This window comes from Lontra canadensis, unplaced genomic scaffold (assembly GCF_010015895.1).
Source record: "Lontra canadensis isolate GAN:19392208 unplaced genomic scaffold, GSC_riverotter_1.0 scaffold76, whole genome shotgun sequence".
NCBI classification, from domain to species: domain Eukaryota; kingdom Metazoa; phylum Chordata; class Mammalia; order Carnivora; family Mustelidae; genus Lontra; species Lontra canadensis.
The window spans coordinates 6,105,476-6,249,344 of record NW_022631070.1 but is presented as its reverse complement, the minus strand read 5'-3'; the positions used below and the strand labels follow the sequence as shown (position 1 = coordinate 6,249,344).

The following is a 143,869-nucleotide window of genomic DNA, read 5'->3' as shown; positions in this document are numbered from 1 at the left end:
CAACCCTCCCCCTAGGTCTAAACAGAGAAGTGGTAGCTAGGAGAAGCTGTAGCTGCCAGGAAAGAGAATGGATTCAGTATGCAGGTGGGTGCTGGCACTTTCTTCCCATGGCTCTGCCTTCCTCCAGAAGGCCCCTCTGACTCAGATCTTGTCATGCCATCAAAGTTAACACCCAAAAACATTGTATTCCTCCTAACATCCACTCTCTCTCATTCAATGAGCACTTACTAAGAGCTTGTACCCCCTAAATCCTGGCGGTGGGATAAAGGTCTTGGGGTAGACTGGGCACAATCCCTGCTCTTAGAAAACTCACAACTAGGGAGAGGAGTAAGCTGGGTAGAGATAGTCACAGTAAAATGTAATAAGTGACATCGTGATAGCACACGGGATGTGAACGAAGAATCCTGCAGAAAACTTTCACAGAGGAAGTAACTTTTCTACTGTGTCTCAAAGGATGAACCAGAAGGTGCTTTGTACCTACAAAGGTACCTTTGTACCTTTGAACCACAAGAGGACCTGTGCTTGTCCCTGGCATCGCACTTACCACCCTGTGTGTGTGTGGTCATTAATTTACTGGTCTCCTTCACCAGACTGTGAGCTCCTTGAAGGTAAGGACTGTCTTGTTCATAGCCCCCGCACTTTGCCCAGTTCCTGGGAGGTGGGAGGCCGTCCAACCAAAGGTTGATAGATGACTAAATGTGTAAGGAACAAATGCATACATTTCTTTCTTGAATAGCATGGTTATCGAAGATAAAAGAATGAGAGAAAAGCAACTAAAGCAAGATCCAGGGCCCAGCAGGGGGAAGGAGGGTTTGATTTTTCCAGTAACTTGTAATCTTGCTTGTGACCATAGATTGAGGGGTGAGAGCTAGAGGTGAAGTACGTACAGATGCAGAGGTAAAACAATGAAGGGAAGGGGATACTTGGAGAGGTGAAGGGATCAGCTCATGGGAGAAGTGAAACCGGAACAGAGGCTGAAAATCACTGACTCAGCATAGGAGCAAAGGGGACGGGAAAAGAGAAACGTACTGATAAATGTGGAAGACTAGTCTGATAGGATGACACGCAAGGAAGCAGGAATCGAGAAACTCTTGCTTCTCTGCAAAGGAGAAGCACTAACATGTGCTGGGGTAGACAGGTGGTGGTTGGATTAGACGTGCCGACTTGGATCTGGTTCTCAGAATCAGCCCTCTGGACAGCTTGAGAAATGTGCCTGTTTGAGGAATCAAGTTGACAGAATGCTTTCCATCAAGTCCTTCCCAAGGTGGCGTCTGAAAGGGTCTAAGTGTTCGAAACACGACAATGGTCCCAATCTCAATGTCTTGAGAACCAGCTCTTTGCACCTGCAGATCCGAAAATAAGCTTGGCTGGAAAGAAGCTCTCATTTCCCTTATAGATGAGGTCCTCTCCGATTTCCCTGTAGAATGCCACCACATGTATTCACTATTGGTGGTCAATCGGAACAGTTCTTTGACAATATAACATATCATGTGTGTGTGCAGTGCACCTTCATGACCTCATGCCAGGCCAATTCCGAACACGGGCCATATGGCAAAGCACTTAGACTGGGCATTAAGAGGCAAAATGTCTTTCCTTTACTCTCCCACTTCAGCTTTCAAGAATGACCATATTTTTCTGCCTGAGTCATTCCATGTAGGACATAGATGAGCTTCCAACAGAGCTGATCATCACGGGCCCCTGGGGGCTAGGGGCTCAGCACAGAAAGGGGAGCAGAGCCAAGAACTGCAGAGTCCTAGAAGGGGGAAGCACATAATTACCAGTCAGCTGCACTGTTGGACCCTCACTTCCTCACGTCTGCTGAGTCCCACAGGAGCCCCAAGCAGGGTATCTCATAAAGGCATCTGGAAATATTGAAGCCCTAAGAAGGCATTAAAGGTTCTAGATCAGTTCCAAGGTGGGAAAACCTTCAGCCCACATGAGCCCAAGTAAAGTGTGTTTACTTTTAGGCTGAGAAGGGTATATGATCTCCTTCCTTGCCCTCCAATCCCACACATATTTTTTTAACCTCTGTTGATAACAAGCCAGAGGTGTTTTTGTTTTTGTTTTTAATTCTGTAAGTTTTGTTAATGTCCCTTCTCAGTTCTTCATCAGTAAGCTCCCCTTCTGCTTAAGGGAGTTAAAGATCCTAGTTCGTTCTTTCTTTCCTTCTCTCCTTTTGTGTCCACTATGGGCCAGGAACCCTGCCACATTCTCCAGACCACTTCTCTCCATCCCACTGAAGGTAAATCACCTCTGATTCACTGCACACATTTCGAACTTTGATGTGCATGGCACTGTGCTAGGTACCAGGAGTGTGTTCATCCTTCATATTTACTGAAATGAGTGACAGCCTCTTACCCCATTCCCTTCCAACAACCTCCCCTCCGCCACCCATGTTTTCTTCATCTGGTAATCCATATCTCCAAGCACTTTCTAGTCAGTCTGTGATCAGTGGTTCCAACCCCTTCTTCCGCTGGTAGACATTTGCTCCTGGGAAGTTTGTATCCTGCCCCAAGCTGCCAATCTCTGTGTTTTAAATGTCATCACCAAATACTATTTTTAAACCACAGTTTAATGAATGGGAACTATATTTAGCCTTTTATAAAGCTACATAGTTTACATAAACAGTCCTTACCCTTCTTGGAGTTTTGGATGCTATCATCTTAATAATATTAAAATAATAGTAATATATAATAACGAAAAAAGCAAACAATTATCAGACACTTCTATGTGTCTACCTTCTCAGGTAGTTATGGGATTAAAGAAGTGGGTCTTGTGGGAGAGGTGGAAATTGAATGTTATATTAAATAAATGTTGAGGTGGTAGCATTATTAATCCCATTACAAGAGAGGAACCAAAGACTGACTGATCTTTCCACAGTCACACAGCCAGACAGGACCAGAGCTAGCACTTGAACTCGTCTCTTGGCTGCCCGCTTACGCACCTAACCTCTCTGCCGCACTACTCTTGGTTTAGGTTTGGGTGGTAGTTTAATCCAACTTTGACTCTTGTCCCCTTCTCTCATCCATCAGTTCTGCCCCTGAACTTTTGGCTGCCCCAAAAGCATCAGCATGCATTGACTTAAGCATCAGCACACAGCTGCTGAAGCGTATTAGAGATATAATTTTTAGAGCTGAGTGGGACCATATTTTCAATCCAAGTATTTACAATATGGGTTTACTTGGTGACAACAGGCGCAACTTCATCTTTAGGAATCCTGAAACAAAATAACCCACATGATGCTCATCTTAAAAGACATAATGCTGTTTGCTCCCAATGCTGCTGTCCTAGATAAGATCTCATTACCTTTCCTGAAATTTGTGTGGCCCTCACGGGGCTCACTGTTCCTGTGTTCCCCTTCTCCAATATTAATCCTGACAGTCATCTTCCTAAACACAGATGGGAGCACACCACAAATTCTACTCAGCCATTAACTCTACATTACAGAAACCCCTCAAAAAATGGCCTCCCCCCAAAAGTCCTATCTTTCCAGTCTTATCCATCTGTACATCCCAACACTCCAGCCCAAGCACACTGTCCTGTTCCATGAACACCCTGGGCTTCTACCCATCTTCTCTCTACAGAGAATGCTTTCCATACCCATGATCTTTGCCTTTCAAAATTCTGCCTGGATGTCAAGGTCTTACAAAACACCCTCTACCATGAAGCTTTCGATACCTTCTTATTCAAATATGATATGTCCTCCTTTGAGCCCCCATATCACTTTGTTGTGAAATTCTCCTGTGATCCTTTTCTTATTAGCTTTGTAACCCTGGGAAAGTCACTCAAGCATGAAGCCAGACTAACACCCCTTACATGGTTGTAGAAAGAACTAGATGAGGTTAAAAAGAATTTTGAGTAGTGCCTGGAGTATAGAAAATGCCCAGTCTATGATAGATTTCTGGTGAGTTTTTGTCCCTGATCACTCATACTCACACACACACACACACACACACACACACACACACACACACACACTATAAGCTCTTGAGGACAAGCGCCAAGCCCTATTAATCTCTGTATCCCTAGCAGAAAATACCAACATCCCATAGGGAAACAGCAATACTTAATGTCCAGATAGGAAGATAGTTGGAGAAGAGGAAATAACTCCCCTACTGTGTTGATGCACCTAGCTTTTGTAAACACACTTCTCTGTTTCCTTTGTGAGTAGTTGGTTGGTGACAGACTAGGTACTGTCTTTCCAAACAAAGGCTCTGGCATACATCCAAATGATATGCTAATATAGCATTTTAAAAATGTGGTATTTCTCATGGACTTAATTATGTTATTTCTATTTTCTCCATCTGCTCCCAGGCCATGGAGGACAGTAGGGAGGCCATACCATAGGTGTTTTGGTATCCCCAGGCCCTAACATAGAACCTGGTACAAAATTTTTGTTCCGGGAAATGCTTCCTGAATATTGTTGAACCGTATTCTTGCTCTGTTTTGTAGTGAAGCGACTAAAGAGGGAGAAGCAGGAGATCAGTCTTGGCACACGGGGCTCAGCTAAGCCTCGACAATTTCTCTCCCACTTCAATCTTCTTACTACTGTATTATCCTCAGGATAGTTTGATCAGGTTTATTTCTGCACAGGCCAGTTAGGGGCGAGGACTCTTGGATATCTTGAAGATGTCAGGACTATATTAAGATTTGTAGTTAAGGCTTGACAGAGCATACTGCAGAAGGTTTTGTGTTCACAAAGTTCTGCTTTGTTAATCAATGTATCAGAAGCTGATGCAAGAAGAGGATATTAAACAATCCATCAAAAATCTTTACTTCTCTGTTTGAGGGAAACCCAGTCATGATGAATATATTTCTCTTGTCTTCTGACTCCTGAAGTTCCTGCTCCCATGTTCTCACCTGCTATCTGAAACTTCAAAGTATTTTTCTAAACCAAGACAATTTCTGCTCTAAGAGGAAATTCAACATCGCTACTGAGATTTTTTTTTTCCCACCCACTAGCAAAAGTGGAATTTTTTTTCCCATACCCACTAGAAAAGAATTTTAGGGCCAAAAAATTGACTTGGATTTCAGCAACAATGCTGTGCCCCTGTGCAGAGGACTGGAGGGGAAGTCATGTTGGAGAACAAGATGCAAGCAGTTTGGACAAGAATATTAAGGAGTAAGTTAATCCCATCTTGCAGCTGCTTACTTGAGAGCTGGGAATAAGAGGGTGATCAAGGATCTGTTCCAGCATCTGTCCAAGCAGTAGGGTCAGTAACAGAGTTAGGGAACACTAAAGAGGGAAGATAATGAGCTTAGCTTTGGAAATGTTGACTTTGATGTGCTTCTAGAACACTAGAGTGGAGACACCAAGTGGACAGTTGGATGTGCAGTCTGGGGGCCTGGATGGAGAACTTTCTGAGCTGTAAATACACATCGAAGGTCATCCTTGGAAGGAAGAACTCACAGCTTCCAGAATTCTCCAGGAAGAGTACGCATGACAAGACAAGCTTGACTAAAAGAATTCTGTGAAAGGAGACTGAGAGACTGAGAGACTGTAGGGAAGGTAGAGAACCAGCACACATTAGTCCCAAAAGCCAAGAGATCATTCTTAAGGGGGAAGGGACAAGTGACAGAGAGACTGAATGAAAGAGATTTGGAGAAGTTGAGGAAATTAACATTCCATTATTTTAGCTTGAAAATGGGGTGATGTCAAGACAGTATGGTACTGGCATAAAAACAGACACATAGATCAGTGGAACAGAGTGGAGAGCCCAGATATAGACCCTCAACTCTATGGTCAAATAATCTTCAACAAAGCAGGAAAAAATATACAGTGGAAAAAAGACAGTCTCTTCAATAAATGGTACAGGGAAAACTGGACAGCTATATGTAGAAGAATGAAACTTGAACATTCTCTTACACTGTACACAAAGATAAACTCAAAATGGATAAAAGACCTCAACGTGAGACAGGAATCCATCAGAACCCTAGAGGAGAACATAGGCAGTAACCTCTTCAATATCAACCACAGCAACTTCTTTCAAGATATGTCTCCAAAGGCAAAGGAAACAAAAGCAAAAATGAACTTTTGGGACTTCATCAAGATTGAAAGCTTCTGCTCAGCAAAGGAAACAGTCAACAAAACAAAGAGGCAACCCACGGAATGGGAGAAGATATTTGCAAATGACAGTACAGACGAAAGGTTGATATCCAGGGTCTATAAAGAACTCCTCAAACTCAACACACACAAAACAGATAATCATGTCAAAAAAATGGGCAGAAGACATGAACAGACACTTCTCCAATGAAGACATGCAAATGGCTATCAGACACATGAAAAAATGTTCATCATCACTAGCCATCAGGGAGATTCAAATTAAAACCACATTGAGATACCACCTTACACCAGTTGAATGGCCAAAATTAGCAAGACAGGAAACAACATGTGTTGGAGGGGATGTGGAGAAAGGGGAACCCTCTTACACTGTTGGTGGGAATGCAAGTTGGTGGAGCCACTTTGGAGAACAGTGTGGAGATTCCTTAAGAAATTAAAAATAGAGCTTCCCTATGACCTTGCAATTGCACTACTGGGTATTTACCCCAAAGATACAGATGTAGTGAAAAGAAGGGCCATCTGTACCCCAATGTTCATAGCAGCAATGGCCACGGTCGCCAAACTGTGGAAAGAACCAAGATGCTCTTCAACGGACGAATGGATAAGGAAGATGTGGTCCATATACACTATGGAGTAGTATGCCTCCATCAGAAAGGATGAATACCCAACTTTTGTAGCAACATGGACGGGACTGGAAGAGATTATGCTGAGTGAAATAAGTCAAGCAGAGAGAGTCAATTATCATATGGTTTCACTTATTTGTGGAGCATAACAAATAACATGGAGGACATTGGGAGATGAGGAGGACATTGGGTGTGGTGCATAAACAATGAATTCTGTTACGCTGAAAAGAAATTTAAAAAAATTTTTAAAAAAGAAAATGGGGTAATGATATCCACCCTGGAGGGTTGTCAGGAGAAGTAAATGCAAACACCACACAGAAATGCCCGGTCACAAGACAGCCATGGTAACAGCCCAGCCCTTTGCTTCCTGGTCCAGTGCTCCTTTCCCCACATTGTGCCTTTCTCAATCTGACATTTCATCTGCAATGGAACAGCTACATAAAGAACTGTGCTTTAGCAAACATTTATTAAACATCTATTACTTTCTTTTTATGCACTACACACTATGATACAGAGAACAGGACACAGCTCCTGCTCTGGCTGAGAAACCAAACAAGTAAACCAACAATCATAACCCACGTCAGGATGGAAATATGGCCAGGTGTTTAGAATATAAAAAGTAAAAGCATCTATGAGTTTGCCAGTGAAGGTGAACTCAGGGAAATCAGCTAGAATGACTTTCACTGGAGAGCTGAGGGGAAACAGATGAGGGAGAAGACATGGTCCCTTTAGGGATGATAATGTGAAGCACAGGGTATTTAAGGAGCAATTTGGAGGAGGATTTTAGGGAGTTTGCTCTGGTGCAGAGGTCCATTACAGTACTTGGCAAGCTTTTAAGAAACTCCAGCACTGGAAGGCACATCCCAGATGGCTTAAATCAGATTCTGAGCTGATATGATCCAGGCAAGAATATTTTATAAATCACTCCAAGTGATGATTTCTTTTTTCTTTTTAAAGATTTTATTTATTTATCTGACACAGAGAGAGAGATCACACATAGGCAGAGAAGCAGGCAGAAGAAGAGCGGGAAGCAGGCTCCCTGCTGAGCAGAGAGAGCCCAATGTGGGGCTCGATCCCAGGACTCTGGGATCATGACCTGAGCCAAAGGCAGACAGTTAACCGACTGAGCCACCCGGGCACCCCCTCTCCAAGTATTGATTTCAGTAGGGCATCCAACATTGAGAACCAGCGGTTTTCAAGGTGTGGTCTCCAGACCAGCCAACCAGCATTGGCATTACCTAGGAATTTAGGAATGCAAATTCTCTGCTCCTTCCCTCCCCACCACTGTGATTGAGTGGGCCCTCAAGTGGTTCAAATGCACTTTAAAGTTAGAAAAACTCTGGCATTAGAGGAATGCCAAAGGGGAAGCAATCACCTTTACTCAGGTAATGAGGGGGGCTTGAATCAAGCCGAGGACATGGAGAAGGCATAGAGGAAAGGTCTGCCAGAGATGACGGGGGTTGAGTCTGATGTGGGATCCAGGAGTGAATCCTCAAGAAAAAATTCTTGAGATATTTTCAGGGCAAAAATGGTGATTCTATTAAGGCACAGGGACAGGAACATGGGCAGAAAGAGCTGGGGTCATGAGAAGCCATTGATTGATTGATAAACTTTCAAGTTGGGGGTAGGGGTAGAGACAAAGGAAGTTTCCAGAAGGATTTTCCTATGTTAAGACTTACAGGATCCTGGAAGCCTGGCTATTGTCAAGCTGAGGTTGTTTTTTCCCTCTAACAAGGCATTAACATTCAGACAGTTGGGAGTCCTGGAGGAATGTCAGACTGCCTGTCTCAAGTATTTGTCAAGGGGCTGCAAGTTGTGATATTTGATTTCATGTACATTTCTTTTGTCTTTGTTCTCCACATCAAGTTGACCCTATTTACTCACGGAACTGAAGACGAGCAGTGACAGAAATTGCCATCAACACAAATAATACTGAATAATTTTTCATTACGCTCTTATAATGATGCAACCATATATTGAGTACTTACCCTGTCCCGGGTGCTCTGCTAAGAATTTATACACCTTATCTCATTTTGACCTTTACAACAACCCCATGAGAGAGAAACTATTATGGTGAGAATGGTGAGTAAGGGACAGGCGGGGCAGGGTATGGAGAGATAGGTAGGGGGCTGTGGGATCAAGCTCACAAAATTCCAAAAATGTGGAGGCATAAGGAAACCAGAGATAAGGGAACAAACCAAACCATCTGCCCTGTCAGAGGTGGGGTCTTGTTCCAACAGTTACTTGTGACCAACAAAGGGTTCCTGGACCCTAAAAGGAAGTAAGCCACTGAAGGTGTTATCACTAGTCCTTATCAATGGTAATATCAATAAAGATGTTAAAATGATCAAGGTTCCCTGGTCAGCCTTCAATAAAAGACCAACCCTAAAAGCCCTCAATGGCCTGTCCTGACCCTTCTCCCTCCTGAGAGAGTTTTCTGTAACCTCACTTAATAAACTCTTTACTCACTCTCCTTCATCAGCAAGATTCTTTCGACTCCATGAGGTTAGAACCTTGCTCTCCCACTTCACCCTGAAGCCAATCCTGAAAGAGCCCTTGGTGCTCTCCCACCAAAAAAAAAAGACTGTGTTTGTGCCTTGAAGGAGGCTTCACAGACCTGCTTTAAGGTACCTGACCCACTCTCTGACCCCTAGCCAAGTATGAACACAGTAGGAATGCTTCATCTGTCGGGAGAGATTTGGCGGGCCAGGGAGCCTCTCCTTCTGAGACTTGGGGGCAATGTCTCGCTTTCGCAGAGACCTGACATGCAGACTTCCAGGCAGAAGGGCCTTCCATCCTTGGAGCAGCAAAGCCCCCTTTGACTTACATGGACCAGGGACTTGAGAACCTTATCTGGACCAGCCAAGGGGGGAACAAGAGTCAGGAATGATTTGTTACCACCCTGTACACAGCCCCGAGGAAGCCCAGAAATATTTAGGGAGGAAGATCATAAAAGACTGACTTTTTACAGTCAGCTGGAGCTGATGGCCAGTGAGAATCTCGTGTTATTAATGGGAGTGATTCTAAAGTCCCACAGTGACTGAGCCTGAGAACTTTGGCATAATATGGTAGAACATAACTTTAGTATAAAACTCACATTGTATTTGTTCTTGGCTCCCTGGGTCTCGTGATGACATTTGTTGCCGCTCAGGTGCAATTTTTGTGTCTGACTAGAGCAGCCGTATTAAGCCTGTCCCAGCAGGTCCTGCTCAGGTCTGACCACGTGGGAAGTGTCCACCCCCACGGTATTGCACTTATCAGAAAGCCAAGGGCTTGCTACTGGTGTGTAATCACATCCTCCAACTCCTATCCCCAAAGTTCTACTCTTAGGGCCTCAGGCTGCGTTCTTATATATTCCTATAGAGAGTGTAAACTGATAGACTCTCTAAGACGGCAAGTCTGGCAACTTTTTTCAAATGATAAAAGTATAGATTCTTTGATCTAGTAATTCCACTCCTAGGAAATTATCTTGTAGATAATATGGAAGCATGTTTTTAATAGCAAAAGATTGACCATCAGTCGGGGACTGATTTAATCAATGATGGTACATCTTAAATTGGAATATGAAAGAATGAGGAAGTACTATAGCTCTTAACATCGTAAAAGAGGAGGAAAAATTGTATATGTACAATATAAAAAATTATATATATAAACTATACTATATATTTATATACTGCATTATATATCTATACTTGGTACACATACATATAATTTACTTGTTTTCTGCATGAAATATCTCTGGAAGGAAGCACAAGAAATGTGGAAGTTTAGTTTCCTCCAGAGGGAAATCTCAGTGGACTCAGGGACAGGGTGAAAGGGACAGTTTTTACTGTGTACCTTTGTGTATTCTGAATCACGTGAATGAGTTACATACTATAAACAAATACTTCTAAATTGCATATTATCTTTGCTCATGATGCAACAAGCAACACACCTCTAAGTTTGCCAAGAACCTTCCCAGGGCTTCTCCCTGCTTCTCTTATGGTGGGCAGCATCAGAGAAGCCTCCCGTGTAGAAAGGAACATTAGATCCTGAACAAGACCACACCATCTCGCAAAGTTAACCATGACCTCATTTCCTGTTGAGAATGAATAATTCTTTTTCATCCTTCCACTGTCCTTTTACTAAGTGTGAGCTTTGATGTCTAGGAATCTGTGGGTGGCACCCAAGACTGGACAAGGAGCCTCTGGGGACGTCCCCATAGCACCCTGGCCTCCGCTCTTGTGCCAGTGGGTCATCTCACTGTCCCGCCACTGCCCATTTATCCATCTTCAGCCCGGCTCAGCTCACCTGGTGGGTATTCAGACTCCGTGGACCTTAACTTCCATAATCCTATTAAGAGGACAAATTGGAGTGCGCCTGGATGGCTCAGTGGGTTAAAGCCTCTGGCTTCAGCTTAGGTCATGATCCCAGGGTCCTGGGATCAAGCCCCACATCGGGCTCTCTGCTCAGTGGGGAGTCTCCTTCCTCCTCTCTCTGCCTGCCTCTCTGCCTACTTGTAATCTCTGTCTGTCAGGTAAATAAATAAACTCTTTAAAAAAAAAGAGTACAAATTGGTACAATCACTATAGAGGACCATTAGCAATATTTTTCTGGTATTACAGTATCTTCTAAAATCATAAAAGTAACAGCTCCTCCCATCCAGCAGTTCTTAGACACTTAACCTAACACTTAATCTGAGAATTCAAGCATGAATAGGAATTATCCCTTCTTAACAGTAAATGAGCTTGTTCTGAGACACGCTACTTTGAGCTCTGAGCTCTGAGAGAATCATGACTGTCCCACTCCATTTTTAATCTCCAGAAGTCAACACAGCCCCTCACAGCCATAGACAGTCAATGAATATTTAAGTAGATAAATGACTGTACCCAAAACGCAGATTTTCTTCATTATATGAAATTTATTTTTAAAAGCCCAGCATGTTCTTCTTCCAAATGGGACAATTAACCAGTCCTATAATTTTGAAATGGCAAAGCAGAGCATCTCTGAGGCACTTCCTTTGTTGAAAACTGAAATGTATTTATTACTGACATTTAACTTTTTCTCCCACCCACTCCCTGCTTACAAGTATTTCTGAAGAAATTCCATTTCTGGCTAGATTTATCCTCATTTACATCGAATGCTCTTCAGACTACACTCAGTGGAGGAGTATTCGATAAAGGTTAGGACAGTGGGAAAGGTGACAACCAAAGAATCAAGTAAATGCAGAGTTTTAATCAACAATTAGTCAGAACGGAGGAAGAGAGAAAGGAACCAGACGCCTATTCCAACAGGCAGAGAAGAACTACCCACTGTGACTGAGAGTTGCGGAGAACACATGGAAGGGATTTCTTGTCCTTTTAGGCTTGTCCTTCCTAAACTGCAGATCCATGGACACATCCAAGCCAGAAAAACTCTCAAGGTAGCACCAGAACAGGTGAGCACAATAGGAAGACACTCACTAATACGGTCAGAACCAAAGCATTCCTGGCTTTTCTGACTCATCTGGGAGGATACACCTTCCTCTCACTTAGCATCATTCTAGCCTAAAATGCTTCTAAAGCACTTATCCTGCTAGATAAGTGGTGTTGCCTATGAATCTCATAAATGACAGTAGTGACAAATTTGCATTGAAGGGCCCTCTGAGAGCTAGCACCAGCCAGGCATCTAATGAAAACTGAACTGACCTGAAACCAAAGAGCCTTTCCCCACAGAACACTAGAATAAAACAATTATAGCAAATGCTGGCCCTGAACTCCAATATATACTGTCTATAATAGCAACAACCTTTTTGCTCTCAGGACACATTCACACTCTAAAGGGAATACCATCAGTATTTGTCATAGTAAACCTTAAGACAGGGAAATTCTAAAAATGTGTATTCATTCATTTAAAAATAATAATAATAAACCCATTACCTCTTAACATAAATAACCATACTTATGAAAAACAACTATATAATCCAAAACAAAACCAAATTTAGAAAAAAGTGACATTTTTTGTAGTGGTACAAATCTTAATATTTAAGAGATTTCTTTTATAAATACCAAATCCAGTTTCTTTTTCGGAAATGTGATTTGCAAATATTTTCTCCTGGTCTGTGTCTTGTCTTTTCATTCTCTTATTAGTGATCTTGAGATCAGAAGTTTTCAATCTTACTAAAGTTTGACTTAACATTTTTTTTCTTTTAGTGAATCATGATTTTGGCATTGTATCTTAGAAATCTTTGCCTACCTTTGCCAAACTCATAAGAAATTATTTCCTACATTTTCTCCTGGAGTTTTATAGTTTTAGGTTTATATTTAGAAGTATGATTAATTTTGAGCTGATTTTTTTAAATGGTATAATGTAGTAGTCCTTTTGTTGCAAATGGATATCCAGTTTTTCCAGTAGCATTTGTTGAAAAGGTGGTCTATTCTCCATTGAGCTGCATTTGCTCCTTTACTGAATATCCACTGATCATATATGTATGGGTGAATTTCTGGACTCAGTTCTCTTCCATTAACCTATATGTCTATCTTTTCTCTAAAATCATATTCCTTTGATTACCATGGCTTTATTACTAACACTTGAAATCAATTACAGTGAGTCTTCCAACTTTGTTCTTCATTTTCAAATTTGGTTTGGCAATTCTAACTTCTTACATTCCATATACATTAGAATTGGTTCATTGATCTCTTAAAAAAAAAATCCTGCTGGGATTTTAATTGGAATTTTGTTGTTCAACTGGTCAATATGGGAAAAATTGACATCTTTACTACCTATAGTCTTCCAATCCATGAACATGGTATATCTGTACATTTATTTAGGCATTATTGAGTTCTCTCATCAATGTTTTATAGTTGTCAATATATGCACTTCACATATAATTATTTCTAAGTAGCTTTTTAAAAATTTTTGTCATTGAAAACGGTACTCTTTAATTTCTAATTGTTCATTTGCTAATATATAGAAATAATTGACTTTACATGTTGACCTTGTATCTAGTGATTTTACTAAACTAACTTGTTTTCATATAGATTCTCTGGAATTTTTAGTATAGAAATCATGTCAGTTGTGAACATTGCTTTATTGCTTCCCCTTTACTTTCTGCATGTTTTTATTTCTTTTTTTTTTTAAGATTTTATTTATTTATTTGACAGACAGAGATCACAAGCAGGCAGAGATGCCTCTCTGCAGAGAGAGAGGGGGAAGCAGGTTCCCCACCGAGCAGGGAGCCCAATGCGGGGCTCAATCCCAGGACCCAGGATCACGACCTGAGCCGAAGGCAGAGGCTTTAGCCCACTAGCCACCCAGGCACCCCTGTATGTTTTTATTTCTTTACTTTGACTTATTGTGCTTGAATTATTCTAGTACAATTTTGAATAAGAAGACTGACAGCAGATATCCTTTGTTCACCATCTTAAAGGAAAGCATTCAGTTTCTCACCATGAAATATAATGTTGACATAGATGGCATTTATTAGGTTGAAGTAGTTCCCTTCTGTTACTAGTTTGCTGAGAGTTTTTAATTATGAAGAAATGCTGAATTTTGTCAAAGGGTTTTTCTGAATCTAGTAAAATGATCTGATGGTTTTTCTTCTTTAGTCTGTTGATATGGTAAATTGATGGATTTTCAAATGTCAAACCAGCCTTGCATTCCTAGGCTACTTGGTCATGATGTAATACCCTTTTTAAAATATTGTTAGATGTGATTTGCTAATATTTGAAGATTTTTGCATCTATATTACTAAGGGATATTAGTTTGTAGTTGTCTTTTCTTGTAGGATTTATAGAGTGAATTGGAGGTTTGTTCTCCACAGGGCTGGGACCAGGGTGAGACACCAAGGTACAAAAAATTCTGCACCACAAAAAATTAGGAGAGTTATAAAGGAACAACAACAACAACAACAACAAGTCAACACATTTTCAAGAGTCAAAGCAATCATTGGAACTAGACGTGCATATAACATGGATGATGGAACTATTAGAATTTAAAGTAAATGAATACAATGTTAAGGGCTCTAGGGGAAAAGACAGGTGACATTACATGATCAGATGGGGAACTTTAACAGCGAGATATAGGCTATAAGAACAAACCAAATGGAAATGTAAGAAATACAAAAGCATGGTAACAGTGATGAAGGATGCTTTTCACAGAGCTAAACATAGCCAGGGAAAGAGTTTATTTCCCAGAGTTCTGCATCACTTTTAGTTTGCCTCCCTCTCAATTTTCATCTTATTTTCCATTCCTATTTTTGTAGAAAAAAGTATTTTTCCTGCAATCTTGAAAGATAATTTTCCTGGTTGTAGAATTCTGCATTGACAGTTTTCTTCCCCAATACTTTAAAGATGTCTCCCTGTTGTCTTCTGAGTTGCATATTTTGTATAGGACAGCAGAGATGCAGGTAAATGATATCTATGTCTGAAAACACACAGGCCTCTGTGCTAATCTTTTATTGGGGGGGAGGGGAGTAAGTACTTTGAGGTAGGGTTTGGGATTTGTTGTTGCTATGGTTACCCTCAGTGTACACAAGCCTCTAATTCCTCTAACATCATCTGTGTTGGGGCAGAAGCTGGATTGTCAGAGTGTTTACCCCTGTCTGCTCCTCCCTCAGTTTCACTTCTTCTTTTGCATCTGCACCTTGGAGAAGACCTCTCTCCACATTTGTGACCTTGCCTAGCAGTAGTAGACATACTGCTTGTTCCTTACTGCTTGCTAGCTTTATAGTGATGGGCACAGGGAAGTGTTCTCTGTTGGTCTGGTCCAGCTTTGGTTTTAGATGGGCCTCAGGGCTGGGGTCTGCTCAGTGACTCTGCCTTTCCCTTAGTGATAGGGAACTTCTGTGGAGCTGGACCCAGCACATTTCCCTGCCCTCTCCTATCAGTGTAGAGCTTTTGTCCTGTGGGTGCAGTAAAACAAAGGATTTGTGTCTTTCCCGTAGTGGTTTCTCCAAGCCTCCATCATGAAATAGGCTTTCTCCATATCTCATTCTGCCTGGTCTTTCTCATGATCATCCAGCAGGCTCAAGAAAGAGTCTATAATCATCTCTCCTTGGAGGTTGCTATGGTCTGAGTTTTTGTGGCACCCCAAAATTCATAGGTTGAAATCTTAACTCCCATGGTTAGACACTGGTAAGTGGGGCCTTTGGGAGGTGCTTAAGTCATGAGAGTGGGGCCCTCATTAACGGGATTAGTGTATTGACAAAAGAGAGAGACGCCAGAGAGCTCCCTCATTCTTTAGACCATGTGAGGACAAAAGTATCAGCTATGAGCCAGAAAAAGGGCTCTTACAAGAGTGTGACCATACTGGTACCTTGATCTTGAACTTTCCAGACTCCAGTACTGTGAAAAATAAATGTTTATTGTTTGTAAACCACGAAGTCTGTGGTATCCTGTTAAAGCTGCTGAAACACACACAGACAGAAGTACCTGTTTTTGTTAGATTAGATCTCTATATTCTAAGCAGAAGCTGGAAGTCTCTTAATTTGGATTTAATTTGCATTTTTCTGATGATTAATACTGATGACAACTTTGCCAACCTCATATTACCACTTTTATATCTTGTTTTGTGAAATGTCTATTGAAGGCTTTTGCCAATTTTTACTGGGTTTTGTTTTCACTGTAGAGTTGTAGGCATTGTTTATGTATTCTAGACCTATACCCTGTGTCAAATATATATTTTGCGAATTTTTTTCCAGTCTATGACTTACCTTTTCATTTTCTTAACAATGTCTTTTGAGGGTGCCTGGGTGGCTCAATGGATCAAACCTCTGCCTTTGGCTCAGGTCACAATCTCAGGGTCCTGGGATCGAGCCCCACATCAGGCTCTCTGCTCAGCGGACAGCCTGCTTCCCCATCTCTCTGCCTGCCTCTCTGCCTACCTGTCATCTCTCTCTCTCTCTGTCAAATAAATAAATAAAAATCTTTTTAAAAAATGGCTTTTGAGAAGCAGATGTTTTTCTTTTAAGATTTTATTTATTTATTTGAGAGAGTAAAAGAAAGCATGAGAAGGAAGGTCAGAGGGAGAAGCAGACTCCCCATGGAGCCGGGATCCCGATGCAGGATTTGATCTGAGGACTCCGGGATCGTGATTTGAGTTGAAGGCAGTCACTTAACCAACTGAGCCATCCACGTGCCCATAAGCAGATTTTTTTCAACTTTAATTCAATGTACCTATTTTTCCATTATGGTTTATGCTTTTTGGTTCCTAAGAAATCTTTGTCCGATATAAGTTCATAAAGATAGTCTCCCATGTTTATTTATAGAAACATCATATTATAAGCTTTTATGTTCAGGTTTATGGGCCATATAAAAAATCGTTTTTTGTGTCTGATGCGAGGTAAGAGTTGAAGTTAATTTTTCTCCAATTATCTAGTTGCCCTAGCATCACGTGTTGAGGAGGTCTGCCCTCGCATTGAGCTGACTTTGTGTGTTTGTCAAAAATCAATTGGCCATATATGTGCAGGTTCATTTCTAAACTCTCCCTACTGTGCCACTGATCTAGTTTTTGATTCATACCATCTAGTATTACAGCTTTACAGTAAGTCTTGAACCTAGTAGCATTAAGTTCTTAAACTTTGTTCTTCTTTTCAAGATTGTTTTAACTATTCTAGGCCCTTTGCCTTTTCAAAGAAAATCCTTGCTGGGGCTTTTTATTGGATTTGTACTGATTCTATAAAACAATTTGGGAAGGATTTGTGATTCCCTTAAGTCTAAGCTAACTCTATAGAAAGACCCTAAAAACAGTGATCCCCTATAGCAAGAGGCATATCTGGAGTTCTCCACTATAGTCATTTTTTTAAAGATTTATTTATTTATTTGAGAGAGAGAAAGAAAGAGAATGAGAACATTGTGTGCAAGCAGGAGGAGGGGCAGAGGGAAGAAATATCCAAGTAGACTCCTGCTGAGCACAGTGTCTGAGGCAGGTTTGTTGGACCTCATTACCTGAGATGATGACCTGAGCTGAAACCAAGAGTTGGACACTCAGCTGCTGAGTCCCCCACGTGGTCCCACTAAATATCGTTTCAAAACACCATTCCCCACTAAAAAGAACCAGGGCTGCTTGGAACAATGTTTGATCCCAGTCCTCTGATAGTGAAATTATAAGCCTATAATATCATCTTACCAGAAAGTAAGGATGTATTTAAAAATAAAAAAGAAACTAATAGGGAGATGTCAAAATACCCAGGAGCTAGCCTGAAGGGCCACCATTGGACACAATTTGAATAATTTGAGAATAAGAAAATTATAGTAATGGATAATAATGCCAGGAATTTAAAAAAGAATCTCTAAGTCTGTGCTGATTTGCACATGAGAATGGAAGAGAGGGAGAAATGAGAAATGAGAGAGAGGGAGGGAGAAAAGTGGAAAGGTGAGGGTAGGGAGTTCTTCTCCACTGAGAAATGCCAGCCAGTAAAAGTGGAACAAATTAAAGATTTAGAAAGTCACTGTTTGCATCCTCTATGTTAAGATTTATCAGATGATGTCAGTCAATGCTGAAACCACAGAGCGAAATGTTACCAGGAAACAAGATATTCACATGCTCTCAAAATATCAACACAGATTACTTATTGACTAGAAAGAGGGAGAGGTGCTTTACAATCAAGAACACTAGGAAAACCACGTTGACAAAGTGATCAAAAGTAATAGAAGCAGTGATGGAACAAGTTGTTGTCACACGTCTTGATGTGATGCCATAGGAAGGTACATCATGTCATCTATGTGCTATTCTTGTCAGAATTGTTTAACCTAAATCAAACATGAGGAAACTGATCCAGCATGTGGGGCATTTTACAAGATACGTGGCACACACACAAACACACACACACACAATGTTAACAACTGGTTAACTTAGGTAAATTGTACACCAGTGTTCATTGAGCTCTGATTTCTACTTTTCTGGAGATTTAGAAAATTTTCCAAAATAAAAGGTTCAGGTTAAAAAAGAGTGCATAAGGAGTCATTTGGGCAACACTGCATTTTACGCAGGGGATGGTGGTGTTATCCTCGTGGCAGAGCACTGGACACACTGGCCACGTTTTCAGTAACAAGCTCGAATGTTTGAAAAACAGCCTGGGAGGGAAGGATGAGCAGTTGTGAATGCATGATGAATTATTGTTGGGGGAAATCTCATTTTCACCTCTGAGCTGGAGCAGGAAGACTCTAGAGAAAAGTGATGTTCTCATTAGCAGCCCAGGTTCGGCTCAGATCTCCACGGGTTGTACACGGCATGGCACCATCAGTCTCCCTGCAGACACCAGTTCCTGAACGAGTGCCTGCTGCTTACCAAGATGACTGTTCCAACCTCACTCTCCCACGGGGGAGCAGGAGGGGTGTGTGCTGCGCAGTGAGCCATCCGCCTGATACACAGAGTGTGAAATGAGAAGAAGAATGTCGTTATCCCCGTAACAGTGCAAAAGTTAGTCTCGGATAAGCAAAAAGGGAAGTAGACTTTTAAATGTTCAAAAGTGTGGTGGGTAGGGGGAAACGGCGGAATATAAAGTAATATCTATTCTATGACCGCAAATCCGTGGAACTCAGTTTCTCAGGCTACAAATCGAGGTGCTCATGCCCTTGTCTGAAGAACAGGGGACCCACGGTGCCACACTGGCCCCCAGACCCGAGAAGCTATTTCTGGGGGTGTCTTATGTGAACTCCTGAAGAGGACTTTTTCTTCTTTCATTTCCAGCCCCCCACGAGGATCACACAGATGTCCTTCCCAAAGCTACTGACCCTGATGGGACCAAAGTGACATCATTCCTCTCAGCTTTCACTGGGGTAAAGGTAAGGTGTGTTCCACAAAGAGTTAAAAGCTGGTCATTTCTATTCTTCTTGGAGGCTCACCTCCCATTCAATCACCTGACTCCTCAAACATATCTACAAACATTTTCCTATAAGAAAGCCATTTATTGGTTCTCCCATCACTGCTCTTCTTACCTGAGACTCTTGTTAAAATGCACATTCTGGTTCGTTAGGACTGGGGTGGGAGCTGAGACCCTGCACTTGTCAAGAAACCTCCTGGGGATGCTGAGGCTGCTGGTCCAGCGACCACACTTTGAGCAGGAGGCTTGCATAGTACTTAGTACTAAGTCCTGTTAACTTAGCACCTACGTTCCTCGTACTTAGCAGGTATCCAGTAAACACACTCGGGGTGGGGCGGGGGGGTTGATTGCATCTAGGGACGTTTTGACAATAGTAGAATAAAGCAGAAAAGCTTTATCAAGACATCTGCCTTTCTTCCCACTCCCGTGCCTCTTTTTTCTTGGAGTAAGGAAGCTGGGGCATTCTTAGGCGGATGCAGAACTGGCAAAGGCGGGTTTGTAAGAAAGTGCCTCATAAATTGAGGGGCTCTCCATTCTGCCTGATGATCCAGCATCCTAGGCAGAGCGTGATGCCCCTGCTTCTAGCAGTTTCCATCCCCACCTGCAGAGCAATTGTCCGTCAAAGTCATAGATTTACCCACTGTTGACTCTCCCCTACTTTCCCCATCTTGAATACATACCCAAGCAAACTCCTTTTAATTTAAATGGATCCTTCTGCCTCTATAATGAAAATGAGCTGTTTGAGTTTACATTACCCAAAGCAAACGATCAGTGGTATTCCCGCCTTCTAACCTAGCTTCAGACCTACATAAAGCAAGACACACATTCTTCATCCTTCTTTGACTATTAGAGATAAAATGTCATTTCAATGTGATCTGACACCCTGCACTTGTCTTTTTGAATAAATATCTAATAATCTCTCATTTTTATTTCATTTCAATAATACGATCTTCAGTTATAAGCGCGTCTAAAACAATCACTCACTCTCAGGGCAAAGTTCTGTTCCCTCCTCGTGGTTGGAAAGGCAGCACCATCTGGCTTAGCTACAGAGACGACCCTCAAAAATGTTTGTGGCTGGAGGGCTGAGCTCTCGCAGTAACCTGTGTGTGACTCCATCTAAGTGACTGAACTAGACTATGAAGTTTCTTGGGCCAAATTGTCTATGATTCTAGAAAAGTTCACAGAAGCAAAAGCACTTAAAACACCTAAAGAATAGAGTATCTGTTCAGGCCTATGCGATTGACTGCGATAGTGTGTGTGTGTGTGTGTGTGTGTACACTCAATGTTCCGCCTCATTTATGCATATACAAAAACTATATACATATATATGATGTGTATATGTCATATACATGCATATAAATTATACACATATATATTATATATATTGCAACATATATAAATATTAATTTTGCTATATGTATACACATATATACATATGTATATGTAAAATTTTGCTAATTCTACCTTGTTCTAGATTTCACACATGTCTAGGAGTCAAATGGCTTGCATTTCCTCACTCTGCCATGGATTTCCAGTGTAATCCTCAAGAAGAGTTATACACACACACACACACACACACACACACACACACACCAGCACCAACACTGCACCCACCAGATTTCTGCTTCCATTGGCCCGATCCTATCTTGAGCAGCAGCATTTTCAGACCTGGGGCTTAGAAGGGTTTTTGGGTTTGGAGTTTTCCTTCATTTTATTTGTTATGATAGTAAGAGCTTGGTTTTAAACAAAATTAGGTACAGAAGCCCAGTACAGAAAACAAAAGTCAACACTGTGGTTAGAGCAGGGAAAGCAATCTGAAACCCTACCTTCCCAGTCACCCTTCACTCCCATGCCCCTCCTGCCCATTAAGAAACAGCCCAAGGATTCAGCACGCTAACTGAGCTATCATTTTGTCAAGGCTCTCTTCCACTCCAGGAGACTTTGCTTCTTTTTTCCCATGGGGTGAGGGGGATGTCTAAGAGCTTCAAAACCAAGAAAATGTTGACCCTCAGTAATTCTTATTCATGAAACCTCTTTCTGTCAGCTGGAATCACATTGAGAAAAGAAAGCTACACCTTCCTCCCTATGAAACCCTTCCAAGAGGAGTGAACATTTCTCTCTTCCGTCTTCCTCAGATGAAACCGCCCCCCATTGATTTGGCTCTTGTGTTGTGTTTTCAGGTCTCTCATCCCCTCATGCCGCCTCTTCATTCAAATTCCAGTTTATCAACATCACTTTAAATATGTAACACAAAACCCAGTGACTTTCTCCACAGATGCGGGTCTTCAGCAGCACTCTCAAGTGAGATGAGCGCTGTGGTTTCCACTATCCCGCCCCCCGGAGCTTCCCTCTCTCGGAGTGGACACCAGAACTCGAAGCATTAGTAAGCGTCAGACTGTGCCAGGAAAAATATCCTACCCATTCAGGATCTCTGGGGGGTACCTTGGCAAATATCCATTTTTGTATTCATCGTGCAATTCTGGAAACCGTCCAAATAATCAATATTTGCTGTGTAGAGAACAGTACAGACTCCTCACCACAGTATAGGAAGGAAATTAATTGCTCTGAGCCAGATGGGATTTGTTTATGTATGTCTTTATGTTTTTCTTTCTTTCTTTCTTTCTTTCTTCCTTCCTTCCTTCCTTCCTTCAAGAGATAATTCCTACCAACATACACCTGAATCCCCTGTACAGATGGGTTCTGCTGTCCTGTTTGACTCAGGAGAAGCAGCAAGAGAATGCTGATTTAAGGAACAGTGGTATCTTCATTTTAAGGAGCACAGACCACCACCAGTAAAATAATATTTATATTTATAATATTTAATATAGTTATGTATTAGCTACCTATCTGAATCATTTAGTTAACATACCATTATAGTAAGCCCTATATGAGAAAAAATAGATAAAATAACATACAGCCAAATGGGATCTCTGAGGAAGTGACGGAGAGTTTACCCAACAAAGGTCTCCCTCCCACACATCTACGTAATAGGTGTAGTGCAGTAATATCTTTTGATTATTATTTTTCCCCTCACGATCGCATGTTTTTCTTTCCCCATCTCCTATTTAATTGGTTGGTTACTCAGGGGAGGGATGAGACAGACAGATAAGTGAGAAGTTTTCTTGGCTTTGATTTCCAAAGACCCAAGCATAAAAGGGAACAGAGGGGACTTCTAGAATAAAACAAGTGTTTGAGAGAATGACAAATAGTCACAATAAAGGTCTCCCTTACAAAAATGTCACTAGGTTAAGAGCAGGGCCTGGGTGGAAGGCAGAGGGGGAATGGAGGGGGAGGGGTGAGAACAGAAAGGTTAGGGGGATGCAATATGAAAGGGATGGACATGAAGGCAAAGAGCCACCAGCAACCAAACCTCAGGGCAACCTCCTCCCAGCCCCTAGGGCCACACAGCTGCCTCTCCCACCTCCCCTCTGCTGGCTGATAGAAACAACATCCTAATCTGAGACTTAGTGTTTAAAAAAAAAATTATTCATTTATTTGAGAAAGAGAGAGAGGGTAGGATAGGGTCAGAGGCAGGGAGAGAAAGAGAATCTTAAGCAGGCTCCCCACTGAGTGCAGAGCCCGACCTGGGGCTTGATCCCAGGACCCTGAGATCATGACCTGAGCTGAAACCAAGAGTCAGATGCTTAACCGACTGAGCCACCAGGCATCCCGAGACTTAGCCATTTTAACCTGATCTAAAAAGTCAAGATTGCTGGACATACCCCAGATTCTTAAAACATGCATCTCAGCCCTTATCTCTATTATATTGGAAAAATATTTGAAGAAAAGAAACTGAATAATAGAAGTATAAACTTTTTAAAGATTCTTGAAAGATCATTTCAGAAAACTTTCACACTACCCCCAGCTGTGTTGGGAAAATGTTCAGCCTCATTAACACGAAGAAAAGCAAATTAAAACAAACAGGATAAACATTTTTATAATATTCAAAGCTGATAAGGGTAATGAAGAGATGTGTTCCCTCATGCACGGTAACGTTATTGGCTAAAGTTAATAGACTTTTTATTTCAGTTGCCAAGAAGAAATGGAGGAAATTTACATCTTTAAGCACCTTTCTTAGGCTAGGTACTGTGCTAGGTGATAATACACGTGACCTCACGTAATTGTCACTATACCCAATGGGGTGGGATTGATGAGTAACCACATTTTTAAAGAAGAAGAAAAAAAAAACTAAGTGAAATTAGTTTGAATAATATATTTTACCTAACCCAATATATCCAAAATGTTATTTCAACACATAAAAGATTATAAAAAATTAATGAGATCTTTACACCGTTCAATACTAAGTCATTGAAATAGAGTGTGTGTTTCACAGTCAGAGCCCACCTCGATGGAGATTAAACACGTTTCAAGGGCTTGATAGCCGCAGGTGGCTAGGAGCTCCCACACAGGACAGCGCAGAGTTGGAGAGGCCAAATTTTCTCGGAAGGACTGTGATAAGGAGCTGTCAGTATAGACCCGCATTTAGCACAGCCTTCCAAATCACAGGGGGGACACTCTACAACTGTAACCTACTTTCACCAAGCCATTCGCTTCTCACAAGGACCCAATTTTGCTCTTGAGGCATTTGAAAGTTCTTTCCATTTCTACATTGATTTATCTATCCCATAGAAAGATTTTTGCGGGCATCTCAGTTCTAAAACTACCTTCGAGAGGCTCCAAGCCCCTCTCGTCTGGTCCCACGTAGATGTCAAAACCAATGTCCCTGACTCCTAGGCCCAGCAGTCACCCCCCGAGGTGCATGTGGCATCCATTTATGTGTCTGTAATTTGATTTTTAGCCCCTTTGTGTCTTGGTGCCAGAAGATGCTCTCCAACCCCCCTTCCTCCTTGTGAGCTCAGAAATCCATTTTTCAATGATTTTTTTTTTAATCCAGAATTTCTATACGGCCAGAGTTCGAGGTTTGGGATCATTGTAGTCTGCCTTCCTTACCCGAGTCATGAGGGCTTCTCTGTCGTACTTTCTGTTCTACCACGAGAGAGGCAAAAAGGAAGAGGGAAGTTGTTAGGAAGGAAATTCTCACTGTCCTGCTTCTGGCTTCCTGTTTCCATGCATTCATTCGGCACATGGAGCTGGTCCTTGTGATTCACGGATTCTGTACCGCAGTTTGTTCCCTGTATTATAAATGTTGTATGCATTTGAAAGAACATATGCATGATTTTCTGTATATTATGATGTTTTGTCATCCTGAAGAAACTTTCCAGGTGGGAGACAATGACTGCTTTCCTGGGGCTAGGCAGTCCTTCGAGATAGGACCCCTGTGGTCTGCAAACTACCCAGTCCAGAGCCAGGCCTCTCCATGGGGTCTGTGCACCACAGGAGGCAACGTCCCTCTGCTTTCATCACCCCAGGGCTGGGGGCCAAGTGATCGAGACGCGCCTACAGCCCAGAGCCTGCTGAGCTGTTCACTATCTTGTCTTTCCTTTTCTGCAGAAAACCCAAAAAAGGCCATGGCTAAGCATTTTCCTTGCTCCAGCTTCCTGCCTCCTGACTTCCCTGCTGCTTCTCCATGTGGCCTTGTATGGTGGCCGTGCCTCCTATCTGCAGGACCTTTGAGTATAATAAACTTTGCTTTCCTGAGTCCTTCCTGCATCTCCTCCTACAACTGCACCTGACCGACCAGCTTATAAAAGAAGACAGAACACTTACTTGGGGGGCCTGGCTCAGTCAGTTAAGCACCTGCCTTCGGCTCAGGTCAGGATCCCAGGGTCCTGGCATTGAGGCTGCTTCTTTCTCTCCCTCTGGCCCTCTCCTTACTTGTGTGTTCTCTCTCTCTCAAATAAATAACATGTTAAAAAATAAACCACTTACTTACTACAACTTACTTGTAACCCGTGGGCCTTTCGGGGTCATTCAGGCACATGTGCCTGGGCAGAGGAGTGAAAGGTTTGAGTCCCCCAATGCACACGTTCCTATCTCAGGTTGAGCAAGGTGACGCTACCTCCTGCTTTCAGCTCCCCTGCTGCAAAGTCATGCCCTTTTTGCAACATATTTACTGCTGCATGTAAGCACATGTGTGCTTTTTGTTGTTGATTTTGCTGTTTAAAACGGCGCGTATCGTCAGGTGGTCCTAAGAGCAGAAGACCTGCCACGTGCCCTACAGGGAAGATATGTGTTAGATGAAGCCACAGTCAGGCAAGGCTTGGCACCATCAGCGCCGTCAGCTCCGAGTCCAGTATTAACCACGGCCGGCGACAGAGCACACCCTCGCCCAGGGAAACAGATCAGAATTCCCAGCAGACAGGAATATGCTGGGTTTTCTTTCTCATTGATGATGAGATCATTGACGGAGCTTTGTACCTGATGAACCTGCAGGCGTGCAGACGGGCTCTGAAGTGCGTCTAGTCAGCAGGGCGGCTGGAAGGGAAGAAGGGGGACAGGTGCATTTACCGCTCTTGGAGGAATGGCGTCTGCTTGGCCACCATCCCTGCGGGCCGTGCTTCCACACAGATGTGGAGGAGCGTGCTGTCCATTCCCCTGCCTTTGGGTCATGTTTCAGAGAGTTCTTATTTCCTTTGTCACTAGAGAAAACGTCTATCCCCTCCGTGGATCGGGTGCTATTGATTCCTTAGTGTGCCCACCATGTAAATAGCCCCCCAAGTTTGGGAAGATCGCAGTGGAACAGGCATACAAGGCCATCCGAGAAGGTGCACATCAGCCCTTTCTTAGAGGAAGAGAAAGCTTTCGAGTCTTTGTTCCCCATGGCCCTGGCCCCCAGGAGATTTGCTGCATGAATCAGTCAGCTACCCAAACTCCATTAGAGAGGGCCATAAAGTGTCTGACACATCACCACGGCGCCTAGATATGGAGATGAGCCAGAACTCTCCCCACCTGCTCCCACTGCTGCTGGTTGCAAGATGGATACAAAGTCCAGTGAAAAGAGTGTGTCACAGATCCACGGAGGGGTGTTGCCGACCGCTCCTAGCGAGGACTGGACGTGACCACGGCATAACGGGCCTGCTAGTATTGCAGAAGTACTCACTATTAGCAATTAAATCCATCCAGCTTGTTGCAAGAAACAGGTCAAAGCCCATCTGCCCTCCCCAACAGATAGAACGATTTTACCAGGTTAAGAGCGGGCTCTTCATTTTTTCTGGGATGCAGGGAAATCAGGGCTCCAGGGAAACATGGTGGCTTTGCATGCTTATATTATAAACTAACAGAAGGGCAAATGAAAATGAAGCATTAATCCAGCAGAACACAGATGAGGAAAAACCCCAGGCAAATAGAAAGTACAATGTAAGACAGCAGAAAATAATCCCAATACATCCTTAACCACTATTTGTACAAGCGTGTTAACAGCCCTGTTAAAATACAGGTTATGAGATCAGGTTTTAAAATCTAAATGTGTACCATTGACAAAATAAATGTTGATGCAGAAAAGACTGGAAAAGTGCACCAAGCAAGTGTTACCCAATAGAAAACTGGAACAGCCATTTGGAAGTCAAGCAAAGCAGACTTCAAGACAAACAACATTATTTGGCTTGAAGGGGTCAAAAGTCATCTGATGAAACAGACATTTGCACGTACAGAACGTATCCCAAAAGAGCAAAAAATGGAGAGACCCGCAAACAGAGTGGAACATTAACACACACACACACACCTGTCAGACACGGAGGAGTCAGGTTAGCTGAGAATCAGGGAAAGTGAGGGGAGGACTGGACAGTAAGGCTCACCATACTGTTGTGCGTCCGTGTAAGACTGCATCAAGTCCTTACAAATGCCATCTTGACACCAACCTTGTTAGAAAAACAGGGAAGGCTCACGAATCCACATTTCATCAGAGGGGAATCGGAAGAGCAGAGAATGCAAACAGCCCAAACAGATCTCCACGGGGGAAATCCCCTCCCTGTAAAGCAAGAGTTCTCCCAATTCCGAGTCCTTTCTCTGCCTTTTTCTTTGGCTGCCGGGCTCAGAAGTTGAGAAACTAATTGTATTACTACATGGAACTGCTCTGAGCCTTCAGAGACGCGAGTGTTGTAAACGTGAGCCAGTTCTGTTTGCGCGTGAAGCTGTCCAGTGTGTTCCACATACACCCTACATCCCTATCCGACATCCTGGTGCTGAATCCACGGAAGAGGCCAATACCTCGCCAGGGCCGGAGAGCAGCACAAGCATAACACACAGCCCCTGTGCGGCAGCAGAGGGACAGAAGGGAGACCGCCGTTTGCCAGGAAGGACACCCTGGATCCTTCTGCTCACTAGTCGGCTTCCTTCTGTCCACTGCTCGCCCCAGACCTCCATCAGATGCAGCCGGAAGCAGCTGTGCAGTTGTAAAGCAAACACAATGCTCTTGTGGTTTTAATCCCTAAGAAAAGCACCTTGAGGACCAGGGCTGGGCAGACCCCACGTGGGACCCTCCTCCTCCCAGGCCAAGAGCTCCTGGGAGCCATGGGCCAATCCCAAGACCAACCCAGATGGCCAGGTGGGGACTCATGAACCCTCCTCTGTCTGCAGAAGGGACGGTGCGCTCAAAGACAGCCACTAGCCCCTGACATAGAGAGGCTCCATGGTCCTGTGGTCCTTCAGACTCAGGTAGAGAGATTTTGTAGGAAGTTGGGAGGAGACAGGGCAGAAAAGCAAAAAGAGAAGCCAGTGATTATGATCTCTCTTTCTAAATCTCATCTTCTAAGGCAGTCGTTCTCAACTGGGGCAGTTTTGTCCCCGGGGGACATAGCTGGAGACCGTTTTGGTTGTCACAGCTGCGCAAGGGAGGGTGTGTTCTGGAATGTCATAAGGAAAGGAAAAGGATGATGCTGCTGACCCCCTACGATGCTCAGAACAGCCCCCCATAACATCATCCAGCTCTAAATGTCAATAGAGCCAAGGCTGAGAACCCCCACTCTAAGAGTAGCAATGTTGGGTATCTTCCCAAGACCACCTCCCCTGGATTCCATAGCTCAAAAAAGGCAGAGAAGGAGTTAAAGACTCAGGTTTCTAACTAGGTACCCCTCAACCTACAGAAATTCCATTACTGCCTCATTATCTGAAACGAGGAAAAGAAAATTTCTCCCAAAGATGAATACATGAGTGAGTGAACAAGTGAGTGAAAGAGTTTGGATCAGATCTCTAGCTCCATGTAGACTGTCATCCCGAGAGAACCCCAGCCCGGCAGCTCCAGAAGAAGGCACAGTGATGTCCAATCCTGCGGGTCCACAATGAAGGCTGAGACTCTGGGAGGCCTCGCATCCTTCCCCACAAGGCTTTCCACTTGTTCCCCCAAAGTACCTGTGGGCATGAAGACGTTGGGATAGTTCCAGAAGTCCACTTAGTGCTTTGTCTAGATGAATTTCAGGAGGTGAGAATGTCCATTGAGGCTGGGGAGCTGTGGTCTGGCCTCGAGGCTGGACACAGTGTGGGTCTTGCATGGCTCTTCCAACTGGTTCAGCCCAAGGTTCAAAGAGCTCTGCACTCACAGGAGACCCGGATTCTCACCCTGACTCTGTCCTCTGTGTCCTGATCCTGAAACAAGGGGCTTGATTGCCTGCCTCCACGTCCCTACATCTTCACCATTGTATTTGGAATGAAATTGAAACCCCCTCGCCTGGGTGTTGGGTGCCTCCCAGTATCCTGCCGCAGCACTGGCCGCCTGCCTCCCCTGACCTTGAGCCTCCTCCTCGCTGGTTCCCTCCCTGTCAAACCTCCTTTCTGTCTGGACCTCTGCTCGCCTCTCCTGGTGCCCCTTACCTGTCTTGAGTCTCCAGGATGGAGAGGTGCCTGTGAAAATAGCGTTCTCAACATCTTTGAATTCCTCAGGGCCCTGCCAATACCAGGCACAAAGCAGGGGCTCTAAAAATATTGAATGAATGGATGAAAAAAAATGGGTAAAATTCAAATTTCTGATTTTCCATCAGAAGCTCTAGGTACACGGTGCCTGCCCCCTCATGTGCCCTTTGATGAACACAGCCTTACCAAGCTCTGTGAGTATCGGGAGATAATACAGCAGGTCAGGACCCACAAGAACCACAAGACAACAGGTGAACTTCAAGTCACCTTTCACACTTTCAAAGCAGGTCCTGTGTCCATTCCGAAAAGGAGGGGTAGAGTGCTGAGGGCATAGGAAGACTGAAATCAGGAAGAACTAAGATCAGTAATAAAACTCTTCAAAGGAGCTGCTTCCCAATTTAACAGACCGTTTTATTCTTTTTATCAATGAGCAAGTTGCTAGGGCAGGAGGGGAAGTGGGAGGCGATGGGAGGGCCAGTGGGGAGGCGTGTGGGAGGGGTCAAGGATACAGAGTGCCTGTCATCTCCATGACGCGGACAGCTGGTCCGGTTGTATTTTAAACGCAATCGCATCCCAGTGTAGACACCATGTCTGGAATTACAATCCACCCCGTGATCTGTCACTTTTATATATAAACACGAGGGAGTGGAGTGGTTTCCATAGAGAGGAAATATCACGGCCCACTTAGGAACAATACAAGAAGAGAAGGAGCAGTGACCCCAGCAGAGACAGGAGTTCAAGGGGATGTTTCTGGGGCAGACCTCCTGGTCCTGAAGCTGCCGCCTGCCTGCCTCGCTGAGTGTTTCGACTCCAGAGCGAAGGCCACTCACAGGTAAGGTTTGGGCTGGGGACTTGTCCATGAAGGATGAATGTACTGGTCCTGGGTTAAGCAGGACATGCTAGGGACCAGACAGGGGTGAGAGACCAAGGCTGCAAGCGCCCCCAGTCACAGCCCAGGGAGCAGGGTGCGGAACCCCACAGAGTGCGTTTGAGGTAAGTAGAAGTCCATCCTCCCTTTGCTGGTACAGAGAGACCTGCTTTACAAAAGTAATAGACTGGAGGCAGAACAGGTTCGTTCTTGCAAATGTATATTTCCGAAGAAATGGGGAGGTGGGTGTGAATACAAAGCCGTCATTCCCCATGTTCCTGCCCAGGAGCCGGAGGGTGCTGGCCTGGATTGACTGTTTCCTCTCTGCACACCTGTGGGGCAGGGAACATCTCCTTCTCGGGCTGTGGCCACGGAGAGGTTCAGTGATTGATTCGCCCCGGGGCAGTTGCAGGGAGAGGGTAGTTTCAAACCCAGGTCCTCTGCCTTCAACACCCAGAGTCCTTTCTCCCTTGCCAAGTTGGGGACATTAGAGGAAGGGGACAGACATCCGTAATGACTTGGTGCTACCTGTGAAGGGGAGGGAACATAAAGATGGATTTTGATGTCTCTGATGTCCAAGTTCTCTGAGAAGTCGTGTTTGCAATTTTCTCCTCAAACATGGCAATCTCACACACCCCACTTCTGAGAATGGGTTAAATAAGGTGACTATGAACACTGCCAGGACACACTCTCTATAACATGTCTGTTTCTCCTTGCTGTTCCTCCCTCTTCAGGGAAAGCAGCCTTTCACGCAGAAACCCTCCTTGGAGGCTCACTTGGAGGGTGAGCTGCTAGTCTTTCTGTGGGGACGTGTGTGACACACATACACACTTCTAGGAGTCCACTGTAAGAAAACAGCTCCTTACTCTAACACCTGTTGAAATGCATAAAACTCCTCTAGATTCGGCAGCCACGGTTTTATAAAATGGTTTTTAAATTCAGCTGCTTGACAGTGTTTGCAGACCAATGGGGTAAAACGGGGCAGGGGTGGGGGGTTGTAATACGGGGACTCACCCCGCCTTCCTCACCTCCGGAAAACGGGGCTGGCACGGGCTGACACTGTTTGCCTCTGGCTTTACCACGGGTACCTTTCCCCTTGGGGCACCCTCTCCCTGGGGGTGCTCTGCCCCAGGCTGGCGCAGGTCCCTTGCAGCCTCAGGTCCTTGGGCGGGACTCTGGGACAGCTCTGAGAAGCACTCAGAGAAGTCCTTGCTGGAACCCAAAAGAAGGGGAGCTTCAGGTACCCAAACCTGAAAAGCACAGACGGAGAGCTCCGTCCCCTTCCATCTAACTAGGGAGGAGGCTGGTTTTCACAGCAGGTAGCAGGGACCGCCTAAACCTTTGTGTCGGCTCACTAGGGGTGACAGCGAAAGAATCCAGAGAATGTAGGAGGGGAAGCTTGCTCCCAAATCAGACTTGACTGAGGAGCACAGGGCTTCTCTCTGCCCAGGAGACTTTCTTCCCTCCCGCCCGAAAACCCTAAACTCCCTCCACAACCTCCCTGCTGGCATTAACCCTTTCTCTGGGAACTGGATTTTTGAGTCTTTAAATCCTTTCCATCTTACAAGACCTTGGAAACTGCTCCAAAGTTCCAGATGCCTCCATGCAGTAAGGCAGCTAAAGCCACGATTCATCCCTATGTTTACACAAAACAACCAGCAACTAGCTGGGTCCTCCGTAAATGAGAAAGCCAGTGTCTGGTTATTGAACACAATATTAAAAGACATTAAAAGAAAAGAGTCCATTTTCCCACAGAGATAGTCGATACGCCCCTGGTCAAATGCTCTCCGGGAATCCGCGTGCAATTCTAAGGAGCTCGCGGGAGGACAGGGGACACTCACAGGGGCGGTTCTCACGGTGCTGTTCCCCGGACCCGCCCTGTCCCTGTCCTCTAGGAGCACGTTAGAGAGGCAGAAGCTCAGGCCTCTTCCCAAACCTACTGACCCAGAAGCCCCCGGGACAGCGCCCTGCAGCCCACGTTTGAACAAGCCCCCACGTGATTCTGAGCTCCTCGAAAAGCTGACAGCAGCTGACTGAGACTGAGTTTAGGGCTCGGGGAGCCTGCCGGGCTGAGGATGGAGAAAGTGGGGAACGGCCAAAACCTAAAAGCCAGAAATACAACACAATAAAGGGATTGGTCTGCAGGGTCAAACGAGTGGAACAAAGTCACCGGCATGTCGAGATGTAGATGTAGAGAGAGACACACAGATAAAAATACGTAGATTCAGGTGTGGCTTCCGAGACGGTTATACGTGAATTGAATTTTATCCTAATCGGACCTGGAGACGATTTGTGTGTAAACGGAGAGGAAGCGGCCTCCTTTATTAAGCAGCTGGCTAAAGCAAGCGCGTTTTCCACCTCGAATTCATCTTTCTTTCATGTAAGCTCTATGAGGCAGTTACCGCTGTCTCCATCTATCAGATGAGGAAGTGGAAAGGCACAGAGGTCAAGCACCCTGCCCAAGGGGCTTGGGCAAAGGACGAGGAGCATTTGAACCTGGGTCCCTGTAACCCCAGAGTCCGTGTTGATTTCTCTGCACAACACTGCATGCCCAGACCCAGGGGGGCCATGCATTTGGAGCACATAAAGCAAGGATTGCTTATTTTTTTCATAACTGTCAGATACAATAAACTCAAAATTTTTAAGATGTAAAAACAAATAACAGACGAACAAATCCAGCTGGTTTCTTAAGGGAAAGAAAAAGGAAGGCAGTAGGCACAATGTGGAGTGTCCAGGAAAACCCTAGGCTTCTAAGGAACACCTGCCAGGTCCGTGGGCACGTGAGGCCTCCCAGGATTCTCCTTTAGAGAGAGAACGGGGCTCGGGTGCTTTGGGCTCAGCTCCGGCCCCATCCGTTCACAGCCTGAAGAAGCTGGGAAGGCAGCGTGGGTTCATTCCCTCTCTGTTTCTGGGAAATGACCTGCTCCAGGTCATGTTGGCGATGATCTGCAGAGCTGAGGCTAGCCCTCAGCCTCGGACAGCCTGCCGCCCCCCACCTCTGCCTATCACCACAGAAAACAGAAGGATCCTGTGCTAGTCCAGCCTTCTTAATGCCCAGAAGGACCCCATGTTGATTTCTTTATCCAATTTGTTTCGCTTCCTCAAAAACCACCTTATAGGAGGGCCCCCCAAGTTCGACAGCTAACCACACCTTTCTTGCTTTCTTATGTGGGAACCAAGGATGTCTCAGGCAGAAAATAAACTCCAGGTTCAGGTAAAGCAGCCCAAGGGCAACCCTTCACTCTTTGTGCCTCCTGGGAGGGGGTGAGGGGGTTAGCATGACGGGGCGCCCAGCACAGCCAGTAGTCCTTCCTGGGGGAGGGGAGTTGATGAAATCCCATACCTTTGACCTCACATTTCTTCCTCACGCTTCATAGAGGGTGACAGTGAAGTCAATGAACCTCACGTCCTTGGTCCAGAGCTGGAGAAAGTGCAGACAGGACAGACCACGGGGGCTGTGGTGCAGGGCAGGTTTGGTCCTAATATGCAAGAGGTCAATTTTGTCCACTTCACCATTTGCCTGAGGCCCAGTGACCACACCCAACCCAAATTCAGATGGTCAGTGGGGAGCTGTTGCTGCAAAGGAGGCAGGGCAGAGGGGTGGGAATGACCCCACTCAAGCCCCTGTCCCTGCTCGGTCAGCACAGTGCCACAGTGGCCCGACAACCATGATGGCTTCAAAACCGAAGTCCAGGGGACAGGAGGGACACCGAGCTGGCCGTTGTCATGGCCACACATGCTGCCTACACTAAATTTAGGGTTTTTCCTTTTCTTTCTTTTTTTAAATAAAAGACTAAATTCAAATGGTCGCTAAAGACTATCATCCTTTCATGCCTCTGAGCATCGCTGCTAGCCCCGGACAACAGCGCGACCTCCCCTGCATTTGAAGGCACTGACCCACTCCTGGAACGGCACGTCCTCGGACACCGGCGTCCCTGGATTGGCTCTCAGACCATGTCTCTCTCAGTCGAACAGATAACCAAGAACTTCCATATAATAGAGACAGTCGATAGTTTTAGGATAGAGGTCGCATCAGTCTTCGACACTAGAGAACACAGGTGTTTTTTGTGACGTACTTAACATCTCTACACAGAGACCAGACTGAATTTCACTTCATGAATTCTGTGGTAAAACCAAACAAATTCACAACTGCTTGCTCCCGAGGAATACTGATAGCCCAGCAGGGGGACGGGTCTTAACGACCTGCCTCAGACACACTGACTGGCAGTCTTTAAGCAATAGGGATGCACTGAGTCAGCAGCACTAAGGACAAGAGAACTAAAAGTCATCAACCCCAGTAAGCCACGGAACGCTCCCCTGGCACACTCGCCATTCATCTCGCAGGGCCAGCAGCGGCCAGCAAAGCTGAACAAAACAGAAGTCATCAATACCAGCCGATCAATGGCGCTCAAACTTTACCGACCATCAGAATCACCTGAAGCCTTGATTAAAACTCAGATTTTTTGATTTTGATTAAAACCCCAGACTTTTGGATCTAGTCATTCTGGGGGCAAGACCTGAGAATTCTTTGCATTTCTAACCAACTTCCCGATGCTGCTGCTGGCCCTGAGACCCCACTTTGAGAACCGTTGTAGACTATGACTAAAGCCCTCTTGAGTTTTAACCCCTGTCCTCCTGAGCACTGAGCCCTTCTCACACCCCTGTTCTCGCCCCCAGGGAGAGATGCTGAAACCAGCCCACCTCCTGCTGTTGCTGCTGCTATTCCCAGGGGCCCCCCGGCCGGGCCTCTCCCAGAGGCTGTACAGAGCCAAGTCCTTCTTCAGCTGTATCAACACGGCCCTGTCGGAGGCCAGGAGGAGCTCGCTGGAGGATGCACCACCACTGAGCAAGAGAGGCTTCCCCCACCTGCCCAGCCAAGACCCCTCCTCAGAAGAGGACGAGGAGAAGGAGGAGGAGGAAGAGGACAAGAAGAAGAGGACCCTCCCAGGCTCCGGGGGCAGCAGTGGAGCGGGAAGTGCCTGGTACAAATACCTCCCCCCAGCTCAGCTCAAGGGCAGGCCGCACCAGGACAAGGCCAAGAGTGACCGGCGCACCAAGTTCACGCTGTCCCTTGACGTCCCCACGAATATCATGAACATCCTCTTCAACATTGCCAAGGCCAAGAACCTGCAGGCCAAGGCAGCTGCCAACGCACTCCTGATGGCACAGATTGGGCGTAAGAAGTAGAAGCAGAGACCAGCAGGAGGGCGGCGGCACACCAGGGACAGGGACGGAGGTCGGGGTGGAGGGCGAGGGGCTGTGCATTCAGCCGGTTTGTATTTTGAGGCTGGGTCCGGTTCTCCAGGCTGCTTCAGTGCTCGGCCCCTCTGCTCCTTCCTGCCTCCAGCCCAGCCCCCTCCTCTGCACACATGCACACAAGGGCGTACTGTCCTACCCGCACAGACACGAGCCCCTTCATGTCTCTCCCTAGATTCTGCATCTGCTTTCTCCTTCCCTGCTATGAGAGGCAAAATCCCGCTGTCCTGCTCTCCACCCTCTTCCTCCATGGCCCATGCCTGCGGAGAGGGCGGGAAGCACTCCTTCCTGCCCACCCCCATCCACGGCTCACCATCCTGACTTCGGACCCCATCCCTTCCCTCTCTCAACCCCATTAAAACCAATGGCTTCTGCAACCCTTGGGCTGGTTTCAGTTTCTTTTCCTTCAGCCAGTGGCCTTCACGTCTCTGAGCATGGAAAAGTGGAGGCAGACAAGGGAGGTAGCCGCTGAGTCCGTTCCTGGTCTCTCCCGGGGTGGAGAGGTTCTTGGAGGTCCTAGGAGGGGTAAGGAAAGGCTTGGAAAAGCCAAGCTGGCAGGACTCTGGCAGGCATCGCTTAGGTTAGAGCCATGTGCATGGACTGGTCGGGCCCAGGAGGCCTAGCCGAGAGTCTGCTCTAGAGTGGGCACTGGGTTAGGTGGGGAGGGAGCTTCCAGTTACTCCCCTGTGCTGCCCCAAACTCCACCACGGCTGGGCATGGGGGCCCCTTTCTTGGCCCCGCAGCGATGACCCAGCCAATGCCGGGCCTGGTGGCAGGGGCTGGTGGTGGGTGAGGCAAGTCTTCTGCTCTCCTTGAGTCTGCACACTGAGTGAGGACCTGTGAGGATCAAAACCCAGACCAGAAAAGCAGCAAATACCATGTATGAGCGACCAGTGGCTAAGCGATGGCGCGTAAAGAATTGTATGAGGGATTCAGAGATGAGAAGGTTTAATATGAGTGAAAGTCCAGTAAAAGGGGACATCGGCAAGAACTCGGATGGCCTCTGGCTGCAAAACCCAAGGGCCAGATTCCCAAAGAGGGACTGTGGTTCTACTCCCTCCTGCGGGGGGAGAAGTCGTGAGTAACAGGACAGGAACCTCCACGTGTTGCCATTACTTTACAATAAGTGACGACACGCGGGTAGCCAACGCTACCACTGCCCCCAGAGGCAAAGTCAAAACCCAGATGCAAAACAGATTAGAAAGATGCTTGTGGCTCATACAAAAGACCAAGGGCTTACCAATCAAATGCATAGCTGCTCAACACTGAGGAGAAAAGAAGCAAGGACAGGGACAGATTTCTCTCTCCTTCTCTCTCTCGCACAAACATTCAAATGATCTTTACACATGTAAGAGAAGGCTAAACTTCATTCCTCTGAGAACTGCACTCATATACAATTTCTCACCTATCAGACCAACACACAAGTCCCCAAGCGTGATGATTAACCTAGACTCCACAGAGGACGATGGGGGCTAATAATGAGTTCACGTTAGTGAAAATTCCCAACACAATCTCTGTTGGATAATTTGTGTTGATTTGAGCTCCCTTGAAAAAAATCATTGAAACTCTCTTTTAAAAATAAAACAAAGCTCAAAAGCCAAGTGAACCTCCTTCAATAGACAAGAACAGTGGATGCACGATGTGACCTCAAATGTCCCACCACATAAGAAGCAAAGGGACCTGCTTTCTGACAGTGGCATGACTTTGGAGCTATAACTAAATAATCAGGGAAAGCTGAGCCCACCCAAAATTCTGTCAGATATTTCATACAATTCCAAAAAAACGGGAGATGCATAAGTTCACAAGACTGTAGTATTAAACTAAAAAGACAGTTGCCATATATTGAGCCAAAGAAATACAAAATCTTGCCGAATGGTGTAGCTAGCTACCTTAGTAAGAATTACAGACGAATTTCACTCTGACTTGAAAGGGAAGTAATCATGTTAACCTAAGCACAGGCTGTAGGACAACTGGTTCTTTTAAAAACAAGATTATTGAGGTTTAATCGACATACATCGTTATGTCATTGTATTAGTTTCAAGGATACAACATAATGGTTCCAGCTTTTTCTTTCATTAATGAAGTTCCTGTCATCGGCTATTCCTAGGGTTGAGCACGTTCCATTAGAACCTGTCACAGCACAGTGGATATAACTAAGACACCTCCATAAGCCAAGAAGGCAAAAAACATAAAAAAAATATCTTGGGAAAGAAACCCCAAACCTATGGGATGACACAGTGTTTTCTTAAAGGTAAGCATGTTTCGTCCCAGGAGAAAATCCTCCCCCTCCCCCCTAAGGCATTGTTCCCCACCTGAACCTCAGGTCATCAAATGATCACCCCCTGCCCATCGTTATGACCCTTCACCAACACCTGGGGCAGTGCACCCCGTTTCCCCATCATTTTAGCTCTTAGGTCATCAGTCTGTCTGACACCATTCCTGCCTTCATGATTTCAACACACCTGTGGATGACCCGTCCAACACTCGGGTCTCATTTCTACTCCCTGACCCTGTCCCTCCAACTCACTCGTGTGGCCACACCCCAGACTTTGTCACTAAATCATAAGCTGTCCGACCACCCTTCCTATCTTCCCAGCTTGCTCTTTCCCAAAAGCCAACCCCAACTACCCTGTAGCCCCACTGAGCCCAATAACTCATCGATCCCCAAAACCGCCCTGCACTCCGCCAGTGTAAATGCTGTGATCGATCGTTATCACTCTAGCCCTGTAGAAACCTGTAATTCTCTTGTTCTGCTTTCGCTTTGTCTTATTGATGAGAGCCTGATGAATTCACCCCACTACTCTGTCCCTACACCCTAAAGCTAAACACAACTTAAAATGTACGCACATACTCATGCACATGTACTCATCCACACACGCACGCACACAATCACCAGTCTCACCTTACAATCCCGACAAGCCCTTCATGGAGCTCAGCAAAGACACTGCCATCCTTCCACTCCTACCCTGACTACCCGAGATGTGCACTCATCTTCCTCTCTCCTCAAATCTCACATATTTCCTCCCCATGTTCCCATCTCAGCTGGAGACCTTGCTTTTCATTTCACTAAGAAAATCAGATGCTTCTGAAGCAAAATTTCACAAACTCCCATCAACACTTTTGCCTGCCCCAGGCATCACCATCCACACACTCTGCCTTCTACTCTCAGCTGGACGCACCACTCGTGTGCCCCGTGCCATGCCCAAAGTTCCCATCGCCTTTGGCCACTGTGAGACACAGACCCAACAACACTTCCTCCTTTCTGCCGCGTCATCAGCATTACCCCCTCCACCGCACCAGTCACAGCAGCACACAAGCCCACTTCACTTTTCCTGTGTCGAAAACAAACCCTCCAAATCCTTTTTTTTTAAGGTTTTATTTATTTATTTGACAGACAGAGACTACAAGTAGGCAGAGAGGCAGGCAGAGAGAGAGGGGGAAGCAGGCTCCCCGCTGAGCAGAGAGCCCGATGCGGGGCTCGATCCCAGGACCCTGGGATCATGACCTGAGCCGAAGGCAGAGGCTTTAACCCACGGAGCCACCCAGGCGCCCCAAACACCCCGAATCCTTAACTGCCACTCTTTCCATATTGTAGCGGACCACTCTGCTCCTCCTATGACCATCCACTGTGGGCAGTTATCTCTTGGGACCGTCTCTCACACTTTCTCAGGCTCCCATCCCTACCATTTCTCTGGATGGTCTTTTCTGAGTGTGTGCATTCACACACACACAGGCACGCATGCACACATACACACACACACACATGTCCTTCAGAATAGCAAAACAATGATAGGAACTGAGGGGTTATTTAAGCATTCTCTCGTGCCCTCTGGTGTCTGAAGAAAGAAACAACACATGCACATAGAACTAGTAAAAGTCTAATAGTTCAAAGCTCAATATAGGATATGCACATGAAAATATATATGTAATTCATTAATGAGTATTTTTCAAAGACTTTATTTATTTATTTGACAGACAGAGATCACAAGTAGGCAGAGAGGCAGGCAGAGAGAGAGGGGGAACCAGTCTCCCTGCTGAGCAGAGAGACCGATGCGGGGCTCGATCTCAGGACCCTGAGATCATGACCTGAGCCGAAGGCAGAGGCTCTAACCAACTGAGCCACCCAGGCACCCCTCTATGAGTGTTTACTACATTATTTCCACTGCAGTGAGAGATCTCACAGTGTATCCCAAATGCCTCTAATCCTGGGGTGGGCGCAAATGGATACCCAAGAAGCTTCACGGGACAGGTGCACTGGGTTTGAAGGAAGTGTTCTATCACTCAGCCACAGAAGGAAAGAAGAAAGAAAGCAAGAAGGAGCAAAGACAGAGGAGAGAGAAGAACAGGTGCTAGAAGTAGTGAGCTCCCCAGGGTGGATGGAATGCCAGGCAGCACAGGGAAGGATGGGAATGGAAATTTAAGTTGGAACTAGTGGGGACAGGGCTCTGCACGCCATGAGCAGGGATTTAGACTTCATACTTAAGAAGATGGGAATCACTAAAGCTTTGAGCAAGGGGGCAAAATAATCCAAGCTGTGCTTTGGAATTTCGTCACAGGTGTGCTGGACGGGTCAGGAAGACAAAGGGAAAGGCAGAAAAGCCTTTGGGCACTAGTGTGCAGGCCTGAGCTAGGATGGCTTCCATAGGAAGACAAGGAAGGGAACGGATCCTGGAATCGTCACCGAAGTAGAATTGTTAAGACCCCGGCTCGGTAGAAAGAAAGAAGGCAGTCAAAAATGACAGCATTGTTTAGAATCTGGAATGATGACAGAAATAGACAAGACAGAGCACTCAGGGAAGAGTAGATTTCTTTGGAGGTATAGTAGTAACCTTTTCTTGGAAGAAGCTAAATTTAAGTGCAGGCAAGGCTATCTGAGAAGATAGCAGGTAGGTGAAAGTTTCAGTATAGAACTCCAGAGAGAAGGAACACTTAGCGTCTTCTCAGTCACTCACATGAAGCGAATGTGGTTGTGGACAAGATAAGTGAGAGCCAGAGAAAGGCACCAAGAGCATCTCCACCAGGGGCAGACAAGGTACAAGAGAAGGCTGCACAAGGGTACGTGATGTGAATGGAACTCTTGAAGCCACATCCCAGGGCAGTGATGTTAGTACGTAAGCACATCCACCAGGAGGCCATTAGAGGTGGAGTCCTCATGCAGGGTCCACGCAATAAGAAGGTGGTCGCACTACAGTCTGGCAAAGCTCTCAGTATGACCCTCAACTTGATGCCTTCAGCCAAGGGTTTCGTGCAATTACCCTCAGATTATCTACCTGAACCCAACACCCTGACCACGTTGGGCAAAGAGGGTACAGATGGAGGACTAAGGCTGCAGGGTAAACACCACAGCTGAATGAGGCACCTGGACAATATCTACCATCAGCTCGAGAGCAACACGTAAGGCCAAGTGAGTATATTTGCAGGGTCTAGTTCACCTGAAGGCTGGTGACTAGTCAGACTAAAATAAACATCATGGATAATAAAGATGGTTTTAATGCATTTATAACTACTTCTTCCACTTTAAGGTATAACTTGTTTGAAAGTAGGATAGTTTAATTTCAAAAATGAATTCCTTCAAGTGTGCTTTTTAAACTTCAGATTCTTAGGTCATGCCCCTTCCAATCCCCAGAGCTTCTGTACCTCAAGAATCTACATTTTTTTAATTTAATTTTTTTATTTTTAAGTAATCTCTACAACCCTAAGATCAAGCATCACACACTCTACCCATGGAGTCAGCCAGGTGCCCCAAGAATCTGCATTTTTTTTATTTAATTTTTTTATTTTTAAGTAATCTCTACAACTCCAAGCATCACACACCCTACCCATGGAGTCAGCCAGGTGCCCCAAGAATCTGCATTTTTTTTTCCTAAACCTTTCCAATGGTTCCAATGCAGGGTTCTGCTGGCTACACTTTGAAAACATCTCTTCAAGGACAGGGAGCTGAGAGATCCTTCTCACCTTCTGACCCACAGGAACACAGATGTAAATTTTTGAAAGACCCAAGAATATTCTTGCTTTTTGTTTGCATAAAAAAAAAACTGAGACTTTAAAGCCTACCTTTGGAAGAAAGAAAAGAATGATACTGAAATATTCATTATTTAATCAATGTACAAAACATAGACATGGGGGAAATAACATTAATAATTAACATGTGCTCCTTTACACCACAGGAAAGGGAATGGGAAAGCACTGACTTTAGGGTTTCATCATTTTTTGAAGGAGCAAAGAACAAAGCTAGCTTTCCATTCTAAGAAAGAAAGAAAGAAAGAAAGAAAGAAAGAAAGAAAGAAAGAAAGAAACATGGACATGATCCAAGGCTCAAAGAACCCCAAACCTAGGGGGTCCACAGGTAGCTGGGCTGAACCAACAGACAAGGTACTGACCCATTTGATTTAGAGCTGAGCTTAGGGTCTTGTTTGATTAGGTTTCCAGTTTCTTCCAATCAGGGGGAACCCTACCCTCCAAGGGTACATAACGTCTTGAAAGAAAGCAAAACACTTCAACTTAACGCTTACTCTCCTTGGCCACATTTCCATCAGAAACTTTGCCCCATTTCTTCATAATCCTTCTCCAGAGCGGCCAAGTCTTCCCTGGCCTCTGAGAACTCGCCTTCCTCCATGCCTTCCTTGCTGTACCAATGCAGAAACGCCCTCTTGGCATACATGAGGTCGAACTTGTGGTCCAGGCGGGCCCAGGCCTCCCCGACAGCCGTGGTGTTGCTCATCATACACACAGCCCGCTGGATCTTGGCCAGGTCCCCTCCTGGCATCACCATGGGTGGCTGGTTGTTGATGCCCACCTTGAAACCAGTCGGACACCAATCCACAAACTGCACAGAGTTCCTTGACTTCATGGCTGCGATGGCTGCATTCACGTCTTTGGGGACCACATCCCCTCTGTACAGTAGGCAGCAGGCCATGTACTTCCCCAGCCGAGGGTCACACTTGACCAGCTGATTGGAGAAGTCAAAGCAAGCAGCAGTGATGTCGGACACAGAGAGCTCCTCATGGTAGGCGTGGTCAGCAGAGATGATGGGGGCCAAGGTTGTCATGGGGAAATGTATTCTTGGATAAGGGACAAGGTTGGTCTGGAATTCAATGAGGTCCACATTCAAGGGCCCCTCAAACCGGAGAGAAGCAGTAATGCAAGATACCGCCTGGCCTATCAGCCTATTAATGCTGGCGTAAGAGGGACGCTCGACACCGAGTTTATGGTGGCAGATGTCATAGATGGCCTCGTTGTCCACCATGAATGTGCAGTCTGAGTGTTCCAGGGTGGTGTGCGTGGTGAGGACGGAGTTGTAAGGCTCCACAACAGCGGTGGAGATCCGGGGGGCTGGATAGACAGAGAACTCCAATTTCGTCTTCCTGTTGTATTCTATCGAGAGCTGCTCCATTAAGAGAGATGTAAATCCTGATCCAGTGCCTCCTCCAAAGCTTCGGAAAATCAAAAATCCCTGAAGTCCACTGCACTGCTCTGCCTGGGGAAGCAAAGGAGAGGTGAGACCTGGGCCACATGAGCCCCGCAGTGGCAGTGGGGCGACAAGAATTTTCCCCAGACAAAACTTTCAGAAAGGACGAGTGTGCCCTTATTAGTTCCCCAGTAACACACGTGAGTGGTTACCTGCAGGGTAGGGGAAGCACTTTAGAATTTCACTATAAACGAAGCATAAATATTCAACTGTCTTTAGCTGCCCTTCACAAATGTATCAGCTTGTGAGCTATAGCTCAGTCTTTCTCAGTAACAAACAAAATGGCCAAATATTGAAGCAACCTATGCCTCCCCCCTTCCCCCAGGAGATGAAGTACCTCTCACCCGTACATCCAGTCTACTATGCAGGTGTAAAAGGCATCATTTGATTAAGGAGTATGCCAGACACCAATATGTGTACTAGACAAAGGATTCCCCAGATGCAGGCCTGTAAAGAAGAGTTCAAGGTCAGGAACTAGAGTAACTAATCTCCGGGTAGGATGTGTCACCTGTTAACTTCACAAATAACGGAGACTACAGGAAAAGGACAGGTGTCAGGATGCTTTGGAAGTCTGTGAGAAAGTGAGCCATGATGAGTGGGCAGACGCGAGAGTAGAGGGGGGCTAGTCATTACAAAGAAGGACACCCTGCCCTCTGTCACAGCATGGAGGGACCTTAAGGCCATTAGGCCAAGAGAGATAAGTCAGACACAACAGGACAAATACTGTATCATCCCATTCATATAGGTGGAATCAAAAAATGTCCAACTCATAAGAACAGAAAGTAGCACAGTATCTTGTGGGAGCTGTGGGTGGGGGAAACTGGGAGACGTTGAAGGACACAGACATCCAGCTAGCAGATGAGTCCATTCTGGGGAGCTAATAGACAGCACCGTGGCTCTGGTTAGCAATTCTGTAGGCTTCAAAGTTGCCAAGAGAGTGGATTTTAAACGTTGTCAACACACACACACACATACACACACTAACTGCACTGTGGCCATTATTGCGCAATATCTCAATAAAGCAGTGGAAAAAACTAGTCTTTCTTCATAGATCTAAAAGGAAAGAGAAGAGGAGGCTGCAGTAAGCTAAAAGGTTTCTTCCATGCATCCTACATCACGAAGTGTCATCCAATCCTACACCAAGGTGCTTCCCAGCCTTGAGTGTCTGCGGGAGAGGCCGGGGGCGGTGACCTGGGTGTTGTATGGAAGACGGATCCCAGGCACTCAGGTACAGGCCCCCACTAGGCAGAAAGGGGCCACTTGCCAGCTTTCGGATCCTCTCGAGCACAAGGTCGATGATCTCGGACCCCACAGAGTAGCGACCGCGGGCATAGTTGTTTGCGGCGTCTTCCTTCCCACTGACGAGCTGCTCTGGGTGGAAAAGTGAGCGGCGCTGGCTGGCTCGAATCCCATCTGCAGAGGGGACATGAGGTCAGCAGGCTCCCTCCATTTGACGGCTAACCCTTTACCAGTTCAACTGCCAACCCAATGGTGATTTCCCCAGTGTCACGGTAAAGAAAGGGTTTTCAACTGCCGAGCTGGCCTTCCTCAGTCTAGAACAGTATCATTACTTCCAGACAAATGGAAAGTACATTTTCCCAATGTAGACCCTTTGTTAGTTTCTTACAGCTGCTGTAACAAATTACAACAAACCTGGTGGCTGAAAATAAGAGAAATGTTTTTTCTCACAGTTCAGGAGTCCAGAAGTCCAAAGTGAAGGTGTTGGCAGGGCTGGTTCCTGCCGCAGGTCTCAGGGAGAAGCTGGTCCTCGGCTTGGGGCCACACACTTGTGCCTACCTCCATCACGCATGCCCACTCCCCCAAACTAGGTCCCCTCTTCCTCTCATAAGGACACAGACCCTTGGCGTTATGGCCAACACCAATCCTGTAGGACCTCAACTTAGAACATCAGTGGCAAAGACCTTATTTCCAAATAAAGGCATATTCTGAGGTTGTAGGTGGACACATTTTTAGGAGAAACTCTTCAAACCCATCACACACTCTGTGATGCTCTGGCATTCTAAGGCCAGTATTTCTATCTACAAATCGGCAACTGAGTGCCAGAAAAAGCAGGAAAAAGCAAACTGATCTAAATTATTAGTAGTCCACTTTAAAAGAGGCTTTAACAAAGAAGGTGCGATGAGCTCAAATGCCTTCCCCAACTCGAATGCAGTTGATAAAACCACAAGTAGCAGGGAAATTGGGGTTAACACGTTGGCAGTCTTCAACACAGCCAAGGGCAACTCCTGCCTGGTTTTCCTCCTTTTAAAAACCTGCTCAGCTTGAGAAAATACCAAACACACGTCCTCAGGCCCAGGTCCCGCTCCCCAGGCCGAGAATTACCCAGATAGCCCAATTCCTACAGAATTACGCATCGGTGTTTGAGGGCCAAGCAGCCTCTGGGAATGTTGTCCAGCTTACGGCAGGATGCCATGCTGTGCAGCATTCAAGAGCACGTATCTGAGAATCCGTTTCCCAAGTTCACGGTTTCCTTCATCACTTGGCTTTCCAGCAGTTCCTTAGCATCCTTAAATCCCAGTGACCTCACCTCACATATAAAGATAATGTTAAGACCTACCCCCTTGAGCTCCTATGAGGATTACGTGAGATCGTAGAGCACAATGCATGGCCCATATGACAACAATTATTATAAATAATAATGACACAATTGGCTTCACGACACGTACTTATGCTAATGCTGTATTGACTCATCACCAGATACCTACAGATAGCCCTAGAAGCTCACTGCCTGAGAGGAAACACGCTCCATTTCTAAGAACGAGATGGCTCTCTCAGTTCTCTCCTGCCCATAACCACGATTTTCTTTTTTTCTTTTTTTTTAAAGATTTTATTTATTTACTTGACAGAGAGAGACACAGCGAGCAAGGGAACACAAGCAGGGGGAACAGGAGAGGGAGAAGCAGGCTTGCCACTGAGCAGGGAGCCCAATGCGGGGCTTGATCCCAGGACCACGGGATCGTGACCTGAGCCAAAGGCAGACTGAGCCACCCAGGAGCCCCTTTGACCATGAATTTCTAACCACAATTTTGCATACCACCAAATGTTTAAATTTACTAAAACTGATTTAAAGGACTCTTAAGTAACATACACACACCAAAAAAGTAACCAAAAGACAAATCAAAAAACCCACCAAAGTGAAGAGCTTTAAAAGATATATTTATAAACAAGATGTAAGTGGGCAAATAATTCTGGGTGGACTATTTGCTTCTCACTTATAGCTATAAGGCTGAGTTCAGGCAAAGAAGGGAATTTCTAGAATTTTGGAAGCCTGCTTCTTCATGTCAATGTTCAGTGGAGATCTTGAGGGTCATTCATAAATTCTTTCGGTAAAAACCACTCTTGGAGATCAGTGATTACAGCACTACCATTTAGTGCTACCAGTAGCACTACTACCTAAGCTGTCCACTCTCACTTCCTGGCACTTTTTCTACTTTCCTGAGTGACATGAGCATCTGACCCAGCATCCTTAACCAGCGCCCTCAGGGCATTCAGTGGTTTTTAAACATGACTATTTGGCAATCCCTTGCTTCCTGACTTCCAATGCTATTAGCCCCATTCCACTTGAAATCACTCACAACTGTCCCCCCCCCATCCAAAATCTTAAAGTTGCGAAATCCTTTCTCCAACCAAACTTCCTTACTACCCCCTGCTCCCCCAAGACCCAGCTCAACAGTCTTTCCAGATTCCTGTCCCCATCACTCTCCTACCCACACCCTGTTCCTGTTCAAGGTGCACGCTCCTCCACGCCTCTGGGAAGCTGCCTATGCTGCCCCCTCGGCTGAAGAAGTTTGATGGCTCCCCAGCTGCTCACTCCTTCCTGGGGATACCTCTGCATCTCATGGACATTTCTATTGTTATTAGGTTGCATTGAAGGATGTTGGCAATTTTTAGGTAAGAAATAACCAACCATGGACAATTTCATACGTCTCAAGTGAACACGTGTGTTGGTGTTGCTACGACCACTTACATTTTCTTCTCCACTAGTTTATGCTGCTTTTTTGTTAGAAGAGAATGGCTTTTTATTAGTTGGCAGACCTAGGGTCAAACCCAGTGCTCCCCTCAACAGTTCAACAACCTAAGGCCAGTTCCATGACCTGCCCAAGACTCAGCTTCTTCATCTGTTAACAGAAAATGGCAACAAGGTTTCCTAGACTCTAGCTAAAGCTCACAGGATGTTGGAAGGATTATAGGAAAATACCTGTGTGGTTCCTTGCTAATAAACAGTGGCTACTGCGGACTGAATGTTCGTGTCTCCCCAGGTGTCACACATTGAGGCCTCCCGCAGTGTGAGGGTGTTAGGAGGTGGGGCCTTTGGGAGGTGGCAGGGCCAGGGAGGGGCCCGGGTGAATGGGGTTAGTGCCCTTGCAAGGGGCCAGATGTGAGGACACGGTGAGATGGCAGCTGTCTGCAAATCGGGAAGAGAGCGCTCATCGGACACCAGCCAGGCTGCCACGCTGGTCTTGGACTCCTGCCTCCAGACAATGAGAAATAAATTTCCGTAGTTTAAGCCTCCAGTCTATAATATTTTGTTAAAATGGTCTGAACTCACTAGGACAATAGGAGGGAAGGGATGGACATTTGTTCCTCTCTACGCTCAACTCTACCTAGCCGGAATGAATGTTCATTGAATTCACTGAATGATACTGGATTCTTTCTCACCTCAACCTGGAGCTCCCAGCATTTTCGTCTTCCACCCCTCCTCCCTTCGCGCTAGCTTCACCGGTCTGCTCGCACAGCCTGGCCCTGTGATTAGAAGCATACGCTCGCCGCCAGGCCCACATCCCTGCTCACCCTGTCCACATATCATGGGCACCATCCATCCCAGCTGTGCTCTCTGCCCCTTCAGGCCCACACTCAGCACACCCTTCACACTTCCCTTGACCCTCTGTCCTCTTCTGCAAATGTGTATTATACCTCTTGTCCTTTCTCTGAGTTCTCACACAGTATCACCCCGTTATTCTGATCACAGAACTCCTCAATGAGCACCTTCCTCCTTGACACAAAATCCTCAGTCTCTACCTCAGAGAAGGAGAGGCATGACCCACTCTCTCCATGCTTTGGGTCCCCTCACTCACTCACTCTGAACCCTCCCTCCCCTCCCTCTCTGCTTGTTCTGCCTACAAATATCTTCAGTAGAATTCTACTCCATAAACACAATCAAAACTCACCTTTCCTCCATTCTAGAACCATTTGGGCTGGCTTTGAACGAGACCAGCTACTACCACAGCTTTTGGGTTTTGTCTCTGTAGGATAACTTCTCACTGAACACCTCTGGTTCCCCATCTTTTACCAGGACCAGCCTCTTCACGTGCAAATGGAACTTACCTACTCCCACACACCTAGGACCCCCCTCTGCAATTCCTACCTCATTTATCAATCTCATTATTCAAATAGTGAAATCTGGCTGCCATCTCTGAATTCTCTCTAGAACATTCACTGACACATAATCTGTTGCTCTTGTTTTAGATGGAAGTCTCTCAAATCTGTGTTTTCTTCTCCATTCTCCGTCCATACATCACAAAAACCTTGTAACTTTCTCCAGTCTACTCTCTTTCTAGATTAGTACCTGGCACATAGCAGGTGCTAAAGAAATGTTGTATACATTAATGAATAAATCTCTGTGATTAACATTACTGAAGTATAATTCTCAATCTGTCTTTTCCTTGCTCTAAAATCTTTATTGGCCCCCTATTTGTTATGAGGTTCACACCACACAAATTATTCAAAGAAATCCCATAGCCGGCCTCCACTCCAGTTCACGTCTCCTGTGAGTCTGCTATATCAACATCTTCTCCCTTTTCAAGCTGAAACAATATGTTTTCCATCCTCTCTCACCTGTGAACTGTTAAACAGCTCTTACCCAGCCTTCGAGACTCAGATGGAGTATCACTTTGTGCACAAAGTCCTTTCTGGTCTCTTCCAGAGAGGTAAGGTTCATGTCCTCACTTCCTTCAGATCCCTACATGTCACCCTCTCTACAAGGCCTTCCTCGGCATCCCTTAGGAAAAAAGCACCTCCCACCACTCACACAATGTTCCCTATCCCTGTGGCCCTGCTTTATTCTTCTCCATGCCACGGATGACCATCAGGCCTCCCACCAGAATGGAGGGTCCATGAAGACTCAGAGTATATACACCTCCAATGTCAAGAATAGTGCCTTGCACGCATGAGGCTCTCTTATTTGCTGAATAGAACAAGGAAAAAACAGTGCCTTCTCCTAAAACCTGGAGCTTATGCCTCTCTGTTTGGGCCAGTTCCAGATCCTCAAAACTGCCCTCTCTCTATGCTGTTTTCTAGAGGATTGGGGAATTTCTTCTGGTTTCTTCCTGCCATGTATCTCTGCCCTGACATGCTTATTAGCTTCTAATTCCAGATCCTCAGCCTCCTATTTGCCTGGCATCCTCAGACAGGCGCAAGTTAAAACGCCTGCCACAATATTCCGGACACTGAGATGTGGCCTCTCACACTGCTTCTTTAGCTACATTCACCAAAGTCCTCTGGGGACATATTCTACTCTGCCCGGCTTTCTAGATACGAGACTCTAGCTAAAGCTCACAGCTGCAAATCCCCGTTTGTCTGAAACAAAAATTCAGATATTCTCTTCAGGCACTTAGAGCTCAAGTCGGAAGACAACATAACTGCCTCTCCTAGCCTCCATGCGAATCTCACCAGTTCCTGAAGCCACCAGTGTTTCCTTATTTTTCATCCTTTCACATCCAGCAAACACGGAAACTGCACATAGGAATCCTGGCTGAGGCAGTTCTTACCTCGTACTAATACTCCATCTTTTCCTTCCCTTGGTCATTGATCTACTTCTGCCATCAGTTACCTGATCTGACCTGGTTCCGATAAGGAAATGAAATCCAATCCACTGTGTACAGATTGCAATCTCCGAAGATGGCCACAAGAATGTTTTCCATTTCTTGTGTGCTTCTGGAACCTCGCTCTTGCCACATCAAGAGGTGAGGTCCACTATTCCTCCCCTGGGTGGATCTCTGTAATGGTTTCAAGCCATCAGACAGCAACAGTGACACACTGGGACTTCTGAGGCTAGATTACAAAAATGCCACGGGCTTCTGCCTTGTGCTCAGGTGAGGCTTGCTCTTGGAACCGAGCTGCTATGCCATGTTTCTGGACAAGATACTACAAAGTCTGCTATTAATAATCATAAAATTATACTGATTTCTCAAAGTTAAGACTTCTCTGATTCCTTGCCTCTTTAGAATCATGTTCAGATAATGCCAAATTTCAGATTCTTTGTTGGAATCTTCTAGCAACTGGCTCTCAAATCCAAGAAAAGACTTAATCTTCTGCAACAACAGACGTGTGGAGAAACTAAAAAGGTTTGAATTTGTTTCATCACACAGAGAAAGAAGGCTAAGCAAGTACTCCCTTTGGGTAGGTTTCATGCCGATCGCCTTAAGTGGTCACAAACAAACTTCTAGATCTAAAAAATATCCCCATGATCCTATTCAGACAGATTCACACAATCTGGTGAGCCCATCTCTGGTACTGGATTTTTTTTGCTTGGAGTGCGGACCTGGTTATGTACAGTTGAATGCAAGCCTTACATTACCTATAACAGCGGGATCCAGATCCATGAGGAGTGCTCTGGGCACGTGCTTCCCAGCTCTCGTCTCACAAAAGAAGGTATTGAAAGATGCATCCATGTGCTCCATGTTCCCACTTTCCAGCTGATCCTTTCTACTACTGAGAACAGCGCCATCTGGCTGGATTCCATGTTCCAGGCAATAGAGTTCCCAGCAAGCATCCCCAATCTGGACGCCAGCTTGGCCAATGTGGATGGAAAGGCACTCCCTCTGAAACAAGCCGTAGGAGGTGAGAACCAACAGCCCTTGAAGATCACATGAGCTTGGTCACTCAGTAATGCTGCTCACAATCAACAGAAACCAAGCTTGCAGAAGCCAAGGAGAGAAATGTATGATAAGGCTAATTAAGTGTCTCATGGAAACCAAAACCCAGGGCACAGGTACACTTTCAGAACAAATGAACCAAGGACTCCCATTTTACTGAAAGATTTCTTTCAGCATCATAATTTAAGGACTTACTGAATAACAGGCTAAGCATGTGAGTTAAGAATATATATCCATAATATATTATACATGTATAAAATCAAGCTGCCTTACCCAGAAAAATCTTAGCTAGTTACTGGAAAGGAATAAAACCAAAAATCAATGTATAACCTTGACCTATATTAAAACCCATTGCACTTAAAGATGTTACTTTTTCACATCTTGAGGTTTTATATTTACTATGCATATGTGTTCTAAAGAAGAAAGGATGTTCTCAGCAAAATTTACCAAGGAAACATGTAATAGATTTCACAACCCAAAAATGTAAAAACTCAATACTGCAATAAGCAAACAAGAATAATGGTTTATAAAAAAATGACTGATATGTAGTTCTTCATATTAAGGGCTATCAATAGGGCAATTTTACATACATTAATTAAAAAAAAAAACTTGCAGAGCATCTGGCTGGCTCAGTCGGTAGAGTGACTGTTGATCTCAGGGTTGTAAGTTCAACTTCATGTTGGATGAAGAATTTATTTAAAAATAAAATCTTTGAAAACGCAAACAAACACTTGAGATAGCCAGTAGAGAAATAGGCAGATGACATACACAAATGAATTATTAAAATTAATAATAAATGAATTATTTTTTAAAAAATTGAAAAACACAAGGATTTAGGCACAAGGGAATTCACAGTATTATTTATAAGAGTGAGAATCAAGAACCAATCTACATTCATTTATTGTTGGGCATTTGAAGAAAAGTTATGCAACCCGTAAAAGTTTACCCCCCAAATTTTATGACATGGGAAAAGCTTATGATAAAACGGAGGTAAGAGGCATATAAGTTGTATAACTGTATATAAAGTATGACATCAAATACATTAAAAAATAAGCAGAGAAAAAGAACCTTAAAATGCATCAAATATTAACTATCTTTATATCTGGGCAGGGAATATTTTTTCCTTGTTCGGACTCCAGTGTTGTCCCTCACCCTCATCAGCCTCCATTCCCCCATCCCACGTTTAAATCACCATTCACATCCTTCTTTTTAAAGGCCAACAACTGTTTTGGTCATTTAAACAGACACGAATATGTACTCATCTAAGAGAAGGAAAGAAAAGACCCAGAAAAACCACAAGGGCAGCATTCACACATTTGAATGCTGTGGGGTTTTGATTGCCAGTGGGCATGGGACAGGTCTGTGCAGGAGGACTCATAGGCTCCCCTTCCAGGTGTTAGCCTGGTAAGCCGATCAGCAGCTCTGCCCTTGTCCAGGGTGTTCTTCCGCTGGACAAGGTCTGAGATCAACCACGAAAAGACCACTAGTCCAGGGAGGGAGGGAGCTCTGGCCAGTCACAGCCCTGCCATCCGACCTGGACTCTGTTCCTGCTCCACCGCATCACGCCCTTGTACTCTGTCTCCTCAATTCACAAGGACTAACAGCCCTCTCTGCTTTATGAGGAATTCAAGTTCACTACTTGAGTAGAACTCCCCCCGCCCCATGCCTTCTCCATGCAACTACGGGTCTCTCACGACAAAGTCTGTGAACTCAATTCAGGAAGCACCTCACCCAGGATCCCAACTTCTGTCCAGCACAGAAAAAATCAAACAGCATGCTCCATCATAAACGAGCTTCTAACATGCTTGTCTGCAAAGCACGGCTTCCTTCCTCCCACACCTGCTGGACTGCAAACGATCTCAGTACAGTACAGCTATTGTAATCAGATCAAAACTCCCTAGACTTAGGTAAAAATCCTGAACGGGGGGTTCATTTCATGGTTTCCCCATCTTTTGAGCCACTTACAAGTCAATTTCTCTCACAGCACCCCCAGCTTACCACCCAGGCTATGGCAGGTGCACATGCATCTGCTCCAAGTACCCAGAGAAAAAATAATCACCAACATGGAAAAGCAGTTGCTGCTGTTTACACAGTCTGTTACCCAAGGGGTTCAGACATAGGCATGGTATGGTCCTTTTCAAACTTGACAGGAACACTTGGCTCAAGAAGGACAAGTCACGCCCTTCCCAGTTTGAGAAGCAGCTGAGTTTATGACTTAACTGTGTCCCAGGGCACAGAAGGCTATTTTCACCTTCTTCTCTTAGCCAATCCCTCCTTTCCAAACTATCTGTTAAAACATTAGCCACACTAGGGGTGCCTGGGTTGCCCCGTGGGTAAAGCCTCTGCTCTAGGCTCAGGTCATGATCTCAGGGTCCTGGGATCAAGCCCCATATCAGGCTCTCTGCTCAGAAGGGAGCCTGCTTTCCCCCCCCACCCTCAGCCTACCTGAGATCTCGCTCTCTGTCAAATAAATAAATAAAATCTTTTTAAAAAATAAATAAATAATAAAACATTCGCCACACTATAAAATAATTGTAAACTGCCCATTCAATATTGATATTATATTGATATTATCAATCACAGCCCATTCAATATTGATATTATCAATCACAGCACATCAGCTGCCACAATGTTTATCTAAATTACTAGGAAGGCACAGTTTTCTAATTAACTTTTTATTTTGAAATAAAGATAAGCAGTAGATTCATACACGGTTTTAAGAAAGAATGAAGATCTCATGTACCCCGTACCCATTTTCCACCCCGTTAGTATCTTGCCAGGTGATACTGAAAAATATCATCCCCAGAATGAAATTTAGTCAAGCAACAGAATGTTTCCATGACTGCAGGGATCCCTCATGTAGGAAGGCATGATTTTTAAGAGCAAAATAACTTCAATATCCTTAAAATGTTGGAGAGAAAGAGTCTAAGGGAGTGAGAATATCAGATAAGAAAGCAGTATGAAGGCTGCTTCCATTTAAGAATTTAAAATTCTAAGACACCAAAAACTATGGGAACTAGCACATAAGACATTAAAGGGAGAGTGGATCTTAAGAGATGATCCCCAAACAGGAATTACTGTAAGTAACTATGTTCATTGTTGTCCCCCAAGAACGAAACTCAAGAGAGGATGAGGAGATGGCCATGCACTTTACCCTGTTGTGCATTTATGAGTCTAGCCATGATGACCTGGGTCTGAAGTCCCCAGAAACTCTAAACGCATAACTAAAAGTGGAGCAATTGATTTCTACAGAAAAATCAGCACAGCAGGTCCAAAACAAGTGTAGAACTAAAGGAAGGAAGGGTTCCTGTTTCACTACTTCGGTTAAAAGCAGGGAACAAACTGCAAATTCACTAAGCTTTTCCTAAAAGCAGCAAAACTACAGGTGAACAGACCAGAGCTTCAAGTCTGCCTCACAGTTACCAAAAGAAACAAATGTCTCCTTAAAAAGTATTTCTCTTGTACTAAGAATGTATTAAGGATAGTTTGGCAGGGAAGAGGGCCAAATTCAGTTAGTAAAATTTGCTACAAAACCACAGCAACACTGATAACCACGTCCAAGGACCCCAGCCACTTACCATGCTGATCTGGAGGTGCCCCTGCTGGCCCTCGGTAATGACCAAGCCAAGCCGCAGGCCCAGGTGGACTTTATCACCGGGCAGGAAATGACTCCAGCTGAGGTCTGTGACACCTGCTTCACTTAAAGCAGTACAGCCCCTTCCTGAATTTCCCGTTCTCTGCCCAAAAGCAGCGATGCGGGACCCGAACAGCCCGAGATAACTCTGTGTACAACTACAGGTGATGTCATTACAGCGTACCCAAATCTACTTCCAACTTAAACCTGTTCTGGTTAAAAATAAAAATTGTCTTCTTAAAAAGATCCTCCTCCTGGATTAAGAATGTATCAAGCATGGTTGGGGAAAGAGTAGGAATCAAATTCGCTGCAATAGCAAATAGCTTTTTCTAGCGCATAAGGACTACATGAATATCTTCACTTTAAATAAGATTCAAACAATTCCTGGGACAGACGGCAAACCAAGAAAGTGTCCTTTTTACCTCTCACCTCCTACTCATGTGCCTTGACTGTGACCACCACTTTCAAATGTATGGGGATTTTCTACGTTTTGGTTATTCCTAATTTTATTATTTGTTCTATTTTAAATTGTGATATTATTATAGATAACATACACTTATACTGATATTTTTGGTTATTTGAATTAAGATCAGAGAACATACTCTAAATAATTTCTCTCTTTATATATTTGTCAAGACAGCCTTCACGTTCTGCTATATGGTCAATTTTTGAAAATGTTCTGTGAATGCTTCAAAAGAATGTATTCTGTAGTTTGTCGGATGCAATGTTTTAGATACACATTTCAAACTGATTTACTGTGTAGTCTAAATTTTGAGCATTGATTCCTTTTAAAGATGTGTCAAATTTTCCCATTATGATTGTTGATTTGTTTATTGTTTCTCTGACAATTTTTGTTTTATATATTCTGAGGCTATGTTAATAAGAACATGTAAATTTTAAAATTGTGAGATATTCTAAGGAATGAAATATTCTATCACTTTAAAATGACTATATCTATGAATGATTTTGTCTTAAATTCTTTATTACTGAGTAGTAGTATTACTACTTCAATATTATTTTCTTGGTTAGTGTCTGAATAACGTATTTTCTATCATTTTGCATTCTTAAGAATTTAAAAACCTTTCAGAATTCTCATATTTTTGATGTGTCCTTTGTAAGTTTACATTACAAAAATTATGGGATATTTTCCTATTTATCTTTTAATTGAAGAATTTAGTCCATTACATCAATGTAATAACTAATAAAGCTGGGTTTAGATATCTTATTTTGTGCTTTTATCTTATATCTGTTTGTCCCCATGCTCTAGGTTATCTGTTGGCATCCTTTCTTTTGTGCCAATGACATGTATTTAAGCCAACACGGCATTATTGTTGTTGTTTCATAAAAATCAATGTTTATTTTACCACTTTCTTTGCTTTTCATTCCTTCTCCTACTTTTTTTCTTCTGTTTGAAGTAAATCCTTCAGAATTCCTTGAGTGAGGTCTTTCAATTACTTTTTTTTTTCTTTTGTATCAAATGCCTTTATTTCACCCACCTTCCTGAAAGATATCTCATCGGGTATGGAATTCTGTGCCAGCATTTCTCCCTGAGTCCACTGGCTTCTGGCCCCTGCTCCTGCCTACAAGAAGTTGTCAGTAGAAGAGTTGCTCTCTTTAAGGTCTCTCTGGCTGCATTAGAATTTATCTTTGTCTTTGGCTTCTTTAGTTTTACCATAATTGTCTTTATGTGCATTTCTTTATCTGTCTGGCTTTGGATTTGTTGGATCTAATGATCTGTAGATTCATGTCTTTCTTAATTTTAGAGTTCTCAGCCATGATATTTTTTGAGTATTGTTTTCCTCCCATTTTCTCTTTCCTTTTTGTTAGACATTTTTATATACCTTATACGTCTCTGAACATCTCCTATTTGCAATCTCTTTGTATCTCTGTGTTACAACCTGCTTAATTTCTCCAGCTATCTTCCCCTTTATTCATTGTCTTTTTGGGGCTTTATCTAATCTTTTTTTAAAGTCATGCACTAAGTTGTCAATTGTAATAACTATATTTTTCATTTTTTGGAAGTTTTTTTTTTTTTTAAACCTGCTACATCCAGTTTTTTTTGGGGGGGGAGCGGTCAGTGATTGACTATTTCTCCAAGATATCTTCCATCTTGTCTTCTATTTGTTTAGACATAGTAACTGTAGATGTTTCCTTCTAACTGATTATTCCATGAAACAAACATTTTTGCAGGTCTGTTTCCTCTGTCAGTTATTTTTTCTGATTCATACCAGCACTGGCTTTTTTTCCCCTCCTTATGTATTTGTATTTGACTGTGTGCTTCTGGTTTTCTTTGAGAACTTAGTTGAAGGGAGTCTTTGAAGTCTGGAATGAACATGTTTCTCCAGAGACAATTTGCGTTTACTTCTGCAAGTCATCTAGGGGGCGTTATCTGTTTAAATTGATTCACTGAAGTTTTCTTATTTTTCAGACTACCCAAGTGAAGTGATTTTAGGTTACCTTTTGGTCTAGGGCCATCTTGTGGTTATAATTCTGAGAGGCAATCCCTCCCAATGTCCTGCTCTGCTCAACACCAGAGGAAAAACCTTGTCGTCTCTTGGGTGTCAAGTGGCCTTACACTTACTCTGTAAGTATTTGGGGAGTTCAACTTTATGGAGGAGGATCTCCTATGAAACTATCTTGGGTTGGGCATTGATTCCTCTCCCTTGGACCCAGTGAGTCCATGAAAATTGATGCTTCCCTGTTTGGCAAGCAACTTTAACACAAGAAGGAGTTTCTGGCCTGCATGTATCTCTCTCATTTCCTCAGGAATTGGCCTTGAAATGCTCTACTGTCTTTTTCATCAGTGCTTTTGATATGTTCTTTTGTGTGTTAGTCAGCATTTTTAGTTTCACTTAGTGGTCAAAGAGGTCCAGCTAACTTATTCCATCATATTACTGGAGCTAGAACTCCAATTGCTTATTTTTAAACCTGTTGTGGATGTGTCTCTTGTAAGGATAGTGAGAGTCTCTGTCTCTCAGTACAAAAATGTAGTGTGTTCACATTGCTCGTGATTACCAATATGCCTGAGTATATTCTTGCCTTACTTTACATTTTCCACTGACTAGGCTTTTTTTCTTTTCTTACTTTCCTCCAATTTGATAGACTGATTGAATTTCCTTTGCACACCACAATTTTTTTCTAGTGGTTTGTAAGTTATAGCTCATTTTCCAGTATTTCTGTTACTCTCAAATTTTTAATATGCAAATTTGATTATATTTGTTAATTTATATATTATTTTAATCTTATATATTTTAGTCTTTTAGAAATCTATTACCCACCAAAACATGCACGCACGTGTGCATGCACACACACACACACACACACACACACACACACACATTTTCAGTCTTCCCCCTTTGTAAAAAAATTTTTAAATATTTTAAGTAATCCCTAAGCCCAATGCGGGGCTTGAATTTATAATCCTGAAATCAAGAGTGTTATGCTCCACTGACTGAGCCAGCCAGGCACCCCTCAATCTTCCCCTTTTATGCCATCCTCACATCTCTTGCTTCCAAAATTGATATTATCTGGAATTTTGGTGTCACTAAAATAATTTTTTTACACTAGCCATTAAAAATTATTTAGGCATAAGTATAAATTGTACTGGCTTCTTTATATACTACTGCTTCCTGTAATCCACTTAATTCTTTCTCATTGGATTTATTAGTCATGTTGCTGGATTATACATGCAAGTAATTCTTTCAGTTATGTGGATGGTACATTTGATAGGTTCCTACAGATTCACGAATGTGTTCACCTTTTCTTCCCCCTTAAATAATAACAATGTGTTTGAATATGGGATTTTAGGTTCCAAACCATATGTCCTCAAACCTCTGAAGATACTGGCCATTATTCCTTCTTTCCATTAAAAAATATTACACTGCTCTGATTCTTTGTTCCTTATAGACAGGCTTTCTTTGAGAACTTTCATCATTTTTCTCTTTATTTCTTTGAACATGAAAATTTCCATGATGTGGTTCTATGTAATCTTTTTAAAATCACCTCGTTCCGTACTTGGAGGATACTTCTAATACTCAGGTCTTACTCTTTCTTGGGCCTGGGCTTTTTAATTTAGTTATTTTCTCCTCTCCATACTGCCTGTTCTCTCTCCTGGACTCTAGTTAGATAAAAGTTAAAACTTTTAGTGTTGCTCTTTTGACTCTATATTCTTCTTTCATACTTTCCTTTCCCTTGGGTCTTTGCATTGTGTTCTTGGAGAATTCTTCAGCTAGAACTTTTGGCCGATTGGTTTGCTTTTCATCTGCATTGGTTCTGCTATCGATGTGTCTTTTGGTTTAGTTTTATTCTATTTTATAGAATTTTTTAAAGATTTTATTTATTTATTTGAGAGAGAGAGAGAGGGCACAAGCAGGTGGAAGGGCAGAGGGAGAGGGAGAAGCAGACTCCCACAGAACTGGGAACCCTATGTGGGCTCGACCCAGGACCCTGAGATCATGACCTGAGCCGAAAGCAGACGCTCAACTGACTGAGCCCCATTTATTTTTAAGTGACCAGAATTTTAGTGTATTTTCTTTTCATGGCTGAATTGGCATCTCACCTCTCCCTTTGAAGTCTTCTGTTTGTGTTTGTGAAGTCTTCTGTTTCTTTCCTTGTGTTCTAATTCTTTCCCCTTTAGGATTTTGATGTCCCTCTCATTGTGAAGGTTTTCCTTAAATCTTTTAACAGTCATGATTTTATCTTTTATCCTGTTTTGTCTTAGACCTCTATTTGCCTGCCTGTGGGTGCTATTTTCTACAGCCTGTTTCTGGTGATAAAGGTGGAAGGTTGGAATGTACTGCTGGAGTGGCTTCTATCTGTCTTCTGCTTTTGTGTTCCCCATCTTCCCTGGAATAGTCCTGAAGCACTGCTCCATCTCTCCAGCTTCGGGTCCCCACTCACTGCTTTAGCCAATGGGCAAGTAGACTTTGCAAGCAGAGGAGGGGGAAGAGGCTTGTTGACCCACCTGCTCCAAATGTACCTTCCAATTTAATGATTCCAAATCATTAAAACTCCTTCTGCATCTTGTATCTGTTGATTCTGCATGGGGAGCTCCTTTAATCATGTGTACTCCAGCAGTTTTCTCCTGAATTTATGAGTTCTACTTGTCACAGAATTTGATCTTCATAAAGTCAGTCCCATCTGTCTCTATCTGCCAATAATCCCCCAAATTTTTAGGGTTCTGGTAGTTCCATATAATAAAGGCAAAGAATAAGCCGGTTTCATTTTATAAAAGCAGGATCATGTTTATTTTGTTGCTGTGTCAAATTTCTCCCATTGGCCCCTGATTATTTTTAGTTTGACACAAGATAAGGGAAAATCAGATGATTTAATTATCTCTTTTCTGGTCCACTGATACATTTAGTATGTTTCATTTTTTTTTTTTAATTCTCAACCTCACTTAGAGCTATGATTACTTAGATTTGCAAAGGAATTAGAACAGAATTAGAAAAGTCTCTTTTGAAATATAACCTAAGAAATGCATCTTAGTATTAGTTTCTTTTCTTTTTTTTTTTTTTTTTTAGTAATTTCTTTCTTCCTTGAAACAATAAATCTTAAAGGAATAAAGTTCCCTAAAGTAATAATAATTGGAATTTCAAGTTTGGAGAAGTCTTCTGCTGTGATGGTTAGTTTCATGTATCAACTCGGCTAGCCCATGGTGCTTAGTTATTCAACCAAACACTAATCTGTAACTGAAAAGGCACTTTGTAAATATGGTTAACATAGACAATCAGTTGACTTTAAGTAAATATTATCCTTGATAACATGGGTGGGCCTCATATAATCAGTTGAAAGGCCTTAGAAGCAAAGCAGCAGCACCAGCTTCAGCTCCTACCCAAGAGTTGCCAGCCTTCCAGTCTGTCCTACTGACTTCAGATTTTATAGAGCCCACGTCACATAAACCATTCCATGAAATATACTTCCATACACACACACACACACACACGTCACACTACTTTATACCTCATATATAAATACGTAAGTCTCTCTTCTACATAAACCTCCATTTTTATATAAATATAGACATATATAAGTATTTATTACTAGCTCTATTTCTCTGGTAGAATCCTCATGGACACATGGGTTAGCTGTCGTTATGTCTTTGAAAGAGAGTGGGGAAAAAAAACTTGCAAGTATGAAAGTGTGGGGTATATGGTTAGGATTTCCTTCCTTTACAAAGTTGATCTCTTAACTATTTTTCAATATAGGCCAGTTAACTCACTGGCTAAGTGATTGAGAAAAAGTAACCTTCTAAGCAAGAAATTCTTTGGCTCTGAGAAATAATTCTTTCTGACTGATATTCTGACATTTCTGAAGATATTATCTTTGCTAATTCTCTGTTGGCAGCCCTGGCTGCCACAGCCAGAATCACTTTCCATTGTCATTCCCACCTCTACCGTGCCCACCTCCCTACCTTCTTCCCTTTCCTCCCACCTCCCTCCTCCCCCACAACTAACAGAATTCTGTACTTTGAAATTTCAATGGCCTCCTCCCCAGACAGTCTAAGCATAAAAGCAATTCGGCTCAATCTACTTCTAATTAATTGTACTTCTCCTGGCCACACATTTTTCTTCCCAAGTTCCATTCCTCTTAAACCCCCCAGCTGTCATTCCAGTTTCCAATTTAACTGTTATTCTCCTTGAAATATCCAAAACCAAACCAAGATCATAAATAGATGATAGGTGCAAAACAATGACCAGCTTTCCCTTCCCCTACACACAAACATGCCTGATAGATTCGAAGAAACGACAAGCCTGATTTCAAACAGTCTGTCCTGTTGTGCCTAGCAATACTCTTTGGCTGGTCGGATATGATGACTGGACAGTTTCTCCATCAAATACATTTACCATCAGAGTAACCTTCCCATTGGCGGTTTAAGACTACACAGCTTTGATATCTTTAAAAGTCTTTTCATTCTCATTTTTCTGCAAAACATGCATCTGAGGGCTTGGGGAAAGAACTGAAGTATCCGTGGTGCAGAGGGGTCAGGCAGACTGCTGGAAGTGGCCGAATAAAAGACACTGGGCATTCCCAACTTCTCCCTCTATAACCCCACTTACATACAGCTGGTATGTACTGTATGACCTTACTGGTTGCTAAAACAAGCATGACAGGTATCATTTGGTAAGCAGTTTTACAAAAAGAGAGTTTGATTTATTTAGAGAGTATAAGAGACTAGGTTTTAGAAGTATTGGTTTGTGTAGTAATTTATACCAGTCTACTAGCTGTTGAAATAATCTTTGAGAAAGACACCCAAAAGAATATTTGTAAATCTGTTTGCATGGAAACCTGCTCCTTAGGGGAGCCTGGCTGGCTCAGTGGGAGGAGCATGTGACTCTTGATCTCAGGGTCCTGAGTTCAAGCCCCCCTTGGGTATAGAGATTACTTAAATAAATAAACTTGAGGGAAAAAAGAAAGCTCCTTAGACAGCTCTAACTGCTGCAAAGCAAAACTTTCTTCTTTAATTGCTGGGGGAGAGTGGGATAAGGTAGAATATCTCAACATGATTCTTGTAACACAAGAATTTTTCCTCGTGTTATAAATGCAATTCAAGTTCAGCATCTCATGATTAAAAAATTATGAAATATAAGAAAGTAAAAATAATTTCAATACTTATAGTCTGACTACTTAGTGAATTTTTAATACATTGATTGCATGTTCTTCCTCTTTTAAATCTCTTATAATTCATAACTCAAAATATACTGAATATGTCTATATTCCATGTTTTTGTTTCAAAATTACAGTACCTATCCTATTATACACTTTATAGTTATTTTTTTTAAGATTTTATTTATTTACTTGACAGACAGAGATCACAAGTAGGCAGAGAGGCAGGCAGAGCAGGCTCCCCAGCCAGCAGAGAGCCCCATGCGGGGCTCGATTCCAGGACCCGGGGATCATGACCTGAGCCAAAGGCAAAGGCTTTAATTTAACCCACTGAGTCACCCAGGCGCCCCATTTATAGTTAATTTTTATGGGCTGAAAATATTCTTTCCAGTGGATCAACTATAACTAACCACTTCCCTATCATTTTTATTTCACTTTCTTTACTTTTTCTGATATTATAAACATCAGTGCCATTAATCATTCATATCTTGATGTCTACGGGCAACAAAATTTCAGTTCTGTCCTCCCAGGGCGTCCGGGTGGGCATGAGAGTGAAAATGACAGAATGCAGATTAACAGGCGAAAAGCAATCATTTTCACAGGTACGCGGGAGCCCCAATAGGAAAACGAAGACCCAGAGAATTGGCAAAATCTTAGGGCTTTCACCCTAGGTCAGAGGAAGAGGCAACTGTCGGGAAAGGAGCTGAAATGTATGAGACCGAAGGAGGGCGAGAGTTTCTTTAATGGGTGCTGTTCCTACAGAAGTCCGCCTCCTTGGGCTTCCTCCGTCGCCCCAATCTCGGTCAGTGAGAGCGTTTCCTTCATCCGGGTACCCGGAGCGCAGCTCTCCGCACGCAAGCCCCCGCCGCAGCGCTCAGGGGGCACCGGGGAGTCAGGGCGCCCCTTCGGCGCCCGGCGTTTTCACGCGCGCACAGCCCAAGCAGCCCCCGCGCCGTCCTCCCGGGTGGCCCCTTCTGCCGCCCCTCGAGGTCGAGACAGTTTTACTCCTCAGGATGGATTCCCAGAGATGCGATCATGGTGTCGAAGGAGAAGTTCCCGGTTGGCCTCTGACGCGCAGAAAGTGACATTTAAAATCAAGGCACGTGCTATGTAACGACCGTCTTTTTTACGGGAGAAGGTCCTTTACTTGACGTCTGCTTTTTTGCTGCTTCCAGACTTAGAGGATGAAAGGCACCTTCACGCCCTTTGCTCGCGAGGGGCTCTCTCCCCCGAGGACGACTCGCGCCCGGGTTTTGGTGGTTTCCTAGAGACGCTCCGAGAGCACATTTCCGTTCCCCGAGGTAACTGGGATCTACCTCACACGAGTAATTTAGCTCCTATGTGGCCAACCGCCAAATCTCAGTTCGGGTCAGCACTTCCGATCTCTCTCCCCCCACCCTCCCCTCACCCCCGAGTACTAGGACAGACCTCAGGCTCCAATTCGCCCTGGCCTGTGGCGGAAGTCCTAATCGATTAGCCGTGAGGTAGGAACCCGGCCTTGGGAATTCGGAAACCGAGTACAAACCAAACCCAAGGCCGTCACTATAACGCTTTCCGGCCTCCACTTCCGCGCTCGCGGGGCGGGACCTCACGTTTCCCAGCAACCGCCCGCTGTCTCCCGATTGGCTGGCCGCCGCACGGCCGCCATTTTCAAACCCCGGAAGATGGCGGCGGCGCTGGCGGCGCCCTCCTGACAGGATCTGCTCTCCGGGCAGAAGTGGTCGGGCGCGGTGCCCGTCCCAGCGGGTCTGCCGGGCACCCGGCCACTGCCCCACCCCCAGCCCCCCCGTCCGCGCCATGGAGCCCGAGCTGGCGGCCCAGAAGCAGCCCCGGCCGCGGCGGCGAAGCCGCCGGGCCTCCGGGCTCAACGCGGGCGGCGCCGGGGGACCTTCGGCCGACACCCCCAGGCCTGAGCCGGACGGCCGGTAAGCGCGCGGGGCGGCAGCGACCGGGGTACCCGGGCATCCGCTCCGAGGCCAGAGTGGGAAGGAGGGAGAAAGGGGAGGGGCGAGCTGCTCACCTCCCTCCTCCTCCTCCTCCTCCTCCTCCTCCTCCAGACCTTCCTCGGGCGGGGGCGCGCGCTCTCCCCTCACCTCCTCCTCGTTCTCCTCCTCCTGTTCCTCAGGCGGGGACGCGGGCTGCTCACCCTCCTCCTCCACATCCTCCTCCTCCTGGCCTTAGTCGGGGGCGCGGACCGCTGACCCTCCTCCCTCTCCTCCCGGCCCTTCCTCGGGCGGGGGCGCGGGCTGCTCCTGCTCCGCCGCCCCCCCGCCCCGCGGAGGTGGTGGGCCGGTTCTCCCTCCGCTGCGGGGCCGGGGCTCGGCGGGAGCGGGTCCTAAATGCACACCCCGAGCCTGACACTGTCCTGGAGCCTGCGGGCGCCGGGCAGAGCCGCGGTCTCCGGAGTGGGACGACTTGTAACCGGCACCTGACTTGGAGCCCGGGAGCGAGCGTTCCCCTGGAATGCCCTGCGGACGCCAGAGTTCTTGTGTCCGAGAACTGGCCACGTCGGTGACCCGAGCACAGCCCCGTCCAGCCTCCCGGCGAAGAGCGGGCAGAGGGTGGCCGCTGAGCTTCTCACCGCCCGCGCGTTTCGCGGCCGTTCTGGCCGCGTCTGCTCGAGGAGCGCTGGGAGCGAGTGCTGAGAGCTTCGCTCTCCGTCGCTCTGTTGGAGGCGGTCGGCCCAGTGACTGCGCGTCGGCCCTGTCATCTCTAGGCTCTGTCCTCCTCGGTCCCATGAGACGACAGTAGTGCCCCTCCCCAGAAGTGCAGTTTAGTCAGATGATGCATGTGCCCGGCGCACGGAGTACCTACACGGAGAGCTCTCGGTGTAAGTTAACTGCTGCTGCCGGTTGTCATCTGTGAGAATTCCGCAGACGCTCGTCACTTCAGAAGTCCCCGTGGCCCATCTCACGGAGTCCCCTACATAATTCATCTTCCAGCCGTACCTGGATGTCCTGTCCGGATCCCTTCTTGGGAGCCAGGACAGCTTCCTTTAATCAGGAACGCGTTTAGAAACACATTGTTAAGTTACTCTGCAGAAATCTAGGGTTTGGGGGGCTTTTTTCCATTAGAAACTGATTTTTTATTATTTTGAAGTTTAAGATACTCCTTGTCTTAATATCCGTCTGTAAAATCTTGGTACTGATTGCAGCCTCTGTTTAAGAGGTAGTGAAGGAGCAGAAGGAAAGACTGGCTGGGGAAAGTAGAATTTCAGAAATAGCAAACAGGCGGTATTAAATTCATTCCACATTCACTCCCTAATACTTTTGAGCACCTTCCAAGGTTGTAGATACTGGCAATTCTGGTGAAGAAAATAGCTGAGGTCTCTGCTCTCATGAAGCTTAAATTCTGACTGGGGGAGAAAGACAATAATCAAATACATTAAATGTCAGGTGGTCGTGCTGTGAAGAGAATTAAGGCCTGGACAGACATAAGGAAAGGGTAGTGTTGCTGCTTTTAAAAGAGCTAAAGGAAAGGCCTCTCTGATGATGATGACATTTGAGATCTGAATAAATTAAGGAACTAAGCCATGTGAATATTTGGAGAGAGGGGCAGCAAGTGCAAGGGCCTTGAAATACAATGTCATGTGCTGTGTTTAAGGAACCACAAAGAAGCCAAGGTGACCTAGCAGAGTGAAACAAAGGAAAGAAGGGCAGAGGATGAGGTCAGAGAGATGGCTGGGACCAGATCATGTGGTACCTGGGAGACCACGGAAAGGACTTTAACCTTGGATTAGTGGGTTAGGAAGCAAGAGGAAATGATGTGATTGATGTGTATTTACAAGGACCACCGTGACTGCTATAAGCAGACACCAATTAGGGAGGGTATTGCAGTTGAGACATCAAATCACAGTGGGAGATGTGGAAAATATTCATATTTGGGATGTGTTTGAAGACAAAGCTGACAGTTTGCAGATGGATTAACTGGAATTAAAGGAAAAAGTGGAAGGAGCTCTCGAGGTTTTTGGCCTGAGCCCTAGAAGAATGGGTTTTACTCTTAGAAAAGGAAGACTATGAGAAGTTTGCTTTGGGGTGGGTTATGAGGCTCGTTTTAAAGAGTTCATCACCATTTTTTTTTTCCTTTTTCTTTTTTCTTATATCGAAGTGTAATCAACATAGAGTGTTATTAGTTTCAGGTGTACAATATGGTGATTCAACAATTCTAAACATTATTCTAGTCATTACTCTCTTTTTTGCTTTTTTCTCTTCTTTTAACCTCTTATTGAACTGTAAAACTTGAATGAAAGAGTGCACAGATCATTAGTGTTTAGCTTGTTAAATTTCATAAAGCAAACCCACCTGTGTAACCAGATACAAATTTGAGAGTTGTGAGCAAATAGACTTGAAATCATGGAACTGGCAAGTCCTCTAGATAGTGAGTATAAATAAAGAAGAGTTTGAGGACTAACTGCTGAGGCACTCCCAACATTTAAATGTCAGGGTAAAGAGGATACTCGGGGAACAGCTGGTGAGGTAAGAAAAGAACCAAATAACAGAATCTAGGAAGGCAAATGAAGAGAATATTCCAAGAAAGAGGATATGATAGACTATGTCAAATGTTACTGATAAGGACTACAAAGTCTAAGTTAGGTAAGGAATAAAAAGACCGTTAAATCTGGCAATCATAGACTGGTTAAAATATTGAATTTAGAATGTTTGCAGGATTTGAGAAGAGAATGAGGTATGATTTACTCAGGAAATATGTAAGACACGAGAAATAGAAAATGGATATCCTTACTTTAAAAGAGTTTATAATTTTATAGGGAAGAAAGATAAATTAATAATTATAATAACTTAATAATTATAATTGTGATAAAAGTCACTGTAGAGATATACACAGGATGCCATAGATGCAAATAAAAGGGACACTTAAGAAAAGAACAGAAAATAATTTCCTGTTGAAATCTGAGAGTCTTGGAGGACCAGTTCAGAGAGGTGTAAATGGGTGATGTCATATGAGGGAGAAGCATGCTAAAAGGCCGTGAGTGTGAGTTCGATGTAGCATACCTGGTAGGCTGTGACTGGATGCTAATTGTGTAGGGGGAGGACTTAGGGATAGTGATGAAAGATTATGCTAAAGAGGTAAGAGCCACATCTGGAAGGAGCCCTTGCATGCCATGAGAGTTTGGGTTTTATCTTCAAGGTGATGGGGAAATACTGAAAGACAAGCCAATGACATGATCATATTTGCATTTTAAAAAGTCATTCTGCCTTCCTTGAGAAAAATAGGTAACATTTGAGGTCATTACACTCTTTAAGTCTTATAAAAACTATTCCCAAAAAAGTGCTTATGTACATAAAATTTCAGATTTGTGGTCCCTTGCAGTCCAATTATGGATACCAAATTAAAAATCCCAAATATAGACAATGACTTTGGTGGGAAGTCAGTCTGCAGTATCCGGGATGAAAAATGATGAATGTTTGAAACTGAGAGCTGGCAATGATCTTGGAAAACAAATATTGAGTGTGCGTTGTACTTTCGAGAAGTTTCCCTGCAAAAGGAAGGCAAGAAATAATGGAGGGAGACAACAGAATTTTGTGGGGCTGACTCTTTAAGGGATAAACTTGGTACACTTGGGAGATAGGTAGATGGAGAAGTTGAAGAGACCAGAGAGAAGGGATGATTAAGCAAGAAGGCAGAAAAGGATGGAATTCAAATTAAGTGTGGAGAGAGAATTTAGCCTGGCTAAGAGCTATGGATGGTATACTTCTGGTAAGTTTTGGGGAGTGGGGTAGGTTGTGAGAAGGAATTTGAGGTTCCCATTTTTTGTGTGTGAGGGTGGAAATGAGGTCTGCTGAGGAGAAGGTGGTAACACAGGCAGCAGGAGGATAGAAGTGAAGTGAAGAGAACTTGGAGGCAAACCAAAGAGGGAAGTAACTGATCCATGTTCTATTTTCTAGAAAACATAAAATATGACAGGGTGATATCAATTAATAATGGAGCAGGAAATAACTAAGCTGATATCAAATCCGGAAATCACAAGGAGAAAGACTGGTATATAAATCAGTTAAATATAAAACTTTCTGTAGGTAAACTCACTGTACACTAATTTGAAAAACAACAGAAGAAAAATGAAAGTATGATTGGCTTTTTTTAACAGCATTCACATACCATACAATTTTACCCATTAAAATGTACTATGTATTTCTATGTATTCAGGTATGTGCAGCCATCACCACAGTTAATTTTAGACCATTTTTTTTTCACAAACCTGTACCCCTAAGACAAATAATACATGTTAATAAAAAGAAAAAAAAATTTTTAATCTTGAAAAGAAACCCCATGCCTTTCAGTTTTCCCCTCCCTAATACCCCTCCCTCCTTCTTTATCCCCAGCTCTTATTTACTTTCTGTCTCTATATTTCCGTGTTCTGGACATTTCATATGAATGGAATCCTGTGGCCATTTTTGGTGGGCCATCCTTTGCCCGTTTTTTAAATTGGGTTATGTGTCCTCAAGTCCTTTATCAGATATATGATTTGCAAATATTTTCTCTTATTCTGTGGGTTGTCTTTTCAGTTTCCTGATGTTGTCCCTTGAAGAATAAAAGTTTTTAATTTCAATGAAGTACAATTTATTTACATTTGTTGCTTTTTCTTCTGGTGTCACATCTAAGAATCCTTTGCCAAATTCAAGGTTGTGAAGGCTTACCCCTAGGTTTTCCAGTTTAAGCTCTTTTATTTAGGTCTTTGATCCATGTGAGCTAATTTTTAGATATGATATGAAGTATGGAGGTACTGTTTCTTTTTCTTGTGGCTATCCAGTCATTCCAGCACCATTTGTTGGAAAACCTGTTCTTTCCCCATCAAATGGGCTTGGCACGTTGTCAAAAACCAGTTACCCATAGGTATCTTAGTTTATTTTGGGACTTTTAATCTTATTCCCTTGATCTATGATCTGTGTATCCTTATGCCAGCACCACACCTTATTATCATTCCTTTGTAGTAAGCTTTGATATCCAGACATACAAGTCCAGCTTTTTTCTTTTTTTCATGATTGTTTTGACTATTTTGGGTTTCTAGCAACTCCATGTGAATTTTATTTTACTTTATTTTTTTTTTAAAGATTTTATTTATTTATTTGACAGAGAGAAATCACAAGTAGGCAGAGAGAGAATGGGAAGCAGGATCCCTGCCAAGGAGAGCATGATTCAGGGTTAGATCCCAGGACCCTGAGATAATGACCTGAGCCGAAGGCAGAGGCTTTAACCCACTGAGCCACCCAGGCGCCCCTCCATGTGAATTTTAGTATCAGCCTGTCAATTTTTACAAAAGTCAGCTGGGATTCTGATTGGAATTACACTGAATCAGTTGTGGGGGATATTGTCATCTTAGCAATGTTAAGTGTTCCAGTCTATGAACAAGGAATGTTTTTCCAACAATTTAGCTCTTTAATTCTTTCAGCGGTATTTTGTAGTTTTCAGAGTATAACTTTTGTACTATTTGTTCAATTTATTGCTAAACGTTTTTTTCTTCAAGATCCTATTACAAATGGAATTTAATTCTTCATTTATAATTTCATAATTTCAAGTGTATAAAAATACAATTGATTTTTGTATCCAGCCCTGTTGCTGAACTCATTTATTCTAATAAGTGATAGGGGTTTTTTGGTGAATTCTTTGAAAATTTTCTACATACAACATTATGTCATCAATGAGTAAAAATAGTTACATTTTTTCTTTTCCAACCTGGATACCTTAATTCTTTATCTTCCCTAATTGCCCTCACTAGAACCTCCAGTACACTGTTGAATAGAATCCGCAAGACTGGAAATCCTTACTTAGTTTCTGATTTTAGGGCTAAAGCATCCAGTCTTTCACCTTTACTATGATGTTAGCTGTGGGGGGTTATAGATGCCCTTATCAGACTGAGAAGTTCTTTTCTAGTCCTAGTTTTTTGAGTGATTTTATCTTGAGAGTATGTGGGAGTTTGTCAAATGCTTCTCTTCCCCCAACCCCAATTTTGGTCTTTTCAAAATTTACTGATAAAACCAATTAATTACATTAATATTTAGGTGTTATAACAGCTTTGCCTTCCTGATATAAATCCTACCTAGTCATGGTGTATAACTTTTATACTGTTAGATTCAGTTTGTTCATATTTTATTTAGGATTTTTTCCATCTACATTCACAAGAGATTGGTCTGTAAGATTTTTCCAGTGTCTCTCTGGTTTTGGTATCAGGGTAATACTGGTGTCATGAGTCTTTGGAAGACTTAATGAAGAACTGGTATTAGGACTTTTTTTTTTTTCTTTTAAGATTTTATTTACTTACTTGACAGAGAGAGCAAGAGAACACAAGCAGGGGGAGCAGTCAAGGGAGAGGAAGAAGCAGGCTCCCTGCCAGGGAGCCTGACCTGGAGGACTCGATCCTAGGACCGCCGGACCATGATCTGAGCCCAAGGCAGACGCCTAAGCATCTGAGCCACCCAGGCGCCGCTTGGTTTTAGTTCTTTAAGTGTTAAGTAGGAATCAGGGATAAAGGCATTTACACCTGGGCTTTTCTTTGTGGATAGTTTTTTGATTGCTAGTTTAGTCTCTTCTTCCCTTATTAAAGATGTACTTCTTAAGTCAGTTTCAGTAGTTTGTGTCTTTTAGAAATTTGCTCATTTCATCTAAGTTAATTTGTTGGTATATAGTTATTCATAGTATTCTTTTATAATCCTTTTTAGTTTTATAAGGTAAGTGGTAATGCCACCTCTTTTATTTCTGTTTCTAGTAATTTGGGTCTTCTTTTTCTTGATCTGTCTGCCTAGAGATTTGTCCGTTTTGTTGATCTTTCCAAAGGACCAGCTTTTGGTTTCATTGATTTTTCTCTACTGTTCTTTTATTCTCTCTTTCAATAATTTCTACTTTAACCTTTATTGTTTCTGTCCTTTTGCTTGCATTATGTTAAGTTTCCCTTCTTTACCCATTGTCTTAAGATGGAAAAGTATTTATTTGAAATCTTTTTCTTAATATAGTTATTTATAGCTATAAATTTCCCCTCAAGGGGGCACCTGGGTGGCTCAGTGGGTTAAGCCTCTGCCTTCGGCTCAGGTCCTGATCCCAGGGTCCTGGGATCGAGCCCCACATCGGGCTCTCTGCTCAGCAGGGAGCCTGCTTCCTCCTCTCTCTCTCTCTCTGCTTCTCTGCCTACTTGTGATCTCTTGTCTGTCAAAATAAATAAATAAAATCTTTAAAAAAAAAAAAATTTCCCCTCAAGCACTGCTTTAGTTGTATCCTACAAGTTTTGATATTTTGTGTCTTCATTATCACTAATCTCAAATTATTTTATGATTTCCCTTTGCTTTCTTCTTTGCCCCATTGATTGTTTAGGAATACATTATTTAATTTCCACATATTTATTACTTTCCCCATTTTCTTCCTGTTGTTGATTTCCAATTTCATTCAACTGTGGTTGAGAACATGTTTTGTATTTATATCCTTTTAAATATATTAAATTTATATCCCCTTAAATATATTAAATTTTATTCTGTGCCGTAGAATATAGTCTCTCAAGGAGAATGCTTCATATGGATTTGAAAAGAATGTATATTCTTTTGGATGTAGTCTATAGGTGGCTGCTAGCTCTAAATGGTTTATAGGGTTGTTCAAGTTTGGTATTTCCTTGTTGATCTTCTAGTTATTCTACCATTATTGAAGATGAGGTATTGAAACTATTATTGTTGAATTGTCTGTTTTTCCCTTCATGTCTGTCAGTTTTTGCTTCCTGTATTTTATTTTGTTATTAGATACACATATATTTGTAATTATTATTCTTCCCTGGTGGGTTGAGCCTTTTATTATTATAAAATTGCCCCCCTTATCTCTGGTAACTGTTTTTTGTTTTAAAGTCTATTTCATTTGATACTAATATAGCCAGTCTAGCTTTCTTGTGGTTTGCTCCTTGCATGATATCTTTTTCTTTTTACTTTCAAACTATTTGTATCTTTGAAGCTGAAGTATGTCTCCTATAGGTGGCACAGTTGACCCTTGAACAACATGGTTTGAGCTGCAAGGGTCTACCTAATACATGGATGTTTTACAGTACTGTAAATATATTTTCTTTTCCTTATGATTTTCTTAATAACATCTTCTCTAGCTTGCTTTATAGTAAGAATGCAGTATAGAACACATGTAACATACAAAATATGTGCTGATCTACTGTTTATGTTATAGTTTAAGCTTATTTGTGGTCAACACAAGGCTGTTAGTAATTAAATTTTGCAGGAATGAAAGTTAAACATGGATTTTTGACCTCATAGATGAGGGGTCATGACATCCTCCTAACCCCACGTTGTTCAAAGGTCAATGATATATAGTTGGATTATGTTTCCTTTTTCTTTTTTTTTTAAGATTTTATTTATTTGACAGACGGAGATCACAAGTAGGCAGAGAAGCAGGCAGAGAGAGAGGAGGAAGCAGGCTCCCTGCTGAGCAGAGAGCCCGATATGGGACTTGATCCCAGGACCCTGAGATCATGACCTGAGCCTAAGGCAGAGGCTTTAACCCACTGAGCACCCAGGTGCCCCTATGTTTCTTTTTTTAAGATCCAAGTTAACAGTCTATTTTTTTGATTGGGTGATTTACTCCTCTCAACATTTAATGTTAACTATTGATATAGTTTGATTTATGCCTGCTCTTTTACTTTTTGTTTGATATGTAACCTTGGTTTCTCTGTTCATCCTTTATTGCTTTCTTTTGCATTAAGTGAATGTTTTCTAATTTATGGCATTTTAATTTCTTTATGAATTTTTTTTTCTCATTTAAACTGATTTTATTGGTGCTCTTTGTCTTTTTGGGTAGATTCAGGTTACCATGTAGGCTTCCTTGCTTTTAGCCTGAATACTTCCTTTAATATATGAGACAGGTCTATAAACAGCAAATTTTCTCAGTTTTTTGTTTCTGATAATGTCTTTAGTTCACCTTCATATTTGAAAGATAGTTTTGTTGGATATAGGATTCTTTGTTGATAGTATTTTTCTTTGAGCACTTTGACTATGGCATCTCACTGCTTTCTGGGTTTTGTAGTTTCTGCTGATAAGTCAGCCATTAATCTTCTTGAAATTACCTTTAAGTAGCAAGTCATTTTTCTCTTGCTCCTTTTAAAATTGTCTCCTACATTTGACCATTTTTACTGTGGTATGTGTGTGGATCCTCTTGAATTTATCTTCCTTGGAGTTCACTGGGCTTTCTGGATGTGTATGTTATTGTTTTTCTGTAAATTTGAGAAATAAATTCTTCAAATACAGTTTCTGCTCCTTTCTCTCCTCTGGTACTCCCATTACATGAATGTAGAAGAAATTTGGCAGATAAAACAAAATTTTAATAGTGCATATATTTAAGCTGAGCGCTGTATGTATAAGAATTTATATCTTAGGAAAATAATGGTACAAGTATATATGGGTGTATGTGCAAGACAATATATTACAACACATTTTTATAGTAAAAAGGTTAGGAAAAAATGGAAGGAAATTAAATATGTTATGATACTTTTATACAGTGAAATTTATTAACTATAATAGCTTTAAGTCTTTTTCCATAATTCATAGGGAGTTTATCTGGTATATTGTATAAGGTATATTTGGGTGTACATTTTCTTTCTGGACCTGTACAGGCTTTTTCTAGGGCAACAGTTCTTATTTTTGCATTGTCACAACTTCTGTACCCTTTTTAAAATTACTGAGGACACCAAAGAGCTTGTGTCGATGTGGATTGTATTTATTTAAAATGATTAATTTCTTAAATTTCTTTTAGCAGTCAGACCCATTAACAACATATTTGCAAAAACAACATATTTTTTAAAACAAAGATTTTTAAAAACAAATTGGTGAGAAGTCTGGAGTTTATAAGTTTTGTAGATTTCTAGTATCTAACTTAACAAAAGATAACAGGATTCTTACATTTGCTTCTTGTAGCATATAAAAATGAAGTCTGTAGAGAATGAAGTGTATGAGTATATGCAGAAAATCTACCCTGACACAGATTTTTAGTTCAAAGTGCATGAGCTCTTTAATAGTCTTTTCAGACAATTGTGGATATTCTTCTTTGATCATATACCAGAACTTGACAAGTGGTGGTTTCTTAAAGTTTGGCTGCAGTTTGGAATCTGAAATGTTGGAATGAACTCTTCATTTTCTGTTACATTAAAATCCACTGTCTTTTAAATTTTTTAATAGGTCTGCTCTACTTACCATGATTTTGTGACATTATGTATTTGTCATTTAGAAAGTATTGGTGTACTGAGTTATGTAGATCTTCCAAAGGTTGATACATTCTGTTACATGCTATCAATAAATCACAGTCATTTATATAATCACCATTCTCACCTGAAAAGCTTTTAAGTGTTGAGATGTCATACTCACAGTGATGGATACTATTTTCAAAAATTCTGATTTTCATTTGAAAGCACAGATTTTTATCATTGACAGCAATACTTCATTATAGAGTAAATGCCTACAAAATACCTAAGTCCAAATAATCATAGTTTGTTAATAGTTCACTCGAGTAAAGATAGTCTCTGAAAATGAACAGCTAATTCTGTTCACAAAGCCATTGATCACACAATTGCTTTTCCTCAAGACTTTATTACACTGACTATGTGCCCTTATTCAGGAAGGATCTTCCTCTAGCAATTTTTAAATTGTTGGATTTTGTCTATTTACATTTCATAACTCATTATTCAGTATTTTTTGAAGTTACCGTGTTTTGTCTTTGGCTTCTTTTAAGAGTAGCAAAGAGAATATATAACCCAGTGTATAAATGGAAGGTTTGGTCTTAGTTAATACAGCTTATACATTATAACAAAAAGAGAAGAAGTTGTTTAGGATGTGTTGGTAGATTGAACAATGTAAATGTGGGGGATATAATATTATAAAATGCAAAGTCATAAGCTGAAAGTGAGGTAGGGTTGAGGAGGGCATATTGGAAGAGTAAAGAGAGAAAGGTTTGAAATAATTACTTCCAAGAGTAGGAGAGGAAGTGACAAGGGAAATGTAATAGCATTGCTGGGCCAAAGTGAAGACCTACCTGAAATTTACAGTCAGGAGTTTAAAGTGAAACTAGTCAGTACAGGGTGTGTGTGTGTGCGCATGCACATGCATATGTACACATGCATGCCCACCCTTTAATCAGCCTGACGCACAGGTCTGGAGCTCATTTCCACCTATACACTTGACTAATAATTATTCCTGGCCTGCCAAGAAATGGGCTAGATCAGAGAATAAACTATGCAGTAGAAACGGCTAGGATGTACAGATCCAGGAGAGATAGATGACTTACTGTTTTTAAGTCTATACCAAGTTAAATATAGGATTATGTACCTGGTTTGCCTCTGCCAAATATTGATTTTCGGGGGGGGGCACATATCATATGTGTGGTGACTGCTGTAGACTGTGGCAGGGGAGAGATAGGGGGAAGAAAGAGTAGAAATAGCTAGAATCCAGCAGAGTGTAAGCTTCTTTGTAGGTTCTATAGCAGGTTTCTCAAATCTGTTCTCCCCTTATATCCCTCCCTTTTTGTTCTGGGGTAGCAGGAAGGGGTCTTGTCTACTGACAGCCCTAGGCCCTGCCATATGATGCAGAGCTCAGAAGAAGGCCTGCTTTCCTGGCCTCATTTTCCTGATGCTGAGGCTCTTCTGACCCCAGTTTTGAGGAGTCACCTGATTGTTTTCTCTGGGAATGTACCCCCTTTTAGACTAAGACCCACAACCCAATAAAATATTAGTATTTAAAGATTTTAGGCTTTACAGTCAGGCTTCCTGGGTTCAAACTCTAGCTCTTGAGACTTAGTCTCTTTAAATCTTACCTTACAGTATCTATCTCATAAGGCTGTAAAAATTACCCAACATAATTTATATAAAGCATTAGAACAGTACCCAGACATAGCAAATGCTCCATGAATATTAGGTATCATTATTTGTATTTTTTGCAGGAAACACTAGAACTATCACTTATATATACTGTCTATCAAAGAATATTATTAGCAATTAGCTCTCTTGTCAGCTCTTGCAGATGTGATGTAATATACTTTTTAACAGCATAATGCTAGACCAGACTGATTGGATATAAATCCTGATACTGCCACTGACAACTTTGAGGCCCTGACCAGTTTCATTGATGCGTGCTGCCAGCCTCTTCATTATACCTCATTTAAAAGTACTTGCCTTATATAGTTGCTGTAAGGATTATGAGTCAATGCATAGAACTCATATAAACCTCTAAATGCTTAGAATGGTGCCTGGAACGAAACAGCCGTTCCCTAAATTTCTTGCTGCTGTTATTAACTCTAAGAAACATTGACTCGTCCATTTTAATACCGAGAGGGCCTTAGAATTTAGCACAACTTCTTTTATAGACGAGAGCGTGAAGCTCTGAAATTTCACAGCTAGATACTAGATGTTTGTCCTGTATTTCCTAACTCCTAATTTAATGTTCTGTTTGCCATGCTTCCTCCACAAAATGTCTCTAAAGGGATGTATTAGTAGCATTAACCAGCAAAACAATCACCATCATTCATGTAACCACATTTAAGGAGCTTTTCTATGCAAATACTAAGTTGCTAGATGTAAATGACATTTAAATAATAATGTTTCTGCCCTTTGGGACCTTAGGAGGATCCACTGAATATTATACACTGCTTGTATAACAGGAGTCTAAGTCCATACTGATCCTTTAAGGATTTTATAACATACTCCTTTTAACAGATTTGAAATAATGCTCTCCATGGTAGAAGGATAATACTGTGGGGCATCTGGATGGCTCAGTCAGTTAAGCCACTGACCCTTGATTTCAGGATCCTGAGATCAAGCCACTACCACCACCACCCCTACACTCTGCCCAGGCTACCCTGCCAGGCTCTGCACTCATCCGGGAGCCTGTTTGTCTCCACCACCCTCTCCCCCCACTATCATGGTCATGCATGCACTCTCTCTCTCTGTCTTGCCCTCTCTCTCAAATAAATAAAATTTAAATTTTTTTTAAAAAAGATAATACCATGCCTATGATCTACCAGTAGTGAACTCTGTAAATTTTGTTTTTCTAATAAAATTGATGAATTTGTAGAATAATTACCAGGGTTAAAGGCCTAGTCTTAAGCCAGGCTAGCTGTAGTATAAACTCAGATCTAAGGATTCCTGTTCTCTGTAAGGGAATGTAACTTTCTGGATAGGCTATTTTCAAAACGTATTTTAAACCAAATTAGGGCATTTAAACAAATAATTAAGCCAGTTCTTGATAACTCCATTGTCATATTATTAGTGTTTATGTAGTTGCTAAAAATAAAATGATTACCCACATTAGTTCCTAAGGTTATTTGTTCCCACATCAAATGACAACTTGTTAACAGTTTTATTGAGATGCAATTTGCATATGATAACATTTGTCCATTTTAAGTGTGCAGTTCAGTGAATATTAGTAAATTTATACAGTTGTGCAACTATTACCACAATCCACTGCTAGAACATTTCATCACCAAAAATATTACAAGTTTGTATGCACTCAGTCCCCTTTGTGCCCTCATTCCTAGGCAGCCACTTAACCTGCTTTCCGTCTGTATATATTTGTATTTTCTGGACATTGCACGTAAATGCAATCACAATATATAATCTTGCAGTTCATCCATATTATGGCTTGCATGAATATTTCATTCTTTTTTATTGCTAAATAATATTCCATTATATGAACTGAATATTCTACATTTTCTGTGTGTATGCTGGCTTACAGCATACATTATAGATGCTCAGCTGTGTTCTAGACTTAGAGATGTTGCAAGATGTATCTGCTATTTGGGGCTCACAAATAACAAAATTGAAAAAACCCTAGTAGGGTAAGGGATAATAGTCTACATGAGTTTGGGCTCCAGCAGAACCTTTCTAAGAAGGTTATAATATGAGAAGGTTATATGTGAGAAGACACAATTTCTAATAGCAAAGATGCTAAGCAGTCAGAACAGTCCACTACATTGCATGTTTGACCAAAATGAATGAATGATTTCAGTAACATTTGTCATTGTTTTTTGCCTAATTTGCAAAGAAACTGATAACCTGAGTAGTTAAGTGCCCTGAATATCAACAAATGTTCACTACAGAGAATAGTTTACTTCGTTATTTCTACATTCATGGTACCCTTGGCATTTACAGATTAAAATTTTAAATTTTAGCTGTTTGTGAGTTATGCATAGTAGTTTGTGATTAGGACCAGGCATTAATTTGAGTTGCACTGCTGGTGTGTGGGACCAGCTTCCTTAGCCTAGCAACAGATTTCAGCACTGCTCTGTTTTCTTGTTTTACCACATAGGAACTGATTTTCCTTATCGATCTGGAGGTATCACACACGGTTTTCAATTATACTGTGCATATTTTAGGTGCCCTGTGCCTCAGGTCTTCTTGCTGATGTCAGTAACCTCGTCTGCTATATTGCTATCTTTAGTCCTTCTTTTTTGCTTGTCTTTTTTTTTTTTTTTTTGCTAAGATTTCATTTATTTATTTGAGAGAGAGATAGCAAGAGAGCACAACATGGGGCATTGGGGGTCGGGCGGGGTGAGGGAGAAGCAGGTTCTCTGCTGAGCAGGGAGCCCAGCTCGGGGCTGCATCCCAGAGACCCTGGCATCATGACCTGAGCCAAAGGCAGACGCTAAACTGACTGAGCCACCCAGGTGCCCTTTTCACTTGCTTTTTAAAATCATTCCTTTGCTAAATCATTTTGGTGGTTCTTTTGTAAACCCCTAAATATATCTACCTTATTATAAGGCAGTATCGTTACATTTTCTTCCTTTTTCATTGGAAGAATTATCTCATTTATGTTGTCCAGTACATTTTCTGAAAATGTTCATTGAGCTTCCTTTCTGCTATTTTTAAGTCTAATTCAGCTCTTAATTATTTGCCATGACAGAAGAGGGCAGCGACAAAATCATAATTGAAAACATGATTTGGCTTAAGAATGAATTAACATAATTTTTCTCTTTACCATTGTAATTGTTTTGTTAGACTAAAAGTAGTTAGTGTAAAATCATTTACATTAAAATAAAATCATTACATTGTTTAAAAACACACCAAATGACAGGAAAAGAAGTATGGGTGTTAGGCTAAGGAACAGTCACAATGGGGTTAATAGGAAACAGAATTTAATACACCAAGCTAGTTTCTACATGTATTAGTTTATTTTCTGCCTGAAATGTTGTAATTGTTTAAATATATGAAAAAAGGATTAGACAAAAATTATGGAAAAGATGAAGGACTGTCCTTTCTTATATCACCCTTTAATACCTCTTTAAATGAACTCTGCTTAGTATCTTCTGGAAAGGCCACTTACAATTTTAACGTTTTATGAAATCAAAGTTTTTTTCCCACAAGGATTTAAAATAGCTATTACATTTGGAGTCTGACCCCTGTGAAAGATGACTGTATGTCTTTCCAAGATTTTTAAAAGTTGGCACGATCTTACATGATTCCTGGGCACAACTTGTTTATTGGGTTCTTTTTTTTCCATGGGTATTCAAAATAAATAGGTACTTGTTATTGAATTGGGAAAAAATAGCATAACTATAAAACTGATTATAGCTTGTACTGGAAAGAATCTTGCCATCTGATTGGAAATATTTTTCCAGTTTGTTGACCTATTTGAAATTCCTAAGAACTATTTTTCTTTCCAGCTTTCAAACATCAAATTCATTCTGAGGTCAGTTTGGTTGATTCTAGGGACTAAAAAAATGAATAACTTTGGTTTTGTGTTCTTAAAACTTAAGGACATATTTACTGAATACTTTAACTGCCACTATGATTACTACTCTGTAATGAATATTTGCACTGGATTAAAAATAATCTTATTAGAAATCATAATTGATGCTTCTCAACTCAGTCCCCACTGTTGCTCTTATTAAGCATGTAGTATGTGATAGCACTTAACCTAGAGTAGTGTTTTTAAACAGCATGATCTATGGATACACATGGTATGAAGGTCGTTTTTCTTATAATCTTTTAGCATTGTTTATGATACTGTATCTTTGTATTGTTTAGACGTATGAATTCTAATGCGTTTCAGATGTCATGTTGGTTTCACCTAAATTCCTCATTCCAGTGTTTTATCAAAAATCATACTGTTTTCTTTATCATTACTTTTTCAGCAGTGGCAAGAAAAACCAATTCCTTGAGTTATCTGGCTCCACTGAAGAGGCTCTTGGGGGGAGAAATACGAGCTTTAAGAGTAATAAAAGGCTTAGTGTGTTTTAATCTTTCACAAATAATTATTTAGGAAATGTTTGCTTAATTATCTTAAGCTCTTTCTGCATCTATTTTTAATTATTATTAGTAGAACTGTATTTCACTATGCCAGGAACCTTGGTGGAAACTGAGCTGGCATAGGGAGGAAGAGGGAAAAGTCTGCCAGTTTTGTCACTGAGCCCTCTTTTTTTTTTTTTTTTAAAGATTTTATTTATTTATTTGACACACAGAGAGAGATCACAAGTGGGCAGAGAGAGAGGGGTAGTAGGCTCCCTGCTGAGCAGAGAGAGCCCAGTGAGGAGCTCGATCCCAGGACTCTAGGATCATGACCTGAGCTGAAGGCAGAGGCTTAATCCACTGAGCCACCCAGGCGCCCCCATGCCCTCTTTCTAATCTGCTTCTCCTAACTTTGTTGCTATTGCTTCAGCCCCTTGGTGTCTATTGTGAGCAATATGGGAGCTGCCTCCTGACCAGTCTTCCCAACCAGTCCTGCTGCCATCCTTCTTGTTACTTAAAATTCCATAGCGGATTGCTGCCACCATACATATTCAAGATCAAGTCCATACTCTGTATAAGAGTCGTTATGTAAGGCCTTTAGCTAGCCCTTCCTTATTTCTCTTGATACCCAAACGTAAGGAACTATTGCAATTCCCTGAATGTAATTCATTTCACTCTCCCTTAACTTGTGCTGTTCCCTTTGCCCAGAAAGCCTTCCTGGCTCTCATATGCTTTGCTAATGGCTATGTCTCTTTGATTCAGCTTAGTATCGCTTAAATATTAATTCTTCTGTGAAGTCTTTTGACATCCTCTTTTTTTCTTGTAGCCATCTTCCCTTGTGTTCATATCAAAACACAAGCGAACTTCTGCTTTATATTTAGCTTAGAAAACTGCCTTATATTTGATTAGGCTTGTAAATTCTTGTAGCTGTAACAGCCATCTGTGGTATTACTGTAACCTAGAATGAACAAAGGCCGTGAGGATCAAGGCTGAGAAGTGGAATGAATATACAAGTGGAGAATGGCCTTACAATCCAGAAAGCTGAACAATAACTTTTTTAACAATCAACCTACAGTGGCTAGGACTTGATCGATAACTGCCAGGTTCCCTGATTTTTATACTTGCTTCCGACTTTGAACTAATGAGAGCAAGCCAAATATGTACCCCCCCACCACTCACAGAGGATATCCCACTCCTGCTTAGCTCACCTTCAGCTTCCCATGCCAACAGCCTCCAGTCAGGGCACACTTGAAACCTTCCCTTTTTTCCACTGTGAAGCTTTTGCACTCTTCAGCCCGCCTTTGAATCTGCCTGAACACAAGTGATAGGTGGCTTTTTTTTCTCACTTATTTCTATACAAGGGGGAAACATTTATTTTAGAATTATTTACATCCGAAGAGATTAGTGGTAAGTATAGTTTATAACCTGTATTTCTTGTGCTAACTATATTTTGTGATTTTTCTGCATGTTTATAAACATAGAGGTTTATATTTTATAAAGGCAAGGACAGGTTTTTGTTAAAAGGATTCTCTTGAATGGAAAGATAAACAGAAGAAAAATCTGTCACTTAATAGTAACAAAATCCTCGTCAACTTTTAATCTTACTTGAGATCTTTGTCTCAGATATAATTTTCAAAATTCCTTATTTGGTTAATTAAACCGTAATTTAAAAAAAAAATCAGTACATGGAAGAGATTTAAACATGAAATTCAAATTAAAGGCATTTGAGTTTTATTTATTATGTTGAGCATCCTTTATTCTTGTTTTTAAATGTTGAGCAAGAATGCATAATTTTATTAAATAATTTTTGCATCATTTACTGCTTTTTATTTAACTTATTAGTTTAATATACTATATAAATAGATTTCTTACTATTGAACCATGTATATGTTCCTAAAATAATCCTGCTTGGTTTGGTGAATTATTTTTAATATGTCCACTAATTTTATAAAGGCCCTTTCACTTTTGTAAAGATTCCAAAAAAGACCAGGGGATAAATCCTGATTTTTTTTGTTTGCATCCCTTCTTTATATTTCTACAATTGAATGGCTAATAAAGTTACTTTAAATAGTTTTGAACCTATGAAAAAGATAGCTTTTTATCTGTCTAGAGCTTTGTTTTACTAAAGTTACTCTCGGTTAACTTTTTGCTTGAATTTTCTTTTAACAGTCATTCCCTTCGGAGAGGTAGCTCCTTCACATTTTTAACACCTGGCCCTCACTGGGACTTCACTTTGGTGAGTACCTGGGTATTTTATGTCAAGACATTGAGAGAATTAATTCCTAGGTTGTCTTTCAGTCTGGTGTACAACTCAGTTGTCTGTACTTCTTGATTATCTTGAGATACAGAGTTTCTGTTGCCATCTTTGGCAGCCTAATTTAATTCTTTTTTCTTCTGCTAACAAGCTAAAAACAACTTTTATTTCAATTAAATATAAAATATTTTGAAAAATAGCAGATCTATTTATTTTTAACCTTATGCAATCCTTTCTTTTATTCCTACAGTTTTAAAATTAAGAGAATATATTATGAAATATGAAGCTGTTTTTATGTACATACTCTAACAGCTTGTTTCTTGGCTGAAAAATATAAAAATGATTTCAGATGATATATATGATGATGATTTATTTTCTGTTATTAATCATCCTAGTATCCTACTCTCATTATTTTTAGAATGAGACTTTTACAGAGGCATCTAACCAGACAATTGGTTCTTTTTGTAATTAAAAACTCATTAGCTTATAATACTCGTAAATAATGTATATACAAATAGAGCATGATTCTTACATTTTCTTATTTGGAGGAAATAGCAAAAATCATTCTGTTTCTAGTTTGCCAAGTTTTACCTGATTGTGTGCTGATGGGTTCAGCAATGCATATTTAATTTGCATTCTGTTCTTTTGTATTTAATTTATATCTCTGTTGGGGACTTCTGTTTGAGATTTCTTTGCTCTTATACCAGTTACTTACATTAATTGGTCAGTTAAGGATTCATACCAAGAGTCTCCTGATTTTAATACAATTCTCTATTCTCCTAGAGACTTTTTTTCATCTTGATTTTTTTCCTTTCATAGTTGACAAGCCTAAGCTCAAACAGAAAAACTTCAGGAGAGAAGTGTCTCCAAACTTAATTTTGCAAACCTATCAGCAAAAATATTTTGAACACATACCCTGCTATGTTTATTTAGGATTTTTATGTATGGACCAGCTTTATTGGCTAATAAGTCAAAGCACAGTACTCAATCTTGGGTGAAGTTCGTGATAGTGGATGTAAGTCCGTATTTCAAATAGCCATGACATTTTCACAGTGTGAGGTCAATTTCTGGGAACTGATTGGATGACTATTGTCTAACCTTATAATGTGGATGATGATGAGTTCATCATCTGTATATTAAATATTAGTAAACCTTATTTTTAAGGATTAATAAATACATAAATATTGAAGTTCTAACATTTTCCTCCTGCACTCCAGGGAAGATATCTTGCATATCCTCTGGGATGGTACATCCCTCTTGGGGAAAACACATTTGTAGAGTTCTCCCATGACAAAAGAAATAGCTCATGGTTCATGTGTTAAAACGTTCGGAATGTGATTAAGGAGTATTAAGAGATTAATAAACTTTCACATACATAGGTTGAGAAAAAAGAGGACAAAAAGTAAGCATTTGACTCAAGTTATTAGAGAAAGAACAGTAGAATGAACCAAAAAAAAATAAGTGGAAAAATGAAAATGGATAAAAATAAAATCATTGCCCAGTCATGATAAAATTCTTGGCAAACTGGGAATAGAACAGAACTATCTTAGCCTGAGACCTGCCACAAACAACATGTTTTGTGATGATAATATGTTAGAAACATTTCCTTAAAATTTTGGAAAAAAGCCTGCTGTCACCATGTCTATCCAGCATTTTACTGGTGCTTCTAGCCAACATAGTGAGACAGGAGAACAGGTGGTATTCAAATTAGGAAGAAAGAGACAATAGCATCTCATCGCTTAGGGACAATATGGCTATCTACATAGACTATCCTAGTGAATATTGATAGCAGCTATTAGAACTAAAAGTTCAAACAAAATTACTGGCTATAAAACTTATAAAAGGGATTCAGTAAAATGTGTATATATATAGGCAATAAACAAATGTAATTTGTAAAGATGCTTATATTGAAGTAAAAACAATTTTTAAAACTGAATAAATCTGTGAAAAGATCTGTGAGATTTTTGTTGGAAAAATTGGAAAGCATTAATAAAGAAATAGATACCAAGTTAAATGGAAAGATAGTCGTACAAGGAAAGACTCAATAAACCCAAAAATGTTAGTACTCCCTATATTAATTTATAAATTCAGTGTAGTTCTGATAGAAATCCCACTAGAGTGTAAGAGATCTCACTCTATAATTCAGAAAGAAAGTAGAAAGCCCAGAGCAGCGGAAGTATTGTGCAAGTCAGGGAACATATGACTTGACTTTATTAGCTGTTAAGGCTTACTCCATAGGTACAGTGATTATGGAATCACAGTGTGGATGAAAGTCTAGGTAAACAGACCAATGCCATAAGATTGAGAACCCAGAAACTGACATATGTATGAGACCTTCATGCATCGTAGTCATTAGAAGGAATGGTGCCTGCAACAATGGTCTTAGCGGTGGGGACAGTTAGCTCTGCCGTCTCATACTATATACAAACAAATAAATTCTGGATGGATTGAATATGTATATAGGAAAAGAAAACTTCAGAATGTTTAAAAGAAAATATAGTAGAATATTTTAAAATCTGTTAAATGTCTTTCTACATATGTAAACACATGTACATAATTTTATATAAATGTGTAGGTACAATCATGAATGAGCTTTTCCCCTCAGTACACTTCTTTTTGTTTGGCAGCTTCCTCCTTTCCTCTCTCCTCCCCTGTCAATCCTTCCATCCCAGCCTCCACTCTAACCTGTGTCAGCAATACCATACCTGTCCCTCTGTTTTGCTCATATAATTATTTACACACACACACATATACAGAGAGAGACTCACAAATAAAATATACATAAATGCAGGATCTTTGCTTTGTTTTTTTCAGAATTAGGATCATATTATTCTTATTTTTCTAGATCTTCTGGATATGACCTTAAGATCAATAAGGATTTCTTGTCACCTCATTTTTAGTTTTTTCCAATCCTGATTTATATTTTTCTTTCAAGTGTTCTATCATTTTCCTAATGCCGTTAGCTAACTTTGGAATAGTATGTCATAGTTTTGCTCTGTTTCTTTGAGCATTTCATTCCAAAGTACTTTCATTCCCAATAGGGATATTATTCTTCCCCTTTTCCCTTTTTTCTTAGAGTCATTTTGTGTAGGATTTGACTTGGAGAATTTTCTGTTCATTTTAATGTGAATTTAGTTTTTCTGAATTTTACAAAGAGGCTTGGTTCAGATAACTTTTCTAACTTAACAGAGTTCCCTCTCTTTATATGGTTCCTTGCTTCTGCGATTTCCAGGTTCCATCAATTCCCCACTTCCATCTGGACTCCGTCTTTCCTTTTCTCCAGTGTCCCTGTCCTGCTCCATTCTGATTCCACTACCGCCAGTTTCTCCTTGGAGTGGAGTTAGGTCCTGGAAGGGAACCCTAGCTGGTCAGTTTTGAGAGTTCACAAGAGCTAGACTATGTCCCAGGTCATCTGAAAAGTTATTTTGAGGTGTGAGTGGGTGATGTGTTACTTAAGGATTCTTCTTCAATAGTGATGAAGGACAGAAATGAGATTGTATGCAGTTTCACCACTACAGGCACCAGAAGGGCTGAGTGAGCAGTGAATGGTAACTAGGAGTATGTTGTCTTCCAGTAGATAAATCCTGCTTCTGGCAACAAGTCTTAATTTACTTTGGGCCATGAGAAAAGGGTATTTTTTTTCTAGTGAAGACCCTCCCCCTTCCATAGGATAAATAATATGATTTTTTAAAAACTCGTTGCTTTTATGTTTAAAACATATTTTACTTTTTCTCTAGTAAGTACAGTTAGCCCTTGACTTACTAAGAGTTCTCTTCTGAAAAAACTTTACATAAAGTTTTTTGATAGGGTGAAACTTGGCAGCATGAGATGATTCAGGCCAGGGGAACTATATAAACAGTAAATATGCTAGAGATCATTTATGATCATCCCTCAAAAATAATTTTTTTTCAAAAATAATTATGAATAGAGCTTCACTTTTTTAAAGTGATTTTTCTGGTTTTATGGACTCTCTGTTTAATGAGGTAACATGCATTCCTTCTATATAAGAATGAAATCTTTTTTTTCTTATAGAAAAGAAAGCGGAGAGCGAAAGATGATGATGTCATAAGCCTTAACAGCCTTGATTTAAAGGTAAGCCTTTCTTCTTGTCAAAGAAAAGCATTTAAAAATATGCAGATAATACTTTATTTTTGTGCTATAAGGATGATGAATGCGAATTTTAAAAAAATTATAAGTTCAAAACTAAGTAATATGGACTCTTACAGATATCTTCTTTTTTCTGTTGTACTTTGTTAGGAATGAGGTAAAAGCCTCCCTAAGAACAATGTTAGGCTTTAGCTAGTGATCTCACACTCAAATGTCTGAAGAGGCCAGGCCTACCGTGTATGCAAGGAGGAAGGAAGCAAGGGACCGTGGTGGAAAAAAGAAACACGCCCTCCTGCAAGAGGCAGCTGCTACTGTGCTCTAGCTCCCAGCTGCTTGTAGGACTGTCAAAATCTGGATTTTTATGTGAAAGCTCCCAATCTTTATATGTTGGACCATGCAAACCAAACAGCTTGTCTGTAGGTCAGAAGTGTCTGTGTGTTTCCAATGTGTGACCTGTGACAAACCAAAATTCAGTGCACACTTAAAAAATGATTATGTATCCTTTATGTAAAATTGTATTTAAGTCCCAAAACTTGGTATCTGTGGAATTACTTAGTCCATTTTTGTCAACTGGCAAACTTTACAGAACCATCTTGGTTTTAAGGAACCTTTTTAAAGATTGTTACATAAAGGTTATACATTTTTTAAGTGAGATTTTAAAAATGTTTGACATCATGTGTAATGATGGCAAATTTTTATAGGTTTGCCCATCAACATTTTACCAAATCCAGCAAGCCAGATTTGCAGGGGAGAGGGGGGCATGTGTACATATGTAATATGTTTATGGGAGAACTCCGTTTTAAGTGTTAAGGCTTTTTGCAAAACAGTTTTAGTTACATTTTAAAATCCTGTATTCAAAGAAAGAAAAAAAGGATGAAATGACAGCCCTGAGTATTTTTAGGTATGCTTCAAATCAGATCACATACAGAAATAGACAGTATTTATAGTTTGCCACAATAAAATCCATGGTCAAATCTACTGAAAAATAATCCTCCTTTTGTTTATCCCAACTTCACCAATTCCCATCATGTGATCAAATTATTGTCATTATATCTATTTGCCGCCTCTGCCCTAGATTATTTTGAAGAAAATCCTTTATGTTGTATCATGTTATCTGTATCATCAGATTGAGTGTTCACACTTCCTTGATTTGTCTTACACCTTTTTTGTTTTGGTTTTGTTCGTTTTGTCTGTTTGAATTGGAATTCATATAAGGTCCATACATTGTGATTATCTCTCTTCACTGTCTTTTAATTTGTAGGTTCCCTCTCTAGCTTTTCTTTTTTTCTTTTTTTTTTTTTTTAAGAGTTTTTTGTCGTTGAAGAAGTAAGCATGTGTAGAGCCCTTCACATCCTGCATATTCACGATTGCATCTCCCTGGTATCATTTCTTCTGTTCCTCTCTTCCCTTTATTCCTGATAAACTGATAGATCTAGAGATTGTTTTGGGCAAAATTAATTCTCATTGCCTAGATTTCTTTTATCATCGAGGGTTGCAAAGTGGTAACAATGTGCCTTTATCAGTCGTTTTTATTAACTAGATTACTTCTGTAAAAAGAAAACTCCCCTTGGGGTGCCTGAGTGGCTCAATTGGTTAAGCATCTGCCTTTGGCTTGGGTCATGATCCCAGGGTGCTGAGATGGAGCCCCACATCGAGCTCCATGTTAGGCTCCCTGCTTAGTCGGGAGCCTGCTTCTCTCTCTTCCTCTCTCCACCCCCCCCCACCCCGCTCTTGCATGCTCTCTCTCAAATAAATAAATAAAATCTTTAAAAAAAAAAAAAGAAAACTCTCCTCACCAACCATCTGGTTACTACAAGATACTTAAACTAAAGGTAGAACAAGTTCATGATTCCTTTTATCCGTTTTCAAGTGATGCGTTTTATTCATTAAAATTCTCTAAAAGTAATTAGTGATTTTTTTTTCTTTTTAATGTGATTATGAACATACGGATATTAGCACATTTGTAGTGTTTTAATCCACTTCCATTATTACGCTTACAATGCTCAAATTACCCTATCTTTGGCATCAGAGTGGTGCCAATGTCCTTATTTCCCCAGTTTCATTATATAATTATATAATTGACATTTAACATAATGTAAATGTAAGGAATGCAATGTATTGATTTCCTGTATCCTTTAACATGACCCTTACTTTATATCTAGAAGGTAAATGGTCTCCCTTTCTTCCAGGATGACAAGTTCTTCCAGGCCCACTTGTATATTTTGTTGTTGTTTCTGCTCCATACCTGGAAACAGCCCTATTTCTAAAAACCCTGCTTTCCTTAGGAAATGGTAGAGGCTTAAACCTGCGCATTATGAACACTCCTTGCTGCTGTATTGATTCTTGCTTCTGTGCCTTTTTTTTTTTTTTAAAGATTTTATTTTTATTTATTTGAAACAGAGAGAGAGAGATCACAAGTATGCAGAGAGGCAGGCAGAGAGAGAGGAGAAAGCAGGCTCCCCGCAGAGCAGAGAGCCCTATGCGGGCCTCGATCCCAGGACCCTGAGATCATGACCTGAGCCGAAGGCAGAGGCTTAACCCACTGAGCCACCCAGGTGCCCGCTTCTGTGCCTTTTTAATGGACAAATCTAGGAAATGTATATCACTTTTTCAGATATAATAAATTTTGAGTTTGTACTGATATTTCAGATTTGAGGCTACAGTGTTTTTTACTCAGTTGCATTAATCTTCCTGTCTAGATCTCTCCAGCCACACCAAAAATCTAGGTCTTGGGACACTGACATAACTATTCACTTGATTTACTCACAGTTCAAAGACAACAGTCTGCATTACTGCAGATTGTTACTGCTACTATATTAATATAAATGAGACAATTATTAAAAACATTGTATGTTTTATTTTTCAGATTTTTTGTTTTTTGCATATTAGTTATAGTATGTACAGCTTATTATGTTAAATTATTGAACTAGTACTTTTTTTTTTTTTTAAGAGAGAGAGAGTGTGAGCAGGGAGGGACAGAAGAAGAGAGAGAGAGAGAATCCTCAAGCAGACTCCCCAATGAGTGTGGAGCCCAACGTGGGGCTCAATCCCAGGACCCTGAGGTCAGAACCTGAGCCAAAACCAAGAGTTGGATGCTTAACTAACTGCACCACCCAGGTGCCCCTGAACTAGTACTTTTCTGTGTGTAATTATGGCAACAATTTACTTGTTCCTTTTTATTTTCAATTTTTAAGAACTACTTTTTAAACTTAATTTTTCTTATAATCATGTAACAAAACTGTATGGAATTTCAAAGTCAGGTCTACAGGATTCTTGTTTCTATTCCTGGGTCTTCTACCCTACTTCTTTCTTCCATAAAAAATCCCTTTTTTTGTTTTTTAAATTTTATGGTTTATTCTTTCACTTTTTAAAAATAGAAGCAATTGCATGTATATTTGTGTATCCCACTCTCTTGGCTAAACAGTAGAATGCTGTCTTTATTTTATGCTCTATTTTATTCTTTCCTTATTTGTTTTGCTTGTGTGTTTTGCTTTGGTATGTCTTTCCATATTTAGGAAGGTTCATGTTTTTGTTCTTTGGATATTTTTGTCTTCAATTTCCCCTTTTTAGCTATTGTAAATTGGTTCATTCCTATGAGCATTATTATAATCAACTGATACCTCTTCTCCCTCCTCTCCTTCTCCCCTGTTAATAAACTAAAGTCATATCTCTTTATTCTAAATTAATACATTTAAAGTATTAAGTGCTTATTTTACTTTTCATATACATTCACCATTTTCCATTTCTTGAATGTAGTTTTACTGTATCTACAAAATCAGAGCATATAGCCATCGCAGATTGGGCTGTGTACCCTGGTACCCATTTTTAGGCTTTAGTTCTGCAGATAAGTGTATATTGAATGCTGAGCACCAGTTCTAGGTTTTTGGTTTTCTGAAACTCCTTTTCTAGCAAAGGGTCAGTTAGCCATCAACCCATGTCTGACCTGCTCAGTGACTTACATATATTGTTAATGGTTGCTTTTAAAAACACTCCAGTGGCAGAGGTTAAGTAGCAGTGACAAGGACCATCTGACCTACAGAGACTGAAATATTTACTATTTGGCCTTTTATAGAGTTTGCTGACCCCTGCTCTAGACTTTAATAAATTCAGATGACTTATTCTCATAGTTTTTGTCATTTCTTTGTATTCCATTGTTTTCTGTCCCCTTCCTGATTTTTACTTAGTTTGGATTTTTTTAATCTTTTATATTTATCACTTTCTCTCAAAATATTTTCTCTTTATCTTTTTTTTTAGTAGTTCCATGCCCAGCGTGGAGCCCAGTGCGGGGCTTAAACTCATGACCCCGAGATCACAACCTGAGCTGAGATCAAGAGTCAGACGAGCCACCCAGGCTTGTCTTCAAACTTGTCTTCCCTTTTGTATTCTTTTTTCTCCTAATTCAGTAGGCATATTTTTTTTTATTCTAAAATAATTCTTATATTTTTAGTTCTTTTTTTTAGTTCTCTCACCTCATTGCAAATCTTCCTTTCTCTACCCACCTAATTTCTGAGTTTTATGTTCTTTCATAGCTTCTATAATTTCTTAATTTATTTTATGCTTAGAGACATTATTCTACTTCACATTTTCTGTGTTCTTATAATAGTTTTAAAGGGGATTCAAGATTCTTTTCTGTTGCTCATTTTTTTTAAGTGCAGTAAATTTTCCTGTGAGATAGAGGAGTGAGCAGTGGTAGCCTGTCTTCACCTTCATGGCTCCAGGGCTCCCTCTTCTGTTGTCTTCACAAAGTGGTTTATAACAATACAGCCTCATGCTTTCTGAGATCTTTCTTTTGTGCCCCCCTTTTCTTTATCTGAGTTTTTTCTTGTCTTTGCTTCTGTTGCTCTGTTCCACTCAATTTGGAATAAGATTGCTAAATAGATGCAAAACAAATTAATACCCTCATCTCCATCTCTACCTACAAAATGTATTTACACTGCTCTCAGTTTTCTACAGTTAACATCTGCCCTTACAGAGTCACAAAACCTGGTCAGTAACAAATGGTGAATCAGACAAGATGCACAGCCCTAGAAGATGAGATCATCCACTGAGAGAACATGCAGGCATCCTTCATTGCTGATTTCAAGTTTGGATATTGTGTTTTATTGCTAATTCTTTCCTTAATTTTGCCACCTTTCTAATTTTGGTTTATGCTCTTTTATAAGCTAGTCTTGGAATATTGTAGTTTTTTTGTGAGCATGTTTTTCTACTATGCTTTTATTTTTTGTAGGGATATTACCTTTTCCCTTATAACTTTTTCCTTATGAAAACTTCATATGGGATTTGACTGTGATTCTTTTCTATTGGTCATTACCACATGAAAGTGGCTTTAGAAAGGGGGAGTGAGTCAGGAGAGCTTTTCTAGCTTTATAACTTTAAACTTCCTCTTCTGTTATCTTAAACAAATAATAAAGGTAGATACACTTTGAGTTCTCCAGGACCTGTTTTCCTCCTCAACTTTTATTGGAACTTTCTCTTTTCCTGGATGTCTGTCACCTCTATTCCACTTGACTTGAATCTGTTCCCAGAACTTGCACCACAGTATAGTGCTTTGTCTTGGAAGGGAGCTTTGAAAGTCCTAAACTCATGTGTTCCGGCCATGAACCCCTTACTGCTACCCTTTGGTAGATAAAACCCTTCTCAGTTTCAATAGCCATGGTCACAATGACCCACCTTACTCTGCAGCTGCAGCAAGTCACTGTCAGTAGTTTCCGGATTCTTCTCTAGTCAGATGTGGGAGATATTTTATTTTTCTCCTTTCTCTTCTGCTGCTATATAAGTCTTAGAGTTGTTGGTAGTTTATCCACATTAACTTGTATTTTGGGGTTCATGGGGATGTGTACCTTGTCACATAGTGCTAGACATATTGACCTTGGGGATTTGGTTTTACTGTCCTTGTTCTGTGTGTTTTCATGGAAGGATTTGGAAAAATTGTAAAACTATGTCGCTGCCATCACCTTAGTCTCAGAATTATGACTCCTGCATTTTATTCTCAATGGTGAAAAGCAAATTTAGCTTTCTTCTGAAACCAATATAATTTTAGCAGATTTTATTGACATTGAATTTACTGGAATTATTTGAATTGCTATAATTTTTAGCATAGATTGTATATTATGCACTGATACTAATACTCATCAACGAGCCAAAGATAAACTTTTTATTGTCCTTCAAAATTTGTCAGGTTCGGGGCAGTGGTTATACATTTGCATATACTATTGCTATGTTCTTCAAACTGTGGAGTTATACTCAAGAAAAAAATCCTTATAAAAGTTTGGTTACAGGGCACCTGGGTGGCTCAGTCATTAAGTGTCTGCCTTCGGCTCAGGTCATGATCCCAGGGTGCTGGGATCAAGGCCCACATTGGGCTCCGTGCTCAGCAGGAGGTCTACTTCTCCCTCTCCCACTTCCCCTGCTTGTGTTCCCTCTCTCTCTGTGTCTTTCTCTGTCATAAATAAAATCTTAAAAAAAAAAAAAGTTACATTAACCAGACCTACCTGTATGTCATGATATAGTCTCCATTTCTTGCAAACCTAAGGAATTATGTACAACTATGATAAGAATGAATTTGAAATAATAATTTACTGAATATCATCTTTGTTTACTCAAAACTTCACTAAGTCTAAATTCTTTTACTCCTTTTTTTTTTTTTAATTACACAAACATTTTATGGGGCACCCACAATGATTCAGGTCCTATTCTTAACCTTAGAGATAAGACTATGTCCAAGCCAGAAATGAGACCCTCTGACAAAATCATACCTGCATAGTTAGACAAGTATGATAGTGTTAGGAAGAGGAACAGGAGGGAGAAATAGAAGATTTGGGGAGGTTTTGATTTGGAGTTTAGTTTTTTATGGAAGTGAACATGAACTGGAAAAACCAACCCCAGATAGAGAAGGGACATCTACAAATGGCAAGAATTAAAATGAGTTATGTATGTGTCAGGAACGATAAATTCTTTAGAAAGAGTCAAATATATGAGGGAGAACTAAGAAATGAAGTAGTACAGAGGGTTAATTGGCCACTCAATTTGAAGGCTGGAAATGATTGGCTGAAGAGTTTATTGACCTATGAAAATCAACAGAAAGGATATTCTGGATTCTTGAACTGATTTTCCGCAGTTATAGTCCTTCCATCTCTGTAGAAAGAACTGGTGAGTGAGGACCTGGTATAGTGTCTGGAGGCCTGGAAGGGGAGTGATGACTGTGGAGATGAATAGAGCATTCCTAAGGTTTCATCTTCATCGGTTTTTTTCTTCTTAATGATCTTTCTTTGGAGAGCCCCTTCATTCACTCACCAGATTCAGCTGTGTGTAACTGATGACTCCCTTCCCTAATCTGAATCTTTAAGCCAGATCACAATCTGATTTTCACATCCCTTTATTCAGTTGCTTACAAGTTACAGCCTTTTAACTGGCCTCCCTGCCTGTAGCCTCTTTATGATGCCATATTGATTTTCTTTGATCTTTTTTTTTAAGAGGTGGGGGCATGTGCCTGTGTGTGCAAGTGGCGGGGGGAGGGGCAGAGGGAGGGAAAGAGAATCTCAAGCAGACTCCATGCCCTGGGTGGAGCCCAATATGGGCTCGATCTCATGACCCTGAGATCATGACCTGAGCCAAGTCAAGAGTCCAGATGTTCAACCGACTGACCCACACCCAGTCGCTCCTCCTTGGTCTTGCTTAAATTCTTTCAGTAGCTATTCATTGCTTTAAAGATAAAACCCAAATGTTACTTAACATATAATCCCCATTATGATGAGCTCCCACTCCATCTCTCCAAAATATCTCTCTCAGTCATATCCCTGTTTCCTTTCCCTTATACATCCTCACTTGGTTTAATTGCCTGGAGATTTCCTACCTATCCCCGCTCATTATATCCAGGAACCCTTTCCAGAGTCTTACCCCTTTCCCTGTATCCCACCCCTACCAACCTAGCCTGGTTACCCCTCCCATAATCCCTCTAGGTAGGGAAAATTGAATAGAAGGAACAGATTAGGATTTCATGAGGAAAAAAGAAGTCAGCAGTGAAGTTGTGATGATAACAGTAGCATTAAGCTATATTTATATCTTGAAAATAATTATTCAACTCTGGCTATAGGTCAGAGTTACCTGGAGAGTTTTGAAGGGAGGAAATGTGCTGCTAGGCCCTATCCCAGACTATATGAATGTGAGGAGATGGGGGAAAAAGGATAGGTGCCATTGGAACCTAGGAACATGTGAGTTTTGTTTTTATTGTTTTAAGTTGTCCCAGCAATACTTCGGTATAGCCAGAACTTAACCATTAAGTTAGAATATGACATTCTTAAAGTTGTCCCTCTCCCCCAAAAACATACCCTGGAATGGATACTCTGCCAACTCTCCAGCCCTGTGTTTTGTATGGCCTTTCATCTAAATATAACAGTTATTATGTAACATGCTAAATATAATCGGTTTGTATGGTCTTTTGAGGCTCTTGTTGGGAGCCATTGCTTTATTTACCTCTGTGGTTCAGTCCTTTAGCCACCTGGCCTGACACATAATAGGTGTTCAGTAAATATTTAATGAATAAACAGATAAAGTAATAATAGGTCATATGATTCAAGTAAGACTTTGGACTTAGGTAAACATATAACATGAGCATTGCATTATATATTTTGATTTTGGATATCTTACATTAAGAATTTAATACTGATGTTAAGGATTTATCATGTAGGGGAATCACTGGCTCCTTTATTGTGAAGTTGTAGTTGCTTTTTATCAAATTTGTCTCCAAGTAAAATTTTAGCACTATCTTTTATCAGGTTGCTCTACTACTATATTATGTATAAAATTACTCATCTTAAAAGGAACATGACATTTGTCTACCAAAGGTGTTTTTCATCTCTGTTTGTTAGCAACCATAATCTTGCTCTTTTCTTCTGATAGTGGAGTCCAAAGTGACTTTTTACTTTGTTCATGTAAAATAATACTGAGATGAGTAAGACTGAGTCATATTTTTATGACCAGACTTCTTTAACTCTGTTAGTCAGTAATCAAAACACAAACCAAAACACTCCAAAAGAAATGTGTGTACGTGTGTGTGTGTTTATGTGTGTATATATATGGCTTTTTCTTTTTCAGAATGTTCAGATTTGGGGATTTCATTTTCTTATAAGTTAAGTAGTATATTGAAGTGTTATACTTTGAGTATTGGTGTACTATGTAAATTTTAGTTTAAACACAATAATGAGTTATGTATGTTATTCCTTATAAATGATTTTTAAAACATTTGTGATTGTTTAGGATTACAATAAATTTTTGTTAGTTCCTGGATTAATAAAATCTCACTTTTGACAAACACCTCTTAGACCATGACAGGATATTGGTAATTTTTCTGAGGCACAGATTTGAATAATTTGAAGCTAGATGGCATGCTAAAGCTAGTGACTTAACTTAGCACTTTTTTTAAAGGTTTATTTATTTGATAGAGAGCGCAAGGCGGAGGGGCAGAGGGAGAGCGTATTTAAGCAGACTCTGCACTGAGTATGCAGCTTGACTCGGGGAGGAACTTGACTCAGGGATCGATCTCAAAACCTTAAGATCATGACCTGAGCAGAAACCAAGAGACAGAGGTTTAACCTACTGTGCCACCTAGGCACCCCTAGTTGCTTAACTTATGAATTACTGCCCCCACCTTGAATTTTGATGTAACCTATGATCTCTGCTGGTGCCCTGTAAGATAATAGAATAAAACATTGTTTCTCTGTGACATAGGTTGAAAAAATAAAGCCACCTGCTAGTACAGGTGATGAAAGTTAAGAGGAACAGAGGATAGATTAAGAAAATGGTTCTTCTTAGCCAAAAAAATAAAAGTTAAACATAAAACAGTTACTCCTGATAATGCTCTGAGAAGCTAATGAAGTATCCAGAGCTGTTCATCGTTAAGGTTAATCATTCCCAGATCACTGTGAATCATTCCTACGCTGTTATGTTCATGTAAATGCTTGTGTCTGCTTTTTAAATATAAAAGTAATACAAGAATACATTGTCTTTGTTCAAAATTAAACTTTTTTTAAGTTTCCTTGTATCGCCTTCATCCTCTGAAGTAACTAGTTATTATTTGATGTGTTCCAGATTCCCTTCTGTTTATTTACGTAATTCCACACAATGTTTGTAATGGTGACCTGTATATGATCATACTGTACATGTGCTACAGCTCGCTTTTTTTCTCTTTATCTCTTATCAATACCATATAAGCCTACCTCATTCTTTTTAGATTGCCATATCATATTCCATAGTATAAAGTACCATGATCTACTTAACCAGTCCTTGAAGAATGGCCCTTTAACATATTTTCCATTTTTTCACATTAAAAATAATGCTACGTTGTGTTTTCTCCTTCTGCACAAAGGAACCTCTAATACAGATATCAAGAAATGGAAATGCTGGGTTGCAAGTTTCAGTTTTGATAATGTTGTTCACTTGCCTTCCAGTAGTTTTACAAATTTATACTTCTCCATCAGTTTATGATAACCTGTCTTTACATCCTTCTCAACTCTGAATTTTTGTAATCTTTTAAATTTTTGCCAATTGTGATAGACAACCAGACAGAAAATTAATAAGGGAATAGAGGACTTGAACACCACCATAAACCAGTTGGACCTAACAGACATCTACTGAAAACTATCCAATAAGAGCAAAATATACATTTTTCTCAAGGTCACATAGAACATTCTTCAGAATAGAACATATACATATAAAGCCTTAATCAGTTTGAAAAGATTGAAATTATATAAGGTATTTTTGCAGCCACAATGGAATAAAACTAGAAATAACAGAAGGAAAACTGAAAAATTCATAATTCTGTAGAAATTAAATAACACAGTGTTGAATAACCAGTGGGTCAAAGAAGACATCACAAAGAAAATTGGAAAGTGCTTTGAGACAAATGAAAATGAAAACCTAACATACCAAACTAGTGGGATGAAGCAAAAAACTAAGAGGGAAATTTATAGCTATAAACTCTTACATTAAAAAGGAGAAAGATCTTGGAGCACCTGGGTGGCTCAGTTAGTTAAGCATCCAACTCTAGATTTCGGCTCAGGTCATGATTTCAGGGTTGTGAAATCAAGCCCTGCATCAGACTCTGCTGGGTATGGAGCCTGTTTAAGATTCTCTCTCCCTCTCCCCCGAACTCCTACTTATGTGCTCACTTGCTCACTCTCTCAAAAAAGAAAAAAAGACAGACTTCAAATCAGCAACCTAATGTCATGCTTTAAGTCACTACAAAAAGACAAGTTACATTCAAGCTAGCAGAAGGAAGGAAATAGTAAAGATTCGTGTGGGTTTTAATTAAAAAGGGAATAGAATAATAGAGAAAAATCAATAAAACTAAAATATGGTTCTTTGAAAAGATAAAACTGACAAATCTTGAGGTAAATTGACTAAGAAAAAATAAGAGAAGACTCAGATTACTGAAGTCAGAAATGAAAGTGGAGACATTGTACCAATTTACAGAAATAAAAAGGATGATAAGAGAGAACTATGAACAATTTTACACTAACAGATTGTATAACCTAGATGAAGAGGACAGATTTCTAGAAACCTACCAAGACTGAATCACAGAAATCATCTGAATAGACCTATAACTGTTAAAGAGATTGAGTGAGTAATCAAAACACCTTCCAGGAAAGAAAAGCCACGGCCAGATGGCTTCATTGGTGAATTCTACCAAACATTTAAAGGAGAATTAATGCCAGTCCTTCTCAAATTCTTGGAAAACATTGAAGAGGAGGGAACAGTTCTTAACTCCCTCTGTGAGGCCAGCAATACCCTGATACCAAAGCCAAAGATACTACAAGAAAACTATAGACCAATATCCCTTGTAAGTATTCTTCACGAAGATACCAGTGAAGTGGATTCAGCATATTATTAGGATTATACACTAAGACCAAGTGAGACTGATTCCTGGCATGCGAGGATGCTTCAACAAATGAAAACCAATTAATGTAGTTTTTAAACTCCACATTAACAGAATTAAGGAGGAGAAAAACTTCATGATCATTTCAATTGATACAGAAAAATTGTTAGACAAAATCCAACACGCTTTCATGATTAATAAAAAAAAAACAACCAACAAACTAGGAACAGAAAGAGACTCCCTTATGGATAAACAAGATGTGATATATACATACAATAGAATATTCAGTTTTAAAGAGGAATTGAATTCTGATACATGCTATAGCATGGATGAACCCTGAAAACATTATGCTAAACAAAATAAGCCAGACACAAAAGGACAAATATTGTATAACTTTGCTTATATGAAGTACCTAGAATGTCAAATTCATAGAGATAGGACATAGAATAGTGGTTACCGGGGGTTGGGGAGAGGGGAAATGGGGAGTTACAGTTTAATGTGTACAAGGTTTCTGTTTGGGAAGAAAGATGACAGAAGCAAATGGTGGTGGTGGTGATTGCACAACTATGTGAGTGAATGCACTTAATGCTTCTGAGCCCCACCTACTGCACGATACCCTTAAAAATGATTAAAATTGGGGGTGCCTGAATGGCTCAGGGAGTTAAACACCTTCGGTTTAGGTCGTAATCCCAAGGTCTTGGAATAGAGCCCCGTGTCCAGCTCCATGCTCAGGAGGGAATCTGCTTGTTCTTCTCCCTTTGCCCCTCCCTCCATTCATTTTCTCTCCTGCCCACTCTCTCTCTCAAGTAAATAAAATCTTTTTTTGAAAATGGTTAAAATGGTAAATTTTATGTATATTTCATCACAATTTTTTAAATGGGGGAAAAAGGGAAAAATAAGTTCTTTATGTTCTATGGCTATTAGCCTCTGATTTATTATGTATATTGCAGGGTTTGGAAATTTTTTTTTCATGCATCTCCTTCCCACCTTTTTGAGACCCAGACTCCTCCAAGGGAGAAGGGAGAAACAGGGTCAAGTCTCTTCACCTGACTGGATGAGATTACAATCCTTTTCATTGTGGTTTATAACTTCTGTTCTATCTCATCCTCTTTGGGATCAGTGAGAAGGAATAATGGCTCCATCAAATCCTGCTAATGGGGGATCCATTCCTGTGAAGTTCCCTGAGGTATCGGTAGTCCATTGCTAGGTTAGCCACAACTTTTGGATGCCATCTTGCCAGTAGGATACCGTGCACCTTCCAGTTCATGCTGTTCTTTGGCCACCTGGATGCAACCATCCCAGCAAGACCATGTCCTCAATCTCACCTCTATTCTTTGTACTAGAGGAACCAGAAATTCATGTGGGGTCAGTGCCATGTTGGCCCTCTGTCCTCTTGAAAGTCCATAAGGGAAGGAGAGCTTGGAGAGAGGAGAGAATAGTCTCTTTCCAGGGAAACTGCTGGACCGTACCAACAGCTTTCTTTCTCATTCCTTTTCTGATGAAGTGGAGATGCTGTTGTGGGCATGAATTGTTCATTCCCTGATCAGGCTCTAAGGCGTGAATCCTGCAGGGAAGCCATAACTGAAACACATTCTCCTACTCCTGCACCACCCATAACAGGTTTTACTCACCCTGAGCCAGTGGCTACTGCCACTTGCTTATGCCTTCTCAAATTATAAATACGGGTGTCTTGGGGTGCCTGAGTGGCTCAGTCAGTCAGGCGTCTGACTTCAGCTCAGGTCATGATCTTGGGGTCCTGGGATTGAGCCCTGCATTGGGCTCCCTGCTCAGTGGAGAGTATATCTCTCCCTCTCCTTCTGCCCCTCCCCCCCCCTCATGTTTTCTCTCTCTCTCTCTCACTCAAATAAATAAAATCTTTAAAGAACGGGGTGGAGGGAGAAATATGGGTGTCTTAGTCTGGGTTTCTGCCAGAATGTAGAGGCTGGGGAGGCAAGGCTTGTATGTAGATATTTTATCAGGGAAAATAAGGGACTGGGAAAAGGAGGAAAAGTAAGTTCCAAGACAAGTTGTTGACTTGGCAGCTGGGCCCCTGAGCAGTCAGAGAGCGCATCCTCACAGGCAAAGGAACAGCATTTCCTCTCCTGGTCCCATCCTCTATTGGTCCAGATTCCCTGTAGGGTACATTCAAGAGGCCCTAGAGCAGAAAGAGTGATCTGTAGTGCAACTAATGAAGGGGTAGGGGTATAGAATATGAGAAGGAGGATGCAAATGCTGTTTGACGCTGTGCACTCTGTACTGCAGAGATGTGCTCATATACTCCTTTAAATCCCGTCTGTCACAGGGGCCTCTAGATCGTGGCCAGCTGCCATTTCTGCGAGTTCTAATAGAGCAAGCCACAGTGTCTGTTGCTACACAGAGCATAACTGATGAACATCTTCCTCCACCACCCCTGGGAGAGATTTCCTTCACCCTTGGCCAGCACTTCGGTGGGTCTGACTTGCTTGCCCCACCTTTGTCCTTGAGGGGTCTGAGCCCCTAGTTTGTTTACATTTTTTGAGTCTTGGTGGCTACAGAGAGCCAGGTTGTACCTGGGAAACACCACATCTGGGTGAAGGACCAATTCTTCCACCCCTTGATTCCTAGTTTGATGGCTCTTGAGGACACAGGACCATATATAGGCTGTTTCACATGGATTACGTTCTGAAGGACAGTGTTCCAACACTGCAGAATTTCAACCCTGAGCTGCTGCAGTACCTGAATCTTCAGTAAACAATGCCATTGTTTGTTATGCTGTCTGCTTCTGGAAACGGGGAATAAGGGAGAACCAGTGGATCAAGGGATTATCTTTCCATTGTTAGAACTCCTTTGCTACAGAGTGGGTCCTGGAGTCTGAGGCAGTGTTGTGTAGGATCTCATGCAAGTAGTGCAGGCACTGTGCAAGCCCTTCGGTGATGGTGCCAGCAGGGCCCAAAGATCCAGAAAGACATTCAGTGTCCAGGGGAGATGGCTGTTGCAGCAGGGTGAATCCCTGCATACTGTACAAGTAGGGTCTGATGTAATCAACTAGCCACCAAGTCTGCCCAGGAAACAGAACTGTATGGCCAGATTTCAGCATCATTTCCCAACTGCTGGCACGTGAGGCATTCTTTAGGGGCAGAGGTTAGGTCAGTCTCGGTAAAAGAGGGCCCCTGCTGGAGAACCCGCACACACCCTTCATACCTGTGCTTCGGCCAGTCTTTGTGGGCCTCTTCCAGAGTGCTGTGATGGTCTAGGAGAGAGAATTGTCGATATGCATAGGATAAATCACTGTTTTTACCCGGTGCCTACAAGGCACCTAGTACCTTTGTACTTTTGATAACAGAAGACAAAGATCCTCCCACGTTGTGCACAATCCATAGGTCCATTTATATGCCTCTTTTCCAAAATTTCTCTCAGCCTTTTTTTTTTTTTTAAATCTCGCTCCTTCCAAGCCCCTGAGCAATTAGCCAAGCTATTCACCACTTCTCAGGAGCCTGTATATATCTGTACTTCATGCCCTTTCTCCCTCCATATAAATTGGATGACTGCCTGCAGCTCTGCCTGCTGGAATTGTTTCCCTGTACCAGTCTCCTTCAGGTTTACCTCTAAATGGCACTGTAGTACAGTAGGGGGGTCCGCAGTAGTGCTCCTAACAATCCACCCAGAAACTAGGGCAAGTTTTTCTCCTCTATCAGTTGGTTACCAAGAACCACCACCAAATGAAGAACTGAAGGGCTAATATCAGGGTACTGGGATAGCTGGGGACATCTACTTATGTAATTTACTTGTGCCCTTTGGTCTTGTTTAGGCCTAATTCCAAATAGGCCATTTCCACCATATAAGAGGTTGCCACTGTACCTCCCCAAACCTGTAACTTGGTAGGCTTGACCGTGGTTCATTTTGGACACCTCTGATTGCATTAGTCTCATGATGTCCCGTGGACAGGTCCTCAGTCTTCACTAGGGCTGCTATAGCACTCCAGGAGCTGCCGTTCACAAAGCAGGCGGTTTCCTACCTTGGAAAGCCTAGCCTAGCTTCAGAACCCTAGGGACCTGCATTGCACTTCTTTTCCTAGCTTTGCCAGAGACATCACACGGCCTCTTTGTCTACCATAGAGCTCTCAAGCTTTAGCAGATATGCTGGGTCACGTGATCTGAGCAGCAGGACCGGCTTGTACCACAGCCTAGACCTGCTACAGAGACTTCTTCTGTTCTGGATTCCACTCAAAACTGCATTTCAGATGACTCCATTAATGGGTCAGAGCAGAATTTTCAAATACAGGTAAAGTCCTACCTACTGCTGTGCCCCTTCCTAGTGCTAGGGAATGCAGGTACAACTTGTTCTTTAGCTTGGAGGAGAGATCTCAGAAAGCCACAGGCCATTGGACCTATTAAAACTTTTCTAATGTGGCAGCCCCAGAATTTTCATGGCATGCATTTGCCTTCCTAGGGTGTCCAGAATACTTGCCATTTCCTGCTCACCAAGTCCTGTTTGACTGATGTCATCAGTTTACTGGACTAACATGATGTTTTGCAGATCACAAGGCCCTTTAGAACTCTGACAGAGGAGAAAAGTTAACAGGCTCAGGATATGAAATAGAAACTGCTCTCCTTCCCACAATATAAGCTAACTACTTTTGATCTTCTTCACTAATGGGAATTGAAAAGAACACACAGGCCATATCAAGAGCCATATACCAAATGCTAGAGGATGTCTTGATCTGTTCCAATAAAGGATCTACGTCTTGCCCAACAACTGAGATTAAACCTACCACTTAAGTTTACAGTAGTCCACTGTTAGCTGTCACAGTCCATCTCATTGTGGGAGTCCTGCAGATTAATTGAATGGAAATGACGTGGAGACTGTCACTACTGCCTGCTGTAATTTTGATGACTATCTCTGTGTTTTCCCTTGGTATGCAATACTGCTTCTATTTATTATCTTGACTCCAGTGTAGGGGATAGAATTTCAGGGGCTCCCACATGGCCCTTCCTGCCATAATGATTCTAAGAACATTATGAAAGTTACCAGCTGCTTTTTCAAAGCTTTTAAAGCAATTAACAGAAGCCAGCCAACTCTACAACCTTTGCAGTTACTGTTAACCCCCGCCATGTTGTTCATGTGCTGCAACCACTGTAGGAGCCATTGTTTCATTCCATCCGTACCGATCAATAACTATAGACCTTACCACCATTTTTCCAATGAGGGACCCAGTTCCAGAATCTCATTCTGTGTGTCTAGTGTCCAGGGCCAGTCTCCGTTTTAGTGTCCTAGCCAGGTTCCTTCCAGAAATCAGCCTGAGACATGAGCTCATTGACAATCTGTTTTGAGGTATGGTCCCAGGGATGGGGAATTGAAACAGAAGGAGGCAGCTAATACCAAGTATCTGCATTTAAGCTGGTCACCATTGTGGGCAGCAGGCTTATTTTTGCCAGAATCTTCAGAAGAACCATGTAAGATACACTGCAGAACTGTCTTGTGAAGGGACTGAGGAGGGAGCTTTTATCCACCAGCACCTGTGCTCCATTAGTCAATAACTACCCCATGGTACCTGTGTAAATGGCACATTCCAGTACTCAGGGAGCCCAGAGTGGACAGCAAGAGTGACCTAGAACAGCTGATTGCTGGAGCCATGACTGATGTAAAAGTGGGCTGAGGAAACATGAGGCTAGGCACAGGACACAGGACCGTTAGTCTTCAGGTTTGAGCCTTAGCTGAGTTTCAACCTCCTTTCATGAGAAAAATCCCACTCAACATCCCGTTACACAAGCCTAAGTGATCTTACATTATACTGGAAGTTATTTGCTACCCTATGTACTTGAGATAAAAGTTACCACTAAGAGCACTGATACCTCATTTTTTTTGCTATTTATGTTATTGCAAAAAGGACCAGGGTTTTGATAATACCAAACTTCTTAGCCCATCAGGAATTCTGTTTATAGTGATGTTAATAGTATAAAGATCTGAACTGATCTTTTTCCAAACCCAGCTCTTAGTAAAGCTTGGAGACAAATTTTTAATCCAAATGATTTTTTAAAACTCAAATCTACATGTAACTATATTACCTTCTTTCATGTTCATTTAGTCCAAGTAACTGCCTTTTTGTTGTTTTGTTTTAAAGATTTATTTGGGTGGGGGAGGTGCAGAGAGGATGTGGGGCTCCATCTCCCAACCAGGAGATCATAACCTAAGCCAAAATCAAAAGTTGACCCACTGAGCTACCTAGGTGCCCCACCTTTTTGTTGTTTTTAACCAGTTCCTAAATATTTTGGAACTCTGGTTTTTTAGAAGTTTCTTTTTGTTCATATTTGAATCAGTGCTTCCTCCTTTAGTAAGATTTAAAATTCTCTTTTAAACTGAGTTGTTTTTAGTGAAATACATAGTAGTTATTTGTATACTTAAATTCTAGAGGTTTTTGTTTGTTTGTTTTTTCTTAGATTTGTTCATTTATTTGAGATAGAACTCAAGCAGGGAGAGGGAGAAGCAGATCCCCTCCTGAGAAGGAGCCCTCTTGGGGCTTTATCCCAGAACCCTGGGATCATGACGTGAGCTGAAGGCAGACGCGTAATGGACTTAGCCACCCAGGCACCCCAAATTCTAGAGTTTTGAAGTGGAACTTACTTTTCTTGTATTTAAAAAAATCCCTTAAAATATTTCTTGTGAACTGTGGCAACTTTCATACACTTATATGCTTTTAAAACATGTTTAATTTTGTAATATGAAACATGAGAGCTACACAAGGGCTGAAGAAACAGATGTTATCTGTACTGTTATCCATATTTCTCTACAGATTAAGATTGTTGATATAGCCATCTACATAAGATCCTTACAAACATAGTTACAAAGTTGAGAGAAAGCAGGTTGGGAATTGCATTTCAAAATATCACCTGCAGAGGTCAGCAGAGAGCTTAGACTTTTTTTTCTCTTTCTGTATTAGGGCTTTCCTCGCCTAATTTGCAATTACTTATTATTCCGGGCAAAAGTAAATAAAAACAAGCAGTATCCAGACCAGAAAAAGTAATGATTATTCTTCAACTCTAGTTTATCTGAATTCCAGAATTCTGATTTCACCTTAAAAAGAGGAGAAAAGGTAAGTAGCCTTTCTCTGTAGAAGGGAAGCAATGTTCTCTCTCTTTACCTTCTTCATATTTTAGGAAAGAAAGCATCGAAGGCTCCATACAAGCAGAAGAACAGAGGTTATAACTATACCTGGTCTTTGGAAACCTGTATTTTCACCAAAAACTGGTATCTTTTACAGACTTAATTATTCCCAGAAAACTCAGTTTTTAAGTTTATAAATTCTAGATTTTCTACGCAAAGAAAAGATACTTAACCAATCTGTGCTTCAGTTATGCAGTTAGTAATATTTGTAAGTCATGCCTTAATAAGCTGTGAATAACATTAAACAATTGAAATAGGACCGCCTCTAAAACTGAAGCAGCTGGAACTATTTTATAATCTTTTTACTTACTTGCCTTGTTATAAAAAGGCTATAGGGCAAATAATCTCTCAACTTTTTTATGATTTCCTTCTCTGCAAAGTGTTCCCATTTATTTCACAAACACTAGCTGGGACCAGGAGACCCATCTCACAGAAGGCCGGCCAGCCGGCCCTGACTGAGCACTGAGTGTGCCCTGAGTGTGCTGACGGCGGTGCATTTCCCATCTTACCTGGAAGGTGTGCTGTAACAGGAGCTGGCAGACCAGACTCAGGCCTGTCCAGCCCCTAGTTAACTCTGCAGCTTTGGACATGTTTCTTACCCTGTCTGAGTCCCGGCTTCCTCCTGTAAGATGGTAATAATAACACACACTTCAGAAAGCTGGCCAAGTAACATGCATGAAGCTCCTAGTACAGGGACAGGACACATTTTCCTTTCCTTTTTTCACTGGTTTTCTTCAGTTTTCTCCTAAGAAAACAGAGGAGGAGAAGTTAATGTCCTCAAAGGACCCATTCAGCTCTCTGATTTTATGGAGCTTGTTGGCGCCAGGATCCTCCCAGGCTCATCACTCCGGTGCTCATTGAACATCCTATGTTCGTCGTTGCTTTTTAAGATGCTATCCACAATTGTCTGAGTTATATTTGGACCACAACCCTGAACATTCAAAATGAAATGAAGATTGTAGGGTTGGTGAATTGGGGTTTTTGTGCTGTGACTATCACCATTAAATCCTATGCGGCTCCTGTAGGCTTTCAGTTTTTACATTTTCCTCAGCTAAAGGAGAGAAATGAGAGAAACCCCTTCTTACTATCTTGGCTATACCTCTTTCAGAACTAAATAGAAAAACACTGGAAAGAGATGTCAGGTAATAGATCCATGAGATCACCCTAGCAGCTTCTTCCCTTCTCTCCCTGAATGTAAGGACTGTATTCCCTTATAAAGCTCAGTGGCCGTCAGGTATGGGCCTCACTTGCATCATTTTAAGCCAATGAAACTGAACCAGACTTGTGGGTTCTAGCCTCGCCTCTTTTTGAGGGCTTGAGCAGGTCGGTGTTCTTACCTATAAATTATGAATCAGGGAACAGGCTCTGACGATCGCTAAGCTCCTTCCACTTCACTGCTGTATAGTACTGGCTTCTCCACACCGTCAGCCGGCCTTAAAGCCAAACATATCCACATGTGTGTGACAAGCGTGGGCAGGTAATAAAGGATAGATGATGAGATATAGCCAATCACCTTTTTTTTTTTTAAATATCTCAGAGCAAAAAGATTTATTATCATCTTGACAACAAAATACATTGATATTTATAGAAGAGCAGCATGATACTTACTATAAGAAGTTATACTGTCCTGCAAACCTTAGTAAATTGTTTTTTATAGATTATTTGTCATTCTAAATAGTCTGTGCTCACTATTTATTCTGCTTTATTCACTCCTCAGCCTCCTTGGTATACCTTCTATCTTTATTCCACTGAACTAGCACACTCCAGGGCCTCATTAAACTTGTAATCACTAAGCCCATGCATCTTTTCTTACCCTTCTTAACCTTTTTGCTGTAATTAACACCTTTTCTTCCTTTGGCATCTTGCTATGTTGCTTTTCTGCTGACTATTCCTTTTGCCTAAGTCTTTTTTCCCTTGGCATCTCTCCAAAGTTAGATCTTTAGACCCTTGTTCTTTTTGTCCAGATTTTCTCTCCCAAGCATCTCATTCACTCCTAGCTTCCACTCTGATCCCCGTGTATGTGACTCCCCAGTCTAAATCTGCCCTTTGGCCTCTTTCAAGTCTTTGTCCAGCATTTCCAGGTACTAGCCCAGTATTTTCATTTTCATGTTCTTCCACCATGTCAGTAGATCTAAAAATGAAACTCGGAATTTTCTTTCAAAGCTCATTCTTCCTTATTTCTTTATGTGTATTAATAGTTCCCCTCCTAACTTTAAAATTGTGGGCATCTTTGACTTCTCAGTGTGTGGCCCCTTGCATGTATCCTTTTCCTTTCCCACTGTCCCTACCTTAGGGCAACTTCTTGATAACTGATTTTGATTTTTGTATTATGTTCCCAGTCATTTTTCAAACCATCGGATAGATCAGCCTACACATAACATAACTTCTGTTATCTCTCACCTGCTCAATAAAATCCTCTGCTCATCTGTCTTCACCCACAGCCCGTGACTGCAATCTGTGAGCTCACTCCTTCATGGTCTTCTGGGAAATCCTTGCACTTTTGCCTTACTTGGGCCTATGAAGAACATAACATGGCCTTCCAGCACCAGTCAAATAACATCTTAGAATGGCTTCAGTAGCACGTTTCCCAACCCCATCTCTGCTCAGAAGACTGCTGGAAGTGGCTTCTCCTCCTGAACTCCTGTGGCACTTGGTAGCTAGCTGTACAACTTACGTGGGAATTTTCAAAAGCTGTCTGTTATGAGTTATCTCTTTGTGTAGCCTATTTTTACATAATGGTCTATTAGCAGTTTAGAAGCAAATATGAAATCTATTTTTATATGATCTACAATATCTAGAATAGTGCCTTCCACATAGATTTCTCAGATTTTTCTGATCCTAGTAAATCCTGAGAACAGAAACTTTTTTGCAAATTACTGGCATTGTATCATCCATAGTAGTGTATAGTTAAGATAAAATCCTACCTTCCAAGATAGGATACAGTACATTCTGTTGAGGAAGAAAGTCTGCTTCTCAGCAGACCTATCAAATCAACTTAAGTGGTGTTTTTCCAGAGAAGAGGAGACTGTCCAGACTGTGACAGTCCAGAAACTGTCATTAATGCGTAACTTGAGGTAAGTTACTTCACCTCTGTGGACCTCCTTTCTCTACCAGTAAAGTGCAAGTTACCTTTTAAAAAAGGCCTTTTGACTCTTTTAGGACCCTATCAAGATTAGTCATTTCAGAATAGAGCAGGATTCCGTTATTAGAAATCGCCTTTTTGTATTTATGGTGTAAAACATCTGTTACACAGAAAGCAAGCTTCTCAGGCACACAGGAAAGGTATGTGCCCCTGAGTCTGAGCAGCGCTGACGTTGAACTCTGAGGTAGCGCGGTTCTTGCCGCCCCCACCCCCGCTCCAGCGAACAGGGCAACCTGAAGTGCGCCCGCGGTGCCCACCCGGACGGTCCCAAGGACAGAGGAAGGGCCTGGCTGCTCTCGCGGTGGGGAATATGCTCGCGCTAAAAGCTCCTTGAAACATCCGGCTTTTCTTTGGTGCACACACTTACTGGACTTGACTTATAGCTTTCTTACTTGAAGTTGTCGTTTCCGCCACTGGATTTCTTTCTAAGTGATAGGGTCTGAGAAAAATATCCGTCTGTGGCGAGGACTAGAGTAGATAACCTAGATAAGCAATTAGTTTCCCTTCCGCAATGCTGCCGAAACCAGGAAAACCTTTTTACATTAACCTAAGGTTCCCTCGAGCCTTGAGTTGCTGTAGAAATTCCCAATCTCTTGGAATCTCTTAGAGCCGCCTGCAGGAGAAAAGGGAGCGGCCGAGGGGGGCCGTGTCAGTCACGCTGGGTCACGTGTGCACAGGCCCCGCCCCGGGAGCCCCGAGGTCTGGGTGGATCGCGCGGCTGCCGCAGAGCGGTGGCGGCGCGAGGGAGAGCGGAGGCGGATGGCTGCCCGGGAGCCCGGGGCTCGGAGGGGAAGCCTGTGCGCCGGTGGTGCCGCGCTGTAGGGCGGGCTCAGCTCCCAGCGACTGAGGGTTTGCGGGGGCACTGAGGGAAGCATGGTGGCTCATGACGAGATTGGAGGTCTGCTGCCCATCAAGAGGACCATACGAGTCCTGGACGTTAATAATCAGTCCTTCAGGGAACAGGAGGTGAGTCCGAAGGAAGGCTTTCTGATACTTCGAAGATTTTCCACAGCTTATTAACAGGGTGATTTTAAAGTTAACTTTTGGTCTTAGTGTTAAAACGTAGGACTTTGATTTCTGTGCAGGTTTGAGGTGTGTCTGGCTCTGTGGTAGAGGTTTAGGGATTATGCTATGGATAGGTTTCAACATAGCAAAGCTTGAGTGTACACAGACTTTTATACAAAAAGGACAGGACTTTAAATGTGTATGCTGCTAAATTTGGTTAAATTGGTCACATTTCTGATGCTTAATACATTGTTCTTTTTAACTTGCGCTTATATTACCTAGTCTGAGGAACTGTGTTTCGGGGTAGAAGGAAAATAAGAAAACCTTCAGTGCAAGTTTCACACTAGTGAACAAATGGAAACAAAATGCTATCTGACCTCGTCCTTGTTTTTATTTTTCTTTCCATATCTAATAAGTTTGTGTGTGCAACTTTTTTTCTTTTTTGAAAGGAAAAAATGTTAAAATATTTAAACCATCAAACCATTATTTCGGTTACTTCTCCCCTCCCTGCTTTAATTGTCTGAAGTCATGGTTTTTACAAGTATTTATGAACACTTAGGAAAATAAGTCAAGTGATTTTTGTGCCATTTTATTTAATTTTGACAGTTGATCTAATATTCTGTGGATCCTCTTATTTTTACTGCTTACTCTATGGTGTATACTACATTGTCACCTAGAGGACAGAAATAGTGGTCCTGTGTTCAATTAACTATATGCTTCTTATCTTGATTGTGGTAATAGTTTTGTGGTTATATACTTGTATCCAAACTTACCTAATGGTACATTTTCAATATGTGCAGTCTGTCTGTCCATACCTCAGCAAAGCCACGTATCGTACGTACACACATCTTCTGGGAGTTCCAGTGCTGCCATCTTTAGGAGTTATGCTTTCATTTGGTATAGTTTAGCTTTGGTTTTTTTTCTTTTGTTTTTCCTGTATGGTTTTGGTTTTTACTTTTATGTTTCAGTTTTCTCAAATGTGTAAGCATTTCCTTTGAGTAGGGCAAATCATATATGGTCGTCAGTGTAAATACTGAAACTGATCATCTTTTGGACCATCAAGAACTAGTCTTTTTTGGTTGGTATCGGACACCAGCCAGGTTTCTGACATATATTTATTCCAAAGATTTAAAACACCAGAATGTTATTAGGTTCTTAGTACTAGCAACAACAGCCTTTAAATAAATGACTAAGTGTGACTATTTCTAAGTAGAAAGCAAAGAAATCTTATGTAATTTTAACTCTTTTATCTTTTTATAAATATTTTTTCTTTTCTTTCTTCTTATTTTAAAGTTCTTGCCAATGAGAGAAGATTATGCATCCAATAACCCAAACAAATAAACCCAGATATATACTGGGGTTTTTTTGTTCTTGTTTTTAACTACGATTTTTTTTTTTTTTTAAGTAAACTCTATGCCCATTGTGGGGCTCAAACTCATAACCCCAGGGTCGAGAGTCTCATGTTCTACTGACTGAGCCCCTATTTTTTTTTGTTTGTTTGTTTTTAAGTGTTGATTTGGTTGACTATAGAAGAGACCCTCCTAGTCTCTTTCATGACGTTAGTAGAAAAAAACTTTTTATTTAAAAAAACTGCATTCACAAGTTTTTCCATGTTTTTGTTTTTATGTGCAAGGTACATCCTAGTAAAAGACTTAAAATGCATCTTAACAACGTTCTGTTTACAACTGGATTAGCAAAATAAATGGAGACATTATAAAAAGTCGGTCTAAAAACAGATATCCTAAAATAATGCATGTGATTGCCTGGCTGAACTAGATAGTCTGGTTAAAACCTCGCCAAAATAAACAACGTAAATCTATGTTCAAGGTATTGGGGTATTTTTCCATCTCTCTGAACTTTGGCCCTGGTGGAAGATTGGCTGTAGGAGAAAGTTCTTGTGTATGGAAATCTTGTTGGTATTCCTTGTTTATTCTCATAGATGTTCAGAGTGTCTTTTGAGGAGCCTATGTAGTTCACCGTCTGCACTGGCTCTTTTTAAGCTTTTTGTATTTACCCTGACGCTGCTAATAGCACCGCAGAACGGTAGCAGCCCCAGCAGCAAAACCTGGTAAGCCTTATTTTTGTGATGGTGAAACAGGTGGACTCCTGCCCCTCTCTGCCTTCACCACCTCGAAACACTGTGCCTGCATCCTGTGTGTGCCAAGTGGCAAATGTGGGTATAATTTAAGTTCTCAAAAAATTCTGTCTTTGAAATAGTTTTGTGACCAGTGCTAATGTTTAGGTTCTTAATAACCAAACCAAGATCATTTGGACGGTTCATCTGGATCTCTAAAGAAAAACTCCTTTTGGTTGTAGCTTACATAGGTGGAATCCTAACCTGTATTTTAAAAGAAATTTTTGTTCCATCCTTTAAGGTGACCCTATAATATAATAGGTGACTGCCTAATCTATATCACTTTGCTACAGAAGTTTCCTCTGTGTGATACTTTTTCTCAAATACTGTATGCATATCCTAAGGTTAGAGGTGAACCGTCTTCAGCTTTACATTTCAATCATACTTTTTAAGTTATTGAAATTTTTCATACTCTTGAAATATATATTCAAAAAGTTTGTGTTGTGTCTCCTAAACATTCATCGCATATGTCCTTTTAGGGAGGGAGTGGGTCCTTTACTTTTGGATCCCCAAAAACATGTGTGAAAAGTACAGAGGTAGCTACCCCACCCCCCATTTCCTGATTTAGTACTGCACTCACTTACTTACTTACTTACTTACCAGGGCATTTGAAGAGTCTTGAGCTCTAGTGACGGAGCTAGCCTGGAACTCTTACCAAGACCGTTGAGATCAGATGAACTAAGACTGCCATGTCCTTTGTGAAGATGGGAGATAGATGGCTTTCTGAAGAACTGTAGAACATATTTAACTACCAAATACTGCTCACCATAAATATCCCACCACCCTAAACGGATTGCATATTAATTTCAGAAAGATGTTTTAGATATATTTAACATTTAACTTTTTTATTACTTTTAACTTTTTATTATTTATTTAACATTTTATTGTTTATATAATTATTATATAATAACTAACATTCAATTAAACCTTAATTCTGTAGTCTTAACTTTAAATACCACATAATTTTGAGTTACCAGGAAATAAGTAGTTGAACAGTAACTGATCCTATAAAGATAAGAATTTTTTATCATTAACCTGATTTTAATATAATAAAATAGGCCCAAAAATCTTGTCCTCCCATCCAAACTAACTTTTCTTTCCAAGTTCACTGGGAAGAGCACATTTCCAAAGATGTGTTAAGTTGAAATGACTGATCTTGTGACTTATTAGGAAGTCAAATTTGTTATGTTTTAAACAGGGAAGAGGAATTAACCCGTGTTTCCAAAAAGTAAAACAGAACCTTCTGACAACTGCTTTGTTTCTAGTTAGCATTGGCATATCTTACTTTGTGAGGAGGTAATTATATCTCTGCTCAAACAGAAGACTCTTTGTACTGTCTTTACTAAATAGAAAGGAATGCCTTCTGCCGGACCTTCTGCCCATGCATGTGTCACTTCAGTCTTGCACAGATGTGTGTTGTAAAGGCATCCGCACATGTCCTTGGCCACACAGTGTGTCATTTTACTACATATCTTGAAGGCTTCTTTTTTAGTTCATTTAACATTTGCACATTAGTGGTTTTATATTCAAAGTTTTACTTTGGGGTTAATGACTTTGTTGGGAGAGAGTTGGTCTAGAACTCTACCTCTTAGGGCCTTCAAAGACCTGACCTGGTCTTTGAAGGCCTTATCTGCCCAGTCTCCTTAACTTAGTAAGTCACATTCCCTTCTGATATGAGTGCGTACCTTTAGGAGTTATAATAGGCCTTGCGTCATTGAAGATTCAAATCATTGAAGGTTCTTTCCAGAGAATTTTAACTCTTTCTGCCATTTTATTCTTAAATTAGTAGTAAGAGGACTATTTTTACTCCATTTTCTCACCCCTTTTTTATATGACATTAGTCATATCAAAGAATTTTTAGAAAAAAAGTTCTCATCTGTCATTTTTAAACGGTAATTTTTACATGTTGTCTTTATTTTAATTATATATTCTTCTGAATTATCATCAGAATTATTTTGTCAAGTATGCCACAGTTGTCAAAAGCACCAAATACAAATAAATATATTCCTTAGACATGTAAAAAGACAGACCTGATGTTCTTTATTTCAGTAGCTGTAGGAGTCACCTAATGCTGTCCCTCCATTTCCCTAGCAGTAAAATTAAAATAATGTGATCTGTAAAGTTTTGAGATTCTTGAATGATTATGTGTTTACTAAAGTATTATTTTTGAGACAATATGTGTAGAATAACTATTTCTTCGCAGCTTGTATGTATTTTTCCTTGAAGTTAACAAATTAAATATTTGAAAGAGAACCTAATTATTCATAAATCCCAGTGTATGTAGTAAGTGGAAATATTTCTAAGAATGTTAGTAATAGCAGAAACTTAATGTGTTCTAGGCATTGTTCAGGCCACTTAAACATATCTTACTTAATCTTCATAACAACTATATAAAAGAGAAGGTCTAATATTAATCCCATTTCACATATGAGAAGACTGAGGCCCAGGACATTCCTTAGCAGGTGCTAGAACCAGGATTTGGGTCCAGTCAGTCTGATCCAGACCCTGAGTTCTCTCCTAACCCTGTCCTGCCTCTGCTTGCGCACATCCCGTGACGGGGTGCTCTTCCTTCCGAGTTGGCCCGTTCGGCAGCAGAGAGGTTCATTTAAAAGCTATTCTCTAACTGAAGTACTTAAGAATGAAATGATACGATGTCTGGGATTTGCTTTAAAATAGATGAAGCAGTTCTCACACCAAAAACTGCTGAAGCTGAGTGATAAGTAACCTGGGATCCATTATGCTGTTACTTTTCACTTTTGTGTGTGTTTGAAATTTTTCATAATAATCAGGTACTTTTTAAAAGTGACTCTCTCTATTAAACTAAAAAGTTCTGTAGAATTCTGGAATCTAGTGTCTTTGTTTTCATTTTAGTTTTTCTTTTGTGCAGTGATAATATTTGTTATGTTCTCAAAGTGATACTTAGCTGGCCTTTCTCATACCATTAGTTTTTTTAATAGTTTACTGTTACTCAATAGTGTTCTTAGTATTTTAACAATAAAGGACAACATTCATTTTCAGAGTTTCATGTTTCTCTATTTTATAATGTACAAGTACTGGTTTTTGAGAGTGTTCAACTTTGTCCAAACTTGTTTGAAACCATTACACCTAAACACACATTTAGTGTAATCTGTTTTTGTTTTTACAGGAGCCAAGCAATAAAAGAGTTCGACCTCTCGCTCGGGTCACATCCTTGGCAAATTTGATCTCTCCTGTAAGAAATGGAGCAGTCCGGCGCTTTGGTCAAACAATTCAGGTAAGCAAGTGATGGGGCTGGGAGGTGAGTAATGTAGTAAGGGGACTTTCTACAGAAGCCTAAAATTTTTATTTTTCTTTGAGTTGTACAAACAGTTTTACACTATTATATTTAAACATAAAGCTTTGTGTTTTTTTTTAACATGCTAGTAAGGAATATTTTTACGAGAACAGTATTTATATAACTCCATTATATTAAGTTACATCTTATATCAAAGCAGTCTTAGATAGTTTTTATTCCCAGAAATGTAATTTTGGCTGGTAAATATTTTAGAATGGTAGATTGAAGCTTGAGAAATTCTCAGAACTTTGTTTTTAATTTGTCTATTTTTTTAAGAAAAAGGAATAATTACTACATCCTTTAACCCTCTCTTTTGTTCACCTCTTTTTCTTGCTCTTTTCTTTGCCTTTTTTTTTTTTTTTTTTTTTTAATTTTAAGTCATTTACCCTTCGTGGTGACAGCAGATCCCCGGCTTCTGCCCAGAAGTTATCAAGCAGGTCAACAGTCCCAACTCCTGCCAAACGGAGAAGCCGCGTCCTGTGGTCAGAGATGTTAGACGTCAATATGAAAGAGTCTTTAACTACCAAAGAAATCAAACGACAAGAGGTGAGCTGGCATTCAGTAGCAAGGCTGTATTTATTGGCTTATCCTTAAAAAAAAATCGTCCCTGTGTTTTAAACATGTGTTTTGTCAGAAGAATAGCAAACTAATGCTTAAGACAGAAATCAGCTATGCTTTAATATCTCCGTCGTGACCCATCACCCACGCTGAGCAGCAGCACTCTTGACAAGTGGTGGTCCTTAAAGTTAACTCTCATGGAGTGAAGTTGTAAGACATAATGGCAGCCTCTTATTTGAGATTCCGTTCTGAATTATAGTCTTCACACGGAGTCACTTTAAAAAGCACTCTTCAAAACGTCAGTTAAATAATGATAAATATCCATTGTCTATAATTTTCCTTTCTCAAAAGAAGGAATGACCTATAATGTTTGCTGGATTTTTTTTTCCTCTTTAGGCGATATATGAAATGTCCCGAGGTGAACAGGATTTAATTGAGGATCTCAAACTTGCAAGGAAGGTCAGTAAATAACTTTTTATCACATGCCCTAGTCATAAAAAATTATATTTCACAAATTATAAACTTCTTATATGGCTTCAAATCTCTTCAGATATGAATATCAGTAAGAGAATGTGTTTGAGTAGTTCTTTTATGTATCACAAATAGAATCCACGCGTAGCTTTTATATAGTTAGTCATGTTTGCGTTCAAGGAAGGTCTCTCATCATGTTTTATTTGCTTGATTTCTTTGGTGACATACTTCTCCTCTTCTGATAGGCCTACCATGACCCTATGTTAAAGCTGTCTATTATGTCAGAAGAGGAACTCACCCATATATTTGGTGATTTGGACGCTTACATACCTCTCCACGAAGGTAAGAGATGCTATTTAATTTTCATTTCATATCTGAACAGCATTAATGAAGGTTGTTGTGGTGGTGGTGGTGGTTGTTTAGAGAGAGCAAACAGGGTGGGGTGGGAAGGGGCAGAGGAAGAGGGAGAGAGAGAATCTCAAGTAGGTTCCATGCCCAGGACAGAGCCTGACATGGGCTTTTTGTCATGACCCTGAGATCATGACATGATCTGAAATCAAGAGCCAAATGCTTAACCAGCTGAGCCACCCACGTGCCTCAACACAAGTTGTTTTGAATATAAACTTCTGATTTAGTGCTGAATTATTTATTTTCTTAAATAAATTTGTTATTGCTATTTCTGCCTTTTTTGCATTTCAGACTTACTGGCAAGAATAGGAGAAGCAACCAAACCTGGTGGAACAGTAGAGCAAATCGGTCCCATTCTTGTGAACTGGGTATGTAGTGAATTGCTTACACAAAATAGTTTTTGACATATATGCCAAGTAAACACCGTAAAGTTATGGTGTTTACTTAAAAAAATACTTTATGAATGATATGATTTTATTTGTTTTAAAAATATGTTCCTCTTTGGACACAATTCCCATGTAATCTGTTTTGTTCCATTAACATTTGAGTGCCTGCTAGATGCTAGGTGCTATTCTAGGAGGGACCATTGGGGATTCAGTGATGACCGACGTCTCTACATTTATAATCTCGAGAGAGGATAGTCCAGTACATACACAGTCTCAAGGGTGGTGATGCCCGTGGTAGAACAACTCAGATGCCCTGAGAATAGAGAAGACTAGCATCGACTAAGGCTGAGAGAAAGTAGAAGTCATGGGTCTTCAGTTGGATTTAGTCAAATTATAGGGAAATTAGAAAAGGACATTCTGATGTTCGCTCAGAACACTACCCTACCCAATTACCACCTGCAGGGAAATTTTCGCAGCTTATTTAAACTTTGAGAATTAGCTGTAAATTCTGTGTTTGTTTTCACAAAAACATGTATCATACCATGTTTTCTCTTACTCTTCTTCAGTTGCCAGGCTTGAATGCTTACAAAGGCTACTGTAGTAACCAGCTGGCAGCCAAAGCTCTTCTTGATCAGAAGAAACAAGATCCACGAGTCCAAGACTTCCTCCAGCGATGTCTTGAGTCTCCTTTCAGCCGAAAACTCGATCTTTGGAGCTTCCTAGATATTCCCCGAAGTCGTTTGGTCAAATACCCTTTACTGTTAAAAGAAATTCTTAGACACACTCCAAAAGACCACCCTGATGTTCAGCCTCTGGAGGAAGCTGTGAGTCCAGTAAATGATTCATATGTTTTTCAAGTTTATGTATTAGCTGGCCTTAGAAAGGTAAACAGTGATACTCTCAAGTCTTAGGCATTGGGCAGCATGGTGAAACGTTCTGTTGTTTTTTTAAGTACCCAATACAGTAATGCACTAAGCCATAAAGAGACCGAACGCACTGTTTACTTACATTTTAATCAAAAGACTAGATGCTAATATCTGCTCTCTTCCACTAGCTAGCTGTGTAACTTTGGGCAAATCACCTAATTTGGCTGAGGCTGTTTCATTTGTAAAATGAAGGAACTAACTGAACCATCAGATTTCTAGAGTCCCTTCAAGCTTTTAAGTCATTTTAGTAGAATGTTTTAGCCCTGCAGGGAAACAGAGTAAAGTTAATATGCTAAAGATGCTTCATTGATTTCCTGATTTTTAGATATTGATAATACAAGGAGTTCTCTCTGATATCAACTTGAAGAAGGGTGAATCAGAATGCCAGTATTACATTGACAAGCTGGAGTATCTAGACGAAAAGCAGAAGGATCCTAGAATTGAAGCAAGCAAAGTATTACTCTGCCACGGGGAGCTGAAGAATAAAAGTGGACATGTGAGCATATTTTCATACTCATTAATCCAAAGCTATTCCTTTCATCCTTCTACTTTGTTCAGTTTTTTCTGCCTAAGTCATGGATCAGGCTTTAAAATAAATTCATCAGACAGTGAAAGAAGGTTACTGGTTTTTATTTTGTGTTAACAGCTTTCATAAAGCAAACTTTGGTTTCTTTTGTGACAGAATGACTTAAATGTCTTGGGGGAGAGCAGTTTATACATTATTTTTTAGTTTTGAAGCATAAATCAACTTGTTTGGCTAGGAGTTCCTTTCTAAATAAATTACAAGTTTTATAATAAAGCATATCCTTCAGAAAATTTTTCAAAGAGTATATAGTGATAGAAGTAGCTTTTAGCACTACTAAACAAATTTCTACAGTAGATTGAATGAAAGCAAACTAATTTTTTAAATATTAATTATAAAAGTACCTGCTAGAATAAAATGTAAGCATGGAATTTTTTTTTTTAAGACTTATTTATTTATTTGTGACAGAGAGCACCTGAGCTGGGGGAGGGGCAGAGAGAGAGGGAGAGAGAATCCCAAGCAGATTCCATGCCCTGAGTGGAGCCTGACATGGGGCTCGATCTCATGACCCTGAGATCACGACCTGAGCCAAAAACCAAGAGTCAGACACTTAACTGATTGAGCCACCCAGGCGCCCCAGTGGAATGGTATTTTTTTTTTCATTAGGTGCTTTTCAGAAAGAAGCCCAGTTATTTGGGTTTGGGGTTTTTTTAAGTTTTTATTTTAATTCCAGTTTGTTAACATACAGGGTAGTACTAAGTTCAGGTGTACAATATAGTGATTCAACAATTCCATACATCTCCAGTGCTCATCACAAGTGCTCTCCTTCATCCCCATCACCTGTTTGCCCCTAGAAACCCAATTTATAAGTTGAGGTTCTTTTCGGAAAAAGTTGAAACCTGACATCTCTGATTTCTATCATGAAGCCTAATTGTTCTATAAAGCTTACATTTCTGTGGGACAAAAAGAACCATTAACATTTACCAGCTTGCATTTTTTTAATCCTTATATTGTTAGAAAACTGGTATACAATACTGGTGTTCCAGGTGTGTTACTATTGGTAGGTCTTTGTGGTGCATGGAGTTTACTCAGCTGCTCCTTAATCTAATGTTACATACTGATAAAAATAAGTTTTATATCATCTGAGATTAGAAAAGTTCTCCAAGTAGAACATGCGTAGCCTTGAAACCACCGTCTTTATGGGGTCATTTGTAAGGATGGATTTCACTCACTTAAAATCACAAAGTTTCACATTTAGGATGTATTTGTTTCTTGTTTCTCTAGAAACTTTACATATTCCTGTTTCAAGACATCTTGGTTTTGACTCGGCCTGTTACACGAAATGAGCGTCACTCCTACCAGGTTTACCGGCAGCCGATCCCTGTCCAAGAGCTGGTCTTGGAAGACCTGCAGGATGGAGATGTGAGGATGGGAGGGTCCTTTCGAGGGGCTTTCAGCAACTCAGATAAAGGTAAAAATACAAGCTTTAAGGTAGTTTACAGAAACAGAAACTCAGAATGTAAATGAATTTAGCTTCAATCTGTAAGAATTCTGTCCTTACACAAGAAGTTGTTAATGAAATGGATTTCGTTGTCCTGTACCTACGTGTTCCGCCCCTGAAACAGTTGTCAGTTGCATCGCATAAGTGACTGGTGGGCCTGGGATAGGAACAGCCCCACCCGTAGTAAGACTGTAGGCTGACTTCATTTTTCAATGAACTTTTCAAAAAGTCTTTTTTACATTTTTTATTCTTCTAGCTAAAAATATCTTTAGAGTTCGCTTCCAAGACCCCTCTCCGGGCCAGTCACACACTCTGCAGGCCAATGACGTGTTCCACAAGCAGCAGTGGTTCAACTGCATCCGCGCCGCCATTGCTCCTTTCCAGCAGGCTGCTGGCCCAGCCGAGCCGCAGGGCTTGCCGGAGCTCCACGAGGAGGGCGAGGAGAACAGCCCCTCTGCTGGGAACGTCCGAGCCCAGAGAAGGGCGTCCACGGCCTCTAGTGTGACTCAGGTCCAAGTCGCTGGAGACGCTGCAGAGAGCGGCTGCCCAGTGCACACGGCAGAGGACGTGAAGAGTGCGAAAGTTCACCAAACACAGCCTGGCTTCCGAAAGGCCAGAGACAGAGCCCAGTTCAGTGGCAAACGGAAAGAGACTCTGGTATAAAGGAAGTTCTGTGTATTAACTGGTGGAGAGACTGTTTATTTATAAATGTGTACAGTTTGTTTTTTCTTGTAATGTGAGCATGGGAGCACTGCAGGACTGCTTAATACCAGTCTTAACATTTGCTATGTTTTTGGTTGGTTTGGGTGGTTGTTCCTTTTTTTTTTAATGGCAGCTAAAGATACGTGCAGATTGCTATTAGACTGTAGCCTTTTTTTTTTTTAAAGATGTTTTCCCCAGATTATTTAGAACATGCAAATCTGATCTTTTTAATCAAATGAAATATTTATGAAATGGATTTTCTCCTTATCCTGCATTCATCATGATTTTCTAGTACCAGCCATTGTGATATTTACAATATTTGCCAAAAACCAAAGTTTTGCAAATACTGGGATTTTACCAGTGTTTCTCTGATCAACTTTGTTTGCAGAATTTGAAATTGTAGAATTGGCACCTAAAATCTTCCTGCAGTATATGTTTATGATATTTCAGAACTTACACTGAAACATAAAACTCATCAAGTTTTCCATTTTATCAACTGGAATGCCTTATATTTGTTTTTCACTGCACATTCCTCATTTTTCATCCATTTAACCTGCCAATTATTTAATTTTTTTAATCTGTAAAGTAGTTTTTAGTGTCTGCTTTTATTTTTTTACTTTGATGCCTTTGCCTTTTCAAATTGGCATGTCTTTATTTTCTTCTTTGATTAAAAATGTGTGTGTATGTATGTGTGTGTACGTATATATATATATGTGTGTGTGTGTGTGTGTGTATATATATATATATCTTTTTTTTTAAATCGTATTAACTTTACCAAGTGAAACCAAGCCATACTGTTTTTGAGCCAATTAAGAACATTGCAATTTTTAAAGTGTAGCACGTCAGAGTGCTGAATACACGGGAAATGACTCCCATGTATTCGGGACTACCAAAAGAAAAACGCCGTAAGGTTTTTGTTGGAAGTTTCAGTGTTGTCTGAAAAACCAGAGGGAAGGCAGTTGACTGATAGTAAGTTTAGAAGAACTGTACACACAAAAAAAAAGAGGGCCTAAGAGAGTGAGTAGTTTTGTCTTAAAGTAAAAATGTCTGGTTGCACCAGAACATGAAAGGAGATAGTAAAAGCTAAACTTGAGGGTGTGTAGTAAGTCGTAGAAGGCTTGGGGGAAGTGACTTTTATTTGCCTTGGTTTATGGGTTTGAAAGGAAACAATGAAATGTGTTGAAAATTTGACCATATTAGATCAGTTTTGGTGGATTTATTCACAAAAGGGGAAAAAAGACTAATGAATCTTTTCCTGTAAAGTGTTTCTGTTCAAATGAGGCATAGTATTTAAGGAAGGAAGACTAAAGCCCTGTGTCATGGCAGATCTATATTGGTGATCCACTCAAGTAAATGTTGACTATTATGTGAATTCTATCTGGCCAGTGGAAATGAAAATTGAAAAAGACTGTAAATAGATAATCCAATGATTTCTCTGTATAAATGAATTATACAATTAAAAAAAAAAGCACACACATAATCACCTTAAAGTTTTCTTGGCTGGTGGATATTGGGGGATATTTGCCAGGATGTGCTAGTTCAGTAGAAGAGGTATTGGCAAGCCTCACAAAAGTTTTTAAAAATCATAAACAAATCCTTGAAATTCATTGATAGTAAGGGAAAGACTGAATTATAAGGACAAGTTTTGTGAATTTCTTACACAATTTCTTAGAATACAGTATACTCAGAAATAGCTATTGGATTGAAGACCGCTGAACATGTAGCCACATTCTAGATAATATTAGTAAAGCTAATAGCGAAGCATCCTGATTAATTTCAGATTTTAATTTAAGTATCTCCGGTTTCTAAGTTTGGAAATGCAAAGTCAAAAGTGTAGGTTACATCAACCGTTGTGATCTGAAAAGTCAGCAAGATTTCTGATCATTTCTAGAGATGTTATATAGAATATTCTTTCCAAAATTACCTTGATCAGCTTCTGAGGTTACAGAAACAAGTTTAAATGCTATTAGTAGAATGATTTTTTTTTTTTTTATCAAAAGCTCTATTTTCTTTTGGTTCATACAAGGGAGAAAATAATTACATGGAAACTGAATAATTACATGGAATGAACACTTCATAAATTGCATCTATATTTGAGAGCATTTGATGATCCGGCTAGTAGTTTTCAAACCAGTACGGGCATCAGAATCACCAGGGGTGCTTTAAAAAAAAAAAAAAAAAAAAGTAAGTGGACCTACCCCTAACTCTTCCTGCAAATACCCATTTCACTGATTGAGGATCCCGGGGAGAAGGTGGTAGGAGTGAGGGCTGATCATTTGTATTTGTGAACACTGTAAACCCTCCCTCCTAGTAACTCTGATACAGCGAACTCCTTGGGCAGCACTTCCTAATCACGGATCCAGCCGATAGCCATTATGTACACGATCCACAGTATCAGTCTCTATCTACTGACTTCTCAGTTTGCCTCAAAACTACTCAGGCTCTGTTGAAGTAAGTCTTGATTTTTCTTTTCTTTGCCAACTTCTTTCAGTGAGTGTGCTTATATATTTTGAGCAAAGTTAGTCTCTGCTGGGGAAGGTCTTTTTAAACTCGGGGTGTGTGCACACAAGGTGGTAAAGGGAAGCTAAGGCTTCCACCCGCATTAACTCGGGCAGTCTGTGGGAAGCCGGTGTCCTTTGGTCACCCTGGAATCGTTGAGACGGACATTTCCTCGACTGATTCAGGTGACCAGTCACTTCTGTGCAGCTGGGTCTACTTTCCGTTCATGCTTTTCTCAATATGCAGATCTACCACAGTACTTGGTTATTCAGTGTGTGTGTGTATATATATATATATATATATATATATATATATATATATATATAACTAATATTACTAAATTAATTTTATAAACATCCGCAAATGCCTGGTTGAGGAAGGCTTCCATCTGTCAGTCTTGGTAGCTGAGATGCAGGCAAAGCGGACATCTTAAAGTTTGTCTTCATCATACTCATCAGTTAAAATTCCTGCCTGTCCCTAGAGATGAAACCGGCCTTCATTGTGCTCAGAAGTCCAAGGGATTCAAGGGACATGATACCTCAGTCTCCTTGGGCTTTTCTCAAGCAGCATTCAAGAATACCTATGAAAGAGTAAGTGTCTCTTTGTCCATTGAGCCTGATTCCCCTGAGGGAAGTGTCCTATCAAAGAAAATCTCCCTCACTTCAGAGGACTCCAGAGTCTCCTAGATTCAAAGGAATTTTGATTGTTGCCTGCATATTTGAACAACTCCAGAACCAGCCGCAAGTCTGAGGATGTCTCGGATGTAAGTGGTTCCTCAGGTCCACTCAGATATGTGATCTAGTTAGACCCTGAGTATTTTGAGACTCCAATACAAACTGTGGGCCCTCTTCCCCCCAAAAATGTATGTATGTATGTGTGTGTGTATATATATATACACACACACACACATGTCCACACAAATTAGGTTTCAGGGATATTCCCCGAACTTATCTATGGATCTGGAGTTAAGCTTTGCTCAAGTCTGTCCTGACCAGGACTTTGTTAGGGAAACATGGTATGGATTCTCACTTTGGAAAATCAAGAAACTAGAATAAAGAAATTGCCTCAAGGAAATAAAAAAGACTAAAGACTAGGAGAAAATATTTTCGAAAGACCCATCTGATACAGAACTATTAGCCAAAATACATCAAACCAACAACCACAAAAACTTCAAACTTTACAATAAGAAAATGAACAAACTAGTTAGACACTTCACTGAGGAAGATACACAGGGGACGGGCCCAAGAAAAGATACTCCCCATCATGCAGCATCAGGGAAGCAAACGTTCAAACAAGATTCCGCTCCAGCGTGTTGGAATGGTGAGACCCAGGCCGCTGGCAACCCCAAACACTCATTCTGCGCGACTGGAACGCAAAATAGTGGGGCTATTTGGAAGACCCTTTGGCTGTCTCTTACTAAACTACAAACTACAACCTACCATATGGCCCCACAGTCATGTTCTGGTGTTTAATCGAAGACGTTGAAGACTTAAGTTCACACAGAAACTTGCACATGGATTCTTATAGCAGCTTTATTCATAATTGCCAGAACTTTGAAACAGCCAAGATGCTTTTCTTGGTGATGAATAAGTAAACTATGGTGCATTTAGGCCTAAATAAGATATTCCAGCACTAAAAAGAGATGAGCTATCAAGCCCCGAAAAGACAGGGAGCGATCTTTAATGCGTGTTACGAAGGGAAAAAAAAACAATCTGAAAAGGCTACACACTATAGGATTCCAGCTTCATGACATTCTGGAAAAGGTCAGAGACAGTAACCATCAGTGGTTGCCAGGGGGTGGGGGTTGGGGACAGGGTTTTTAGGGCAGTGTGTGTGATACTATAAGGGTAGAGACATGTCATTGGGTATTTGTCCAAACCGACAGAATGTGCAACACCAGGAGTGAGCTCTAATGTCAGCTGTGGACTGTGGGTGATGGGACAAGGTAGGTTCACTGACCGCTGTCCCACTCTGGTGGGGGATGTTGCTTGTAGGGGAGATGTGGGTGTATGGAAGCAGAGAGTAATGGGAAATCCACACTTCCTGCCCAATTTAGTTGTGGACCTAAAGCTGTACTTAAAAAGTCTATTTTTGAAAAAAAGATAAATCACCTGGGCCCAGAAAAAAATGTGCAATTAGGAATATATACCTTTCAAGTCCTATCTACAGAGACCAAAATTGGAATACTACTATAGATATTCTTTTTTTTTTTTTTTAAAGATTTTATTTATTTATTTGACAGACAGAGATCACAAGTAGGCAGAGAGGCAGGCAGAGAGAGGAAGGGAAGCAGGCTCCCTGCTGAGCAGAGAAGCCCGATGCAGGACTCGATCCCAGGACCCCGAGATCATGACCTGAGCCGAAGGCAGAGGCTTAACCCACTGAGCCACCCAGGCGTCCCTACTATAGATATTCTAAGACATCGGATTTAAATGCTCAGCAAAGAGAAAAGTGACCTGTGTGTCTGGATGTCTGGGCCACAAGCCTTTGCTCTCAAACCACACCTGCTTAGAGAAATTCTATGTCTAGAGGCCAGGATCTCAGTCAGGTTCCAACACCAGGCCCGGCCACCCAGAGCAGGGCACCTCCAGCCCCAGAAGAGTCAGGATCTCGGGCATAAAGGTGTCTGAAGCCAGTCCTCTCCTCCACTCACAGGGGAAAAGGCAAGCCAGGCAGAAGGTAGCAGAGTCAGCAGCAACACCCAAGCCGGGTGGGGAGGGGAGCTCCCAACTTGGTTTGTCCTACCCCAGTTGAGTCAGATTGGAGTTGGACTCTGTTTTTAGCTAACCTGGGGTCCACCAACGTGGGGCAGAGGCCCTGCCTTTGCACCTCTCCCTTCCCTCCTCTACCTTTGGTGGGCAAAGAAAGCAGGGCCTGTCCTCCATCTACCATGACCCGCCCCCCAAAGGCTTCATACGACCCTGGCCCTCACCCCGGGAGGGTTGAGGGTGAGATGGGGTGCCAGGCTGCACCCCTCCAGTTGGCCGGTTTGATGTACTCTCTTCCTCCAGGCCCCCTCCCTGCAGTTCGAACTACTACTGTCGGTTGAATGCGACTTGAGAGGTTGGCGCCAGGCCTCCCTCCACTCCCAGAAACTGCTCCAGGGCTGAAAGAGTGTTCTCTGACATCACCTCCCTTTGCCAACCATCAAGCATTGACCTTGTGTGTCTTCTCCCAGGCAGACTCCTCCCCAGCCCCCTAGCACACCCTGCCTGCGTCTGCCTGTGTGTGTTGCCTTCATCTTGGGGGATTTCCAGGTGTGAGCTCAGCTCTCAGCTTCCTACCCAACTGCCCAAGAAACGTGGGATCTCTGATGACTGGGGGAGGGACGGAGCATGCCAAGGGGGACTGTGAGCAGGGAGGAGGGGCAGGGCAGATGACATGCCCATCAACTCGGAAGATATGGGGGTGCCAGGCATCGGGTGGAGCTGGAGCCCCCCCCACCGCCTCCCCTGTTCTCTGTCCTGTCTCAGATGTTCCCGTGCAGTCCCTCTCCAGGGGCAGCACATGAGGGAGTGGCGTAGCCCAAAGTCTCTGCCCCAAAGGAATACGTAATCCGAGACAGATGGCAATGAAGCCGGCCACAGGGCAGACCTCACAAACCACACATGTAAGTAAATAGCTGGAGCCTCACTTTTCCTACCATCAAAGGTCTGATGCATTTTAGGGGGTGGCGGATGTAGGTGGAAACTCAGCACAGGCTTTAAGCTCTCGGGGTCTGGGCAGGCCTGTCGTCACGTGTGTTCCTGCGGACCCCTGCATGCGTGCTCACCCCAGGGAGCAGCACCCTTTTCCAAAACAAAGGAAATGGCACGTGGGCGTGCAGATACACAACCCCGCACACCCTATCTGAGCAACTGGGGAGGAGCCCCCGAAACCCCGAAATCATGTTTGCCTCCAGGCCAGGAGCATGAGGCAGTCTTTTCCATGGATGGAAACTATTCTGTTGTTCTCTGCTGTTCTAACTCACAGCCAGCTCCTCCAGGCTTAATCTCCCCGCTTTCCAACAGGCTTCTTTGTTGCAATAACAGACAAGTGCAACCTGGGCCGCTGCCTGCCTAACAGCACATTCAAAGGATGCGGAACTTTCCACTGGTTCTGGGAGGTTCTAAAATCAGAGCACATGGGAGAAGTGACATCCTCAGCGGACCATGCTGAGACCCCTGGCCCCCTGCCCCAGGCGGCTTGGGCTCTGTACTGGTCACAGGGTCTGCCTGCCTGGAATGCTAGTCCTCTATCCTCTCTCCCTCCCTCTGCCTGCAGACTTCCTCTTCCTCCCTCAGGACCTGGGGGGCCTTCCCTGTGCTAGGCAGCCTTCTCTGACTCCCCCGATGCGTTCCCACCGCCTGCTCCGGTAAGCATCCCCGCCCTGGGACACAAAACACTGTCCAGCCTGAGCATCTCCTTCCCCACCAGTCTGCGAGATGGCTGGGTCTTGATGTCCCCAGGAACTACCACTTCTCCCGACACGGAGAATGTGCGTGAACGTGATTGTTGAACGCACCAGAATGGCGAAGTGATTTCGGCTCTGTGTCAAGGAGTCAAGGAGACTGCCAGAATCTCAGGCCTGGGCGCGCCCTCCCGAGCGAGGGCCCCTGATGAGCCCCACCTCCTGGAATTCATACCGTGCCAGGTCCCTTCCCACAGCACAGCCCCGCTGGTCCGCACCGCCAGCAGAGTCAGATGGACGGGACAGCGTGTGACTTCCAAGCCCCTTCTGCTTCCTGCGTGTAGGGTCACCTGCTCTGGAGGAAGCCAGACGCTGGGCCGTCAGGTCGCTCAAGCCGGCCAGCGCGAAGGCCCCGGGAGGCAGAGCTGAGCCCCACCGCCCACACCCGCTGGCCCAGCTTTGGGGGGTCTCCTGGCGGCAGACCCTCCAACACGGACTTAAGCCTCACCCGCTGGCTTCCTGACTCATGAAAAGTGCTGACTCGGGACCACTAGCTAGGTAGCTCCCAGAAAAAACCGAGATAATTTGTGTTTATGACGGTTTTGAGCCATGAGGTTTTCCTATCGTTTGTTACACAGCAACAGGTTACTCCCTCAAATCCTAAAAGCTCAGCAGGGCTACGGGTATGGTGGGGAGAGTCCTGGGCACTCCGGCCCGGGGGAGCTCATCCGAGCCTTGGGGTTTGGACCAAGCCAGACAGAACAAATAAGCAGTATCAGGAAGAGAAACCAAGGCTCGTCTCCTGGGGCCCAGAACAGAGGCGTAGGTCACACAAACACTGGGCAGGCGTGGCTGTGGTCTGAGCCTGAGGCCTGCTGCACTCTCTCCCTGAATCGTGCATCCCAGTGGACAGAGCAAATAGGCTGACCTTGACTGCCCCGGTCTTACTCAATCACACTTGGTCTTACCGCCAGGGACTGACTTGCCCACCCCATATGGCGGTAGAGCCACGACCTGGAGAAGTAGGCCCGGCGTCTCTGGCCCCAGCTCGGCCTGCTTCTGGCTACACTCCACACAACTCACCCCACCCGGCAGGTGCAGGAGCAACTCTCTCATCTTCTCCTCCCGCTCTGCCTCCCTCCCCCACCTCTCTCTCCCACGTGGATGCTGTTCGTAGACGCAGAACCATAGCACAAGATAGGTCAGACTCCTGAGCCGGCTGGTTCACCAACAGGATGTTGAGAGCGGCCATTTCTTGGGTGCCCACCACAGCCCGGCTGCTCCTGCAGGCCTCCAGCCTGCAATCTGTCCCCTTTGCTTCCTGCGCAGCCCCGTCCCGCGCCAGGAGGGCCCTCGCACGTGCCCAGTCAGCCTGTCCAGGTTCTGTCCATACCCACACCCCCTCTCCCCACAAGCCACTGCTCCTTGGGCCAAAGGGTGCTAATGGCAGCGATCCAGCCCCCAGGCCAGACACAGACAGGCCTCGGATGTGGGTGCAGGGTCATCTGGGAGGGAATTCTACATTTCTCTGCACCAGGAACATGATCTAAAAGGCGGGGTGGGGCTCTGGCTGGCAGGACCATGTGGCCCAGAAGGGTCCTGACCTCCTGGGCTTGGCAAGGTGGAGAAACGCCCCAGTGGCCTCCAAAGTAAGGAGCCCAGAGCAGCGGCCCTGATTTCCCAGGCCTGAGGCCAATGCCATTCCAGGCACTTGACACACAACTTGTCCTTTTCTTTACTCCTTGTGACTGACAGCGTCTTAAGGTTTGCTCAAGTGTGTCCAAAGGCAGAGACAAGGCTCCTCTGATCAGGCAGGAAACCCCAGTGCCACCAGCCCCCAGACCGGCTTCTGGGCCTTCTGGGAGCCAACAGTGTGGTGGTGGGCTGATCAGGACACCTGGGTGGCAGGTGGAGGAGAATCCAGTGACTGACATGGAGTTACTGGCGCACCAAGCCCAAGGCCAGAGTCCCAGACAAAGTCAGGAGAAAGGGTCCTGAGGCAGGTCCTGTCAGGCAGGGGAGCCCTGGAGGGATCAGACGGCGCCTGCCCAGCTCCCCCACCACACTTTGCTACGCATACGGGGCCTTGCAGTCTCCAACTCAGGGTGCAGGGAGCAGCCAGCCAGACCCAGTCCGGCCTTCCTTGGGTCCCTCTTCCGCCTCATATCACCAGTCTCCCCATACGCTTGCTAGAGTTAGAGGGAGCTCCCTTCCTACACATGAGCGACCTTGACGCCTCAGACTGGCTTCCAAGCTGGCCGTGCCCCGCACCCCTGCCCCCCGGCCCCCGCCTCCTGCACCTCCAGAGCAGAGCTTGCTGTGTTCAGAAATGTTCCTCCATCAGCTAAGTGCAGGCCAAGGGTAGGCTCCTGTCATCTGGCCATCCTGAGCCCCAGGGGGAGCTGTCCCCTCCCTGCAGTTGGCCCCCATGTCCTGTCCCTCCCACATTCTGCTAGTTCTTGCATTTTACCAAGAGGCCACCTCAGTGTCAGGCTAGGTGGCATCCACCTCCCAGCAATTGTCCCCATGTTTCACCTGGGAGGACCCGGGGGACCTCCCAGACTCCACCATGCCCCTTCCCACGCCAACGCCAGCCTGGGAAGGACAGCCACCGCCTGGAATGATAGGAGAGAGCGGTCCTTGTCCTGCTCCAGGCTCACCAGAAAGGGTGCTCAGGACCGGGGTGGCCCGTCAGCTGCTGGCCGCCGAGCTTGTGTGCATGCTGGAGGCCAGCAGGAGGACGAGAGGCAGACAGGGCAGCCCTGGAGGGCGCACCTGGCCACAGCACGCCGCCGGTGCCTGTCTGCGCTCCTCTTTATGCCTGAAGCTTCCAGAAGTGACTGGCCCAAGGCCCTGGCTCCAGAGCCCGATCGCGTCAGCCACAGGTCTGTCTGTCCTGGGAGCCCCTGCCAGACGTCCATCCGTCCTGACATCACTGCAGGGCACCTTGGTTCTCTGGCGCTCCTGGACTGGGCAGACACGAGTGTTCCCGGCTTCCCGCGGCTCTGCCAGCCGGGGCCAGGGCAGGAGGGCCACAGGTCATGAGACCAAAAGCCACTCCGGGGTTTTTCTTGATGAGCAAAAACAAAAGTTCTGAGGCCTCCAGGGAGTTTTCAAAACCTCTGACCAAACGAATCAGAAGATTTGGAAGCTGTGTCTTTAGGATCCCCTCCGTGCCATGACAACATTTTGGCCTCCAGCTCGAGCCCTGAGCCCCCGCTTCTCCCTGGGCAGCTTTGCAGGTGACAACTTCTCCCCCTTTCCCTGTTCCTACTGTTCCTACTCTGTGTCCCCCACGCTCCCACCCACCCACACTCGTGCCTGTATCCTCGGGGACCACAGTCAGACCCACCCCTCAGTGCCCTGGGTCCTGTCCTCCAGGTTCTGGGGAGGGGGGTGCTTGGTCCCCCCTGTGTTTCCAAAGGGTCGCTGCCCAGAGAGCCACCATCACGACTCGGTGTCTTTTGCACGCTTCTCTGCTGGATGTGTTTCCACCTCCTGGTTCTGTATTTATTCTAAAAGACCCCTTTATGTCCGATTATTAAGTAGAAAACCAGCTTTCCTTCCTACAAATGGGAGGAAACAGTAACAATCAATGTTCTGAAAACAAAATCATATTAACAAGTCTTGCCTAGATACCAAAGGGAGGTCTGCTCCCACCTATGCTGTGTTTGTCATTCTGCGTCCTAAATTCAGCTCAGGGCCCAAACTGCAGCCATCAGTGCCTTCAGTGATCTTTAGGGTGCTTTCAGAACGACCATTTGAATTATTTATTTTTCTGTTTCTTCCTTCCCTCTCTGCCCCCAAGTTTCCTTCCCAGCGGTTTGTTGTAACTCCCTGTGATCATCACAGCATACACACAAACACAATCCTCTGGCCTAAAAATGCACGCCTGAAAACTTTCTTCCCCCTCTTTTGCCAGAGCACAGAACAAGGGGCCAGCACTGTTTGGGGAGAGACAACGGGCTCCGTTTCCACCATTTCTCCCCACTGGCCCCGGGGGACACCATGGCGGTTCCTGCCAGGAAATCCCCTTCTGCCTCATGGAAAACCCAGAGAGCGGCGGCCGGGACGCTCAGGCTCCGCCCAAAGCTGCAGAAGTAAATCACCATGGCGGGCCTGGGTCCCAAGCCCAGAGGCTCTGACCAGCCCCTGCAGGGACCCCCGGGCCTGAGGGAAGCCATGCGAGTGCCCTGCCTTGTGAAGCTGCCCCTGCATGGGGTGTCAGCGGGTCCAAAGTGATCTCCGCGCTAACAACTGCAGCAGCTCTGCGGAGAAAGGCATTGCGCTACCCCCTGATTTTCAAACAGAAAAACCAGGGCCGAGAGACTGTGCCCAAGATCTAACGCAAGGTCAGTGCCAAGGTCAATGTCACTCCCTTCCCCGCCCCTGCCCACCCTACACATGGTTGTCGGCAAAGCTCACGGGATGTACTGCCTGTTTCTTCTAGAACTCAAAAGCTGAGCTCTCTAGGGCCACCAGTGAAGGTGGCATGGGAAAAAGGACAGAGCCCGGGGAGATGAAGGAAGGTCTGGTCTGCTACAGGTGGGCCTCCTCTGCCTTAAGGCTCCCACCCCGCCCCACCCCAGCACACACACACACACACATGTCCCTCCCCGGCACCGTGTCCTGGCGGTGGGTGGCACACACCGTCTTGCCTTCTCTGCTCCCAAGGACCACGGCTCCCGTACTCATCTTTGCCGTAGCCCCAGAGGGCAACCGAGTCCCCGTTACAGAGCTGGGTGCTCCAGTCCCGCCCCGCCCCAGCCTGGTCTGGGAAGACTGCGTGGGGAGAGCTGGGCACAGTCCCATGGACCGCTGGCTTGAGTGGCCATCAGCGGCCCCAGTCCTTCCTGAGACCGGGGAGCCCTACCCCACGTTCACTGTGTCTGGGGAAAGCAGCAGGGGGAGCTGGGTTCCAGATGGGCCCCTCTGGGGACCCTCACCCCCACCCTTCTCCCAGGTCCTCCCTGTCTGCTGCCCCCAGGCCCCGGGGAGCCCTGTGCACCCTCCAGCCAAACCTTTGTCTACCCAGAAGCCCTCATTCCTAAGTTGTGTTTTTAGCACACAAGCAGTAATTGCTGGCCAGCGCTTCTTTTGTTTTCCCAGGTGGTGGAGATCCGGGGTGTGGGGAGCCCACCGGAGCCCATGCAGCCGCAGAACTGGGGCCACCCTCTGCACTGAAGTCGCCCCCAGGAGCCTTCTCTGCTCCTCTGTGAGGCTTACAGCTTTGACTCCCGGCATGTGATGCCTGAGGACCGCGGAGGCAAATCACCACTAAGTGAGCGGCCGGGGACCCCAGGGCTAACCCCAGTCTCTGCTCCATTTCACACGGCCTCCGCTCTCCGGTGCAGGGAAAGGCCGGTTGTTAAGTTTCTGGAGGGGGGGAAGGACACCAACCTGCAGTGCATCTCCAGTAAAACGAGGATCGTGAGACCCGTCTTGGGCAGTTAGGGAACCACGGAACAGCAGAAAAGGGAGGAGTATCCAGTGTCCCCACAGCCAAGCCTGCGGGAAGATGAACGAGTCTCCTCCCCACCCCCAGAGCAACCGCAGAGCCTGGGGGAGCCCCCTCGGGAGCACCGTCCTGCTGAGTCAAACCCCCTCCACCCCGCCCAGCCCCACTCCCAGCCCTGATTTTAGCCCTGGGGCCACTTGGGGCAGGTCTGAGTCCCTGGGGTGGGAGGTTGCTCCTCAGGGATTCAACAGTCCCTGCTCAGGTCCAACAGCCCCTGCACCCCCACAGACGCACCCGCCCGGGGGGTCTTCTGGATCATTCTCTGAAAGGGTCCCAGCATGTCTCCACACCTTCCTTTAGAAGGCAGTGCCCAGAGCTGGAAAGGAGGGCCATCGGCAGGCTCCTCCTTCCTACAGAATTGAGTCCGGTGCTGGGAGACCAGCAATGAGCAAGGCAGAGTCCAGCTGTCGTGAAGCTCGTGCTCTGGCTGAGGGGTGGGGGATGGGCGCAGTATCAGACGGGGGTGCTCTTCAGCTTGACGGGCGGCCAGGTGGCCTCTCCGAGGGGCTGACATTTATGCCGAGACCCCAGTGACAAGAAGAACAGCTGAAGCCAGGTCTCTAGACAGCAGCAGATGCTTTCTTCGCAGCCTGTCCCTGATGCCCCCCCATGCCCGCCGTCTCTGCCCCATCCCCCTGATGCCACCCGGGCTTCTTTCTCAGGGCCAGCAACAGAGGGCGGGACCCGCCCAAGGTGATGGCGCTGGGAAGGAGGTTCATCCTTAGAGAGAAAATTCCAGAATTCCAATGACAGGGAGAAGAGAGGATTACATGGCCGCTCAGGGAGCCCATCCCTCTCCCCTCAGGCAAGCTGTCTGGGCAACTGAGTACCTTTCTCAAAGGCGCGGATCTGTCTCCAAGCAGAAAGACAGGCAGACAAGGTGCCCGAAGAGGGGAGTCCAGCAGCCGGCCCCAGCCAGCCCAGAACTCTGCTCTGAGCCCTGAGTGCCCACCAGCCGGTGGTCTGCAGGGCCCCCCAGGGGCCAGCAGCAAGGCCCAGTGGAGATGTCCTGTCTGGCAGCCTCTCTCCCTGTGGCAGGGTCAGTCCCAAGACCCATGGGGTGACAGGTCCCCCAGCGGGCACTCCTGCCTGTGTCCCTGTCCCTGATGGAGAGTGCTGTCAAGATGGGCACTTTCTTGATCACCAACACTTAACCGCTGTGCCTGGAATAATCGTGCCTTACACAGGTTTGTTGAAAGGAGAGCCAAGAGGAGGGAGAGAGAGGAGGAAGGAATCACGGAGCCTCTTCCACACCTGCCCCCACAAGAGTGCCCCAGGAGTGCCCCAGTTCCCTGTGCACACCTCCTTCTCCTCCCTCCCCCCCTCCTCCCCCCCCCTTTCCTGGAGCAGATGCCTGAAGTAGCCCAGAAGTCCCCTTCCCCACAGCTGAGTGTGTTGGTGTCGGGGTAAGGCCCTTTCCTGGAGGGAGGTGGGTGGACAGAAAGGCTTAGGGACACTTCTATGTTTTGACCCCCACAGTCCTGGCCAGAGGGGGTCCCGAGCTTTTCTTCCCTCTGTTTCTGGAGGCTGGGCAGGCCCCCTGGGGAGTTTGATGAGCGGTGCACTCTGTCCTGTTCGGACCAGAGCCTGAGGCTCTCGGGCTCCCTGTGGCTTCAGGATTCTGAGAACTGAATGTGTTTTTGCCATTTGGCACAGCAAGAGGCCTCACCGGTCCAAGGGTAGCTGGTCCTCTGACAGAAGCAAGAGCAGGGGTAGCTCCTGAGCCTAGAGGCCCAGGCATGGTCCTGCCCTGGTGTGGCTGAGCCCCTCCCCACCTGCCCCAGGCTCAGGGGGACACAGAGTCAGCCCCACCCAGAGCCCTGCCCTCAATCTGTGGTTCACCAGCCACAGGGGCTCCCCCAGCCCGGCTGTCTGCCCCCTTTCCTTATCAGCTCAGGCTCAGTGTGTCACATTAGCCTCCTCGGGGACCCGGGTCCCCGCTCTAGTTCATCCCGCACGCCGCTGAGAAATAACCTTCCAGGAGCACTGGTGTGCCCACACACCTCCTCTAATTAAAAACCTTCAGCAAGCCTCCAGTCATCTTCTGGAAAAAAACCAACGCACTAACAATGCACGGATTACGCTGCTTCTCTAAAGCAAGCTACTCTGGCCCCCGCTGCTAGCTATCTCTCCATAAAACTCACTTGGGCCTCACAGCAACATTGACAAAGACATTATTTCCTTCCGATTTTACAAGGAAACTGAGGCAGAGGGTGTAATAGACTTGTCCCAGGTCACGGAGCTGGGAAAGGCCTCCACTGGTACTTGAAAGGATTTCCAAACTCCATCCGTCATGGGGCCATCCATCATGGGACTCCAGGCTCTCCCCTGGCTCCTGGGCTTTGGGACGCCCCCAAAAGGCGTGGCATGTCCCCACCACCATCCTTTTAGTCTCAAGGTTCCTCTGCCAAGAATGTTCTCCCACCTACTGAGAGCTCCCCACCTCCAGCTCCTAGCCTGGGTCACCCTTCACCCTGCACACCCAGGACACTGGAATCCATCAAAGAGACACCTGCCACCCGCTGTCCTTGCATGTGGTTGTTCATGCCCACATCTCCTCTCCCTTAGAGGGCAGAGGCCGGTGTGACATTCCTTCTGTGTCCTCACAGACCCGTACGTAATAAGGTGGGTGGTCCAGGAAGACACTGCAGAATGAGTGAATGGATGGACAGATGTCACCACCACTGTCATGACCACATGCTCTGGGTGCAGGGAAGCACGGCTCCTCCAGGAGACTGGTGAAGTTGCTGGCACCCAGCATCTCGGGGTGGCAGGGTGGGTATCGGGGCTGGCAGGTCACCAAACACAGCGCCATCTGTTCCCAAACAGAGTGACTCAGACTTGACTTGTGCAACCAGCAGCCTCCCACCTTGGAGACCTGTAGAGACGAGTGCCTCCTCCCCCGGATTCCTCCCCACAGGCCGTGCCCATCTGCCCAGTGGGGCGAGGGACGAGTTGGGGGTGTGGGCACCTGGTAGAGTCATGGTTTCCAGGGACGGGCTGGAGCAGCACTTCTTACTCTTGGCTTCTCCATCTTGGCCACGCAAGCACTTGGGAAGGTAGAACAGATGCTCAGACCTGGGCCCCTGGCCCAGCTGGAGGGTCAGATCATCCATCTCCCCAGGCCAACTGAGGGTCAGAACACTGGAGTGCTCCAGACCTTCTGGGGGTCAGAATATCGGGGGATCCACGCATGGCCTTTTTCAGCAGCTCTCGGGTGCGTCAGTTGTTTGCTGGAGGGATGTGTCACTGGCTTTCAGCAGAAGGCAGGTGCAGGGGTGCATGGGGGGCTCCGTCAGTGAAGTGTCTGCCTTCAGCTCGGCTCATGATTTCAGGCTCCTTGCTAGCAGGGAGCCTGCTTCTCCCTCTCCCTCTGTCTGCCACTCTCCCTCGTTGTGCTCACTCTCTCTGTGTGTCAAATAAATTAAATTTTTTAAAAAACAAGCAAACAGAAACAGAAGACAGCAGGCACAGGCTGGACTGGGGGAGGTGAGACGCACAGCGGGGGCCAGTGCCTTGGGCGTGAGGCCATCTGCAGCAGGAGACGAGAGCCCGAGGATAGCAAACTGTAGATCAGCAAGAAGGCGCTTGCAGAACAGGGTGCCTGGGTGCTTTCCCACGTGGAGGAAAACCAGGGGCAAGGGGGGGGGGGGGCGGGGGCGCCCCTGGGGGGGGGGGCGGTGGCTGGGAGAGGCGGGCTGTGCTCCCTCTAGAGGGTAACTGAGCAGTTCAGCAAGACAGGGGCTTGGCAGCCACACTGTGGACCCTAAAACTCAAAACCTGGACTAGTTTATGAGAAAATGGGACAAGGTGTCCTATCTAGATGTTTTCCTGCGACTCTGGGCCCTGCAGGCCCTGTATCCGGGTGGCAGAGGGGACGGTGCCCTGTGAGGAGCGCTGGTACAATGGCCTGACGTCTCATCTCTGTGTGTCCTGTGACCTACGCCACCCGGACCCTCCCTGTTTCTACACCAGGAAAGAGTGAGCTTATGATGGTTCGTTCTTGCTGTTAGCTTGGCTGGACCACAGGACCCCAGAGGGCTGGGTGTGTGTGGCGGCGGGGGAGGTGGCCTTCCCCAGGGTAGGGGCACCAACAGTCCATCCAGGGCCCACAGAGAACAGAATGGCGGAGGAAGGGTGAGGTCACTCCCGTTCTTGAGCCAGGACAGGGGCCCGCCTGGATCTTGGGCTTTCAGACTCCAGCTGAATGACACCATGGATCAGGGGACCGCTCGGCCGCCATAATCACATGAGCCAATTCCTGTAACAAATTTCCTCTTACATCCCTCCTCTACACGTCCCTTCAGCTGCGTCCCCAGAGCACCCTGGCCGATGCAGGACTTTTAGAAATGTATATCCTGGATGTGGGGGACCGACGGCAGGGAGGTGCCTCTTGCTCAGTCACTCCGGGTCTTTTCTCGTGCTGTTGAGCAGACAAAGCAGAGGCCCCATCCAAGCCAGCGGGCACGGGGAGGCCTCTCTCAGGGGTAGAGTTGAGGCCTCGTGGGGGAAGGAGCCCGCTGGGGCACGCGGCACCCAGGGCAGGCGTGGGGAGGGTTCGTGACTGACCAGCCACACTCCTGGGTCCGCACATCCTGGGTTCAAGGGCAGGTCCCAGTGCGAGTGTGGGCTAGTTTGCATTATTATTTGGGGATCTGAGGAAGAAGCCTGGGCCTGATTCACAAGAAGCTGTAACACAAGATGCGCCTCGGGGAGGGGGAGAGTCAAGCCTTCACTCTGGTGGGTCTGTGTAGGACTCGCCACAGGCCGGGCCTGTTCTCGAAGGCTTCTTGGAGGAGCAGGCATCTGCTACGGACCTGAAAAGAAAGGCCTGTCGGGAATGGATGTAAATTGGGATTTTCAAAAATCCGGGGGCGATTCAATGAGAAAATGTATTATTCAGTATGTGGAATTTGAAATCGCTGTTTTGACCAGGAGTAGAGTAATTCCTCTAAAACCCTCGTCCTGGTTAATGTCTTGAAGGGTCTGGGGAGGATTTTGCTTCAGCTCAGACTAGTTTTGCTTTCCCCGAACTCTTTCCCCCCAGACTTTTCAGCTGGGTTCTGCTCCGCTAAGTGTCCGGTCCGGAGCTGAAAACTATTTCAGATGCTGAGCCTTTACCGAATACCGCCCAGAACCAAACACCGAAGTGTCTGTCTGACCGGGTCCGTGTCTGTGAACCAAAGCAGTGGCCTCTACTGAAAACCTGTGAGAAGACAGACCTGCCTGGTCCCCGGTCCGTGGCCTCCGGCCGCCGGAGGCCCGCACAGCTACTCCATCTTGAAGAAACGCTATTCTCCTCCCCCCGAGTCATGGGCCCAAAGGACGAAAACGAACACAGGAGCAAACCAAGAACAGAACACAGAGAACGTCCATCTTTGTCAGGTGCTGGGGCGAGGTTCAGGTGAACCTGGTAATGGACCAAAGGTAATGGACCAAACCACAACAACTCCAGGAAGCTCAAACCCTCAACCGGGCAAGGAAAACGCCCCAGAAATACTCCAGAGTCTTAAACCATCGTATCTAATATGAATCCCTGTAATCCTCATAAAGTGTTTTTACAAACAATTTTTTTTTTTTTAATTAGGAAATACCAGCAAATAGGCCAGGGGCAAATCCAGTCTTGGCAAACTGATGTCCAGGGAACTGACTCTCCCTGAAGTCACCCCAGGCTGCGTTGTCTCTGGGGACGCCTCTCGAGCTCCTTCCCGTCCTCCCCAGTGCTCTAGATTGGGGCTGGCGTCTTCCCAAACTTGGACTCCACACTCGAAGGTCCTCCAGGAGATGGGAAGTCGCTGCTGATGCTGTTTCTGTGCATCTCCTAGAGGCCGGGTGTAGCGAGAAGGTCGTCAGCCTCGTGGCCTTCCAGAAGATACTCCCATGGGTCCCGACCAGGCCTCTCCAGCAGAGCCCCCCATGCCCAAGGAGTCCTTCCTCCTTGGGGCGGGGCTGCCAGGGTCTCAGGACGGAAGAAGCTCTGGGGGGAGAGGGGGAAGGAGGCACTGCTGGAGGGGGCTGTCTCTGAATCCTTGAGGTCCACACACATCTGTCCCTCAGTGGAGACCTGAAGTGAGTCACTTCCTTTCCCAGACCCTCAGATTCCCCGTTTGCCCTCGGGGGCAAGAGACAGAGAGACGCTCCTGCTGCTCTGTTCCTGCCTTCTGGCCCCACACCCTCGTCCCAGGAACAGCTCGTGAGGGAGCGACCTCAGGCACCCCACCTCCTAGCCTCCAGGGGCCGCCAAGGGCTTCACATCTCTCCTTCCCTCCACCAGTTCCAGTCCTTCTAGTGCCGCATGCATAATGTTGAGCAGGGCTCTTTGTAGACTTCTGAAAACACAGAGAACAGGCGAGCTAGCCACACCGAAGCAGGCATCAAACTGAGCTCAGAAGGCGTTGGGGACGGCCCCCGGGGCCCTCTCCTCCCTGTCCTGAGCAAACAGCAGTCCTGAACACGCGCCCGCTGTTGACTGTGGGAGTTTTCTCTTCCCATGCATGAGCCCCATGTTTGGGGGGGGTTATCTTTTTTTTTAAAGAAAGAAAATCAATTTTACACTCCACCGCCTCCAGCAGCAGTTCTCAGACATTTGGGGCTCGGGGACAGTGAAATACCCACATTCACTGGGGGCATTTTGTAAGGACTCTTCATTTTTCAGAGTAAGAACATGAAAAAAAAAAAAAAAACACCTCACAGAACCATCACCGGCCATCATAGTGGCTTCATGGAAGGAAACACAGTTAACACAGAAAATACAGAATGAGCATATTCTCAGAATTTTAAACATAGCATACACTTAAGCTAGTTGGAAAGGTCTTTATTTTTTCCTGTTTCCACCCAGAGCCTGGAAACCTTCACCTTGGGCCAGCTTGGCATTTAGGACTCACTAATTTAGAAAATCAGTGACCTATGTCCATAAGGGGACAGGGACTTTCTGGAGGGAACCACCCCTGTCCTGGACCCGGGGGTATTTCTGCCACTCCTTTCCTCACCACACCGGGCCTGGTGGCTGCCTTTGCCCCTTCTTATTGTCACGTCCGAAGCTCCCCCAGATCCCACACCTCTGTCATGTTACTCCCCGGTCCGTCCCCTGCCTCCCTCAGAACCTTAGGGGAGCTGAGGTTTCCTGCCTCAGAGCCTCCCCAGCCCACCAGCTCTCCCAGTCCTCAACCCTGTTTGGACACAGGGTTGTCCTGTGTCTGACACCTGCTGGGCTTCAGGATGGGGGGTCTGGCCGTACCTGGGGACTTGATCTGAGGACAGGGCTAGGAAAGAGATAGAAGCATGTGAGGGTCACAGGAGACTGAAATGATCCACGATGATGCCCAATGGGAGAAAAGAAAACGGAAAGATGTCATCCGAGCCGCAGCACCCCCACCACCACCCCCTGATCTGTCCCTGTCCCCGCTGCACTGGGGTGCACTGGGCAGGTTCTGCCACTCACCCCGCCCTCGCTGGAATGAGGGGCAGGCGGGAAGGGCGGGAGCCGGTGTTTTGCAATACCCCCGCCCCCCCAGGGAAGCTGGCTCTGTCTCCCCACCCTGGGCTGAGAACCACTGACTTGGCACAGCTAGGATAAGGCAAAGTCAGTCATCGCCAAAAATAAAGGAAAAGCTCATTTCACGAAGGAGGAAGCAAAGCCCGCCATCGCACGGCACCCGGGCCGCACAACGGGTTGCAGACGATGCGGGGAAAACCTGTGTGCTTTCCGAATCCCGAGGCCTAGGGCTCGTCTGCCTCCCCTACAACCCCAGGACTTCAACCCAATGCCACCCTGGGCCTCGGTTTCCTCCTGGGCAGATCGCCCTTGGGTTGAGCCACCCCTGAGAACCAGGACAAGGAAGGGAGCCTCGCAAACTGTGACCAGCAGCCTCCAAGGGGCCTGATTCTGGGCAGCCGCACTGCAGGGCCACAAACCCCGTTCGAGCGTGGTTGGGGCAGCAGAGGACAACGATGTGCAAAGGATGCTAACTTTATTGTCTGTGGCGTAGACAGTGTCCCAGTCCCAGGCTCCAGCTCCAGCCTCCAGTCCGGACCCGGAAGCTCAAGCAGAACCTTAAGGCAAAGAAACGTGCCTCTCGTGTCCCCTCCCAGCCCGACACACCCCTCCCACACCTGTTCTCCTCCCCGGGCATCTGGGAGACGCTGGGGGAGGACCGTCAGGCCCTCCCAGGCTGGTTCTCCCCCACGGCCTAGGGAAGGGGGCAGAGGCTCAGAAGAAACCCAAATACCACCGTCCGGAGGCTTCGATTTTCTACCTTCCCACAAAGCACTCAAGCACCAGCACACACCGCCCTCAGAGCTCACACTCCTTTTATTTCAACCGCCATTGCCTTGGGTTTCCTCACAACAGCCTAGTGCGGCGGGGGCTCCCCGCTTCTCTACAGGAGCCGCTCTAAGGTCTCGCCGGGCACAGAGCGCAGACCCCAGGCCCAAGAGAGAGTAGGTAATTTCCCCTCCACCACCCAGACTGCCCCCTGACGTCCCAGCCACAGAAGCGGAGACCCCGAGAAGGCAGGAGGAGCAGGAGACGGGCCCGGGCGGGGCCTCACTTCTGGGAGAGGATGCGCAGGAACTCCTCGTAATCCACCTGCCCGTCCTTGTTCACGTCCGCCTCCTGGATCATGCCGTCCAGCTCCTCCTGGGAAAGCGTCTGGCCCAGCTTGGCCATGGCCTGCTTGAGCTCATCCACACTGATGCGGCCGTTGCCGTCCAGGTCGAAGGCACGGAAGACCTCCCGTATGTCCTGCTCGCTGCCCCAGGATTTCATCCTCTTGGCCATCTCTGCCAGGAACTCCTGGAAGCTGATGACGCCGTCACCATCCGTGTCCACGTGGGCGATGAACTCCTTCAGCTCCGCTTCTGACAGATTCTTGCCCAGGGCCCGCATCACGGCACCCAGCTCCTGGGTGTCGATGGTGCCGTCCCCATTCTTGTCAAATCTGGAGAAAGCTGCTTTGAATTCAGCCACCTGCTCCGCAGACAACTCCTCGGCCATGTCAGTCACACCTGTCACGGAGCTGCCAACCTGGCTGCCGACCGGCTCAAAGGGCTCACGTCCGAGCTGGGGACCAGGGACCGGGACAGGCAAGCCAGTCTGTGTGAGGGCAGAGCTCCCGTGGCAGCCTTGCTGTGGGATGGGAGCCCCCTCCTTTTCTGCAATTGGAGCAAGGGAGGGGTAATGCTCTCCACCCTCCCCATGTCCTTGGGCGAAATCCTCCTCCCAGGGAGGGTCAGACCAGTGACAGACCAGAAATGCAGGAACTGGAGTGGCAGGGCCCGCCCTGGAGACACTGGAGTGACCTTGCGTGGGGGCCATCGGAAGCCTGCCAGCCTCCCTGGGCCCTAAGAGCCGAGGTGCCCCCTTGGAAGCTTCTCACAGAGACCATGGCTGGGAAGGGAAAGAGAGCCTCCCTTGGTGGCCACAGCAGGTCCTGGAGTAGAGGGGGACTGTCTGGTGATCCTTTCTGTGCTCCTCTCGGGCTGCTGCCAGGCTCTCATCCCACAGGGCAGGCCAGTAGAGGCGGATATAGGAGAATTGCTTGGAATTCTACCAGGGTGGACCCATGGGCATCCTTAAAATTTCCAGCCCAGGGTGGCCTCCAGATCTATAGATGGAAGATGTGGCCCACTGCTGCTGGCATCTCCGAGTAAGCGAGGGGCCTGGGCGCACGCAGAACACAGCGTCCGGTGGTGCTGTGTACGACACCAAGGTTCCATGTGTGATTTCGGAGGAAGGAGCTTCTTGTTCTTGTGTGATTTCGGAGGAAGGAGCTTCTCTCCTCGGACTCCGTGATTCCTCTGATCCTGCTCCATCGCTAGTGTCAAGCTTCCCGTGAGGACATGGGGGAGGAGTGTGGGGCCCTGCCCGAGAGCTGTGGGGTTGCTGGGGAGCATGTGGCCCCCAGTCTTCTGCGATCTCTGGAAGGAAGCCATCTCTTCCCACTGCTCTGAGAAGCAGAGTGTAGACCAAGAGCTCAACCCGCAGGGACTATTCTTCCCAAGTCCTTAGCAAGTGAGACCCGAGGCTCTGAGGGGACGTTGGCACTGGAATCCCTGGGGTGTCTTTCTCAAGCACATCTCCTCTTGGTCCCTACACATCCCAGAACTTCCAACCACCTGTGCCTCTATCTATGGAATGGGCTCCTTCACTCTCCCGAGGAGCTGTATAAATTTCAGCTCTCTCTGGCTCAGCCCCTCAGACAGACAGAGTCTGTCTTTCCCTAGAGAACAGCCAGACAAACACCTCCCTCAGGGGGGCACATCGGCCTCCCCAGCCCACTCCCTAGCCAGGGGACCCAGATGGAGAGAGAGACACAAAGGGCAATGTTCTATCCGTCTAACTTCTTTTACAACGATGTCTTGACGGAGGATTGCTATTTCATCTCTGTGCGGGAACAGCACGGAGACCTCAGTAAACATTGAGCAATCCGGTTCTCAGTGAAACCGCCAGCGGTGTCGGGTGGAGAACGTGGTCTCCCTGGGACGCTCCTGCCTCGCACGTGACCTGGGACGGGTGGGGCTCCTGACAGAGAGGACCTGCTCTTAAGGATATTGAAGATATAAATCTGTATTTTACATCTTCTTCTTACCTTATTAGGAAGACTGTGATTAAAAGTCCAAGATGCTTAACATTTTGTTAGTTTCCCTTGGTGTCAGAGGATGCATCGTAAACAAGGAAGAACTTTCCAGATGCTATCAGGAGACGAAAGCTCTTGGTTCTAGCTCCGTGGCAGATTTGGAAACTTAACTTGGGTCTTAATATCTTCATCTATAAAATAGGATAATGTGCCCACCATATATGATCTGGGCACTCGAGATCAAAGATGAAAGCAGCTTTGATCAACGGAAGGCATTATTATTCTAGGATAAACCTCATCTCCAGGAACAAA

At 43.5% G+C, this 143,869-nt stretch overlaps 4 protein-coding genes across 7 annotated transcripts; 2 read left to right on the top strand and 2 right to left on the bottom strand.

The window, feature by feature from the left end:
* Positions 1 to 29,752: 29,752 nt before the first annotated feature.
* On the top strand, positions 29,753 to 35,272 carry UCN3 (urocortin 3). Of its 2 annotated transcripts, none has more exons than XM_032881594.1 (2): positions 29,753 to 30,041; positions 34,755 to 35,272. In XM_032881594.1, the coding sequence occupies exon 2, from the start codon at positions 34,761 to 34,763 to the stop codon at positions 35,262 to 35,264; it is 504 nt and encodes a 167-aa protein (XP_032737485.1). In that variant the 5' UTR covers positions 29,753 to 30,041; positions 34,755 to 34,760; the 3' UTR covers positions 35,265 to 35,272. The 2 variants fall into 2 exon arrangements, with proteins under 2 accessions (XP_032737485.1, XP_032737484.1); XM_032881593.1 differs by lacking the exon at positions 29,753 to 30,041 and adding an exon at positions 33,211 to 33,291.
* Positions 35,273 to 41,832: 6,560 nt separating this feature from the next.
* Positions 41,833 to 63,428, bottom strand: TUBAL3 (tubulin alpha like 3). Of its 2 annotated transcripts, none has more exons than XM_032881665.1 (4): positions 63,364 to 63,428; positions 50,399 to 50,642; positions 44,066 to 44,214; positions 41,833 to 42,810 (listed from the first exon to the last, which is right to left on the bottom strand). In XM_032881665.1, the coding sequence occupies exons 2-4, from the start codon at positions 50,499 to 50,501 to the stop codon at positions 41,866 to 41,868; spliced, it is 1,197 nt and encodes a 398-aa protein (XP_032737556.1). In that variant the 5' UTR covers positions 50,502 to 50,642; positions 63,364 to 63,428; the 3' UTR covers positions 41,833 to 41,865. The 2 variants fall into 2 exon arrangements, with proteins under 2 accessions (XP_032737556.1, XP_032737555.1); XM_032881664.1 differs by lacking the exon at positions 63,364 to 63,428 and adding an exon at positions 54,275 to 54,297.
* A 199-nt stretch (positions 63,429 to 63,627) lies between these two features.
* Positions 63,628 to 121,062, top strand: NET1 (neuroepithelial cell transforming 1). Of its 2 annotated transcripts, XM_032881662.1 has the most exons (12): positions 63,628 to 63,860; positions 82,301 to 82,367; positions 86,418 to 86,477; positions 114,931 to 115,038; positions 115,477 to 115,644; positions 116,053 to 116,115; positions 116,373 to 116,469; positions 116,827 to 116,903; positions 117,488 to 117,745; positions 118,173 to 118,343; positions 119,655 to 119,841; positions 120,128 to 121,062. In XM_032881662.1, exons 1-12 carry the CDS (start codon positions 63,733 to 63,735, stop codon positions 120,532 to 120,534), a joined length of 1,791 nt encoding a protein of 596 aa, XP_032737553.1. In that variant the 5' UTR covers positions 63,628 to 63,732; the 3' UTR covers positions 120,535 to 121,062. The 2 variants fall into 2 exon arrangements, with proteins under 2 accessions (XP_032737553.1, XP_032737554.1); XM_032881663.1 differs by lacking the exons at positions 63,628 to 63,860; positions 82,301 to 82,367; positions 86,418 to 86,477 and adding an exon at positions 109,401 to 109,612.
* Positions 121,063 to 141,287: 20,225 nt separating this feature from the next.
* On the bottom strand, positions 141,288 to 142,077 carry LOC116881660 (calmodulin-like). Its single transcript, XM_032881592.1, has one exon. The coding sequence runs from the start codon at positions 141,973 to 141,975 to the stop codon at positions 141,526 to 141,528; it is 450 nt and encodes a 149-aa protein (XP_032737483.1). The 5' UTR covers positions 141,976 to 142,077; the 3' UTR covers positions 141,288 to 141,525.
* Between the last annotated feature and the right edge of the window lie 1,792 nt (positions 142,078 to 143,869).

Excerpts from the sequence above, each read along its gene's own strand:
- LOC116881660 (XM_032881592.1), bottom strand. The coding sequence starts at position 141,975 with ATGGCCGAGGAGTTGTCTGCGGAGCAGGTGGCTGAATTCAAAGCAGCT.
- TUBAL3 (XM_032881664.1), bottom strand. Across the intron at positions 44,215-50,398 it reads TCTGGATCCCGCTGTTATAG|ATGGGATTCGAGCCAGCCAG; the intron begins GTAATGTAAGGC and ends TCCCCTCTGCAG. Across the intron at positions 42,811-44,065 it reads TCGAGAGGATCCGAAAGCTG|GCAGAGCAGTGCAGTGGACT; the intron begins GCAAGTGGCCCC and ends TTGCTTCCCCAG.
- UCN3 (XM_032881593.1), top strand. The coding sequence starts at position 33,244 with ATGTGGGAACCAAGGATGTCTCAGGCAGAAAATAAACTCCAGGTTCAG. Across the intron at positions 33,292-34,754 it reads AAAATAAACTCCAGGTTCAG|GGAGAGATGCTGAAACCAGC; the intron begins GTAAAGCAGCCC and ends TCTCGCCCCCAG.
- NET1 (XM_032881662.1), top strand. The coding sequence starts at position 63,733 with ATGGAGCCCGAGCTGGCGGCCCAGAAGCAGCCCCGGCCGCGGCGGCGA. Across the intron at positions 86,478-114,930 it reads TTAACAGCCTTGATTTAAAG|GAGCCAAGCAATAAAAGAGT; the intron begins GTAAGCCTTTCT and ends TTGTTTTTACAG. Across the intron at positions 116,116-116,372 it reads ATCTCAAACTTGCAAGGAAG|GCCTACCATGACCCTATGTT; the intron begins GTCAGTAAATAA and ends CTCTTCTGATAG.